Raw genomic sequence first — 141,115 nt, forward strand, 5'->3', positions numbered from 1 at the left:
TGAGTGATCTGGAAAGCTGATAGGAACAGGAGGTTTTTATTTGTATTTCCAATCTAACGATAAACAGAGATTCCAAAACTGGTTGCAAACACTACAGCAATCATGCAAATGTGGAAGCACTAGAAAAAGACTCTAGCATTTTGTCCTAGCTTAGGAAGAGGATGCAGTTTTGTGTCTCCTAACTCTCTGTTGCCTCCCTGTGATACAACAGGAGACGAATTCTCCAGCTTTGCTGTGAAGTATGTGAGTCGCATGACAACTGTTGCTTCAGTCCGCCTCACATTGCAAACACCATCTTGCCTACAAACACACAGTGCAACAAAAGCTGAGTGCAGCCATTGTTTTCCCAGCCTCAGGTTGAGTGCGTGAGCATAACCATATCTCAAGGCCCCTCCCATGCAATAAGTGACATTACACTTGTGAAGGATAAAGCACAGTCTTCCCATGTACCTCTCGCCATGAAACCTCTATGTGGCATGTGTTGTCCGACTGCTCTTTCAGGGGATAGTGCCTTTTGGCATCCATTCTTCTTCCGTTACTGACCCCTTTTCCATTGCTCGCTGGACTCTTCTGTAGTGACATATTGAGCACATCCACTGGGAATGGTTTACTCCTGGCCAGCCCTATCCATGATTTGGGAGCTAGCAGAGTGAGAGGTGAACATAGGGTACAGAAATGATTGACAACTATTCCTGAGTTGCAGAGCAAGTTCCCCACATCCCTCAGGCTCAGAACTCCTCACTTCAGTCAGTCTGGACTCACTCCACCCCACAATTCTCCACCTAACTTATTCTGAGTGGAGCAGACGGAGTATCACATCATTACATGGTAAGCCATTCAGGATTCAGACGAGGAAGAATTTCCTCACTCAGAGAGTTGTGAACCCTTTTGGAATTCTCTCCCATAGGAAGCTGTTGGGACCACTTCATTAGATAGATTCAAGAGGGAACTGGACATGGCCCTTATGGCTCAAGGAATCAAAAGGTATGGGGAGAGGGCGGGAGTGAGATAATGACATTGCGTGTTCAGCTATGATCATATTGAATGTTGTGCAGGCTCCAAAGGGCTGAATGGCCTAGTCCTGCACCTATTTTCTATGTTTTATCACACTTTTATTTAGAATAGTCCAAAACAAGAAAGATTTGCATTAAACTTGAGCCCTTCAAACTATTAGATATCTCGAATCACATTACAGCCTTTGAAGTATTTACTGCTGTGCAGCCAATGTGATAATTCAGGAAACCCCGCAGCCATTATGTACACAGCAAAACCCCATGTGAGGATCACCAGTTCAGCTGCTTTAGGAATGTTAATTCAGGAATGACCATTGTCCAGGAAACCAGGGCCAAATCTTTCAGTTCTTCTTCACTATAGGATGATGATGGGATAATGTAGGGGGACAAGCTGAGAATAGTTCACAGGTCAGCGCAACATCGAGGGCTGAAGGGCCTGTTCTGCACTGTATTGTTCTATGTTCTATAGTGCCAATGGAATCTTTCACATCCACCTGAGAGGGCAAACAGACCTTGGTTCAAATTCATCCAGTACCTCCACCTGTGCCATACCCCCACAATGCCAACCTTCATTTTTGTGCCAGGTCCTGAGGGAGAAGTTGAACCCAAGATCATCGACGGAGAGACCAAAATGCCACTTGCCGAGGCACAGTCGACCATGCCCAAGGCTTGATGGGTGAAACAACTGGAAAGAACCAAAACATTCAAAGAAGGGTGTGGGGAGAGGTTAGGGTTTGGGGGCATTACACCAATAGTGCAGCTAACTCATCACGCTTATGTAGTTCTTGTTTTGAAAATGATGTGGAAATTTTCCAGTCCAGGCTGTTCTGAACCTGCATGTGATTCTATTTACAGCATTTCACTGTACACAGTTATTTTAGTAGCACTGACCAATGGATAAGCATAATCTTGTTGATTTGCCTCAATCTTATCTGGGAGTCCTTCTGAACCCTGCTCCTAGCAGGAGCCATGCACATTGCTCTGTATGTACTGGGGAGTAACAATTAAAAATTCAGAAAGTTAACTGAGAGCAAACTGACAGGCCACACTTGACACATACACCATGGAAATGTGAACTGAAGTTAATTTCTATTCAAGCTGTCGGATACGAAAGGAAGAGTGAGAGACGAAACCAATCCATTTACGAGCATCGGAAATATTCATGTGAAAGGTAGGTCTCGGGTTCTTTGCCTTTTCTTTGCTGGCTATTCATTTTACAGCCCAAGATTATTCAAGGGTGACAGTTACCATTAACTGAAGTCAATTTATTTTGTGTATTCAAAAATGTCAAATGTATACAGGGACTTTCCAGAAGGATTGCACACTGTTCCTGTTTAGAGAGGTAAATATGCAGCTTGCACATTCATGACTAATGAATGTCAGTAAACATAACGTTTCGGTGGAAATCCGGGAAATTCAAGTGAGTATTTTGAACCTGCACATCTACTCTGCTCAGAAATTATTCCTTTCCTTGGTGTCATTTCCAAATAATTTAAGACAACGTACAGTTGGGACATCTCAATGTCTCAATGCTAAGTTGCAAAGTTATGCTTCTGAGCTGGTAGTTGAATGTATCCTTCAAAGTTGAGAATGAAGCGGAACACAAAATTTGGATAAACCATTAAGTATGGAATGTAAATATTGGAAATTGTTATTAATTGGCAGAAGCCGGGAATAAGCCAGGGAATTAACATACAATCCTGACAGTGCAGGGGCCATTTTGTCATCGAATCTGCACTGAACCTCCAAACAGCATTCCACCCAGATCCACCTTCCCACTTCAGCCCATGTTTACCAAACTATTATGTGGTCTAGCAACAATTATAAGCCATACCTTCCATTGCCTGGACACTAAACTCAGAAATTCCATTCCTAAACCTCTGTGCCTCGCTCCCCTGCTTCACAGAATCATGTTAAAACATCACACAACACCAGGTCATGATTCGGTGGTTGTGGAGTATAAGAACATAAGACACAGAATTTATCACAAAAGTATCATGCAGCAATATATTGAACTAACCTTTCATCTTTTGGAATGCAGGCTTTGGTTCATTAATATGTATATCCTGGAACTTCTTTTAAGGCACCTTCTTGAGATAACTTAAGGTTTTATAACAAAAGGTGACATCTCAGCTCAGACAATGCATTAAAGATGTGAGGTTAGAGTCTGTCTGTATCCCAATTTTGAGTCAGACTGGTTCTATTTCCAAAGTGGAATTTACAAAATATTACATGTGTTGACTGCCTGTAGATTGTCAGGCAGCATCCGAGGAGCAGGAAAATCGACGTTTCAGGCCAGAACCCTTCATCAGGATGAAGGGAAGGATGAAGGCTTGATCATTCCTGATGAAGGGCTTCAGCCCAAAACGTTGATTTTTCCGCTCCTCGGATGCTGCCTGACCTGCTGTGCTTTTCAAGCACCCGGCTATCAACTCTGATCTCCAGCATCTGCAGATCTCACTGTTTCCTGCCTGCAGATTATACATTTTTTGAGCAAAATAGAATGTATCTGCAAATATAATTCTGCAAATACAAATTCACCCATAAACTTGTATGTGTGTGTGTGTGTGTGTGAATGCGTGAGTGAGAGACAGAGAGAGCATGTGAGTGGGTGCATGTGAAAGAGTGTGTTTGCATGTGTGAAAGCTTGGTAAAGTGTGTTTGTGGCTGTGATGGGGTATAAGCCTGTGAGAGGGTGTGTGCATGGGTGAGAGTGTGGGTTGTGGGGTGTATATGAGAGAGAGAGCATGTGAATGAGAGAGGGTCTGCATGCGTGTTTGTGTATGTATCCATGTGTGTGTCCGTGAGTGAAAGAGCGCGAGAAAGAATAGTCCAGTGAGGTCACCTGTCATGTGACATGTACCCAAGGTCCAGTTGAGGTCATCCCCATGGGTACCAAACATGGCTATCAGCCTCTGCTCAGCCACTTCGCATTGTTGCCTGTCCCGAAGGCCGTCTTGGAGGACAGTCACCCAAAGATCCAAGGCCAAATGTGCCGGACCGCTGAGGTGCTGCCCGACTGGGAGGGAACAGTCCTGTCCGTTGATTGTTGTACAGTGTCCATTTATCCATTGTTGTAGTGTCTGCTTGGTCTCGCCAACGTACCATGCCTCAGGGCATCCTTGCCTGCAGCATATGAGATGGATAACACTGGCCGAATCACATGAGTACCTGCCACGTATATGATGGGTGGCGTCCCCACAGGTAATGGTGGTATCCGTATTGACATTCTGACACGTCTTGCAGTGGTTTCCATGACAGGGTTGTACGGTGTTGTGATTGATGTTGTCCTAAAGGCTGGGCAGTTTACTGCGAACAATCGTCTGTTTAAGGTTTGGCGGTTGTATAAAGGCGAGAAGTGGAGGCGTTGGGAAGGTCTGGGGGAGATGCTCATTCTCATCGATAATTTGTTTAGGCTGTGAAAAACATAGCATAGTTTTTCAGTTCCTGGGATGTACTGGACAATGAAGTGTACCCTGCCAGTTGCAACCCATGTTTTTCTCCTAAGGAGGTCAGTACAGTTTCTCACTGTGGCATGTTGGAACTGGCGATCAATGGGTTGAGCATCGTACCCTGTTCTTATGAGGGCATCCTTGAGCACCTTCAGATGTCCATCACACTCCTTCTCATCTGAACAAATCCTGTGTATGCGTACGGCTTGTCTGTAGGGATTAGCTGTTTTAAAATGTTTCGGGTGGAAGTTGGAGAAGTGCAGCATCGTGAGATTGTCCATGGGTTTGCAGTAGAGTGAGATACTAAGGTCAAGATTAGAGTGATGCTGCAAAAGCAGGAAAAAAGCAGGAAAATCGATGCTTCAGGCAGGAGCCCTTCATCAGGAATGTGATTCCTGATGAAGGGCTTTTGCCCGAAATGTTGAGTTTCCTGCTCCTTGGATGCTGCTTGACCTGCTGTGCTTTTTCAGCATCACTCTAATCTTGACTCTAATCTCTAACATCTGCATTCCTCACTTTTGAGTGAGATACTGAGGTGCCCATCCTTGACGGATTTGCATGTGTCCAAGAATGAGACAGATACTAGAGAGTAGTTCGTGGTGAGTCTGATGGTGGGAAGAAACTTGTTGATATCACTGTGTAGTTGTTTCAGTGACTGCTCACCATGGGTCCAGAGAAAGAAAATGTCATCAATGTACTTGATGTATAGTGTTGGTTGGAAGTCCTGTGCAGCAAAGAAGTCTTGTTCAAACCTGTGAATGAAAATGTTGGCACATTGGGGTGCAAGTTTAGTCCCCATGGCTGTTCCATGTATCTGGATAAAGAACTGGTTGTCAAAGGTGAAAAGGTTGTGTTCGAGGATGAAACGGATGAGTTGTAGAATGGTACTCAGAGATTGACAGTTGTTGGTATTGAGGACTGAGGTTGTTGCCTCAGTCATTGTGGGGGATGCTGGTGTAGAGTGCTGAAATGTCCATTGTGATGGGGAACATTCCCAGTTTGAGTTTCTGTAAGAAATCTATAGTGTCGTGACAGAAGCTGGGGGTCCTCTGTACAATGGGTTTCAAGATGCCCTCGACATAGTCAGAGAGGTTCTCACACAGGGTCCCATTGCCTGATATGATGGGATGTCCAGGTGTGTCCCACCTGTGAACTAAACACTTCGATCAAGACTTTTGATCCAGTCCTTCAGGGTCCCCTACGCACTCTCATCCTACGTACTTCTCAGGTAGGCGACTTCTACTGCTTTCCAAAGATACACAGAGCCAAACCATCTGGATGTCCCAGCTAACATTATCTATCTCATAGGCTGCAGGCAAGGATGCCCCGAGTCATGGTACATTGGCGAGACCAAGTAGATGCTTCGAAAACCGATGAATGGACACGCACAATTGCCACACAAAGGTGTTCCCTCCCAGTCGGTAAGTGCTTCAGTGGTCAGGGTCATTTGACCTCGGATCTTCGGGTGAACATCCTCCAAGGCGGACTTCGGGACAGGCCACAATGCAGAGTGGCCAAGCAGAAGCTGATAGCCAAGTTCAGTACCCATGGGGATGGCCTCAACCCGGATCTTGGGTTCATGTCACATTACAGGTGACCCCACTGCACTAGACACACACACACACACACTTACATACTGACGCAGAACCTCTCTCATACACATGCTCTTTCTCATCCGCACGCACATATGCACCCCCCACATTGACTCCCATGCACACACCCTCTCACAGACTTATACCCCATCACACCCACACACTTTACCAAGCTTTCACACACACAAACACTCACTCTCACTTGCACTCACACGCACACACTCACTCTCTTCTCTCTCATGTACACACACATACACAAGTCTATGCGGTGAATTTGTATTCACAGAATTATATTTGCGGACACATTCTATTTTGCTCAATAAATGCATAATCTGCAGGTAGTCAGTGCAGGCAGTCAACATGTAATAATTGCGTAAATTCCACTTTGGAAATAGAACCAGTCTGACTTAAGATTGGGATAGCAACAGACTCTGACCTCACACCTTTAATGCATTGTCTGACCTGAGATCTTACCTTTTGTTACAAACCTTAAGTTTTCTCAAGAAGGAGACTTAAAAGAAGTTCTGGGATTGACACATTAATGAACTGAAACCTGCATTCCAAAAGATGAAAGGCTTAACAATCCAGGTGTGTTCAATACATTACTATATGACACTGTAATCTTTTGCTATAAATTCTGTGTCTTATGATCTTATACTCCACAACTACCTGATGAAGGAGTGGTGTTCTGAAAGCTAGTGCTTCCAAATAAACCTGTTGGACTACAACCTGGTGTTGTGTGATTTTTAAATTTGTCCACCCCAGTCCAACACCAGCACCTCTACATCATCACAGAATCACAACATTGGCATACTGCAGAAGGAGGCTATTCGGTCCATCATGTCAACACCAGCTTTGCAAATGAGCATCATGACCTGATGCCACTCTACTGCCTTCCTTTTGTAATCCTGTACAAATGACATTCCTTTTTAAACGACTGTCAAATTCCCTCCCAAAAGCCTTGATTGACTCTGTCTCCCTCACATTCTCACACAGGCACAGTCCAGACCTGAGCCACTCACGGCTTGAAAATGAATTTCCTCATATCGTCTTTGCTCCTTTGACTAATTTCTTACTAATCATGCCCTCTCATTCTCAAACTTTTCCTAAATGACAACACTTTCCCCCAATTTACTCAGTCGAGAGGAATGATTTTGAACACTTCTCTGTATCTCCCCACAGCTTTCTCTACGACAAGGACAACATTCCCAGCTTCTCCAATCTATCTACTTCACTAAAATTGTTCATCCCCGGAACTATTGTCATAAACCTGCCGTGCATTCTCTCCAATGAATTTATATCCTTCCTATAGTGCAGTGCCCAGAATTGTACACAATACTCCAGCAGAAAGTGAACTAGTGCCTAATCTATGTTCACCTCCTTGCTCTTGTACTAGATGCACCTATTAATAATGGCTACAATACTGTATGCTTCATTAGCCATTCTCTCAACCTTTCCTGCCACATCTAATGAAATATGCACATTTATATCCAGGGCCTTCTGTTCCTGCACCCTTGGTAGGTGCCTTGTTATCTTAAACTGCCTTTCCTTGTTCCTCCTACCCGTGGGCGGCACGGTGGCACAGTGGTCAGCACTGCTGCCTCACAGCACCAGAGACCTGGGTTCAATTCCCGCCTCAGGTGACTGTGTGGAGTTTGCACGTTCTCCCCGTGTCTGCGTGGGTTTCCTCTGGGTGTTCTGGTTTCCTCCCACAGTCCAAAGATGTGCAGGTCAGGTGGATTGGCCATGCTAAATTGCCTGTAGTGTTAGGTAAGGGGTAGATGTAGGGGTATGGGTGGGTTGCGCTTCGGCGGGGCGGTGTGGACTTGTTGGGCCGAAGGGCCTGTTTCCACACTGTAAGTAATCTAATCTAAAATGTAACACCTCACACTTCTTTGCTTTGAACTTCATCTGCCACTTATCCACCCATCTATCTCATCAGCTTGTCAATGCCTTGTTGTAACTTTACATTGTGCTCTTCACAATTTACACTGCCTTAAAACTTCCTAATGCTGTCTTGGTGCAAAATTTTATGAAATGCATTAGAATGGTTCAGTATGGTTAAAGTGCAATTTAAATGGAAGTTGTACTTTGGAGAGGGTAGAAAACAAGTCACTGTGAAGGAACTGAATGATGCTTGAGCTGGCATTTGCTTCACTTTGATGAGCTAAATCATATCTCAAAGGACTAGCCTCCTGCTGCTCCTTTCTTTTCTGTTTTGTTGAGAGTGTAAAATGTTGCCTTATGATGATCAGAGGTTTCAGTCAAACAGCTGAATTAATTGCAGTGTATTTGGTTCTTGTCATTGAACCAGGTTAATCATATTCACAGCTCCTAACACAGATTTTAAGTTGTAAACACCCACGTAAATTGGTTTATGAACATCAATCAACACAATTAGACAGATGCCATTCTCCAGACAAAACTGCTCTCTCTAACATTAAGGTTTCCATTCTGCAACTGAAAGTTAGTAAGGCCACAAAATAGAGATGGAGAGGAGTCATTTAGATCATGATGCTCCTCCATCCCTGTGTCTCCGCAGGGACGTGAGATATCAAAGGTTGAAATTACACAACTCCATTTAATCATATTTTCATGAAAACTACACAACTGTGCTCCCAAACGTTCCTTTATTAAGCAAGTCAGACCGCTACTGTATAGGCTGAGTTGGTTTTGCTGACCATAGTGTTTTGCTGTAGATTTTGAGCTTTTGTTACTTGAATCTGTGCTCTGTAAACAATGTTAGTTTGATGTATTAATAGGGTTATGTGGCAGACAGTAACCTAGTGATCACAACAACTGATTTCTATTCTAAAACCTTTAACTATTAACACCATGCCAGGCTCTGCAATGTATTCCCATTCTGGCTGGTCATTGTGACAGAACTCAATTATTCTCTTCCTTGAGAATTCGTTTGGATTGGCTTTGAAAAGAGGTTTTAAAATTGTCTAGATACAACCCTTGTGACAGCAACCTCCCTGCTGCAAGTGAACAGTTCAATTTACTCTTGTAGCATGGTCTGTGAAAGGCACTGAGAGAGACTGCCCCCCATCATTACCAGTTAAAAAGCATTTTTGTTTCCTCAGCAAGTGCATTTCAGCTGGAAAAAATCTATCCATAAATGTGAGAAAGGGATGTCACAGCTTACCCCATTTGAAAAAAAGAGGAGAACTTGTCCTTAGGACATTTGCATATTAACCCTCACACTTCAATCCAAGTGCTTGTTTCCCTCCGGATTGAGGTTGGATGTTGAGGTCCTTCACTCGCTGCAAGCTGCTCAGTGAAGCTTGTCCATTGGCAGCTGTGACTCTCTTTAACTTAGTAAGAAGTGACAGGTTTCACACTACCTTGTAAAACACAGCTCCATTGTCCTGGCCTCCGAATCAAAGACTTCTGGGGGGTGGGAGCAGGTTAAAGACTTCCCCACAAGACATGAAAGCTAGCGGCTTTAAAGTGTGAGGTAACCTCTTCCAAATCACCCACAAAGGATTCACAGGGCTTATTGATTTAGGAGATATTAGACCAAGGCAATTGAGAAAAACCGTTCCGTGTCATGGTAACTTGTGCTCCACATGCCAAACTTTGTATAAAATGTTTAAATGTCACTATGGTAACCTGCAGAATTGCCATTTCTCCTCCAACTGTTGCAGGAAAATTACAGCACAACTTTGTAAATAACCCACAAAAAAAGCAATCAGTTTCTATTGCAAGTGTTGGATGTTGGTATGTGAAGTAAACTAAAGCATAATTTACAAATTCCACAAGATTATAAACTAAATTCTTCTGGTGCTATGAGTTTTGTGTCTATTAAAAAGTATAAAATTACTTACAGAAGGCTTGCATTTATATAGCGACTTTCACAACCACAGGATATCTCAAAGCACTTTAGCAAAGCCAATGAAGTACTTTCAGGTGTACTCAACTGTCGTCATGAGGAAAATGTTGCAGCCAATCTATGCACAGCAAGCTCTCACAAACAGCAATATGGTAATGACCAGTTAGTCTATTTAGGCAACTGGAGGGATAGGTAATGGCCACACCACCAGGGATAACTCCCTGAAATCTTCAAAGTAACACTGTGAAATCATTTACATCCACCCTGAGAGCCTCAGTTTTACATTTTATCTGAAAGAAAGAGCCTCGGGCAGTGCCCAGAGAGGCAGTCAGGTATATTATGCTAAGCTCGTGCTGTGGGACTTGAAGCCAGACCCTTCTGATTTGATTTTATCAACTGAGTCAAAGCTGACACTGTGTATGCTACCTGCTAAATGTTCATTCGGTTTTTGTATTTTTTTTTACATGGAGTGGGAGCTTTATTATGAAACATTCACAATTACAGACACACATTATAGGTATTTACCAATATTATTCCTTAAGTCTTCCAACTTTCCAACATCGATAGTCAGTTGGTGTATTCTGGATAAAGTAAGTTCAGTCCATTGGGTTATTGTTAAAGCAAGTGCAAAAGTAAATACAGAAACCTTCATACAGAAACAAAAACAGGAGTTGCTGGAAAAGCTCACTGGTCTGTGGATAGAGATCAGAGTTAACGTTTTGGGTCCAGTGACCCTTCCTCAGCACCTCCTCTGTGACAGTATAATTGGTGCAAACAAGGTTTCCTCACATTGTTCTCAATGCAGCAGCACCACCTTCCAGCAGGATTACAGTTTGTAAATGCAGACTAAATCCTGAGTTTGAACGAAACCTGACGTTCGAGCAACTTTCCCAGGGTCTGCTGGCTCTCCTAGTGGTAGATTTACTCAAACTGCCATTAATGCTCATAGCGTTCTCCTGGAGGTGTGTGAACCCATTGTGCCGGTCTGTTTTTGCACTGTCCCACTCTCTGTGTGCTCTGACACTGTTTGTTCGGATTATGTTAGTTAACAGAGGAAATGCTATTCACTACAAAACTGGTTCAGTTTTAATCAAAAGGTATGTCTCTGGAAAAGCATAGCAGGTCAGGCAGCATCCGAGGAGCAGAAGAGTCAGCGTTTTGAGCATTAGCCCTTCATCAGGAATGTGGAGGGGGAAGGGGACTGAGAGATAAACAGGGGGTTGGGGCTGGGGTGTGGGGGGGCAAGGTAGGTGGGATGGTGATAGGTAGATAGAGGTGGATTAATTGGGAAGGGCCAAAGATTAGGCTGAGAGAGTCATAGACTCAAAGAGTCATACAACACAGAAACAGACCCTTCGGTCCAATCAGTCCATGCTGACCATAATCCCAAATTAAACTAGTCCCACCTGCCTGCTCCTGGTCCATATCCCTCCAAATTTTTCCTATTCATGTAACTATCCAAGTGTTTTTTAAATGTTGTAATTGTGCCCACATCCACCACTTCCTCAGGAAGTTCATTCCTCACACAAACCACCTCTGCGTAAAACATTTGCCCATCATGTCTTTTATGAATCTCTCTCCTCTCTCCTTAAAATATGCCAACTAAAGACTTGCAGAGACCAAATAATGTGATCAGTCAGTTCTTATACATTTTATATAATTCTATGTCGTTGCTGACCTCATCAGTTTAACTATCTTATGAAGATTCCATATTCACTGCCAGTATTTGCCGACTGGGGTTGAGAGATGAACCTGGAACAATTTTTATTCTCTGTCTTGCATCTACCCAGAGATTAGGCCAGCATGTGGGAAACCTTTCATCTTCAAGTACCTTATTTTCAGACATGACCCTGAGTGCCCTTTGTCCCTGTGGCTGTACATTCACAAGGTTTGTGATGCAGAACCAATTTGCAATTTGGTGTAGCTGTCTGAAACCAGCTAAAAAGATATATGAATAATAATGGGGCAATGGGGGTGGGGTGTGGGTTTGTAAACCAGCCACAATGAGTTTGTAATGGAGCTAAGGAGACTTTGAAGTGCTTTGGGCTGTATTGTGATGTGACTCTTGGAGGTGACAGAATCCAAAGCTATCGGCATATTTTAAATGAAAAAAATGTACAGAAAGAAAGAAATGGTGAAGACATTGTGTGTGAGTGCTTTTAGGGAGGGGCGACCAAAGATTTTCTCAGGTAAATATTAGATTGGAAGAAATTTGAATGTATTTACTGTCTGACTTCATTACCCAATGACTCACAACTGTATCTGTGAGATGTACAGCTCAATAATCTTACATTAAAGTTCTCCTGATGCTAGAAATCTGAAATTAAAAACAGAAAGCACTGGAGAAACTCAGCAGGTCTGGCAGCATGTGTGGAGAGAAACAGAGTCAATGTTTCGAGTCCAGGGCAACTCTTCCAAAAAGAGTTCGGAATGGAGTTCTGAAGCTGAGTTATATTTGGACTCTAAAGGATCAGCCATGATTATATTTCCTATAAATAAAAGGATGTCATTCTAATAGATACTGAACATGAAGTCTAAAGTGACAGCCCATTTGGATGCAGTCAGCAATGAAACAAATGTCCAGCTCATTTGTTTTTTGATGTGTTGGTTGAGGGATAAACATTGGCCAAAACACTAGGAGAACTCCCCCTGCTGTTTTTTGAATCGTTATGTCCCATCTTTTAGATAAGGCAGGTCCTTATTATGACAATCATCTAAAGAATGGCATCTTCCGCAATGCAGCACACTCTCAAAATTGCGCCAACATTTCAGGCTGAAGTGCATGCTCAGGTGGGGCTTGAAACACAGGTCCCTTTTGTAGTTAAATGCCACTTTCAGAGATTTCAACTCCATGAATCCTCAAAGCTGCCTTACTTGAAGAAACATAACCATTTCATAATGCTCCCAATCCAGTCAGGGTACAAAACACGAATCTGGAGCCGTTTGCCCTCTCATTTCTGAATTATTTTTGTAAAAACGGATATGGACTGTAGTTCAAACAGACATAATGGTGATTAATCACACTGTCACAATTCTATGGGTACTTTCAAGGTATTCAAAGAGAACACTTGGGTGAATCTAATCTAGATCTGAAAGGGTTAAGTAGCTTCCTATTTCTTGTTATTGCAGTGTAAATGTCAAACTCTTTGGGATGGGGATAGACTGTCTTTGATTTTTTTTCAGAATGGAGATCTTCTTAGTGTAGTTGCCACCAGTGTAGTAATATCTCTGAACAGCAAACCTTTAACCTAACAAAATGTTTACATATCAGTCATATGGCAATGGAATCCATGTCTACATCAGGAGTGAATTATCCACACATTCCAAACTAAGATCATCATTTCAGATTACCTGAGATGTGTAGTCTAGTCATGCTCATTTGCATGATTAAAAGTCCTCTTTTTGTTCGACTCTAGCAGTCAAACATCTATATATCAGTCCCATAATACTTCCCAGGTTTAATGTTACTCGCCTTATTGGGTTGCACCTCTAACCAGTGCATATATAATCTTTCCATGTGCCCGTGTCTTTGTTCTTGACAGTCGGCGATACTCCACGATGAGAAGGAAAGATGGCAGGTTTACGGCTGCACTCCATTTACTCTAAAGCACCATATGGAGAAATGTGTGCCTATCATTTATCAATATTTGTTCAAAGTAAATCTTAAAATCTGGAAGACAGAAAGATTCCCCTGGTCATCCTAGCTCTAATTCTGTCCAATTAAAGAATTGGAGGAAAACTTATTTTGCAAGAAAATGGTAAAATATGATGATAGTTTGATAAAGTGGGAAAGTACAGTTTAGAGGAACTCTTCACGTGAGTGTTGGGTGCATTCATGATGCAGTTCTATTTATTCAGTTTGTTGCTGCAAGCTAGCACAGTTATGTGTAAGACCTATATAGTGAGAGAATATTGAGTACAGCCCAGTTACTTAGTGACAGAGATATATTGTGTGCACACATCTAAACAATGTCCAGACATACAGCTAAATCCGGCACAGGATAATTTTAAACCTGGGAATAAGAAATGTTCTACCAGATGGTATTTCTGACTGACTGATGGTAATACTGAGCTTCCATACTCACCACAAGATGCTGCCTGATCTGTTGAGTATTTTCAGCATTTCCTGTAGTTACTCTTGTGCTAAGCTCTTCCACATCTTTTTCAATGTTCGTGCTAATCTAATTTAAATAAGCAGGTTACAATTTGCTGTTAAATGACAAAAGAAAAATGGGCTGTCAGAGGTAGTGGTGGAAGCAAATTGAATCAAATTGAATTGAATTTATCGTCACGTGTACTGAGACACAATGAAAAGCTTCATCTTGCGAGTAGCATAGATAAGTAAGTAATAGGTAAACAGCGGCAAAAACAAAAACACAGGTACGGGCGAATGTTTAAGAGTTTGTGAGTCCATTCAGTATTCTAACAACAGTAGGGTAGAAACTGTTGCGAAACCGGCTGGTGTGTGTGTTCAGGCTTCTGTACCTTCTCTCTGATGGTAGAGGTTGTAGAAAAACATTTCCAGGGTGCTGGAAATTTAAGAATGCTGGCGGCCTTTCCTTGACAGCGGGCCTGGTCAATGGATTCTTTGGAGGTGAACGCAATTTCGTCATTTAAGAAACGTTTAGACAGGAACATGGAGGGATATTGACCAAATGTAGGCCAATGGGACTAGTTTACATTGTGAAAACTGGGCGGCATGCACACGTTGGGGCAAAGGATCTGTTTCCCTGCTATAGACTTCTGTGACTTCAGTGACTCTAAAATTTTTGATGAACATATTAAACATTCTTAGGAGTGCTCCTGATCAGGAGAAGCCACACTTTGGTGTATTTTGAGCAGCCAGGACTGATGTGGACTCTGATGTGGATGTGAAAGTTTAGTTGCATTGACTGGTAGATGTAAATGAAAAGTGGACTTTCTCATTTGGATAAACTCTAATTCCTATGTAGTCACTTGTGATCATTAATCTAACTTTGTCAAAGATTGAGTCATTTTGTCTGATGCATGGGAGAACGTAAAACCTTCCATGTATCCTCCTCCTATGCAACTTATTGGGTTGTATATCAAAAGATATTACTGCAGCATCCTGGATTATTAAAGCAAATAAACACCTGTTAGCTTCTCTATTTTCCAAGAATGTGGCTCTTTCTTTTTGGAAGTCTCCCTCTCTAAAACTGCCTCCCAATCCTGAAGTCACTCAAGAGTTCATCCATCAAAATCTCCTCAAGTATTGGCTCTATGTATAGTAGGTGCATATCATCAGGATGAAGTCTATCCTTTAGGTCTAAAACGATCTTCTACCTCCTTGGTCTCTTTCCCCTTAAGGAGCAGCCTTAGGTTTATTTACGAACGTATACAATATACAATCCTTTGATGTTCCCTATTTCAGCAAGTGTCCATGGAAGCAAATGACTAAGACCCTACTCACAAGATTGCAGATAAAGTCAATCTTATAGCCCTGAATCTGCAGGAATCTCAGCATGTATATTGACCAATGAGGGTAGATCTGCTCTAGGCAGTTGTCGTGAAGCCATGAGCAGATTTCTAAACTGGCATATCAAGGAAGGGGACGATGTTAGACAGCTCCTTTTCAAAGGTGAAGGTGAGTGCAGAATGGAGGTCATTGAGACATGTAAGCAAATTATTACATGTAACTGCAGATTCAAACATAGCAAATCTACATACCAAAAATTTGCAAGGGGTAAGAGGTTAGGAGTCAAGGAATCAATGGAAATCAATGAAAGTGGTGGGCCTTGAGGGGAACTCATGGTAATGTCATCTAGTTGAACAAACAGGGAGTCATTAAACCAGAGTAGCACTGTGCAAATTGCTATGCTCATAGTTTCAATGAGGGATGGCTACAGAAAGTGAAAGCAGGCCGAGATTGATAAGGTACAGTGAGGCAGTTCAAACATCAATGGCTTCCTTGAGTGGCTCATTAATAAATAGGCTCATGGTGTCAAATGAGCACAAATGCACAGCATTGCTATTGATATGTCTGTGGTGTATAGTCTTTGTGAAGGTGAAGCAATCCTTCATCAATGTATGTGAAAAACTCACTCAGAACTAGTTATAACAATTCACTCAACCATTTGGCCAATTCACGTTGTGCAGAACCAGTTAGAGATAAAATAGACTATAATGGGTCATCATGTTTTTTGCGTCTTAGGCAACTCATATGTATGTGGATGTACTGAACTATGAGATAAATCCTATCATGTATGCCACAAGGCATCTTATTTCCTGATGAAGGGCTTTTGCCCGAAACGTCGATTTCGAAGCTCCTTGGATGCTGCCTGAACTGCTGTGCTCGTCCAGCACCACTAATCCAGAATCTTATTACTCTTACATAAGTCTAATAAATGTTTTTGTAACTGAATTTTGAGCAAGGCTGGATGGCCATGCTTGGTGGCAGATCTAATGGTTATGAGTTTGGAACATTGCTCAAGAACAGGGAGCACTCTGACCATTAGGGCATACTTGTTTAGGATGACTATTCCAGTCCCTGTTTCAGGCTTGCAGAAATATGGAGCTGGGTCGACATTAAGACCTCACAAAGCCTGACATTCACACTGCAGATGAAAATTGGACAAGTCATTAGCTATACCACAACATGCCAAGTGTTGAATTAGTCAGGTTTGCCTCAAAGAACTCAGCATTTTCACTGCATGAGCTTCAAAAAAGAGTCATATTGGACTCACAATGTGAAAACTGTTTCTCTCTGAACAGATGTTGCCAGACCTGCTGTGTTTTTCCAGCACGTTCAGTCTCTATTTCAGATTTCCAGCATTCACTGACCTTTACTTATATTTTATTTTGAGTGCACAATGATTTGTTGTGGAGAGCTGAGAACAGAGCAGTTCAAGCTCCACAATAGTGGTGGGCGGCACGGTGGTACAGTGGTTAGCACTACTGCCTCACAGCGCCAGAGACCCGGGTTCAATTCCCGCCTCTGGCGACTCTCTGTGTGGAGTTTGCACATTCTCCCCGTGTCTGCGTGGGTTTCCTCCAGGTGCTCTAGCTTCCTCCCACACTCCAAAAATGTGCAGGTTAGATGAATTGGCCATGCTAAATTGCCCGTAGTGTTAGGTGAAGAGGTAAATGTAGAGGAATGGGTCTGGGTGGGTTGCGGGTCGGTGTGGACTTGTTGGGCCAAAGGGCCTGTTTCCACACTATAAGTAATCTAATCTAATCTAAAAAAATAGTCTCTTTCTGTTTGCTGTGGGATGCAGGGATACCATTGTTGCAGCTGTGAGTGAGGTCAGACTCCTCCCTGTAGTACAGTATCTGATCAGACAGATTCATTGCATGTTTGGTGGCATCATTAATTACATACCCCACTTTCCCCTGAATAATTTTATAAACAGACCATGCAATCATCTATCGAGGCAAGAGAGCATCACAAACAGATTTAATCAAACAAAAAACAATTTTTCACTCCTCCAACCAAGCACAGTGTAGCACCCACCAAACATAGGTTAGTAATCCAACAACCCATTTTATTGTATATGAATGCTTACTAAATATTGGGATTGTGCCTCACTTTAGCATTGTTATTACACTTGGAAACGAGCACTGACAAAATCTTGGTTCGAATATTATCTCCGAGAAATTTGATAGATAACTTGCCTGCCATTAACCTACCTGCACACTCAACAATGTTGTTAATATCCCGAACTTGGTCTTCACTGCATCTCTGTGGCAGGTGCGCAAAGATTTGCTTGATTGTACAGAACTCAGCATAAAATATTGCCCCAAAAATAGACCAACAGTTCGTCTCAATAACTCCAGGAGCTACCCACAAAAACGTTTCACATTAACAACTTCTTTGTGATCCCCTCTATCTCATGTGCCTCTCTGTGATCAATGGTATTGACCCTTTAAGAGAATATCTGAGGAAGATATTGCAATGGTCGCACTAATTTACTGGAGTAGGAATGACTCTGATTGCAGAGTCAACTAATTCAAAGTATATATATATATATGTGTGTGTGTGTGTGTGTATAATACATAAATGCTTATTTTTGCTGTAATCAGGAAAGAGAAATCATCACTGTCCTTGTAGAAGGATTGAAAACAGTACTAAGATGTTTGTACTCAGTGACTGTGCTGATGACCACCATGTTGCAAAGATAAAAAAAACGTCATTTTGTTGAAGATTTCATGTGTGCAATTGACTTTCTGAGCTGCACGGAACAGCTATTATAAACCAGTTTGAGAAGAATATGGTTACAATTTCTCTGGGGAAAGTTTTGCCCCCACATTGCTTCCATGTGGATTCATTGTAATGAATCTGACAGATAGTTTCTCTGTCCCCTGCCTCCTCTACAAAAGGGGAAACAACCTCCATTTATTTTACAGCAAATGGTATCGTAGCTGTAAGTAGCAGATGTTGTTCTTACCAATAAGAAGAGTTTGTCAGATTAGCAGAAAAATAGATTTGAAATTTATAAACAGTTATGAATGCACATTCTGTTAATGAAGATGATGAGACTGACCTGCACAATGTTAACATGTGCACTTGGGTTCATCTGAAACCCATTAATGGAGATTCAGCATGTTAATATGAGACTAGGACACATATGTTATCTGTTAATGCAGACTGCAACCTGTTAATGGAACCATTTAAACACGCACCTGTAACATGTTAATGGAAAACCTAAACACAGATAAACCTATGTAAAGGAGTAAAGGTGGTATTTATTATTCCCTGTTCGTTTTGAATTATGCCTCTCAATTTTTCTATCAACTTCAAGGGGAAGCAAATTGTTCTTGAATATTATTTGGATGCAAACAGTGTTTCAATTTTATCATTGTGGCAAAACTAAACCAGTTTTGACTTGCACCATCCCATAAATACAGCTTTCCCACTGGGAATGCCACATGAATCATATGCTGTTATTTATATTAATAATCTCAGGGTGAAATTCAACATTGAGAGAGCCTGCAAACATGCACTGTGGGACCAATCTCCCTTTATACACCTCTAACTGGAAGTTAACAGTGTGGAGATTCGAGTGAGAGTTATTTTCAGCTGCCAGTTACTACCCCACTGTTTGCCATAAAGGTGATTTTCACCCCATTGTGACCATAATGGGTGCCTTATGAGTGAAAATTGAACAATAGCTACCCTTTTCTTTTTAATCATCGAATGATGGATAAGTAAGGTTAGTTTTCTCTTGAGGTCCAGTGAAGACTGAGACCAGAATCATTAATTATAAAAGCAATGTACTTAAAACTGTTAAACATCAAAGTGGCTTAGAAATATTCCAACATATTAGAGTGGAAAGCTTCACTTCACTACGTAAAAGTTGCATTCCAGATTTTACAAAATATCTCCATAAAGATGAATTAGCCATCAATCACTGAATAAAGTGAGTGGACGAATCCAGGTGTGGAACCCATACTGTCCATGACTGGCTGGACAAGAATCAGAGTGTGACAGCAGATGAATTGTGGACATTAATAGAAAGAAACTGCACAAGATTGTTTCCAGGAATCAAGTCCAGTTCATTAACTGGTGAAGCTGGAAGATGGGATAGATGCGTTCTGGACTTTCTAGCTCTTTCTAATGCAGGTTTCTTCACACGTGTTCCCAAACATGAAGCACACCTCTGTCTGGTGTCAGAAACATGTGTTTCTGCCCGAACCCGTATAGCTGTATGGATGTGGCTATATATCGGATGAGCTTGTTCCAGGTTTCGGAGGATTGTGAATGTGATATAGTCGGGGATAAAATCACGTGTTCATCCCAATCTCAGTACATTTCTCACTTTCTGTCACACCATTCATATTTTCTGTCAGCCACTGCAGCCTTTTCAGAGGCCTCCCAGAATGAGGTTGTCATAATGTTAAATGTGGCCAGCTCTGCAGCATGGACTTCAGTCCATTTGGAAATGGTTTGAGGCTCCACAAACTCCTTTCATAGGTTATTGACTTTCAAAGGTAAAACATTTATCCCATCAGTCTGTATTGGATTCAGAATCTGACATCAAGTGAAAGGAAAGCGTGCTCACCCATTGAACTGCCAGTCTTGCTTTATCACTTCATTGAATAATGTGATGGCAACTACAAACTTAGAAGTCATAAAGTAACAACTGCTCAGAATTTAAGAAAACTGAAAACTGCTACACCTTACAATTTGAAGAGCCGTGTTTTGCAAACTCTTCTCAAAATCTATCTCTCTGAGCAATCCTTCAACCACAATCAGTAACTCTTTTCATCTATTACACACAACTGTCCATATCTCTGTAAAACACCCTGGGACGATCAATGTTACCAATATTACGTACATGCAAGCTGTAGATGGCTTTGCAAGCCACTAGAAATTGAATATATTTTGATTGAGTTGTTGACTCTTACCTCAGGTATGATTTAGTTGTTTGCAGAACATACCATAAAAGATTCCAAGTTTCTGAATTTCAGGATGAGTGATGGACCAGAATGTTAAGGCATGTTGTTCTAACTTCTCCTGATGAAAAATGGGTTTGGTTTTGAAGATTCTCAGTTATCATTTTTCCTTAGTTTTATCTTTAAGTTGAAACAATTTCGCTTCTCTCCTTATTCAAGTGCAGCAGCTATGAACCTGTGGATCTCAGGACCACGTGTTGACTATGTAGGTGTGTTTTACAGAGTGGTGTGAGAGGGTATTTTTATGGTTTCTCAGCTTGAAGATGGAGCAATAAACAAGCTGTACAACAAAGTTCCCAGCACTTAGAGTTGGGAGCTCCTTAAAAACAGCCGGCGAAGAGTTTTGCTGTCAACTCTAACTTATCATCAGTTTCCATACATTAAACTTCAATGAGATTAGCACCAAGTTATAAACTAATAGAATGATTTACACATCTCCTCACCTGCCAATTTTGTTTCAAGATGATCCTAATTCAGAATCTAATGATATATTTAAGATCCTTAGTGCAGACAGTATTTTTCTTCAATCAGAATAAATAAAAGTGAAAACATTCCACAACGTACTAACCTCCTCTCACAAATAAAACATTCCACGTGTGAAGCTTTATGCCAGAGCACATTGGTGTTTTGAAGTGATCTTTATCACTCTGTCAGAAAGCAGAGTGTAAAGGACACCAGTGTTTTTGTATACATACACAATGAATGAGCATTAGGTAGTAAATATAAACAGGACAGGTAGGCTGGAAAATGGCAGCATAACCATGGGGTTCAACCAATCTGATGACTATATTCTCACTAATGACAACATAATATATGCAGAAAAAGCAACTCAATTTCTGCTCAAAATCATTTAAACAAAGATCCAGAAATCTTTTGTAAATGGATAAGATAACTGGCTGCTTAAAGTCTGAGAATTCAAATTGGACTCTCCATAAATGCAACTCAAGGCAATGAACCAGCAGCTTAAAACACTCACACAGGCCCCACAGATTAAAAATGATTAGTTCGGTAGAGAAGTATCTATGCAATCGATAAATTGACTTTCACCAATTATCTCTGTTGGGTTTCTAACCAAGTAGATAATCACTCAGGCTGGAGAAACCCATCCTTCCAGTTATTCCTGGTTTGTTTCTTGACATTCACATCAAATCTACTCATTTTGTTCTCCATGTCATTTTTGTTCGGATGCCTTGCCTTAGAACAGATCCGGAAGACTTACCATATCCGACAGTGTAAAGGGATTTGTTCAGAAGAAATGCAGGGAACAGCATTGTGCCAAAACCAGGAAGAGGAGCATTTGAAGAGATGTGAAAATAGCAGAGAAAGGCAGAATGGAATAAAGTATGCGAAGTATAAATAAAGGAAGAAGAGGCATCATCCGAAATCTAAAGGCAAAGACATCCCTTCTTTACATATGCTCCAAATTCTAAAATGTTTCTTTTTATCAGATCTTATTCTCCATGTTTCACTTTATATTATCTTCATATTTGGCTTCTTTTCAACACTAAAGACATAAAAGAAAGACACCCAACAATTCCATAATGTCTTTCAGTTGTGTGCTCTGATTGATTATGTGGTAAATGTGGCTTTAATTGCAAATTTTTATTGCAGTCACTTGAAACAGAAATACTGAAGCAGTCGATTCAATCATCAAATAGATGGTTACACTGTTTTATGTAGAATCAGTAACAGATTAAGATACAAATCTGCAGCAAGACAGGGTTACAATTCTATAATGCACACCGATTGCCACTTTGAAACAATATGTCATTGCATTTCTTCAATCTTTTTTATATAAAGTATTTTAACCATATTTTCCAGAGCTGATGTTCCACATATCATATGAAACCACTGTATATTTTGTTTACAAAATGTTTCTGAGGCAATTACACTGGTGCAATATTGTGTCTCGTCTTGATTGTATTTACATTGAAGCAATGTGTGTTTGAAAGGTGGAAATAAATAAGCGTTTCCACATCTTTTTCCACCTACAAAGTTCTCTTTAAAAGCCATTCTCATCTCCCTCACATCTGTTTACGTCTGATTACACCTCTGTGCATCATATCTCCACTGACAGCATTAAAGTGTGCCAGTGGAAGTTAATCTCGATCATTAGGGATTCATTCGGGTCATGAGACTGACAAGGATGTATCCTGCTTGTTTGACTTGCTGTCCTTGGCTTTCTTTGGTGATTACTGATTCATTTCCTGCTGCTGGTGGGGATTTTGGGAGTGGGGGGGGGGTGAAGTAAGCAATCTTATGCTGAGTAAATCTTCACCAGTGAGCCTCAAACTGCATTGGCTTTCTGCCGCTCCATTCGGAGACCTGAGATCAGTCACTGGGTTAGAGCACTTCAATATGTTTTTGGAACTTGACTCCTTGTACCCCAGGTGGCTTATTTCAGATCCGCAGCAGATGTGAACATCAGATTGTCATTTCCCTTGGTGGTTCCATACAACCTGTTACTTTGTTTCCATAAGTCAAAAATACACTGACCATCTTCAGATATAGTCTCAGCCCCACAGTCTGTACAGTGAGAAAAGTCAATCCATCACAGCTGGGCAGTAGATAACCATGAGGTAAGTGTGGATTTTGATTTAGAATGACTAGACTGTGTTTAGTTATTTTATAAATGCAATATGATTGGAAGCTAAAGAAGCATGGGCATTGAAAGCTCTCTCTTTCCTTCCCTCAAATATAGACTCAGCCAATCACTTAGTGGCTCTTAGAGTCACAGAGATGTATAGCACGGAAACAGACCCTTCAGTCCAACTCGTCCATGCTGGCTAGATATCCCAACCCAATCTAATCCTGCCTGGCCTATATGCACCCAAACCCTTCCTATTCATATGCCCATCCAAATGCCTCTTAAATGTTGCAATTGTACCAGCCTCCACCACTTCCTCTGGCAGCTCATTCCATTCATGTACCACCTTCTGCATGAAAAAGTTGCCTCTTTTGTCTCTTATATTTTTCCCCTCTCACCCTAAACCTATACCCTCTAGTTCTGGATTCCCTCACCCCAGGGAAGAGACTTTATCCTATCCATGCCCTTGATGATTTTATAAACCTCTATAAGGTCACCCCTCAGCCTCCCGGCACTCCAGGGAAAACAGCCCCAGCTGTTCAGCCTCTCCCTATAGCTCAAATCCTCCAACCCTGGCAACATCCTTGTAAATCTTTCTGAACCCTTTCAAGTTTCACAACATCTTTCCGATAGGAAGGAGACCAGAATTGCACGCAGTATCCCAACAGTGGCCTAACCAATGTCCTGTACAGCTGCAACATGAACTCCCAACTCCTGTACTCAATACTTTGACCAATAAAGGAAAGCATACCAAACGCCGCCTTCACTATCCTATCTACCTGCGACTCCATTTTCAAGGAGCTATGAACCTGCACTCCAAGGTCTCTTTGTTCAGCAACATTCCCTAGGACCTTACCATTAAGTGTATAAGTCCTGCTAAGATTTGCTTTCCCAAAATGCAGCACCTCGCATTTATCTAAATTAAACTTCATCTGCCATTTCTCTTCACCTGTACAATTGTATCACTAAACCATATTCAAAGTTATACGTTCACTAAACAAGAACAAGAATTGATACATTTCACAAAAGAAATACAGAAAATCAAACAGTTTTTTTACACTACACAGAAGTCTGCTTTTTCTTACAAATCATTAACATTTTGTTCTTAAATAGAAGAAATATTATGATGTTTGTCAAACAAATGAAGCCATACAGTCCCAAAGTTCAAATCCTAAACATTTTTATGATGCAAGGGGCAACAAAGCAAACACAGAATACTATCCATCCCATAATCTAACATTAAGAATTAACATGAGTTAAATATGAATGAACATGCCAATTGTCACTGAATATAAACTGGAAATGGGAGATCCAACTAAGACAGATTGGGAAAATTAGATTTGCAGTCCATAAAGATTTTGGTGACCTCTAAATCCTTTAAACCCTGACTCCTTCATAAGAAATTTCAGTTCCTCTCCCTCAAGGACCTCATCTGATGCCCAGCCAACAGCACCACTTGACCACAGCACCACCGTGGGCGGCACGGTGGCACAGTGGTTAGCACGGTTGCCTCACAGCACCAGAGATCCGGGTTCAATTCCCGCCTCAGGCGACTAACTGTGTGGAGTTTGCACATTCTCCCCGTGTCTGCGTGGGTTTCCTCCCACAGTCCAAAGATGTGCACGTCAGGTAAATTGGCCATGCTAAATTGCCCGTAGTGTTAGGTTAGGGGTATGGGTGGGTTGCGCTTCGGCGGGGCGGTGTGGACTTGTTGGGCCAAAGGGCCTGTTTCCACACTGTAAGTAATCTAATCTTGACCAATCTGAGTTTTGCAGGCACAGACTTCACCACAAGCAACACAAGTCTGCAGAAACTGCACAACCCCGTTTTGGCTATAGTAAACCTACCAATGTTATAATACAGTAACAAAACAGACGTAACAACTTTTCTCAGGTTCCAATTCTGCGCGGTTTGCTCAGCTTGCCTGCATTGCAACAGCAGTCTCATCAGCTACTCAGCTTGGACTGTTCCATCCCTTTCTATTTCTTTGAAATGAATTCAGTTTGCCAGAAGTTTAGGTCTCTAAACTTCAGTTTGCTCTTATTTCCTCAGAAACTAGGGTGGTCAGTTTCCATCAAGTAAAGGCTAAAAAACAGCAGATTCTGAAAATCTGAAACAAATACAGACAATGCTGGAGAAACAGCAGGTTTGGCAGCATCTGTAAAAAGAGAAAATGAATTAATGTTTCAAATCTGATATGACTCCTCTTCAGAATTGTTTTGAACTGCCAACTGTGTCACTGAAATCATTGATTTATGTATGAAATTAAAACACAGTTGTATGTTCTAAGGAATGTGTCTTTATTTCATTGTATTTCAATTTGTGCATCATTAGAAAGTTGCCCTTTTGTCGTCTTGAACTTTTCTTGTTCACAGCAGTTGGTTTCTTGATGTATGGGTCTGTGATGTAATGGGGCAATGGGAAGTTAGAAAAACCACAAAATTTTCTGGCAGCAAATTATGGAATAACAAAACCATGTGCCATTATTAGAATTTTTCTCACAATTGAATGTCTTCATACAAAGACAAAACCTCAGGCTAAAGTTATCACTAACTGGTATGTATGAAAATGTTTCCATCTTTCAGTTTTTGATTTGTTGCTTTGTGGGTCTGACTAAGTTAAAACTGTTTAAAATATATTCAGAGCTGTGGGTTTTGTTGTATAATTTTTGGAGCATACTGTTTTCTTACCGTAAGCAGGACACCAAAATATTTGAAAAAAGAAACAGAAACTGCTGGAGAAACTCAACAGGTCTGGCAGAGTCTGTGCAGGGAAAATAGAGTTACGATTTCAAGTCTGATATGAGTCTTCTTCAGAATACTAAATTTGCCTCTTTGTCAATGTCTGGTATTGTCTACAGTACAGTGATGTGAATATTACATGTTCCTACTATTTCCATCTTTCTGTTATTATATAAATAGAGAGAAAATTATTTCCAGGTTCCATATGGCTCACCTGCCATCTTGAGACACTTTATCTTTCTTTTATAGTTTACAAATCAACCACGGACAGATTGTAAAATGGGATGTAAGTTGAGGGAAATCACAGCATTGTTACAGTGTAACAGGAAAACATTCAGCCCATCGTATCTGTACTAGCTTTCCAGTGAACATTGTGAGCCAGGAAAATTCTCCTGCCTTTCCCATGTGCCCGTGCACATTGTTGCCACTGAAATAATAATCCAATACCCTCTGGAGTGACTCAGTTGATACTGCCTCCACCATACCTTCAGGCGGTATATTCCAGACCTGAACCACTCCTTGTGTAAGAAAAGAATTTTCTCAAATCACATCAACCCTTTCTATAACCTCTTCAAAAAGCTTCTGCATGTTAGTAAAGTGCAATTTTCCCCTTTAGAAATCCATGCTGGCTCTTCCTCAACAACTCACCCTTTTCCATGTGACTGCTAAGTCAATGTTGAATATTTTTTCCTAGAAGCTTCCCCACCATAGACATTAAACTGACTGATTGAAACAGACAGAATTCTGTGATAATTTAAAAGCTTGCAGAGAAATTGTTCCTTAATTGGTCAAAATCTTGCCTTAAAATCCCAACACCCAAAAGAAGACTGGAAGTGGCGAACAGCTGGTTCCCTGAAAGTATACAAGAAATAACCATGTGGAACTGAATATTTTTGATGTAAGTAATTCTTTTGAATTTAACATTGTAGTTGGCATTGGTTCAAAGAAACCAACTTCTATTGCAAAGACTGATCAAAACATACAGTCAATATACAAGTTGATTTGACTAGATATCCCATTCTGGTTGTGTAAGTGCCATATTAAACAGTCTTGCAACACAAAGCGAGTCCATTGAGAAATGTTTAAATGCTTACAGCATTTCACAAACTAGCAATAGAACAAGACTGGCTTGGTCAATTGTTACTGGTCTATGTTCTTTCTTCCTAATTATTATTTTGACTATTAGTATTGTTAGTCATTAGCTTTGCAGTGACTAAAACCTTGTACTGTTTTCATGTTAAATCAATTTAAGTCTTTCACAGACTATGAATTAAAAACAAAATCTTCCTCAGAGTCCAATCTGTTGATGACTAGGTAATTACATTGTGATTAAAAATATTTTGATAGAGGTTTATAAAATAATGAGAGGTATAGGTAGAGTTAATGGTAGTTGTCTTTTCCTTAGGGTGGAGACTTTCAAGACTGGGGGCACATGTTTAAGGTGAGAGGAGAGAGATTTTAAAAAGATATAAAAGGCAAATGTTTTACGCAGAAAGTGGTTCGTGTGTGGAATAAAATTCCTGAGAAAATGGTGGATGCGGGCACAATTACAAAGTTTAAAAGATATTTGGGTAGATGTATGAATAGGAAATGTTTAGAGGGATATGGACCAGAATCAGGCAGGTGGGACTCGTTTGGTTTGGGGTTATGTTCGGCATGGACTGATTGGACCGAAGGGTGTGTTTCCATGCTGTGTGACTATGACCATGCTGGATGAAGTAGCTGCTTGATTGGTAACCCCATCCACAAGCGTCAACTCTCTCCACCACCAATGCTCAGTTGCAACAGTGTGTACCATCTACAAGATACACTGCAGAAATTCATCAAAGATCTTTTGAAACAACCTTCCAGACCCACAATACTTCCAGCCAGAAGGACAAGGGCAGCAGATATGGAATACTACCTACTGTAGATTCCCCTCCAAGCCATACCATCCTGACTTGGAAATATATCTCTGTTTCTTCTGTGTAACTGTGTCAAAATCCTGGAATTCCCATCCCAACGGCAATCTGGGACTATCCACAGCACATGGTCTGCAGCAGTTTAAGAAGGCAGCTCACATTGGTGAGGCCACTTTTAGAAAATTGAGTACAATCCTAGTTGCTCTTTTATAGAAAAGATGTTGTGTTAGAGTGTTGACATGGATGTTCCCTCCCAGTCAGGGAATACTTCAGTGATCAGGGACATTTGGCCTCGGATCTTCGGGTGACCATCTTCTAAGGCAGACTTTGGGATACACAACAATGCAGAGTGGCTGAGCAGAGGCTGATAGCCAAATTCAGTATCCGTGAGGATAGTCTCAACCAGGACCTTGGGTTCATGTCACACTACAGGTGACCCCACTGCATCACACACACACACACACACACACACACACACTCTTACATACTCACACACTCACGCAGACTCTCTCCCATACACTGCACTCTCTCATACATGCTTATGTACACACCCCACACTCAGATCCACGCACATACCCTCTCACAGGCTTATATTTTGTCACACTCATGTACATGCTGCCAAGCATGCACACACACAAACACACATTCTCTCACGCAAATGCACACGTACATGCACACACTCACATACACCAACTCACTGTCTTTCTCATGGGCACACCCACACACATATAGGTCTATGGGATGAATTTGCATTTACAGGAATTGAATTTGCAGATACATTCTATTTGCATAAAAAGCACACAATCTGTAGGCAGTGAATCCATGTGACATTTTATAAATTCCTACTTTGGAAATAGAACCAGTCTGACTCAATATTGGAATACAGACAGACTCTAACTTCACAACTTTAATGCATTGTCTGAGCTGAGATGTCACTTTTTCCTTATAAAACCTTAAGTTATCTTGAGAATGTGAGAAAGAAGTTCTGGGATTTACATATTAATGAAACAAAACCTTTTAGATTAGATTACTTACAGTGTGGAAACAGGCCCTTCGGCCCAACAAGTCCACACCGCCCCGCCGAAGCGCAACCCACCCATACCCCTACATTTACCCCTTACCTAACACTACGGGCAATTTAGCATGGCCAATTCACCTGACCTGCACATCTTTGGACTGTGGGAGGAAACCGGAGCACCCGGAGGAAACCCACGCAGACACGGGGAGAACGTGCAAACTCCACACGGTTAGTCACCTGAGGCGGGAATTGAACCCGGATCTCTGGCGCTGTGAGGCAGCAGTGCTAACCACTGTGCAACCGTGCCGCCCACCTGCAACCCATTCTAAAAGATGAAAAACTTAACAGCAATCTAGGTTTGTTCAATATATCATTTCATTTGCATGACACTGTAATCTTTTACTGTAAATTCTGTGTCTAATGATCCTGCTCCATAGCTACCTGATAAAGGAACAATACTCCGAAAAGTAGTACTTCCAAATAAATCTGCTGTACTATAACCTGGTGTTGTGTGATTTTTATCTTTGTCCACCCAGTCCAACACTGGCACCTCCATATCAGGATTTCTCCAGTCAAGGACAATTGTCATTTTAGCAGCTATTTTAACGTTATTGGTGCCAAACAAGCTCAAAGGCCTGAGCATTTTACATTTACAAGTGTGGGGTCTCAAAAAATTATTTTTGTTAGCCTGGAGTCTCATTCTTTTAGATTTCAGTTATTCTTTCTCTCTTTTGAATCTATCTTTCTCTCCATCTCTGTATTTTGCTTTCTGTTGACATCACTCATAAGCATTTGCTGAGTAACTTTAATGGGACAATTCAATAAATTGTTTGCCTGTCTTTAATTTGTGATATGTAACTCTCAACCCTCACCCAGATCCCAGTTCCATGAGCATTGACCAGAGGCAACATTATAGTCAGAAACCTTCCAGTGCAGATAGAGGCTGATCGGTCCATTGAGTCTGCGCCAACCCTTTGCGGAGCATCTCACCCTGACCCACTCCCCTACCCAAACCCATAACCCTCTCATTTCCCATGGTTAATCCACCTAGCCTGTTTATCTGTGAACACTAGGGGGAAATTTAGCAAGGTCAATCTACCTAACCTGCACATCTTTGGACAGTGGGAGGAAACCGGAGCACCTGGAGGAAACTCACACAGACATGGGGAGAATGTGTAAACTCCACACAGACAGTCGCCTGAGGCTGAAATTGAACCAGGATACCACCCTGGGAGTTGAAATGTAAGATTCCATAGAAAGTGTATGGCAAGTGTAATGTACAGGGAACACTGCTCATTCACCACAGACTGACAAATCTATCCAATTGGTTCTTCCACAGCAAACTCTAATCTTTTCAAGAAGAAATGCATATAATTTTTAAGGATGCTGGCCCTCATCAATTGTCAAAGTAATTTTTTAGCAACCTAATGTTTGTCCATCTTGAAAATACACCCATGTATACTGCTAGAGGGGAGATGTGAAATCACTTCCCCTGGATAATCAGGGCCAAAGCTTGTTCACTGGGCATGCTTGCATGTTGAAAGCCGTTTGATTTTCTCCAAGTGAAGTTCCAATTCTATGGTCTTCGTATTACAGTGTCTACCTGTTTCTTTCATCAGGCCAATATCCTGGTCTCAACCATCCTCTGGCAAGGACCCAACGATATGTCTCAAAACAAGCTTTTGTACTCAAATTGTTGTTCTTCAGTGGAGTTTTCATCAAAACAAAAACTGGGGGATCTTCACAATTTCAAAGCAAAGTTGAACCATTTGACCCTTCCTGCTCTGGGTTGTTCAAGTCCAATTTAGAAATATCCGGTGATAACATCCAAATTTCCAGTAACGTTGTCACAAATGATGAGATTGAAACGCATCTCCCTGAGGGTCTCCTGCAATATCTTGCCACATGAGGCTTGGAATTGTGATCATCAAAGCAGTAAACATCACGCAAAGAACAAAATTGTTGTCTTCTGATAGCCCAGATCCCATTTAACAGCTGTTTTTAAGCTTTTTCAGGATGTGCCACACTCAGACAAAACAGATATTCCAATTTAACGAAATTCACACTCCACATCTATCCTTTGCTCTAATCTGTCTTTCAGATGTGAGTAATCTATTGTGCTTTTTATGTTTTTAACTCAGCTTTAATCTGCCTCTTAAAGGCAACTTGAACAAAATAGTTAGCACGCACATCATTTGCGTTTTCACCATGTGTCCATTTTAAATAACTATCATGAAAGTCTCAGTTACAAGAGCTGTGAGTTAGTTTCTTATTTTATATGTAGCATATGATAGGATACCAATTTATCACAGTGTATATTCAATAGGTTTAGCTCTGTAACTCAATTATAAATTTGAACACCTAGAGTGCAGAATGTCTAACACATGGCCAAAGAGAGGAGGGAAATGCTTTGATGTCACCCATAAAGCAAATGACAGAGATGTCAGGTTCATTCGTTGGGTGAAATGTACCAAACAAAGCATTAAGATGTAAATGTGTTCCTTTTCCACTAAAAATATCTTTTCTCCTACTAAATGAACCACATGCAAACTATTACCAAATTTGTGCCAGCCCATCAGTAATATGAGCTCAGACAGACTTTCTGCCCCAGTCATTGAGCGTCCTAAGGCTTTAGGAAAAGTATTTAAAGATGGTTTCACTTACTTGTTCGTATTTCTTTGTTTGTTTTACCCATCACACAAAAAAAGGCAACTTTTTCAGTTCTTCTTCTAAGAGAACTTCTTTTCAGAGAGGCTGTTGAACTAACGTTCAATATTTCTCATCGGTTTGAATCATTTAGTTTCACAGCCTCTACTTTCTAATCGATGAAGGGCTCCTGCATTGCTTTACATTAATTTAATCTGTTTGGACACTTAGTCATTTCTAGCATTCATTCCAAATTGTGTGTGTGTGTGTGTAAGTAAAGAAGTATAAGACCATTAACACTATTCACCCAGTCTTCCACACTGACATGTAATCTATCCACCCCATGGATATATTCAAATTATTTGTATTTTTTTCACAGAAAATAATCAAATAAAAGAGCTCTCCAACTACAATTAAAATGGGTGGCTCATAGGGCATAGCCACTAGAGCAATGGAACATGTAGAGGCCATTCAGCCCCTCAAACCTGTTTTAACAATCACTTGGACAATAGTTCATCTATATTTTATTTCTATTTATTTACCTTTAATGCATTGCCTAACAGTAATCTATTACAATAAATAAATTATCAAGTAACCTATCAATTTAGGGGAGAGAGTTCCTGATTTTTACTATCTCTTGAGCTTTGAATCTCCTAGCTTTGTTTTATAAGATCATGTCCCCTGTTCTGCACTCTCCTACCAGAGGAAACAATTCCTACCTGTTTTCCCTGACAATACCTTTGATCAGATTTGACAGCTCAAATAGACCACCCCCTTAAATCATAGAAATTCAACAAAGTCCATCCCAACTTTAACTCTTTTAGCCCTGGGATCATTCTGGTAACAAGATGACAAAAATGTCAGAGCACCTAAAGTGGACACTAGTTGATTACTGAAGAAAAATGCGAAAGTACATGCAGGAAACAGCTCTTGCATATGTCCATAGATGCGACAATTAGGCCCCTGCCTTCAACAACAGAACAATATGTACCTTACTGTGAGTAAATACACACAGGAACACCTGATGTCTTTGTCCTGAGACAAGAACAGTAAGAAAAAAGACAGTCCTAAAGTGCCTTGAGCTGCTTATTGACAGGTCAAGGCTAGATCAGTAACTGCCTCACAGAGCGATAACTAAAAAACACAGGGATCACTCACAACTGTGGGTGGAATCTGTGAATTTACTACTTTGGTGTTGTTTTGCCAAGTCTATTGTGTCTACCTTTTCTATAAGAGTCAGCTGACACATTGAAAATCAACATCTACAAGTTGTCCCTCTGATAACCATGAAACTACCTCATCGTACGAGACTTGCAGGTCTATATGGTGGAAATATATTCAATCACTTGAATGTGGAACTATAATTACTCAGTGATATTGCCTGCATGAAATCAGAAAATATTGAACTCTCTGAAAGTGAACAGTTAATCTGACAATGGAATCATTCTATATATGTGACATGTATGAGAGTTGAGATATGTGTAATTTGTGTATCTATCTATATGTGCGTCTCTCTGTATGTAATTGCTATATGTTTATGCTCATGTGCATGTGTGTGTGGGGGGGGGGGCTGTGTGTGTGTATGTCAATGAATGTGGCTGTGTGCAATTGGTGTGTGTGTTTGTGTGTGTCTGGCACTGTGTGCATGTGGCTATGTGCGATTGGTTTGTGTATATGTTTGTGTCATTGTATCATTGTACACAGTATGTGTAGGTGTGTGTCAGGGATGTGTGTATGTATATGTGTGAGTATGTATGTGGTTTCTGTGTGTCTCTGTATGTTTGCGGTGTGTGGTATCTTGTTTATTGGTTTCTGTATCAGCCAAATAGGAGGATAATGAAGATCTGATAAACAGCCCTGTTTTAATTGTTGAGTCTGCTGTTTTCACAAACGCATTTCTTCAGAAAATCTCATACAATCTCATAATGTCACTCAAGCATTGCACTTGACTACTTGCCAACATCCTTATCAACCCTGTGGTCACAAGCAAATTCCTAACATCTCTGGATTTAAATATTCTAGATATCAAATTAATGACATAGAAATATCATATAAATGTTTTGAGGACTTTATGCACAAAAGAACGCAATATCTTTATGAAGAACCCTTCCACTGCCTCTTTGATCCTGAGGAATGGGTCTTTTATTAACATCCCCAGAATTGATAAAATCATCCATAAAAATACTATGTCTTACAGTGATGGTGTTACGGTTGACCAGATTTCGCCCGGGCCAAATCAGTTAAAACAATGTTTGCTTGCTGTGAAATTAAACGCCTTCCCACAGTCTAATGCCCTCCAACATATTGTAATCGACAAGCCAGTTTCAGGGCTGCAATCAGGGTGGCCATGTGTAGAATTGACCCCTGCTCTCTGATTACCAAAATGATTCCATATGAGAGAATGGTTCTGATTTCTTTTGTTTGATAACCTTCTTCTACAAATCCCTCCCATCCCACAAACTCCCTCCCCCACCCAAACATTATTCCACTGTTCATCTTTTGTTTCCATTTAATCTGTCATTTTCTCAAACGACTAGATTGTTAACATAGTCATCTGAAAGTAGTGCAACCTTACATCTTAATTGTCTTCTCATAAAGCACAGGCCACATTGATGTTTCATTTCATTTGATTATAAAGTTCAAATGAGGGGATCCTAGTTTTTTCAGTAACATGGCTATGATGGTAGATTTTGATGACTAGGTTTAAATGAGCATTAACACCACCTCAGACTAAATGGGCCAAATGGATCATATTTTAAATCTGATGATTTCGTAGAAACCCTACAGTGTGGAAACAGGCCTTTTGGTCCAACAAATCTACATGAAGAGTAACCCACCAAGACCTATTCCCCTATCCTACTACTCTGCATTCACCCCTGACTAATGCACCTAACCTACACATCCCTGAATACTATGGGCAATTTAGCAAGGCCAATTCACTTAACCTGCACATCTTTGGATTGTGGGAGGAAGCCAGAGGAAACCCACGCAGACACAGGTAAAACGTACACACTCCACACAGTCAGTCCCCAAGGTTGGAATCGAACCTGGGTGCCCGGAGTTGTGAGGCAGCAGTGCTAACCACAGAGCCACCATGCTACCGGAACGTATACACTTAATGGTAAGTTCCTGGAGAATGTTGCTGAACAAAAGGACCCTGAGTGCAGAGCGTTCTACCCCACCGACCAGAGCATTAAGCACAGGAATTGGGAAGCCATGCTGTGGCTGCACAGGACATGGACTGGCCACCCTGGATAACTGCGCCCAGTTCTGATCCCCTTGCCATAGGAATGATTTTGCTCAAGGCTTCAGAAAATATCTACAAGGATGCTGTCAGGACTGGATAGCTTGAGCCACAGGGAGAGGCCGAGTAGACTGGGGCTATCCCCTCCAGACAGCTGGAGGCAGAGGAGTGACCCTACAGGGGTCTACAAAATCATGAGGGGCGTGTTCAGAGTATATAGCCAAGGTATCCTCCCCAGCATAGGGGTGTCCAAAACTAGAGGCCATAGGTTCAGGGTGAGAGGGGAAAGACCCAAAAGGGATCTAAGGGGCAATCCCCCTGTGCAGAGGGTGGTGCGTGTGCTGGAGGAAGCAGTGGAGGCCGGTACAACTACAACATTCAAAAGGCATCTGGATGGGCACATAAATAGAAAGGGCCTTGAGGGACACAGGACAAATGACACCAGATCAGTCCAGGACATCTGTCCAATAAATATGTTGACAGATAATGAAAAAAGGAGGGAGAGAGAGAAATATTTATTTTGTGCTGGTTTGAAAAATGTGATTGATTTTTTTAAACTGTGCACATTTTTAAACTAAGGATTGTAGGTTTTCATATATGATGAGTAGATCTCCTGTGCTGTTGCTGGCCAATAACAAACCTCACTGCAAGCCAAACCTATTCCTCAAAGAATGCTGAAAAAAACATTTTTGTTGGAAATCGAGCACCTTCTAATCTCTCCTGCTTATACTAAAAGCAATTGCATATGGATTTGGGCTTCATGTCAGATGAGCTATTATAACAATGCAGTAGATATTAACATTAACTTTTAAAAAATACACTTTCAGACTTCCAGTGATTTTGCTTCCTGTATACCAGTGTTATGGCCTGGGTTTTGTGGTCACTGATAAAACAGTGGCACGTGCCATTGACCGAGAAAAATCTAGCCATCTTTCTGCCATGGTTTTACCCTTTGCCTGTGGGCAACTTAAATCTGACATGAGGTCAAGAGGATATCTTGGTGCACAGCAATATCAGGAAGTAACCAGCTGCTCTGAACTCTTCCCATAGAGCAGACCAATAAGTTACCATCACTTCTAATTCACATTTTCAGACTGCAGAATAAGTGATTAGAATTGGCCAAGTTAGAAGCCAAAATAAAATGAATTTTTTAGAAAATAATTAAATGTGTTTTTTTTGTTATTATAAAGAAGTTTGACTTTGCACCAATATAAAATTACTTGCTTCCTCACAGAAAACTTAAGATGTGCTGAATGAAAGTGACATGCTGTCAAAGATTTTTATCTGGCACTCATCAGGACAGATGCAAGAATGCCAAATTTCAAAGGGAGCAACAATTTATGCTGCCTTAGGAAAGGTGCTGATTGGTTGACGGGTTGTCTGATTGACAAGTCTAATTGATCGAAGTGTTACCATGGTGAATAAAGGGGAGGTAATGACCTGGTGACATTATTGCTAAATGATTCATCTAATGTTCTGGGGACCTGGGTTTGAATCCCAACATGGCAAATGGTGGAATTTGAATTCATTAAAAGTCCAAACTGCAAAGTTAATAAGATGACCATGAAGCCATTGCTGATTGTCAGAAAACAAATATCTATTTCACTAATGTCCTTTAAGGAAAGAAACTGCCATCCTTACCTGCTCCAATCTATATTGACTCCAGATGTACAGCAATATGGTTGACTTTTAACTGCCCTTTAGGTAGTTAGGAATGGGCAACAAATGGTGGCCCAGCCAACGACACCCTCATCCTGTTAATGAATAATAAAACATGTACCAGGGAGATACTGACCCTCATGTTTCTGCTTAATTCAATTAAGGCACAATTCTTGGACATTTTCCTTCTTATTCATTCGCTCATGGAATATGGGTGTCTCTGACTGAGCTAGCATTGATTGCTCATCAAAACCAAAAATCAAAGAACTGTGGATGCTGGAAATCGGAAACAAAAACAGAAATTGCTGGAAAAGCCAAGCAGGTCTGGCAGTATCTGTGGAGAGAGAGCTGAATGAACATTTTGGGTCCAGTTCTGTAGAAGGGTCACTGGACCCAAAATGTTAACTCTGTTTTCTCTCCACAGATGCTGCCAGATTTATTGCCCATCCCAAGTTGCCTTCAAGAAGTTGGCTGTGAGCTGTCATCTTGATCTGCTGCAGATTATTTCTCGTTGGTGCGTTTTCCCACATTATACTCTACTTGTTAGATCTTTATCCACTCCCTTAACCCACCTATACCCCTCTGTAGCCTCTTTATTTCCTTTTCATATCATGCATTTTGACATTCTTTGTGTTGCCAGCAAGTTTAGCAACCAAACCCTCAGTCTCTTAACCCACATCATTTATATATGTCATAAAAATGTAAGGCCCCAACCCTGATCCCTGTGGTACAAGACTCATTATATCTTTTCAACCAGAAACAACTCATTTGCACCTATTCTCTGCATCCATTTAACTATTCAACCTTCTATCCAAGGCAATATACACCATGAGATTTTATTTTCTGCAATAATCTTTAAGGTGATATCTTAGCAAATGCCTTCCAGAAATCTAAGTACACTACACCTGTTGGCTTTGCTTTATTGTTAATGTTACATTCTCAAAAAACCTTGAAAGGGTTCAGAAAAGGTTCCCAAGGATGTTGCCGGGGTTGGAGGGTTTCAGCTATTAGGGAAAGGCTGAATAGGCTGGGCGGTTTTCCCTGGAGCGTCAGGGATGCGAGGTGACCTTATAGAGATTTATAAAATGATTAGGGGCATGGACAGGGTAAATAGCCAAGGTATTTTCCTAGGGTAGGGGTGTCCAAAGCTAGGGGGCATAGGTTTAAGTTGAGAGGGGAAAGATATAAAAGAGACCTAACAGGCAACTTTTTCACACAGAGGGAGGCGTGTGTATGGAATGAGCTGCCAGAGGAAGTGGTGGAGGCTGGTACAATTACAATTCTTAATAAGCATCTGGATAAATGCATGAATAAAAAGAGTTTGGAGGGATATGGGCCAAATGCTGGCAAATGGGACTAGATTGATTTCGGATATCTGGTCAGCATGGACAAGGTGGACCAAAGGGTCTGTTTTAATGCTGTACAGCTCCATGACTCTATGATTCTATGACTACAATAAATTGATTTGGAGATGCCGGTGTTGGACTGGGGTGTACAAAGTTAAAAATCACACAACACCAGGTTATAGTCCAACAGGTTTAATAGGAAGCACTAGCTTTCGGAGTGCTGCTCCTTCATCAGGTGATTATGGAGGACAAAATTGTAAGGCACAGAATTTATAGCAAAAATTTACAGTGTGATGTAACTGAAATTATACATTGAAAAATACCTTGATTGTCTTTTATCTCTTCGAATACCATGATAGTTTCACTTCTTCCATGTATAAATCACAAAACCTTTTTTTAAAAGTTGCATTCTCAGGCTAGCTGTAACAATTGGTGATAGCTAGACAATATGTTGAAGGTGTTGGCCCCCTGTGTTCTCTGCCTATGCCATGATGTTTAGATTGATTCTAATCTAAAAAGTGAGAAAACAGAGTTTTACATGAATGCATGTAGTTTTTGAGCAAAGTACAATGTAACTCTGTAAGTACAAATTCACCCCACAAAATATATGTAAGCATGTGGGTCTTTGTGTCTGTCTGTGTGTGTGTTTGTCTGGGTTGGGGATTGTGAGTGTGAGAGAGAGTATATATGTGTGTGTAGTGAGAGTAGAGTGTCTTACGTCTGTGATGGGTTGCATGTGTGAGTGTAGGAGTGTGTGTGCGTGTCTGGTGTGGGGGGTTGTGAGTGTCTGTGAGAGAGAGTGTATATGTGTGTGCGTGAGTGTAGCGTGGTCTAAGTCTCTGAGAGGATGCCTGTGGGAGTGTGTGAGTGTCTGGGTGCGTGTCTGTGTATATGTGTGTTCGTGTGTATAGGAGTGCCTGTGTGTGTGTGTGTGTGTGTGTGTGTGTGTGTAGTGCAATGGTGGTCACCTGTAATGTGATATGTAAACAAGGTCCCGGTTGAGGCCCCCCTATATATACTGAACTTAGCTATTAGCCTCTGCTTGGCCACTTTTCACTGCTGCCTGTCCCGAAGTCCGCCTTGGAGGATGGTCACCCGAAGGTCTGAGGTCGAATGTCCTGGACCGCTGAAGCGTTCTCCAACTGGGAGGGAACACACCTGTCTGTTGATTGTTGTGCAGCCTCAGGGCATCCTTGCCTGCAATGTATAAGATAGACAACGTTGGCTGAGTCACATGAGTACCTGCCATGTGCAAGGTGGGAGGTGTCCCCATGCGTAATAGTGGTATCCATGTCCACACTCTGACACGTCTTGCAGCGCCTACCGTGGCAGGGTTGTATGGAGTTGTCCTGACAGCCGGGCAGCTTGCTACGAACAATGATCTGTTTGAGGTTTGGGGATTGTTTAAAGGCAAGCAGTGGAGGTGTGGGGAAGGTCTTGGCGAGGTGCTCATCCTCATTGATAATGTGTTGCAGGTCACGAAGAACATGGTGTAGTATTTCAGCTCCTGGGAAATACTGAACAACAAAGGGTACCCTGTTGGTTGCAGTACGTGTCTAAATTGCTTAACAATGACCTCCCTCTGACAGAACCATGTTGACTTTGCCTGATTACCTTGAACTTTTCTAAGTGTTTTGCTATAATGTCCATATAAAGAGTACCTAACTATTTCCCTACAACTGATGTTAATCTAACTGGCCTGTATTTTCCTGTTTTCTATCATTCCTTTTTGAATGACTTAATTGTGTTTAATGGAACACTACCTCAATAGCTAGGCTGAGAGTAAAATTAAGGTCTGGTAGCATTGTGTCCCTGAAAACCTACCTCATTAATATGTACCTTATAGAGGTTATTTTATTCAACTCTATCTGTGCTTGTATTTTGTGAGAAAAATTCTCATAGTCAAAAGTTTTGTAAAATCCCTATAACCATCAGCTTTATTGCTAAAACTTCCCAATCTCAGCACTGATTACTCTCGACATTCCAGTCAGTAGCTAATACACATAGTGCCATCTCGAGTAATGGGGGAAAGGATGTGTCACCACACCTTTCTTTTGAATGCATTACTATGTGCAGAGATTATTTAACACAAACCTTGTACTTTCCCACCAAATCAGAAAATAATCAGGGAGCAATATGAATAGTTTTAAAGACGAAAATCCACTGTTAAGAATATTCTTGACTGTACATCAAAACGTTGCAAGCTACAATTTCAGAAATGCCAATTTGTGCAATTCTGATTCAAATGGGAGAGTTTTTATATTTAAATGTTAAGATTCTTAAAGCCACCAAAGGAGAAGCCTTTCATATGGCCCTTTCCACCTTCTGTTTTTCAACTTCTCTGGTTCTCAGTAAAAGAAGCCAAGCTTCATGACAAGTCCTTGATCTGATAAAGATGAAGATAGATAGCCTTTTCTCCTTCCAGTCTTGGTCTCACGCAGCAATCCCAGTCACCTGTCTGCAGACAATTCTTTTCTCCTTTTATGAATAAAGTGCATTGGTGAAATCATTCTGATCGCTAGAGAGTACCAGGACCACATCAATTAAGTGGATATTAGGTTCTCATTGTTATGACTATACAGGACCAACACACTTGAAGTCACTGTTCACAGGATGAATGTGGATATATCAGACCCTCACCATGTTAATGGAATTCTTCACCTCTTAAGACTGTCATTTAACAGAGAACTAAAATTTGATGCTAACCCTTACTCCCCACACTTGCCCAAAGTTCAGCGATTGACTCCATGTTTATGAAACACTTGTATTTATCTAAACTCCCACTCCAGGCGGGAAGGTGAATTTGTGGAAGTAATGTGGGATGAGCGGAAAAGATAATGAAACACATCCTCTAGTTTACACCCGTTCTCCAACATTTGCCCCTCGTAGACAGGCTTTGAATCCACACGTAGAGTCATAGAGTCACGCAGCATAGAAACAGACCTTTTGGTTCAACCAGTCCACCTTGACTGTAATCCCAAACTAAATGAGTCCCAACTACCTGCTCCTGGCCATATCCCTCCAAACCTTTCCCATTCATGTATCTCTCCAAATGTCTTTTAAATATTGCAACATTGGGTAGAATTGTAACAAGGGCAGCACAGTGGCTCAGTGGTTAGCACTGCTGTCTCATAGCACCAGGGTCCCAGGTTCGATTCCAGCCTTGGGTGACTGTCTGTGTGGAGTTGCCCATCCTCCCTGTGTCTGCATGGGCTTCCTCTGGGTGCTCCAGTTTCCTCCCACAATCCAAAGAATGTGCAGGCCAAGTGAATTGGCCATGCTAAATTGTCCACAGTATTAGGTTAATTAGGCAGTGGGAGGTGGGTTACTCTTCAGAGGGGCGGTGTGGACTTGTTGGGCCGAAGGGCCTGTTTCCACACTATAGGGAGTCTAGTCCAACCTGCATCCACCACTTCCCCTGGAAGGTCATTCCACACATGAACCACTCTATGTGTAAAACGGTTGCCCTTCGTATCCTTTTTAAATCTTTCCCTTCTCACCTTAAAAATATGTCCCCTGGTTTTGAATTCCCCTGCCTTTTGGCTCCTTGGTTCACCAACAGAGACCTGGCAGTGCTAGTAGAGAGCGTGCTGGAGAGGACCAGCAAAGGGGGCCACTCAAGCAGCCTGCACTGGGTCAATGCAGAGTCCCAGTGAAATTCAACCCACAGCAATGCAGGAAGAAGATTAAGGATCGACTGTACTCCCCAGGGGTCAGTGCCACATTTTCTTCTCTGCTACAATTTGCCACTGCCTCTCACAAGGCTCATGGACTACAATACTCTGCGGAGTGCATGCATCATGCTCATTCAATGGCTCTCAGCATCTCCAACTGGGAAGCCACCCCACCAATTGTGTCTCCTGCTCACTCACTACATCACTTCCTGCTCCTCCTGCTACACCATTAACTGCTCCTCCATTCACTCCATTAGACTCAACTCTTCCCTTTGACTCTTTCGAGCAAAGTGTAGCTCAATCTGTGGCCTGCTGTCTCCACAGCACCCAGCCTGACATCCCAGGAATCCCAGGACTAGTTACACTTGGCCTGAAGGATTGACCATAGTTGATCCACTGGACTGGCAACAAATGGGACCCTTGACTGACTGCATTCCCCCTTAACCCCAAAGGGACTGCTGCCCTTTGATGCTCACACTTCACCATTTCATAGAATCTCTACAGTGTGGAAGCAGGCCATTGGGCCCATTGAGTTTACACTTCTTCTCCAAACATGGGTCCCTGTTTGTGCGAGGCAGCAGCACTAACCACCGAGCCACCATGCTACCCTGCTTGATGCCCGTGCAGTGTGTTTGCTCCATTAGCTGCTGGCACATGTTGCACGTCTGGCATTTGCATAGCACCTACCATACAGTAGTGTGTCCACCCCCTCAAGCAGTTCAGTACTGAAAACCAGGGCCAACGGCCTGCCTCTCTCCCTGCTCCAAGAAAGTAACACGAGACACAGAGACCGGCAGCCTCCGGGTCAGCATCAGGTGTGTCAGTACAAAGAAACAAAGCTAAGAGCCAAAAGATACTGCCTGCATCCCTGTACCCAGAACAACCTGACAGAAAGCTGCAAGTTGTGGGTGTCCCTTGAGCTCAAAAATGAAGCCCTGACAGGCTGATGAGATGTGCCAGTGAATCCAAGGGCTGGCATGATGATGTGGTGAGACTGTTACTGGCTTACACTGATGAAACAGGGAGGAGGATGGTACCCCCATAGTATACAGTGACGAAGGGTCTACAAGCTTGACCAAGCGAGTGTTAAGCTGCCCCCACCAGCTATGACAGGAATCAGTGCTGTATCGTTTCTCAGGGAAGGGAGAATTGGAAATGGCGCAGAAATAAAGCGAGTCGTACTCTCAATGAGATGCAAATGCAGGAAAGTAATTGGCTGCTGCTGATTAGCATGTTGGAAAAGGGTGGGTAAGATGAAGAGTAGGAAGATATTGCAGGCATTATTGAGATTGGTAGGACATGGCCTACATGAGACTCCAGACCTGCAGCAATGTGGTTGACTCGAAAAAGGTCAAGTAAGCCACTCACTTCAAGGACAATTAGAGAAGGACAATAAATGCTGGTCTTGGCAACAACGTCTGCATCCAGTAAAAAAGCCACAGTCTCGTTGTAATCAACGGGGTAGCACGGTGGCTCAGTGGTTAGCACTGCTCTCTCACAGCACCAGGGACCTGGGTTCAATTCTAGCCTCGAGTGATTGTCTGTGTGGATTTCCTGCAGGTGTTCTGGTTTCCTCCCACAGTCCAAAAAGTGTGCAGGTTAGTTGAACTGTCCATGCTACCTTGCCCTTAGTGTTCAGGAATGTGTAGGTGAGGTGCATTATTCAGGGGAAATGTTGAGTAATAGGAGAATGGGTCTGTGGGTGGCACGGTAGCACAGTGGTTAGCACTGCTGCCTTGCAGCGCCAGAGACCTGGGTTCAATTCCCGCCTCAGGCGACTCTCTGTGTGGAGTTTGCACATTCTCCCCGTGTCTGCGTGGGTTTCCTCCCACAATCCAAAAATGTGCAGGCCAGGTGAATTGGCCATGCTAAATTGCCCGTAGTGTTATGAGAAGGGGTAAATGTAGGAGAATGGGTCTGGGTGGGTTATGCTTCGGAGGGTCGGTGTGGACTTGTTGGGCCAAAGGGCCTGTTTCCACACTGTAGGGAATCTAATCTAATCTAAAAAAAATGAAACTTACTCTTTGGAGGTCAGTGTGGACTTGTTGGGTCAAATGGCCTGTTTCCACACTGCATAAATGATTTTATATTCCTATTTAGCAATGTGTTTGGAGCACTGATACTATTGTGAGGAGGCTCATATTTGTACAAGGGCTATCTAATATATGGAAATGCTTCACTTGCTTGTATATCAGTCTTTGGTGTTTATGTTAATTAAAGCCTGGCTTGGTGCCAATTATCTGTGTACACTGATGCTAAAAACAATGGGAAACATTGTTTAAATAAGAAGTCTTTGTTTTATTTATAAATGAACTGGATGAGGCAGAAATGTTGAAGTCCATGCCAAGTGTATATTTTGATAATTATATGTTGCATGAGAAACATTTAACTTCACATTTTCAAATTGTTGCTTACAATTTTCTTGAAGATTGGTAATTGTTGTGTTATAGGTTTTCACCCTGTGTTGCCATTCTCAGAATAAAGTAATACATGAAATTTTTTTTCTGTAGTTTTAGGTAATATGTATGATTGAAGATATAGGTGAAAGCAAGAATGGCAGAGAGAACCCAGTCTCTGCCAACAGCCCTTTCCAAATACCCGAGATGGAATCATTTGCGAGGCTGGGGACTGGAAAAGGGTATTGAAGACAGGATGGTTCCCAACCTTCCAACCAAAAAGTTAACAAACTAAAATTGTTACAGTCTTCAGTCCCATCAGGAGACATTTTGTCCCCAGACAAGGTCATCCACCGATCCTTTCCAAAAATAACCTTAGTCCTTATTTTCCAAATGATCTCGTAGGGATTCTTTCCAGCTGTTAGTGGTGATTCCGCAGTGTGAACAGTAGAATTCACTGGACAACGTGAGAACCACACCCTCCTTCCCTTCACCCACACCCCCACACCACTCACACCAGTGGCCCTCTCCCCACAACCACAAAGCCCACCACCCACCCCCATTATTCCTTCCTGACTAACAGGCAGGATATGTCTGCTGCTTTCCCCAAACTGGAATCTCAAGAGAAAGCCTACATTTGGGAAAATCCATCTGAACGCATGAGGTAGGAGCAGGAGTAGGCTACCCGGCCCTCCTAGCCTGCTTCATCAGTGCTATTCTGACTTTAACCTCAAATCTGCATTCACACTCACCTGCCAACTCCTCACTTACCAAAAATCTATCCACCTCTGCCTTAAAAATGTTCAAGGACTCTGCACCCACCACCTTTACAGAAAGGGAGTTCTAAAGATTCACAACCCTCTGAAGGAAAACATTTCTCCTCATTTTTGTCTCAAATGGATGATCCCTGATTTTTAAACAGTGGCCCCTAGTTCTAGACTCTCTGACAAGAGGAAACTTCCTGTCCACATTTAACCTGTTAGGGTCATTCAAAATTGTATCTGCGTCAAGGAATTAGCCTCTTACTGTTCTGAACACCAGCAGGTACAAGCCTTGCCTGTCCAAACTGTGCTCAGAGTTCAGCCATTACCAAACTCTGCAACAAAAGCTGGGAGCTCCACTGAGGATCTCTGACAAGCTTAGCTGCCAAGAATTTAGCAACAAATTGCTTGTCTTATAAAAGCTGCAAGAGTTGTAGCTTTGCACACAGGGAGTATAGCTATGGTCAGTAACGAAATTGTATTACTGAGGCGACATACTTTAAGAATTGATGGGAACAAAGAAAATTTTGGTCGATAAAGGGAAAAAAGTAAAACTTGGAGTAGACAGTGTTTAATCATTGAAATGATACATTTAAACTATGTTATATGATTGAGAATGTAAAAAGATGTTGATGTGAAATAAACAAAATGATTTCTAAAAGATAACATTGAATTTGTAGATAATTAAATTCCTTTACAATATTTGGTGGCTCATAAACCTTTTGCTTTAATGATCACAGATATATCACCAGGGAAGGTATCAAACTATATTTCATCACCTTACAATATCTCACAGTTGGGCTGAATTTCCTTTCTGACTGTTCAATAGTAGACTGCTACAGCTTATAAATCTCTTTGATTTAACCCCTACTTTCAAAAGTAGGGAATAATAGTGGTAGATTCAGATAGATTATTAATAATTCACTCTTACACTTTAATTCAAAGGTATCTACGGATCGAGATTGCTAAATACAAAAATCACTTCTTGTTTCTTGTAATGTGGGTCAATGGAAGCCCTCACATAAATACAAAGTCTTGTCAATCTAAGGGTTTGGATGTATGACTTGCTAGAAAAGAATTAATCACTGTTTAATCCCCAGACAAACTAATCAATTAGTTAAACAGTTGTGGTCAGTGAGCAACCAGACAAAATAAGAATCTAAAAAACAGACAGTATGTCTGACTGAGATGTGGACGTGGCCATCAGGGAAATTCTTCAGCAAGGAATTCCGTTCTCAGGATAACTCAAAGTGAATCTGTCAATGAAGAGGTTCAAGGATAGGCTGCAACCATTTTCATCAGCTCGATTCAATCGTCACATTAATTTATTTAGTGTTGAGATTTGTTTTTAGCAAGAATTGATTCCTCATTTCAATATATGTGATAGGTAGTTTACTAAGTCATGAAAGATATTATCCGCTACACTCACCAGTGTGGCAATAGGAGTAGGATCTACAAGAGTCAAGAAACAGAGAGATGAGGGAGGAGTGCTAGGCTTGGATAGGAAGGTAAAGAGGGTTGTGATCTTGAAGGGATTTGAAGACAACAATGAGAATTTTGCATCTGACTCAGTGAGGAGCCAGAAACTGATGATGTTTGGCAACAAAGAAGGTGGGAGCTGAACTTTGGAGCTGAAAAGGATACAGGAAGGGGAGCTTTGGACGAATTAAAGTTTACATAGGCAGACTATGGGAGGATAGCCAAGTCTGAGTCTGAAGGTGATAAATTCAAACAAAAGAGAAGCTTGCAGCAAAGGCTGTTGCAGAAGAGCTGGGTAATGTTAGGAGGTGTAAGGTTGTCTCTTTGTGAGAGGGTATATGTGTCAGAAGCTCAGTACAGATTGAATGACAAGTTGTAGACAATCCTTCTCAATCACTCCCTGATTATTCAAGTTTGGTAAATTTGATGTCGCATTGATTTCTATCATGAATCAATTAATTTAAACAATTACTGAGGCACATTTGTCTTTTCAATGGAAGAGACTGAAGAGTTCAAGGCTACTCCCACAGGATATAAAACTAGTGTTATTTCAATCAGCAGCAAGGAATTCCTGCACAAACCTGCACTAGAGGCACACATTACAGAATAAAATACAAGCCAAACAGAATAATCCAGGAAGGGCCACTAATTTCTGTAGCAGATACTGGCAAGAAGAACTGGCCAGACTTGTACTGAACTAAAGGCATCATGAAACACTCTGAATATTCAGGCTGTATCCAGTTTTACCCATCTTCTGCTCAGGCAGGTTGCTGTGAAATAACATGGCCACCTCTCAGTGATGGATGGTCATTTGTGGACTGTTGAAATTGTTACAGAACAACAAGCCAGTGGTGTTTTTACCAGCACAAGAACGCGAGAAGAAAATGATTGGCTGAGAGTGATGTGGATTCATTCAGAACTGCCCACAGTCGACATAACCTGGGCTCTTATTACAAATCCACATCACGCCATTTGTGTACAGACAGAGGCAGCAATCAGAAACATTTACACAAATTAAACACCAAACCTATTTCTAACATCAGGAATACTGCAGTAGTCATGCACTCACCTGTAGCTGCATTTGTCGACTATGGAGGATCAGCGCACAGTTTCTCACAAACTGAGTTTTGCATGATGCTATTTTAAGTAGTCTATCTATTATGAGTTTAAAGGGTATGGGGAGAGAGTAGAACAGGGGACTGTGTTAGATGATCAGTCACTGATTGGCACAGCAGTGTTGAAGAGCCAAATAACCTATTCCTGCTCCTATTTTCTATGTTTTTGTGATGCCCCACTGTAGCTATTACATCCTTAGTTGGATGGTGAACACAAGCCTTATAGCTCAGAGGTAGGGACACTACCACACAACCCTGCCAATTGTGTGATACTAGCTTGCTGTCAGAAAGTGTTCTGAGATTTATTTCACCAATAGTATTGCATTTTGACTTGAAGCAATTCCTTTGTTCCCTCTTAAATCCTGTGTCTCAGAAACAAATGCATTCACATGAGAACCCTTTTTATAACCCTTGCCATCCATAAATTGCAGCAACTGAGTGCTCCCTGTAAAAAGGCAGTAATATGTTTAAATATAATTCCACTGACAAATGGGGAACATTCAGTAATCCTACAGTGCCAACAGCCAGGAAGGAAGCATGGCTCAGGCCTGAGGTTTCCTCAACTCCCTTAGATACATCCATAGGCTTACATTCTGGTGCTATTCCTAGATATTACAATTCAACCTAGATAGGAGTATGGTTACATAATGCTGGAACTAGTTGGACTTGAACCCAGGACCTTCTGGATCAAAGGTGGGAACACTTCCACACTGCCACAGAGCCTTATACTTGCTTGAGCAAAGACCATGGAAATAATAGAACAATGGTAAGGGATAGGTACAGAGTGATTCTCCAGACAAGACCTGAACAGTATTCTAGCTATTGGAGCAGAAGCGGCCACAGTCAGGCTGCTGATTGCTCACTCTCTGGATGGACTCCCAGTATCTCTAATGTCTACACTGTGTTTCTGGTGCTAGCAATGTTTCCAGTGCCTACAGTGATTCTAGTGACAAGTGTTTCCAGTGCCACATTGATTCCAGTGCCTGCAGTGTTTCAGGGCCCTCTGTGATTCCAGTGCCTACTGTGATTCCAGTGTTTGCAGCACTTGCAATGTTTGCAGTGGTTCCAGTACTCATTGGCTGTGCTGCCAATATACACAGAGATTCATGAAGCTGTGTTTTCCCTGTTTTGGGTGAATGTTTCCATGGTCACTGTATTAGAGCAGGAGGCACAATGTGTCTCATCATGTCTACCACTGGGAGAGAGGAGGGAAGGGGTTTTAGCCTGGTGGGGGGGTTGGGGAGACCAGGGTGCAGAGGGGGGAAAGATTTCAAACCAGAAAAGTGAGTGCTGCTGGGAACAGGCACATGGCTAAAAGAAATGAACAACACATGCGCCAAATCATTGTATGATTTCAAGAAAGGATTGGATAAAACACTTTGGGCTAAAGGGATCAAAGGACATGAGGAAAAGCAGGAACAGAATTAGATGATCAGACATGACCATAATGAATGGTGGAGTAGGCTCAAAGGGCCAAATGACCTCTTCCTGCTTCTAATTTCCATGTTTCTATGACACTGGCATCTTCTGCCTTTAAATTCAATGTGTTGGACAGTGGGAGGGCCGAGCTGTTTATTATAATACAGAGAGTGCTAATGGGCAGCTGTCACAACATAGGGTGTGAATTCTAATGGTGCTATCCCCCAGTGCCACCTTGCCTGAGCTCCATCGAACTTGCCAGTGAGATCGAGGTGAGAGCTCAGGGATTTGTGGGACCAGAACAAACAACAGGCCAAAGGTCCTTAGACAACATGCCTGGTGTAAGTGAAAGGTTTTTAACACCAAGTTTGGAAAGAGTGCCTTTTCTGCTTCAAAAGTGATTTCCAATGTTTTACCAGATTACTTTGACTACTTTGGAATTCAGTGCATCTACTCTTCCATATGCTAAATGTCAGTGCAGCAAGAAGCTACTCATGTAGCTTCACCTTGACCCCCAGATGAAGAAGAAACATACGAGCCACCATAAAACCCTGTCCACCCCATCTCCAAGGCACAACTCAGGAGTGTGATGGAATATTCCCCACTTGCCTGGATGGTTGTAGCTCCAACGACACTCAAGATGCTCAACACCATCCAGGATAAAGCAGTACTTGATTGGCACCACATCTACAATATCCACTCCCTTCACCACTGACACTCTGTAGTAACAGTGTGTGCTATCTGCAAGATGACAGGTCCTCCCAAACCCACGACTACTCCAATCTAGAAGGACATTAGGGCAGCAGATACATAGGAACACCACCCCCCGCAAGTTCACCTACAAGTCACTCACCATCCTGGCTTGAAAATAAATCACTATTCCTTCATTTTTGCTGAGTCAAGATCCTGGAATTCCCTCCCTCAGGGCATCGTGTGTAACGGTTCCAGAAGGCAGCTCACCCCCACCTTCTCAAGAGCAGCTCGAAATGGACAATAAATGTTGGCCCAGCCAGTGATGACCATGTCTTATGACAAATAAAATATAAGCAGCAGCAGAATTACTAGTGACAGGAGGACCACTCATTTTCTCTTTCGCCTGTTACCATTCCACAGGGTCAGGGCATAAGGACAACCCTCTAGCTCTCAGGAAGTGAAACTCCAAAACAGGGTTTCCAGATGGAGGGTCACCTTCACAAACGTATCCAAACCACAGTGCCCCTGGGATAGGAAGAGGGAGTGGTCTCTGGCTAGTGAGAGAGCTGGTGGCTGACATTTCTAGCCTTTTGAAAAGAGACCCCTTTGCCAACATGATCAGCTGGATGTCTACTGCCAATGGCCAACATATTGAGCATAATTTCTTTACCTCTGCTTCTTTCCAGGAAGCAGCTGGAGAGATTTGTAGAATTGGTCAAATCTGATGCCCACAAATGTACCATACAGATGCCATGACCCATTTGGACTTGGCAACTGCAGAGTGCCAGTCAGACCGAGAAAGCCCTTGGCTTTGGGATTCCAGCGGGCTTGCTCCAAATCCAGGCAGACATTGATGGCACAACTGGGGCAATCATCAAACATCCCCCACCCCACCCATACCCTCCCGTCCCCCGACCATTTCTTCAGGGTCTTTATCGACTTCAAGGGCTTATCATTATCATGCCTACATCTGAGCCAGGGGCCTAAGTTCAAGTTTCACCTGTTCCAGTGATGTGTCATAATGTCTCTCAACAGGTTGACTGAAAATATTTATAAATTAAGTTAAGAGGAAGTATTTTCTGCTAAGAATTTGTTTGCATAAATCTGCAATGTTCATAAATCTAATCAGTGGAGTTACTCGTTCAAACAGTGAAAATTCCACACAGTCAAATATAATTATGGAAAATCCTGCTGTCATTTCAATCAACTGCCGTCCTTAGACACACCAACATGCGTGAGAAGGAGTCACACTGTAATTCAGGAGCCAATGATAAAGTTGTCTATCGTCTGCAGAGTTAGGATTTCCGTTGTTTCCTCAGATAGTGTTGCTATCAAGCTTTCGTTTACACACTTCAGTGCCAATATAGTGTGATTGTGTACAAAATCTCAGACTTGCAGAGTGTTTATCATTACCTTATGCATCGACCGAGAGAACTAACACCTTCAATGCTCCGAGATGGTGGTTGTTTGCTTGGAACCAACTTTATACCACAGTTCAACAGAAATGATCCTTTCCTCACTTCAAAATAAATAAAGAAGATTTGAAGCTTTCCCTTCTGAACATAAATATTTCAAATGTTCAATAACAACAACTTACTTCAAGATAGCACCTCTAACACGATAGTACATCCCAAGACAATTCACAGGAGCACTTGGCTTCTGCACTCGAGGGGTTGGCTGCTTGTGAGCATTGACCATTACAACCTCTTTCCTCCCTGAAAGAATGATCCAGCAAGAATTCTGCAGGCCATGGCTCTCCCTGATAGTGCCAGCGTCTCCATGGAGACAGCCAGCCACACAGATGCTGGAGTTGAGAGTGTATTGTTGGAAAAGCACGGCAGGTCAGGCAGCACCGAGGAGCAGAAAAATCAACATTTCGGGCCAGAGCCCTTCTTTAGGAATAAGAGGGCTCCGGCCTGAAACATTTATTTTCCTGCTCCTCGGATGCCAGAGACCTGAGATCTGTCTCCCTCAACCAGCTGCAGACACATGCCAGTGATGTGCCTGCCAGACCGTACATCCAAGTCTAATCTTGACTTAATTTACAGAATAGCCATTGATAATTATGGAGCTGGTAGAGGGTGGAGGTGTCATACCTGTTTGTGCAGCCTCTGTCAGCTGAATAACTTCCTCCTTAGGGCACTGAGGGTGAACAATGAGGGTCTCTTTGCTGATCTTCTTGGGATGACACTAGAACCTGAGTTAGAGAAGCGAGGAGAATTAGTTGACAAAGAATTAAAACATGTGAAGGACTAATAATGAATTAACATTGGTGGCAATAGAAGATGATGATGCTTACCCTTTCAGAGTGGAGAAGATCATTGGCCTTCCTCTTGCACCTCTCTGTACCCCACTTCACCTGGACGGAGCACTGACCCGGGCTGTCATTTGTGCCTCGGCCAACTGGGTCTAATGGCGTGGCCTCCAGGGACAGTCTCCATCACCTCCGGGTCCCTGGTTGCAAAGTGGGGAGTGAGATTACCTTCCCTCAGAGCCACGTCCTGAAGGTTAAAGTTCAAGCGGCATGGTGGGAGAGCTGGATCTCTGCAGACAGCATCTGAGGAAGTTGTACAACTTGGCTTTAAACATGGTACCAGTGGCATGGCCATTGGAAAGCACTGGGAAATACCTCAGCCTCTCTGGCTGCACAATCCTTTGAGAAAGGCTTCAGGAGCCTGGTGTATAACCAGTGAGAAGAAGATCAGATGATTACGTGAGAAAGGTCAATCTGAGCCACGGCAGATGGGTTTCATGAATCTCTCCCAACAAAACACATGAACTAAAAATGAGAAATTCTGCCCAGTGTTTTTACAAAGTCCTCCACAGCAAGGGGTCTTGTTTTTCCAACATTAACTGTCTCTTATTGGGAATCAGTATTCCGGTATGGTTAATGTGTGGAATGTCCTATGAGGACCTTATGTTCCAAAATGGAAAGAGTTTGCTTTTGAAAATATTGCTTTACACTTTTAGATGACCCAACTGTTCAAACATGTTGTAACCTCAAGATCTCAATTGTTTCATTGTCTACAGTTAACATTAGTCCATATTAATATCAAAAGTGAAATAAATGATGTCAGTCACTTTATCTAAATTCTTTGTAATTTCCTTCCATCTAAAGGTACGTCATTCTATAAACAGTCAATTTCACGTCTTCTCTTCTGAGTGAAATATGGTCAAATACTTTATCTTGCTTCATTCCTGACTGCATTATACAACTGAACTTTTCAACTCTCATGGTAGACTATCCTAGAAACCATCTACACACAATAAAATTCAGGTATTCAGGCCAAATAGACTAGACCTATATTCTCTGAAGTTTGATAGAATGAGAGTTGATCTCATTGAAACATAATGGGCCACCTCTTTTGGAAAGAATGTTTCAAACATGGGGTTGCAATCTCAGAATAAGGGACTAACCATTTAGGACTGACAGATGGACGGACTGTTCTTGGTCACTTTAACACAACATTCTGCTCACATGCCAATGTCTGTCCTCGGCATGCTGCAGTGTTCCAGTGAATCCCAGCGCAAACTGGAGGAACAACACCTCATCTTCAGACGAGACGCTTTACAGCCTCTGGACTTAATATTGAGTTCAACACCTTCAAATTGTGAACTCACTCCCATTTGTTCCCTTTCTTTTAGCTTTACTTGTTACATTCTCTGACACCGTGTCCTCTCTCCCTTCCCCTCACCCTAGTGGAACTGTCTGTTCTTTCCAGTCTGGGCAGTTAGACACATTCTGATCACTTAATCTGTACTGTCAACTATCAAGCAGTCTACACCCTACCATCCCTACAACCTCTAATTAAAGCATAAATACTGCCCCCTCCACACTTCACTTCAGCTCTGATGATGGGTCATCTCGACTCGAAGTGTTAGCTTGCTTTTTCTTCATGGATGCTGTCTGACCTGCTGTGATCTCCAGCATTTGCTGTTTTCACAAGAAATGTCTCCAAGTGGGGGTTATAAATCTTTGGAATTCTCAAAACTGGGGGAGTGCTGTTTTGAAAGTTGAACTGCAATGAGGACTTTAATTATGGTTTTTTTCTTTGGAAATGCAGGTGTTTCAGGTGTGAAGCTGGAGTTAGGGTAGAACCTCTCATGTAATGGCAGAGCAGGATTGCGTAGCCACTTTTTCCACACCTGCACCTATTTCTTACACTCTTCTGTCAATTCATGTGGCTTCACAAAGTCTGGGACTGTCAGGGGGTGTGAACAGAGCCAATGAGAAGATTAAACATGCAATGCACCAATCTCAAATTTGTCAGGGAGCCCCGAACTGAATCTTTGCACAGGGAACTGAGCACATTAAAAAAATGCTGAAGCCATTTCTCCAGATATGAGATATAAAGGGAGCCAGACAACATATCAGTAACTAAGCACCAATATGATGCATGGAACTAAAACAAAGGAAATTGAAACTTGTTTGGAATGCAGATTGAATATGTTGCAGGATATTTGCCTTTTATTTCATTTTCTTTCAAAGATAAGTCTTTCAATAGGTCACACAGACGTTAATGCCAATACATACTCTCTGTTCCTTCACTTACCAGAATGAAGGAACTCACTACTTCATCAGAGAATGTATTCTTCCACTGTCAAAACAATAATAAATCCAAATATATAATTGGCCTTATTCACCGGCCTTGCACAACAGCTACATAAATCTTCTGCTGGCTCTCGGATAAAGCCCAACCAATCACTGTAAGAACTTGGCTACATTTTAATAGTTATAAAGCAATGCCATGGGTGGACAATGTCTACTGTACAACGCTGACAAGAGTGAACACAGCACTTTTAGTGATGCTTACAACAGGGTAATGACAGTGCAGTGATATTGTCCCTACCTCTGGACTAGGTCTGGGGTCAATTCCAATGTTCCTTCCAGGCCGGTCACTGCGCTGACCACAGTGATCTGATCACCAATTGAAAGGAGTATTGTCCAAGTCCCACTGCCCCAGAGATGTGTCCTAACACACCAGAACAGGTTGATCAAAATAACTTGGGTGGCACGGTGGCTCAGTGTTTAGCACTGCTGCCTTCCAGTGCCAAGGACTTGAGCTCAATTCCAGCCTCAGGTCACTGTCTGTATGAAGTTTGCACATTCTCCCCGTGCCTGCGTGGGTTTCCTCTGGGTGCTCTGATTTCCTCCCTCAATCCAAAAAATGTGCAGGTTAGTTGGATTAAACATGGGAAGTGCAAAGTTACAGGGGTGGGGTAGGGGGATGGGTCTGGGTGGGATGCTCTTTGGAGGGTTGGTATGGACTCAATGGGCTGAATGGCCTGCTACTCTGCTGTCGGGATTGTATGAAATGAAAACTACAATCCGGGGTTTTAATAGTCAATAAGCTAGTAAGAGGGCTCCTGTGGTGCAGTTGTAGTGTCCCTACCTGTGAGGCAGGAAGCCTGAGTCCAGTTTGTATCTCTCCAGAGATGTGTTATAGAACAAATGAGCAGGTTGATTAAAAATATCTACAACAGACTAATTGCTTCAAGATGACTGGCCCCACATTTTGGGGTGAGTGGAGGGATGATAGAAAATTACGGTGTATCTCATTTCATTACAAGGCCACATGATGATTTGGTTGTCTGTCCATATTAATTATGTAAATTAGTTCAATTGAGATGATTGACATTTGACTCAGCCTCTTTCTGGAAGCTTAACACTTTGCTTAATTCACAAGGTGAGTGGATTGCAACATCTAATGAATTAAGCTATCCCATGCAACCAACACAACAGAGAGGGAATACAAAATAATTTATGACTTGATTTTTTTAATGAATTACACTTGCTTCCAATATTTTCATTGGGAATCAGGGTGTTTTATAACATGTGTAACATTATAAAAGTAGCTTTGAGCTGAAGAGAAATATATGAGTTATTTTCCTCAGGGACTTACAAGCAACTAAATCATAATTCATACCATTTCGAATAACTCTCCCTGATGAAATGTGCTGAAAAGCAAGTAAATGTGGAGAAGAAGAAATAAGATTCCTATTAAGGGTTTGTTAACAGCTGTTGATGTAAATTTGTTCTATGGTCCTCAGAAGAGGCTCATAGAATCCCTACAGTGTGGAAACAGGCCTTTTGGCCCATCAAGTCTACACCATCCCTCTGAAAAGCATTGCACCTAGACCACCCTCACATTTCACATAGCCAATCCATCTAGCCTGCACATCTTTGGACTGTGGGAGCAAATAAGGGTACCCAGAGGAATTCCCTACAGACGCAGGAAGAATGTGTAAGCTCCACACAGACAGTCACCCAAGACTAGCCTTGAACCCAAGTCTGGTGCTGTGAGATGGCAGCACTAACCACTGAGCCATCGTGCTACCACAGTTAAATGAAAAAAGATTAATATATATGCTACTTGCTAGGTCAGGCATTCATTTCCAAATAGAAGGCAAATAGTCCAGGTGTTCACACACACTGAGAGAAGATGCTGTCATTTAAAAATGCTGTGGGTACAAAATAAGACCATTCTCTGACTTGTGACAACTGTCCTGAATTTATATCAATAGATTGACATAATAAACTTTGACTTGTACTTATGTCAAAATCCTCAACTTCAGATTCATTCATCTCAGTGAGCGTTTCATTAGAAACATTCATGAACTGATCCATTCTACATTCAATTTTACTTGTCCTCAACATGACAATGACATGTATAGTACACAACTTTCTTCAATAAAATGAAGAGGACAACTCCTTCAGTGGCAATATTACATTGTCTGAAAAATTGAAACTCATGTTTGAGCTGTTTGGATGTCTTAAATCTCACGGACATGAATTTCAAGTATGTTTTGTACAGTAATACATGGGAAATAATTACTGAGGGGAAAGTAATCTTACCTAATGAAAGGGCTTCTAACTCTCTAATGTTTAATTTCTGCTTTGCCACACATTAGCCTTTCCACGCACAGAAATAGAAATAATTATTGAGCTGTTCATTACTACAGACTGACAGATATTGGTATCATTTTGCTTGTTATTATACAAGGAGCTATCCACAGAGGTTATAATTAGAGAGAAGAATCTGAGAAATTGTTTTGTGACTTTCAGTGTAATGAGTTGCTTATAAATAGCCATTGAATTTAACGTTCCTGGGTGAAGACAGTCTGGCAGGTTATCCTCAGGCCTTTTGTTAACTGCTCCAGTTTCATAGAATATGGAATGCGCAGGACTGGGGCAAAAAAAAATTGCATTCCATCCATCCCATCTTGTTATTAGGATAATATTGTATCCCATGACATCTTTCTTATCTGAGTACAAAACATTCTCCAAGTATTTATCCAACTCCCTCATGAATTTGTTAATGCAATCAGTTCCCATTGACTCACATGGTGATTCATTCTATAGATTGACCTCAGCTAAATCACGACTATCTGTTCATCCTCCCCTTGTTAAGTTTGAGTGCATGCCTTCTTGATTTGGAATCTGTGACTATTGGAGAAATGGCACTTACTTGGTCTATGGCTTTAGGATTTTGACTACAGTGTAAATAGACTGGTGACTGTTTCTTTGAACCAGCGAATGTCTGAAAATCCAACCTTACTATTGGGAATTGTTAAAATATTAACTCATTGGATATGGGCATCAATGGCTATGTGATTTATTGCCCACCACAAATTTCATGTAGGGCAGGTTAGGAGTGAACCACATTACACATGGGTCTGGAATCACACGCAAGGCAGATGAATGGCAGATTTAAAAAAGAAAGTGCAGGAGAAACTCAATGGATCTGTAGCATTTGTGGAAAGAGAAACAGAGCTAACATTGAGTCCAGTGTGACTCCTTTCAGGAGTTAAAATAAAACCAGACATCACTGAGCTTTGAATCATATGGTTCAGTAGAACTTGATTGCAGAAACATGCTCTTTCAATGATGCTGAGGACCTGTTCCCAATCTGCCATTACTCCTATCACCCAAAACAAATCAGAGCAAGTTAAAGTTCAACCGTATTAACAAACTGTATCAGATGCTTCCTGTTGCTATTATGTCCATAGAGGAGTTCAGTTACCTGGACAGCTGGTTAGTGATGCCAATATCATTGGTTCAGATCCCACATCAGCTGAGGTTACCGTGAAGGATTCTCCTTCTCAACATCCCCCCTCACCTGAGACATGGCCCTCAGGTTAAACCTCCACTAATCATTTCTCTGGATTGAGAGAGCAGCCCTATGGTTTGGTATGACTCTGCCCGCTTTATTTTTACTCTGATTGCCATGAAGATGTAACTTTATTAGAATGAAAGAACAAAAAATGTCAACTGCTGCACAGTATCAATTTCTTTCTTTTCAGCAATGGTGACAAGCACCAAAATTCAGAAACGTTGTAATGCACCAACAGGATTCAGGTCTAATTGTGGGTCTCCAAAAAGAACCAGGAAGTTGACTCTGACATGAATGTTAATTGGAAAAAGAAGCTCAAATCTGACTGATGCTGCTACATTAATAGAATATAGAGTATAGAACATTACAGCACAGTACAGGCCCTTCGGCCCTCGATGTTGTGCCGCCCTGTCATACTAATCTGAAGCCCATCCCACCTACACTATTCCATGTACGTCCATATGCCTGTCCAATGACGACTTAAATGCACTTAAACTTGGCGAATCTACTACCATTGCAGGCAAAGCATTCCATACCCTTACTAGTCTTTGAGTAAAGAAACTACGTCTGACATCTGTCTTATACCTATCTCCTCTCACTTTAAAGTTGTGTACCCTCGTGTTTGCTGTTCCCATACTTGGAAAAAGGCTCTCCCTGTCCACTCTATCTAACCCTCTGATTATCTTGTATTTCTCTATTAAGTCACCTCTCAACCTTTTTCTCTCTAACGAGAACAGCCTCAAGGCCCTCAGCCTTTCCTCATAAGACATTCCTTCCATACCAGGCAACATCCTAGTAAATCTCCTCTGCACCCTTTCCAAAGCTTCCACATCCTTCTTATAATGTGGTGACCAGAACTGTACACAATACCCCAAGTGTGGCCGCACCAGAGCTTTGTACAGTTGCAGCAAAACCTCCTGGTTCCAGAACTCAATCCCTCTATTAATAAAGGCCAAAACACTGTATGCCTTCTTAACAACCCTGTCAATCTGGACCTGGAGCCCCTGCGGTGGATGGGATCTATCCTAGGATCCTCTGAGAAGCAAGGGAAAAGATTGCCGAGCCTTTGGCATTGATCTTCAAATCATCATTGTCTACAGGAATAGTGCCTGAGGGCTGGAGGATAGCAAATGTGTTTCCCTTGTTCAAAAAAGGTAGTAGAGACAACGCTGGTAATTACAGACCAGTGAGTCTCACTTCAGTTGTTGGTAAAGTGTTGGAAAAGGTTGTAAGAGATAGCCTGAAGAAGGGCTTATGCCCCAAATGTTGATTCTCCTGCTCCTTGGATGCTGCCTGACCTGCTGCACTTTTCCAGCAACACATTTTTCAGCTGTCACTCTGGGTGGCAACTTTCAGAGATCTGTGTACATGGACACCGAGATCTCTCTGCTCATCTGCACTCCCAAGAATCTTACCATTAGCCCAGTACTTTGCATTACAATTACTCCATCCAAAGTGTATCACCTCACACTTGTCCACATTAAACTCCATTTGCCACCTCTTAGCCCAGCACTGCATCCTATCTATGTCTGTCTGCAACCTACTATACCCTTCGTCACTATCCACAACTCCAACGACCTTAGTGTTGCCCACAAATTTACTAACCCACCATTCTAAGCCGTCATCCAGGTCATTTATAAAAATGACGAACAGCAGTGAACCCAACACCGACCCTTGCAGTACGCTGTTAGTAACTGGACACCAAGATAAACATGTTCCATCAACTACAACCCTCTGTTTTCTTTCAGCAAGCCAATTACTGATCCAAACTGCTATGTCTCCCACAATTCCATTCCTCCGCATTTTGTATAATAGCTGACTGTGGGGAACCTTATTGAATGCCTTGCTGAAATCCATACACACCACATCAACTGGTTTACTCACATCTACCTGTTTGGTCACTTTGTCAAAAAACTCAATAAGGTTCGTTAGGCACGACCTACCCTTCACAAAACCGTGCTGACTGTCCCTGATCAGATCATTCTTTTCTAGATGGTTATAAATCCTGTTTCTTATAACCTTTTCCAACACTTTACCAACAACTGAAGTGTGACTCACTGGTCTGTAATTACCAGGGTTGTCTCTACTACCCTTTTTGAACAAGGGAACCACATTTGCTATCCTCCAGTCCTCAGGCACTATTCCTGTAGACAATGATGATATGAAGATCAATGCCAAAGGCTCAGCAATCTCTTAGAACATAGAACATAGAACATAGAACAATACAGCACAGAACAGGCCCTTCGGCCCACGATGTTGTGCCGAACTTCTAACCTAGATTAAGCACCCATCCATGTACCTATCCAAATACCGCTTAAAGGTCGCCAATGATTCTGACTCTACCACTCCCACGGGCAGCGCATTCCATGCCCCCACCACTCTCTGGGTAAAGAACCCACCCCTGACATCTCCCCTATACCTTCCACCCTTCACCTTAAATTTATGTCCCCTTGTAACACTCTGTTGTACCCGGGGAAAAAGTTTCTGACTGTCTACTCTATCTATTCCTCTGATCATCTTATAAACCTCTATCAAGTCACCCCTCATCCTTCGCCGTTCTAACGAGAAAAGGCCGAGAACTCTCAACCTATCCTCGTACGACCTACTCTCCATTCCAGGCAACATCCTGGTAAATCTTCTCTGCACCCTCTCCAAAGCTTCCACATCTTTCCTAAAGTGAGGCGACCAGAACTGCACACAGTACTCCAACTGTTGTCTAACTAAAGTCCTGTACAGCTGCAACATCACTTCACGACTCTTGAATTCAATCCCTCTGCTAATGAACGATAATACTCCATAGGCCTTCTTACAAACTCTATCCACCTGAGTGGCAACCTTCAAAGATCTATGTACATAGACCCCAAGATCCCTCTGTTCCTCCACCTGACTAAGAACCCTACCATTAACCCTGTATTCCGCATTCTTATTTGTTCTTCCAAAATGGACAACCTCACACTTGGCAGGGTTGAACTCCATCTGCCACTCCTCAGCCCAGCTCTGCATCATATCTAAGTCCCTCTGCAGCCGACAACAGCCCTCCTCACTGTCCACAACTCCACCTATCTTCGTATCATCTGCAAATTTACTGACCCACCCTTCGACTCCCTCATCTAAGTCATTAATAAAAATTACGAACAGCAGAGGACCCAGAACTGAACCCTGCGGAACTCCACTTGTAACTGGGCTCCAGGCTGAATATTTACCATCTACCACCACTCTCTGCCTTCGACCAGTTAGCCAGTTTTCTATCCAATTGGCCAAATTTCCCTCTATCCCATGCCTCCTGACTTTCCGCATAAGCCTACCATGGGGAACCTTATCAAATGCCTTACTAAAATCCATGTACACTACATCCACTGCTCTACCCTCATCCACATGCTTGGTCACCTCTTCCCTTGCTTCCCAGAGGATCCTAGGATAGATCCCATCCGGCCCAGGGGACTTGTCTATTTTCACACTCTGCAGTATTTCTAATACCTCTTCCTTGTGAACCTCAATCTCTGCTAGTCTAGATGCAAGTATCTCTGTATCTTCCTCGCCAACATTTTCATTTTCTATAGTGAACACTGTCAAAAATTATTTATTTAGTGTTTCCCCTATCTCCTCTGACTCCACACACAACTTCCCATCTATTGGCCCTAATTTAACTCTTGTCATTCTTTTATTCTTGACATACCTATGGAAAGCCTTAGGGTTAACCCTGATCCTATCTGCCAACAACTTCTCTTGTCCCCTCCTGGCTCTTCTGAGCTCTCTTTTTAGGTCTTTCCTGACTTCCTTGTAACCCTCAAGCGCCCTAACTGAGTTTTCACATTTTGTCCTAACATAAGCCTTCTTCTTCCTTACCAGGGATTCCACTTCCTTAGTAAACCACAGCTCACGCGTTCTATATCTTCCTCCCTGCCTGACAGGTACATACTTATCTAGGACACACAGGAGCTTTTCCTTGAATAAGCTCCACATTTTTAATGTGCTCATCCCCTGCCGTTTCCTTCCCCATTCTACGCTTCCTAAATCTTTCCTAAATGCATCATAATTTCCCTTCCCCCAGCTGTAACTCTTGCTCAGTGTATTGTTATCATTGGTATTCTTTCCCCAGCTCACATTAGGGTAAAAATGGGTAGCTCAGTGGTTAGCACTGCTACCTCACAGCACCCAGGACCTGGGTTTAATTCCACCCTTGGGCGACAGTGTGGACTTTGCATGTTGTCCCTATGTCTGTGGGGATTTCCTCCAGATGTTCTGGTTTCCTCTCACAATCCAAAACTGTGCAGGTTAAATGGATTAGCCACAGAAAATGTAGGGTTTTGGGTTTGGGTGGGATGCTATTTGGATGGTCAGTGAAGACTCAATGGATTGAATGGCCTGCTTCCACACTGTGGGGTATCTATGATAAGAATGGTTTGCTTTCTACTACAGACATTAATGGAATCTGTACCAACAAGATGAAAGATACCTCTGGAATGTCTAGGCATTATTGTAGTACAGATACTGACCTCAGATGTATATGTGCAGGAGAGCAGTGTGACCCAAGTTTTAGATCCAACTCCTACATGATGTTTTTCCCCAGAAAACCAGATCCCTCTGCACATTCTGTTCAATGTTTCAGAGTCTTCCACTCGTGGAGAAAAACACTGTCCGAGAATTAAAGAGTGACAAATATAACTTCCCTGTCCAACAAAGGGTACAGAGTAAACCACAAGGTTAGGGGTCTTTTGAATTCAGCTCTTACCAAACAGCCAGAAACCCATAACACAGGATGAAACCAGACGTAGCTAAACAGAGGTTGATCAGTGCCAGTCCAGTTGGATTTCTAACCTTCTGGAATTGTTTGAAGATCAAACAGAGAAGAAATATCAGTAAATATGAGTTATGTTGATTTTCAAGAAGCATTTCATAAGGCACTGCAGGGAAACATTGGTCAAAGGTGATGGCTTATGAAAATAAAGTAGCCTTCCACAGAGGGATGGGACTGAAAGAAAGAAAGAATAGAATGACACTACACTGAATGGATTCAAATGATACGCCGACTGGTTTATCAGAAGGCTCTGTGCTAATGTCACTTATATTTACTATTTATTTAGTGACTAGTACCACTCTGACATAAGAGAGAGATGACTGGTGGTGAGATTAACCTAAGAGTCACTATGCCTCAGGTGAGGGGGGAGGTTGAGAAGATGGGACCTTCATGGCATCACTCTGACAAGCCAACCATCTCCTGCACTCGGACTGGGGGGAGAGCGTGAATCAAATTTAGGGAGGAAGGCTGTAGGGAATTTTGATCAACATTGTGAAAACTATGGAGGATGGTGTGAAGGAAAACCGTGGGTCAGAAATGGATGGTAAATGCTCAATGTATTGTAAAATCACAAAGTAAGGATCCAAAAGAAAGTACATCTTAAATGGTAGGATTTTAAATGGAATGGGCAGAAAAGGATCCTTATTGGATATTCAGAATGAAACAGGAATGGCACAATTAGCTCAAACATAGACAGAAGCAGACCACTCACCAAGTGCAGAAAGTGAAACCCCTAATTTCTTTGGAAAACAAAGACGCTGCCTGACCTGCTGAGCTTTTCCAGCAATTTCTGTTTTTGTATCAGATGGAGTTGAGTCACTGAATGCTAGCTGCAATTTTCCAACATCTTTAAGATTCGAGTGAACTTTGGGATCTCAGTTGGTATTGGGTCAGTGAGGGAGATCCCAGTGATCTCATGATCGTTTAGTTTCATTGAAATAAAACTGAACTTGCTGGAGAAACTCAGCAGATCTGGCAACATCTGCGGAGAGAGAAACGGAGTAAACATTTCAAGTCCAGTTCTGAAGAATAGTCATTTTGGACTCGAAATGTTAACTCTGTTTATCTCTCTCTCTCTCCCTCCCTCTGTCTGCTGTCAGACCCGCTGAGTTTCTCCAGAACTTTGTGTTTTTATTCATAATTCCAGCATCAGCAGGACATGATTTCAGTTGGTCCAGTATCTGTGTCTGTGTGTCTGTGTCTGTGTTTTTTTATTCGTTTGTGGGAGTTGGGCAACGCTGGCTGGACAGCATTGATAGCCCATCCCTAGTTGCCCTTGAGGAGGTGGGGGTGAGCTGCCTTCTTGGATCGCTGCAGTCCACTTGCTATGGATTGACCCACAATGCCGGTAAAGAGGGAATTCCAGGATTTCGATCCAATGACTGTGAAGGAACAGTGGTATATTCCCAAGTCAGGATGGTGAGCGACTTGGAGAGGAACTTGTAGGGGGTGGTATTCCCAAGTACCTGTTGCCCTCGTCCTTCTAGATGGAAGTGGTCGTGGGTTTGGAAGGTGCTGTCTGAGGATCTTTGGTGAATTTCTGCATTGCATCTGTGTGTGTGTATCCCTGTTCGTGATCCTGTCCGTGTGTCTGTGTCTCTCTGGATGCGTCTGTGTCTCTGTCCGCTTGTCTGCGTCTCTCTTTGTGTGTCTGTATCTGTGTCTCTTTGTTTGTGTCTCTGTATGTGTGGCTGTGTCTTTGTGTCTGTGTCCGTGCCTCTTTGTCTGTGTCTCTCTGTGTGAGTCTGTGTCTCTCTGCACGGGACTGTGTGTCTGAGTCTGTGCTTTCTGCTCCCGGACTGAGTAATCGGAAGATGCTGCTCCGGGAGTTACGCTGCTCCAGGAGTTGCACTGCTCCGGGAGTTGCGCGGACCCTGTCCGGTTTGAAACCCCAGGGACCAGGGAGAACGGCTCTTTATAAAAAGCGATATTTGGAGGGAGTTAGTTAAAAATAATCGGACGTGTTAAAGGGAAAGGGGGAGGGCACAAACGTCACTCCTGATCAAAGTGGAGATTCCGAACTGAAACCCGCCCTGTCACGTTGTAAAATAAATAAATTATGTTAAGCAGGCGGCTGGCTAGAAATAGCATCGAGAGAGCACCAGGCAGAGGCTGGGGGGGAAACTTCCTTAGAGAAGATGGGATTGTGGCTGTAGCCTAGAGCTAACTAACTGCCTGCTTCTAGTACTGACTGGAGTCACTTTCCCAACTCCCACTGTCAGAGGGAACTGCTGCTGGACAATATCCATCACATCGGCGGCTGCAGCTCTCATTTGTTAATGTGCCGACCTTTTGGAGTATCATTTTGAAGAGATTACACGCCTGTTTCCTGTCAGAGGGATTTCTCATGAACTGGCGATAGTTGTAGCGGAGCAGGGACTCGAACAAGCGGCTCCGAGGTTCCGGATTACACGATGGAAAGCTCGCCGCCCGCTGCCCGGCGCCAGCTCCGCACAGCCCAGCGCTGCGCCGGCCTTTCGGGCCTCGCCTGCTGCCTCCTGGCCGTACTATCCCTCGGCCTGTGTGCCCTCCTGCACCAGCGGACCTCTGAGCTGCAGAGCCGGGTCTCGCATTTAGAGGCGGAGAGAGAGCAGCTCCCGGCTTGGCTGGAACCCGCTGTCTTTAACCGAGTGGAGGAACTCCTGGAGCAGGTTGGTGCAAGGGACGGAACTACAGCCATTAGCACGGAGCCACACTCACACTGTCCCACACTCACACTGTCCCACACTCACACACACACTGTCCCACACTCACACTGTCCCACACACTCACACACACTTTCCCACACTCACACTGTCCCACACACACACACACACACTGTCCCACACTCACACACACACTGTCCCACTCTCACACACTGTCCTACACTCACACACACTGACCCACACTCACACACACACTGTCCCACTCTCACACACTGTCCCACTCTCACACACTGTCCCACTCTCACACACACTGTCCCACACACACTGACCCTCACACACACTGTCCCACACTCTCGCACACTGTCCCACACTCTCGCACTCTGTCCCACACTCACACACACACTGTCCCACTCTCGCACTCTGTCCCACACTCACACACACACTGTCCCACTCTCACACACTGTCCCACACTCACACACACTGACCCACATTCTCACACACTCACACACACTGTCCCACACATACACACACTGACCCACACACACACTGTCCCACACTCACACACACTGACCCACACTCTCACACACACTGACCCACACACACACAGTGCCACACACTCACACACTGACCCACACTCTCACACACACACTGTCCCACACTCTCATACGCACTAACCCACACACTGTCCCACACACTCACACACACAGTCCCACACACACACTGTCCCACACACTCTCACACACTGACCCACACTCACGCACACTCCCAAACACTGTCGCACACTACCACACACTGACCCACACTCTCACACACTGTCCCACATTCTCTCATACACAGTCCCAAACACTGACACACACTCTCACACACTGACCCACACTCCCACACACACACTGACCCCCACCCCCACACACACTCCCACACACTGACCCCACAGACTCTCACATACACTGACACACACACTGACCACATTCCCACACACTGTCCTACATTCCACGCACTGACCCACGTTGTCCTACACTCTTTCACACACCGACTCTCTCTCTCACACAGTCATACACACAATGTTTCTCTCTCACACACACGTACAGTCACACCGTGTCAGATCGTTTCGCTACAATTACAAACTGTCCCGTTCACTGCTGTTCTTCAAAGTTGAAAATCGCACGACGCCAGGTTTGAGTCCAACAGGTTTATTTGAGATCACAAGCTTTCGGAACGCTACGAAAACCGGCCGGCTCCTTTTTCGCAAAGTTCCCAAACCGGAGTTAAACAGTTTCGCAAACACATGCCCTCGGAATGCAGCTAGAGAGTTCTCCAGACTCTCCCGGGATTGTCAGTGGCAGCCCCTTGGTACCTCCATGTTCCACTTCAATCTTCCCTCTCCCCCCCCCCCCCCCCCAACCCCTCACAAAAAGAAGACTTCCTTAAAAAATGTGTGTAATTAGTAAAGTTCCGCTGATGGCGAATCTCGAGATTAACTAGAGATGCTACTTGGGGCGGGGGCTGAGGGATTAGTTTCTGAGTTTCGTTCATTGCAGAATGTGGCCTGTGCCTGAAGTTGGTATTTGGGTCATTTCTGGGTAGGGTGAGGTGATGAGACTGGGGGGATGTTATTTACCTTAAATGTCTCTGTCTCTGTGTGTCTGTTTGTCTCTATTTGTCTGTGTGTCTGTCTGTCTGTGTCTGTCTCTGTCTGTGTGTCTGTGTCTGTCTCTGTGTGTCTGTGTGTCTGTGTCTGTCTCTGTGTGTCTGTCTCTGTGTGTCTGTTTGTCTGTGTGTCTGTCTCTGTCTGTGTGTCTGTGTCTGTCTGTCTGTGTCTGTCTCTGTTTGTCTGTGTGTCTGTGTGTCTGTCTCTGTCTGTCTGTCTGTCTGTCTGTGTCTGTCTGTGTGTCTGCGTTCTGTGTGTCTGTGTCTGTGAGCGTGGGTGCAGCCAGCAGTTCAGTGTGTGCCTCTTCATTCCGATCTCCTGTGCTTTGACCCCACAGAGACTGAAGGCACACTTACCCAAGAGCCGGGTGGCCCGAGGGGCTCCTGCAGCCTGTGTCTGCCCCCCAGGTAGGTGCTGAGCTCCAATCCACCCCCATTCCTCACCATCCACCTCAGCACAGAGTCGCAGAGATCCTCTGCAGTGGGGTGGGGGGAGGTCTGGTCTGTTGGAGTGACTTTGTGTTTGCTCAGTGAGATGTTGGTTACACTGGGATTTCGGGGACAGGGGGGAGTCACAAAGTTCCTGCTGACCGTTCTGTGCTCCCCACACCTCGGGTGGGGGTGGAGAGGGGGATCTAGTTTGGACGATCTCAGGGAAGGTTTGCTCACCTGTGTTCCAATCCCAGAGTTCAGGAAGGAGGGACACCCCGTGGAATAGGGAGAATACTTCAGACAAAACTAAGGTCGAACCCTCCTGGAGTCCGCATCCGCATAGATCACTCCAGGTGCACATATCTCTGAGAGCAGCTGTACAAATCTCTCCAGGTACAGAGGGACAGGGCTGCCCTCAGTATGGGGGGGGTGGGGAGAGGCAGGGCTGCCCCCAGTGGGGGGAGGGGGGGAGGCAGGGCTGCCCCCAGTGGGGGGAGGGGGGGAGGCAGGGCTGCCTCCAGTGTGGGGGGGGAGGGGGAGGTGAGAGAGGCAGGTCTCTCCCAGACTATCTAATGCAGAGATGCCAAACTGTCAACCAGCTGCATGTGTCTGTGCCAAAAGGGTTAATATTTGATGTGGTGTAGAGTGTCCAAAGTTGGATTTAAGATTAGAGTTGCGGAAAAGATTAAAGCTTTGCCTGTTGGCCCAGTCTGAGCTGCTATTCTGGGCATCTTGCGGCAGTACTCAGTGCATCCAGTCAATCAATCTAGCACTTCACTCCTAGCACTGAGCACAATGGCAGTGAGCAGCAGACCCCCTGCACAGCCCCACCCCCACTGAGAACCAGCAGATCCACTGATCCCCCCAACTGAGGACCAGCAGACCACTGCCCCCCCACCCCAACTGAGGACCAGCAGACCCACTGACCCTCACCATCCACTGAGGACCAGCAGACCCATTCCTCCCCCCCCCCGCCCCACGCACCCCCCACCTCCCCAGGAGAGGAAAAGGCTGGCGTGCCTGCAAACAGCAAGTAATAAACTGCAAAATGCACACTGGGAAGATTGCACTGCACTGTGTGGGGAAAAGTTTATTTGTCATTTCCCAGACAAAATACAGTTGGTATTTGTGAAGATTCGCCTTGCTGTGAAATCTCCAGTTTGGAAAGATCCACAGCTGTTCTGTGGGGTAGGGTGGGGTCTGGGCTTTGAGGGGTGGGGGGTGAGGTTGGTAGTGGGGGTGGGAGGTTATGCAGGGCAATATATCCTGGCCTTAGGGAGCAGGCCCAAGTTGCCCAGGAGCAGGGAATTACCAAACGAGGGTCCCTGCTCCCTACCTGCCCCCACATCAGATCTGAAACCGCCTCTGTCATGTTATTGTCCAGTTCCTAAAGCCAGACCCTCCCTCTAGCCTGACTGTGGGGTGGTGGGGGGAGGGACCTCAGATGGTTCTCCCCCAGAGTATGCAGGGGGCTTGGTTCATGGATCTGCAGAGTGTGGCTGCACAGTTTGGGGGGGAGAAGGGAGCTTCCCCTAGTTTCACAACTATACACATATGGAATTACTTCGAAATTCATGCATTCTGAGCAGTTGGACTTCTTAGAGATACTGGTTACAAATTAAAGATTTTCAACTGAATTATTTTGTCCTGGCCGGTGTCGAGCTTCTTGAATGTTGTTGGAGCTGCACCCATCCAGGCAATTGGAAAGTATTTCATTACACTGCTGACCTGTGCCCTTGTAGATGGTGGACAGGTTTTGGGGAGACAGGAGGTGAGTTACTTGCTGCGGGATTCTCAGCATCTGTCCCCCTCTTATAGCCATAGTTTTGATATGGTGAGTCCAGCTCAGCTTCTGGTCAATCCAGAATGATGTTGAATCCCCCTCTGGGTATTTATTTGACTTAATCACTTTGAGACAGCCTGTGGTTATAACAGGCACTACAGAAATGCAAGTCTATTCATTTGAACATTCTTTTTTAAGGTATTAAATTTAACCACCTGGTCAATGTTAAATCCAAAACAAATTTGAAGAGGAACTTTCTGTAACTGGAGAGTGATGAGAGTGGGGTGAGGTGAATGGTTTGGGTGTATTTAAGCAATGCATCCGTGTCGGAGGGAGGAGTCGAAGATTAACTGGATGGGGTTATGAGATAAAGAGGGAGGAGGATCCAGTGAATTAATGATTGCTTCTTTGCTGCATAAATCAATGTAATTGAAGAAAATGATGAGGGATCGTAGACTATTAGAAAAGGGAACATTTCCCAGGGCTGCTGAAGAATGGTTGTTTTGATAATGCATCCATACCTGGAACAGTTCCCAATGTGGTTGGGATTTGAAATATTAAGCAGAACTCACAAGTGCTCATATAAAATGACATAATTACAGGTCACATCTGTGACAGGTACTGTACAGCCTGGAAAGTAAAATCTTCATTAACAGCTCATGAGGAAATGCAGGAACCCTTCATGAAATGAACCCAAGCAAGAGGATGACAAATAAAGGGGGTGTATACAGCTGGACTGACCCTACTTCCTTTTGCCTGGACCAGCCCTTGCTCTTTCCAATGTTAGCGGGAGTTTTTGGGCCCTGTGTTTAAAAGTTCTTTTCTTCCCTTCTGATGTTACTTGACTTCCGTTATATATGTGGCTCTTCTGGGTTTGTATTTTGAATTTGCAATATTGCCATTTTTCTTTTTTATCTCCTCAGTGGTAGTTCTTTAAAAATAACTTGAGAAGCTTAGAAACAAAGTTGACTTCTTAGCCTTGAATCATTCAAGACTTGTGTTTTCCTGCGCTGAAAGATTAAATTATAAATTTACTAACATTTTGCCTGAAAAACACATGTTGACCAAGCTGATAAGGACCTCAGCAATAATTTTGTTTTGATACAGTTTATACACTTCATTAGGTACACATCTGGGTTTTATTTGAATATTTTCCACCCACATTTGGATTTTGTGGAAATAGGTACCATTGATGTCAGGAAAACAAAACTACTTTCAACCCTGACCACATGACCACAGCCATTGATTGACTGAATGAATGTGTGACCCAAATGGTGGTGGTTATGTGCACCCACAAGAACCAAACAGGGAGGTAACTATTCTGTTCCCTAAATCTACAAGGATGAGGTGGTATGGTGACTCAGTGGTTAGCACTGCTACCTTACAGCACCAGGGTCCCAGGTTCAATTCTAGCCTTGGGTGACTGTGTGGAGTTTGCACATTCTCCCTGTGTCTGTGTGCATTTCCTCTGGGTGCTCTGGTTTCCTCCCACAGTCCAAAGATGTAATGGTTAGGTGAATTGGCAATGCTAAATTGCACATTGTGTTCAGGGATGTGTGAATTAGTCAGGGTAAATGTAGAGTAATAGGATAGGGGAATGGGTCTGGGTGGGTTACTCTTCAGAGTGTCAGTGTGGACTTGTTGGGCCAAAGGGCCTGTTTCTATACTGTAGGGATACTATGATAAAGTATGTTTCTTGAGCAGGAGAAATTGTAGCAACTAATCCTTGAGTATTGTTGAAGAAAAGGCATATTTTGTTGAAACTAAAAGGAAAACATTTTTTTTCTTCTTTTTTATCCCCTACACTACCGCCTAACTGCGGTCATACTTATATTTTCCCCAGCACCCATGTTGTGTGTGTGCAGGTGTGAGACACAGTGAAAGACACAAGGTGCACGAAACTTTATTCAGTTTCCACCACCAGGAAGATAGGAAAACACCGGAGTGGCCAGTGACAAGCAGTGCCCTTCCCAGAGGGCAATTGTGCATGATCCAACAGAGAAGGGGAGGGCAGGGATTAAATCAAAATATAGTTGGAAGGGGGAATAAAGACACCACTCCCTGCGGTGCCCACCTTCCCCTGAAAAGTTCGAGGGTGTAGGTGGACACCACGTGCTCCTTCTCCAGAGACACCAGGGCTCTAACATAACCGCGGAAGAGGGGCAGGCAGTCGGCCTTAACAACGCCTTCCACGGCCCACTGCCTGGACGTGTTTATGGCCATTCTGGCCAGGCCCAGGAACAGACCCACGAGGAGGTCCTCTGACCTATCCACACCGGGTGCCCAAAGATCAGGAGCGTGGGACTGAAGTGCAACCAAAAGCAGAGGAAAAGGTTTTTTAGAAAATCAAAAAGGGAGTGCAAATGCCCACACCCAATATACACATGGTCCGCAATACCACAGAACAAGCAGTTGGGCTGGGAGTCCGTGAAACACCCACAAGGAAAACATTTCTTTTTTTTTCAAATTAATCATCTTTTATTCTAGCACCAGAAGCTGTACAAGGGTATAGTAAGATCAAACTTCAAGGAGTTGATTTATGGTCAGTATCAGAATAGTTATGTACAACCTTTCAGTGATCCAGCTCAAAGACCAAATCTCAAACCAAGTTACAAATCTGCTGAACTTGTACTCAGAAGGAAAACATTTCTATTATGAGAGAGAAGACTGCTGATTGGTAGAGGTATTGCCATGGGAAATGTACCAATCATAATACACTTGCCAACCAGTCACCACTTTCCTCCCATATGATATAAATGTTGGTTTTCTGCTAAAATTAGTATCCTCGAGAATTGTCCTGATCAATGCAAGGAAAAACTTTTTTGACAATGTGTCTTTTTCAGCAGTGTTCAAGAAATTATAGCACTGGTAAAACTGGTTTGGCCTGAGATGTAGGAGTAAATGATGGCAGATACTGGAATCTGAACTGAAAACAAAATATTCTGGAGATCACAGCGGGTCAGGCAGAGTCCATGGAGAGAAAGCAAGCTAACATTTTGAGTCAAGATTAGTCTGCATCTACATTAGCTTTCCTCCACGTGTACTGCCTGACCACTGTGATCTCCAGCATTGTTTAGTTGTCCTGAGATTTGTTGTCTGCAGGACATAAACTGGAGCCCAATATATGTCTGGATTACAACGGGGGTATATTGGCAAAGAACTAATTGGAACTTAATTCGATATTTATATCATCCTAGCAATGTGGAGAATCTTAGTAGGAAGAATTATTTTAGTATCTACTGGATCCATATGCAAATATTCAATTTTATGACCTCAATTACCAATATATTCTGTAATAATACTATTGAAGTTTATAGTTTATTTTATGTCCTGTCTCAACAGTTCATTTCTCTAAAGTTTTATCTTTTGGAAAAATCTGTCTTTCTGTAATGGATCTGGCAGAGTAATGGCTATAAATAATTTCCCTGTCAACAGGCAGCCCATTTATTTCATATGGGGGTAGTTTATTACATGAAGATGTATCAGTAGCCAAATTCTGTCACTCATTCCAAATGGGCAAATGATTTGACAGATTGCCTTATAATAGTAGTGACTTTGCCACAGGGTGATAGTCTGTATTAATCAGTAGTAACCAAGTTGACAGTCACTTGGTGGAATATAATTTGAATATTTCTTAAATGAAATGGGTGTTGCTGAAAATTTTCATCTTGGTCTCAAGAAGAAAAACACAAGATTTCCCAATTTCAGAAGGTCAGCTTTATGCTGCAGGAGAAAAGAGTGCTTATTAGTTAGGAAGTCAACTCTGATTAGCCGAGGTGTTGCTATGAAGTAAACAAAGGTATCTATGAGCTATCCAACCTCCAAATAATTTTAAAAATATACAAGGCTTGAACATATTCCTTTTGCTTGCAGAGTATGGGTTACAGCTTAAATTTATGCCACTTTTATCAAATGTAAATGAGTCACATTATAAATTGACTGATTATTTTAAATTGGATGGTGTTATACTGTTAGCACACCCAAGATTGTTCAGCAAGTTCTGTCTAAATGTAGAATCATATCCAACAGACATTTTGTTTTGAATTTTGCAAGCACAAGCTTGCGACAGTGAATTACTTAGAAGGATAGGAAGCAAAATATTTGCTTTCTCAGCGCCAGTACTTTGACCAGTTTTGTCTTTGGGCCTTAGCCCTGAGCTACTGAAATGCTTCCTCCTTGCAATTTTGGGTTGTTCTAACAGGAATGAAGGTTGTTGGTTATTCATTATCATTTTCATTGAGCCATTCCTGGATATAGCAGTTTCGTACAGCTGCTTTGTATTTGATCAGACTGTTCTGCATTGGAGCTGGATTGATTGTGAACTGCATTAAACTTTTCTATTAAGCTGCTGCATAACTGTTCTGCACTTGCACTGTATCACACTGGAAACCACAAGCCATTAGGTAAGAGGTATGATAGGTTCCAGAAAGATGAAATAACGCAGAAGTCTTCAGCAGGCCTCACATCAACTGTAAAGAAAGGAAGAGAGTTAGTGCTTCAGGTCTCTAAACCCTCTATTCAAACAAAGTGTCACTGACCTGAAGTATTAACTCTGTTTCTCTTTCCACCAGACCTGCTGAGTTTTTCCAGCAATTTGTGCTTTTAAACCAGTGGTGAGGGCATTAAAACATCTCCATTTATTGTCAAAAAGAACACATGCAACAGGATCATTTTCCAGAATAATGGCGGTAACATTCCCAGTCATATGTACTTGTAAGAATTTTCAGAGAGAAGAGCTTTGCTCACTTCCTTGACTGTTTGGAGATTATTTAGTTGTTTGTATTTCAATTTTTGTTGGCAGTGTCATCATTCTGTGATTAAGATATTACTGCAATGCAGACATGAAACCAAAGCAACATGGCTGCTCAGTGGTTAGCGATGCTGCCTCACAGTGCCAGGGACCTGGGTTTGATTCCAGCCTCCAGTGACTGTCTGTGTGGAGTTTGCACATTCTCCCAGTGTCTGCGTGCGTTTCCTCCAGATGCTCCTGTTACCTCCCACAATTCAAAGATGTACAGGTTGGGTGAATTGGCCATGCTAAGTTGCCCATAATGTTCAGGGATATGTAAGATAAGTACATTATTCAGGGGCAAATGTAGGGGAATGTGTCTGGGTAAATTACTCTCCAGAGGGTCAGTGTGGACTTGGGCTGATTGGTCTGTTTTCACACTATAGGGATTCTAGGATCATAGCCAGTCCTCAGCTCTCCATCAGATTGGACAATGATGGTACCACTGTATGAAACAACTAGCTTTATGCCTCAGTAGGAATTTCACTATACGTACTACTGTAATAAAGAATGACAGGAGGAATGTCTAATCAGCCATGATCCTATTAAATGGTGGATTAGGCTCGAGGGGCTGAATGGCCTACTCCAATTCTTATTTCTTATGGCCTAATGAGACAGTGTTGTCAGGGTAAGTGCTGCCAATGTAAATGATTTAACACCAAAGGCAACTTCTCATTTAGTTTTAAAGATAAACTGATGATCTAACGTCTGATGATGCTTGGCTATTGGATGGAGTTTACTTGCTTATCAAGAAAAGTTAACCTGCTGTAGCTCTGATAGACTCCAGAATATTTTCAGGATGACGGTTTAATCATGGAAATGTGTTAGGTGGAGTGAGTTGTATTTGGTTAAGAGCAAATAACAAACACTCATCTCCTTCATATGTTTTTCAAATGATAATCGCTAACATTATAATTCATTGGACAATATTTTTGGGGTCAAGATATTGCGACACAGGAGCATAAATATCCTCAACTTTGTAACAATCCCAGAAGTCTTTTTAAAATATCTGCTTATTTCAAAGAGTTAATGAAGGAAGTTCTGCATCAAAATATATCACTTCATGGGGGAGGTAATGGCCTAGTGATCTTATTACTAGACTGTTAATCCAGAGACTCAGGTAATGTTCCTGGGTGCCCAGGTTCAAAATCTGCCACAGATGGTGGAATTTGAATTCAATTAAAATCTGGAATTAAGAATCGAATGCTGACCATGTGTCGATTGTTGAGGAAAAACCCATTTGGTACACTAATGCCTTTTTAGGGAAGGCAACTGCCATCGTTACCTGGTCTGGTCTACATGTGACTCCAACCCACATCAATGTGGTTGACCCTCAACAGCCCCCTGGGAAATGAAGAATGGGGCAATAAATGCTGGCCTAGCCAGTGACACCCTCATCCCATGAATAATAAAGAAAAGTCATGTGTACAGATCTCAACAGTTTAGATCATTGAAAATTGTCAATCACATTCTTAAATTTGTTAATATATTTTTGAAGGTTTTAAGAAACCTTGGTGGCTATTAATTGCCTGAGCTCACGTATGTTCAGAAAGGACTGTAGTGCTAGGTGTGGGTAAGAGGGTATGTCAAAAAACTCTCTGCACAGGAGAAACATTATATATGTCTTGATATTGATCTTTCCAATTAGCTTTGGATCAGTTAGCAAGAATTTGTAGCGAGTCAAGACTTTTGTGAGGTCGTATGTTATCAGAAGCTGTTATCCAATTTTACCTGATTGTTGACATTAAGTAAATATTGATTTCAAATGCAGAGGGAGGGAATTCCACAACTGAAAATTTGGTTGGTATGAATGGATATTACCAGTAGCCATTGCAAACAAAATCCAGTGTGTTTGTTACCTCAACTGTGGTAGTTGAGAGTAATGTGTATTGGGATGTGACTATTTTCCTGATGGTTTCAGTATTTGTACAGAATGTCTATCATTATCATTGGATGGGATATATTTAAAACTATTGAGTTATTTTACATTGCTTTAATGATTGATTGAGCTAAAGAGGTTAGAGAAATGAATTACAGAAGTTGTACCATGACTCAGATATTGTGGATTAAGTCCTCCTCCTGAGTCTTAAGTGCTTAGTCTTGTTGGAAACTTCAGTGCAATAATGTGGAAATATAAACTGAGACCCTGTCTGTGTCTGCAAGTAGCTGTAAAAGATCCTGTAGCGTTGTTTGTTAAAGTGCAAGGGACGTTTTCTGTTATCTGAGCAACATTTATTGAATATCACTCAAATATATGAAATGTTTATTCAGTTCATTGCTGTTTTGGGGATTTTCCTGTATGCGTACTTCGTTATTGGCTTTGCATAACAATAGAGGCTACATGTCAGAATAATTAATTGGCTGTGAACCACTTTGAGATGTTCACAGTCAACAGTATAAATGTAAACTCTTTAATAGGAGAAGAGAAATGAATAAAACTTTTAGTAACTTGATTTTGAAGGACTGCAGTTCTTAAAGAATCTGGAACTGATTAAATTTGCCTAGAATGGACACAGTCCAATTGTGTTCTGTTATTAACATATAATAAATAATGAATTTCATTTCTGTGCTCTCTTGCCTTGAAACTGGTTTTCTCTTCAGCGTGTATTTTCCTTTTCTGAAATACTTTTATGTTTCTTTTGCTTTTATGGGTCTGCCCATATGTTTCTTGTCTTTCTTGCATCTTTCCTTCGTTGCAATGATCCTCGGAATCATTGCTTGCTGCAACTTTCAATATTAACTACAGAATTCAAATGCATTGGCTTGGCAATGAAGAGTTTTATTTGGATGCTTGCAGTTAATGAGTGGAAAGCAGTTGGATGCAAAGTGCAGGGAAGAGTGTTTGCAGCTGAATAAATGATCAGATCAAGATGGGGAGAGATTAAGTCACTGGTGTCCACACAGAAACAATTGCATTGCAAGTGTTTTGATTGTATCCTTGGACATCTGCTAATAGTATGTTTAACCCAAAACATGCTCACAGAAAATATATTGTCTTATGTGGTGTATACATCCTCCTCCCAACTTTTGTTCCTTCTTTTATTTCTCTGTTGGAGACATAAGAAGCCAGACCAAGATTTGAGATGCAAATCAATCTGATTTTCTATGCAGTGCTTACTGTGAACCTCTTCAGACACAGGAGTGGTAGGGGTTCACAAAAAGGATGAAAACAGTTGACATCTTGTTCCTTTACTTTGAAAATAACTTTTTTAAAATATTCATTCATGGGGTGTGAGTGTCATTGGCAGGGCCTGCATTTATTGCTCCTCCCTTGTCATCTTTGAGAAGGTGGTGGTGACCTGCCGCCTTGAACTGCTGCATTCCATTGACTACAGGTAGCCCTGCAGTGCGGTTGCAGAGGGAGCTCCAGGATTTTAACCCAACAAGAATGGTGATATATTCCCGAGTCAGAATGATGAGTGACTTGAAGGGTAACTTCCAGGTGGTGGTGTGCCCTGCATCATCATTTCTTGTGGAAGATTTGCATATCTTCTTTGCTTTAAAACGGTACAATATCTGTGGATTTTGTTGTGTCCATATTCTTTCTGCATTTGAATTTGATGTTGAAGATTGGATTCAGTAAGTATGATTTGATAAAATAGAAAGCTCAGGCAACTCGAGGGTTTAAACGTCTTCGTTTGAGAATGGTCAATCAGAAAATATTCTACAGTGTCACAGGTTCAGTTCCTGATGTGTCCTGAGTTACCCTGTTTGATATGACAAGAGCATGTTATCTCCATTAATCTGGAGAAAAATAAATGATAATAAAGTAGTCTATTTTTTGTCTGGTTCACATTAGCCGTATGATGACTGGTTAAGCAGTGGGGACTGTAGAATGTCCATGTGACAATGTGTGATTGGTTCTGGCTGACTTTGTGGCTGGTAAATTATCATGATTGTTTAAACCCAGCCCCACTTTCCTGACCCCCACCTATTTAACAAGTTTCTCCTCCTTTGTTCCAGTCTAAGACAAAACTGTGACCTGCAGTTATGATCCCTTGACTTATTCTAGCATGTCCACTTTAAACCACATCAGATAGTGTCAAATTCTTCAACTCAGTGCCTGTGCTTTGGTGGGTTTACTGAGTTTTAATGTTCTCAGCATCAGTCTCAGCTACAATGTAGGAGAACGGCATGCTGTTTCAGAGGTTATTAAGGAAGAACAATCAGGGAAAAATCTTATCGGTCAATGCCGTGAAAACCTTCTATAAAGTTACCTTTTAAAATGAATAAACTTCTAAAATATGCCCATTTTAACCTTGCAGTTTTTAAAAAATTAACCTGTTCAGATGTTTTATGATTCTCCTCTGAAGCAGGTGGAACGTCTGACTTCTAGCCCAAAGAGAGGGACACTATGACTATAGCACACAACCCTCCATTTAACCTTGTATTCTTACTTTGGAATCAATTTTGAAATTTGTTTCCCAATTATTTTACTAATGTTATAAACTCAAAAATCACTAGGTAAAACCACAATAAAGACTGAAGTGTGGGAATTAGTTGCCATATTAACACATGAACACATGGCTTATTAGTGTGTCTGCTATTTTTAATGGACGTGAACACCTCCTGTTAAAATAGAAAATACAAGTGTCATATGAATCTGGTAAACATTCATATCCTATTTATGGTAAATAGTAATTTCTAAGCTTTTAAAAATGTGATGTAATTAAATTTACGACGAGATTTTTAAAAATGTATTCGTTTGGAGTAACAGTATTTTTTTCAAACTGACATTTATCTCTCGACTTGGCTTAATTCTGGATACAGAACAAAACTCAAAACATATGATCTGCAGTTTGCTTTTCAAAATCCGTAGATCTAAGTTCCTCCTATCGTGATGCTGCGATAAATATATCCAAATCTAGATACAGAGAAAATACATGAACTGCCTCTAAACCTTGACTTTTTCTAAAGAATGTAATATGCTGCCTGCTGAAGAATGGTTTGGTTGCTCCATAATTAAAACAGATCGCTTACATCTCGGTGAAGATGTTAGAATATTGCATTTTGCTCTGAAACTAGTGCTTTAGGGCTCAGTTTTAGGAACTCATTGACCTCTGCTGTTCTCTTGAGTTGATTGACAGGGGATTCAGGGTAAGGAGCAGAGGTTACTGCTGTTTGTAAATAATCTCTCCACTCTCTAATATATTAGTGCTGGGAAGAATACCTTTCCTTTGAAACAGAGTCCTCCTTTGCTGCATATACTGAGAGGGGTGCTCTCTTAGAAAAGAAAAGGACAGAATTCCACAGGGATGCGCAACGAGGGAGGGCTATCCTTTCAAATGGAAAAGGTGGATATGATCCTGTGGGGTCAGTCAGACAACTGCAAGGAGAGAATAATGGAGTGGGGGGAGCAGGGAGAGTCTGACTCTGTTTGAGCAACGTGGGCCAGAGATAAGATAGTAGTGAAGATAAAGAATCGTCAAGGAACGCCCTGTTAAAATTGGAGAGATCGAAACCACACAAACTACTGGAAGACAAGAACAAGGCACCATTTTTGTTGGAAGGCAACAGGACACCTCCGATTCTGTCTGGAACATGATGGCATTCTTGTTGAGTCCAGCAAGCTCCCATTTAAAACTGTATCTACTGGTGCAGTGGAAAAGAATTCCTGCATGTGCTACTTGTTGCAAAACATATGCACTTGCCCACGAATTTGATTTATATGAATTTTTAAATCTTTCTCCAAACGTTTAGTCACTCCTATCTTACCAAATATGTGTCTCTGGCTCACCAACTGCTTTCCCCAAACTATTGCAGAGTGCCCTCAGATGGATTTCTGTGTTGAAGGTACTGTGCTGTATTTTTGAATAAAGAGGCATGCACTCTGGAAACTTGGCCACTACAAACACGAACACTGAAGGCCCAACTCGTTTGTCAAAATCCTGCTGGTCCTTACCTCATCTTTCAGGTTCTAACTGTTGTGTTGTCCTCAGAAGGTTACGGCTTAGCATTCAATAACTGTTGTTGAATGTTGGGTTTAATCTGCTGAATGGGATTCCAGTCAGAATATATTGTCCTTGGCAGCTCTAGTCATAAAAGTATCAACTTGAAACTTACGGAGGTGACATAAAAGCTGCTGCAAATACTGTTGGGCACTCAAAATAATTAATTTAATGCACAGGGGAACATAGCTTGATAATGTTGGTCCTGTTGTATATTTTGGCTCTTAATTTTAAAAAATATTTTGTGCTTTGTTATACACTCATGTCTCAGTCACCATTCTGCATCCTGCATATGTGAGTTAGGAGGTAGTAGTGACCTAATTTTGTCCCAGAGAGTCACTCTATGACTGTTTTGCTGAGTGTATTTCAGATTAGAGGCATAATAAATAACTGTATGGTCTGACCCACCTGTTTTCAGTCCTCTATCAAGTGTGCAGTAGGCTGCTCTCCTTTTAACAAGGACCTGTCAGTAACATGCCACCAATACCAACGAGTACCAGTCATATGTATTGATGGTGATTGAATGATGATACTATCAATATTCAGGACACCTGTTAGTCATCACTCACCTAGCAAATGCCATTAGCATTGTTGCCATTCTTGTTAGTATTTTCAGTGTTTTATGGTAAGCAATACTTCAACAGTAAATATAATGGTGTGTTAGTCTTCACAGCATGGGGTAGCTATGTTCACCATTCAGTCCATAAATAGATCTCTAACACAAGGTAGACCAAGGGTAATAATGAACATTGAAGAGTGTTGTTTTGTTACAATTTTCTTTTCTTGAACTAGTCTTTCCGGTTGCCTCAGCCCATCAGGTTCACCATCAAACATACTGAGTCACAATAGGTTCAGTACATTGGATCCTGTGTATGTTGACTGTAGCAAGGAAGATGGTGCAGCTAAATGGTTCAGTTTTGACCTAAACTTACAAAGCAAGGGATTGAAACCATGCACTGCAGATTCCATGGTCACACCAACCCCCGACCTTCTCCAGCATGTCCTGCCTCCTCTGCCAAAGATCTGCAGGTTGAGGATTGACTGCTTGGTGACTACATGACCCATGGTAGAAAATTTAGACTCTTCATAGAAGTCATTGTCAAATCGAGAGATACTAGAGGATGACCGTTCCAGGTGTAAAACCTCTTGATACTACGTTGATTAAAATTCCTAGTGCAGTGATGAATCTCAGTATTCAATACACTGAAGGGTACCTTACCAAACTGTTCTCTGAAAGAAATATTCAAAGACACATGCAGTAAGGTTCACTCCCTGAGACTGATGCATTGTTTACATTGATAGCACACAGCCAGAGAGTTCCACTTTGGCTGCCAGGGTTTTCAATCAGACGGTATAAATAAGATTGAGGGTTAATATGCTAGTCACCAGCCTAAGATTAATGTCCCTCAACAATCAGTAGGTGCTGATTTCATGAGGCATCGCAAAACATTTATAGTGGAAAAATATTGCCTCCTGTGTCATGATCTCAAAATAAAAGCACCTGGATTCTGGGCACATTTCAGAAAAATTTTTAAAATAGATTCTTATCACTTGGAGAGATAAAGCTAATCTTTCCATTGGCTGCCTCCTCTTCTTTTTTTCTTCCCCTTGCCCAACTTTTAACTTTGACCAAGAGAGGTTTTAAAATAAGTTTACATGCTTTTTATTGTTAGCTTTATGCGTTTAATATTTTAATGGCTTACAGGCTGATTATATAAAGTACCAGGAACATTTCTGTTTGTCAGGAGCTTGACATCAGAAGTTGACAATTCCATCCTTACAAGACGATTCAGGATGTCTAGTGGGGTTGGCTAAAATTCTTGGGCCTTTCATTGTTGTCTGCTGCCCTTGATTCAAAGATGGCCCTTACTGAGGGCTGTGGTTTTCTGCTGTGGGCTGTCCGTGTGAGTGAACATGTTGCTTCCTAACCTGATGATGTTTGAACACCTGGGGAAATACATTCCCGTGAGATATTAGATCTGGAGGAGCTGAATTTCCTTCCTTTCCTGCCACCTCTTTGCCTCAACATTTAGACATTTGGACTCAAAGTATGATGCAGCAAGCGGTTGACATTTTGAATGATTCACAAAAAGCTCCTCTGCCGTCATTAATGCTTCACCCACATTCAGATGAAATGATTGCAAAATGAACTTTGATAAATAGGTCTCTGTGTCCAGGTGACTGAACTAGCAGCTCCTGCCTGCCAAGTCCTGTTCTCTCAACTCCCAATGGCCAGCGTTCTTGTGCAGGACTGAGAAAATGCTGCAGCAATGCCCTGAGGCTGTCCTTGTGGTGTGATGGGCTGGGGGTTGGTTAGCAATGCAGAGTGATACCAGTTCCTGCAATCACTGAGGTTATCATGAAGGGCCCCTCCTTGTCCCCTTCCCTGAGCCATGGTGACCCTCAGCTTAAATATCACCAGTCATTTCTCTCTCATTAGAGAGTGAGACTGTGGTGACTTTACCTCTTGTGTAGCAGCATTGATAATAACAAGAGGGGACCAACTTGATTCTGCAAATCTCTTGTGGTCTTACTGGCCTTTCACATTTCTTGTTTTATGCCCTTTAGCTGAATGGTTTGACACTGGCACATATTAGGAGACCCAGAAAGTCATCAGATCTCTGACTGTCCGAGTTCAGTATTCCCTGAAAGACCAGATCCAAAACATTCTGTTTTGTTGTTTTACAAACAATTTTGTCTCTGTTGCTGGATATTCAAAAACTTTCTAATGAGCAGTAGTGCCATCATCCTTTGGGTATCCCTCCTTTGGAAGCTCGGCCTGGATTATTCCAGAGGTGTGGGTGTGTTACTTGTGAGCGTATCCCTGTTTCCAGTAGATCCTGGGATTTTTGCCGGTGTTCCCACAGAGAAGAATTAAAAACCATTGCCTTAAGCCAAGCTGTCAAACACCTGTTGAGATGATGTGCCTTTTTCTAAAAAACGATTTATTGCTACTTGATTTTTATACTATTTATCTGCAGGAGGTTGGAAAGAAACCGAATATAAACATCTTTTGTAGTTTGATATAAGTTGTACATTTTCTTGAGAAAGAGCATGATGGGGCATCTTTGAACTTTCTGGGAATTATTATTTTACACTTGAGCTAATAAAGACTGGGTGCGGTGCAATGACTGCTCTATTGCTGTAAGGCACAAATTATAAATGGGCACCCATTCAACCCTTTTACTGAGACAATCTACAATTACCTGCATCCAGATTTAATGCTTGACAATATTACAGATAGCCATGCTTAGGTCTTTCAGCATGGTGAATTTTCTTCAAAAACAATTCGTATTTTGCAAAGTAAATACTGCTCTTTTTGGTCCCACTTCAGTATGTACCTGTCTCTCTAAAATTATACCTACAAATACTGTGTTATATAGTTTCGCAAGTTCTGCTTTTATCAGTTTGCTTGCATTTTTGATTTTATTGCAATTCATTTGAAATTGCATTTAAGCATCCGGGGAGCTAAATTGCCATTAAGTTGTCTCATTGTATTTATCCTAGCAATAGCATTGTCAAGGTCAACTGGAATATGCCTGGTTGAGAGTGTGGCACTGGAAAAGCACAGCAGGTCAGGCAGCATCCGAGCAGCAGGAGAACCGACATTATGGGTATAAGTCCTTCATCAGAAATGACTCTCTCCTGTTCCTCAGATGCTGCCTGACCGGCTGAGCTTTTTAGCACCACAGTCTTGACTCTGATCTCCAGCATCTGCAGTCCTCACTTTCTCCTGGAATATGCATGGTGCCATTCAATTGTCAAAAGGAATTTCTCTTTAATGAGAGTGCACTTATATTAGTGAAAACAGTAATATTTCCATATCATAACTGGCAAAACATGAAATTCACTTTTTCTGTTTTCAGGGACTGATAACATTTGTCGCTTGTTCATATTACAACATTTTGGTGGGAATCTGGAAAATATTATTATTAATTTCACTCTGTCTGATGTCTATTTTGCCACAGCCTATGTTTTAATATCTAAATGTCCAAGGATATTATGAAAATTTCTAAAGTACATAGTTTTTTTGTTTGTAAAATTCATTTCCAGTCAGTTTACATTCATGTTGAAATGAACAATAGAAGCTTTAGGAAAAGAATTCTGGAGATGATTCTTAGCAATTTCTTTATAACTCAGAGGAGCAAACAGCACACGCTGCTTACATTCAAGTTGTTCAGGGTGGTCTTGTATTAATACTGGAAGTCCAAACGTTTCAGTGAAAGTTGGTGCCTTCCAATTTTTTACAGTGTTTTATTTCATGCAGTGCTGTCCATTGTATATTTTATCTTTGTGTTTTCGGTTTGCCAGTGTTGGCTGAAATCTGCAACTGCACGTGTGAGCTAACCCAGACATACACTTGATGACAGGTGTCCATAGGAATTATAATAGACCATTCCATCCCTTTAGTCTATCCTTTCCTTCAAGAGAATCCAGCAATGTCAGGGAGCACATGCTCGAGGCCCAGACCCTGACCCAGGCCCTGCCACCTACTAGAGCCCGATTCCACCTATTGTTCCCTGATGTACTCCTCTGTCCTAGGCCCTGGCTAGTGTGTCCCAGCTCCATCTCCCTGACAGAATTCCAGATCGTTTAAGGCTTGTCCCGAACCAAAATGTGTCAATCTTAGTTTTGAAGTCTGACCCTCAGCCTTGATAGCATTTTGAGGATGGAATTCCAGATTACCTCTACACTTTATGTGGACAGGTACTTCTTGGGATTAGCACTGAATGTCCCGGTTCTTGTGTTAAAGTTCTTACTTTGCATTCACCAATCAGAGGAAAGTATTCCTCTGTATCTACTCTCTCATGTGAAATACATTGATAAGATCACCCATCAAACATTTATAATCCAGAGCCAACTGTATGTAACCAGTCCCTGGAATCTTTCTGATCCCATTTTAATGCAAGAATGGAGTTGACAGAGTGGTTCTGACACTAGTTATCCTGCTGGATTTGAATCCCAGTGTGACAGGTGAGGAAATATGAATTTAACAAAAAAGAAGTCTGGAATTAAAACCTCCAACTTAATGACAACCATGTTGTAAAAACCAATCTGGTTCAATAATGTCATTTGGAGAAGGAGATCAGCCATGCTTCCCTGGTCTGGTCTAAATGTGACTCCAGACCTAGGACTGAGGTCGACTGCCATCCACCCTCTGAAGTGGTCTCACAAGCTGCTCAGGTCCTGGATAAGTAGTGCTGGCCGTGGCAAATATTTAAAAGATGCTTCCACAGTTTCAGAGCTGAACTCTGAAAGAAATGCTCCAAAAGGGGGACTGACATAAATCTTGATAAACTTGCCACTTCTGAATTGCAGTCCTATGAACATATAAATTAGGCCATTCAGCCCCTCGAGCTTGGTCTGCCACTTAATAAGGTCATGGCTTATATGGTTGAGAGTGCAGCCATCATTCTGTCAGCCCTTTTAATTACTTCCTGAACTTCTTCACTGGTTATTAATAATTGATTGAGTTCCTGCTGTCTTGCCATTAGGGAGATATTCTGATGGATCTTTCTCAGATCAGTCACCTCACACTAGCCATCACTGAATTTGATTTGCCATTGTTTTACCCACTCACTCACTTAATCTAAGTCCCTTTGACTCTTCATGCTCCCACCAACAGCAGCATCCTAAATAAATAAAAATATTGTTGTGGTGAAAAGTAATATCCTCAAAGCATTCTGCCATCAAAAAATACACCGTTGGTCTTCAAAAACATTTGATAATTTGGGTCTTTTTAAAAACATTCCATGAGGGATATCACTCTATTGAAACATGTGCACATCATTACTGTGACAGACAATGCATTACTTTTTTTTTAACAGCACAAAGAAAGTGCCTTTTTAAATTAGATACTGGCTTTAAAATCAAAGGGGAGCCACATTTCTACTCTGAGGTCTAATGCAAACACTGCCTGGTCCAACAATACCACACTATCTTACAGTGATCCTATAACAATTGAAATGTAAAAGATCAGGAAAGGTTCAGAACAGAAACAGCAGCTTATCTTACACAGATGTGCATACAAAATACCGCAAGCTAACGTTAATTGGAGCTTCAGTTGTCAGTTTCAGTGCTGAATAACTGGGGCTTATTCCGTGGCCAATGTAAATTACACCATGACAGCCAGAAGTGGATTTCCAAATTTGGTAACATACAGGAGAGGGGTAGGAATTTGGCATCTCCCATCCCCCACGTTACATTTATGATTTTCACAAAATCAGCAATTGATAAAAACTAAACAGACAGTTTTTGTAATTCTTTTCTATTTACCTTTTCCCACCCACGAGTTGGCATTTCTTATATCTTGATAAAGATGTAATGGATTTGGCAGGCAAACCAGTCTTCATTTCCAGAAACTAAAGTTTCAATCAGTGTGGAAAATCTTTTGTACCCAATAATCTTTTCCTCATTTTCTTTTGTAAAACCAAGACAGCTAAAACATATCCATGAAAATCAGGTTTCAATATTACTTCACCGCCTAAAATACTGCAAAGCTCTTTCTCATTAATTACATACACTTGCAGCACCTCACTTTATATATAAGGTGGTACTTTTAACAGGAAAGCATTGCCTCTATCCTGCACTGCCTCATCCATGTGATTCAGCATATAGATATGAACCTACTGATCCAAGACTGGTATAATCATTTAAACCTCTCTCTCCCTCCCACCCGAATCTCTAAAACTGCAGTGATCTCAGATGTGACCGATTCACGTGCCATTTGTGGGCTGTTGTTGTTCTTCACAGCTTTTTTTCTCTGTCCCAGTGATTCCTATTTTTCCTGGTGTTTGGTGCTTCCTCCTCTGATCCATTTGATTCCATTGGAGACACATTGTATTACAGTGGCATGTCACACAGTTTCATGTACTATTGTGTGCTCCTCGTCCTTTGTTTTTGTACTTGGTACAGTAATAGCCCCTTTAAACGAACAACTGTGAATCACAGTCAAGCCTCTTGACACAGTAATCAATGGTGTCCAAGGAGAGGAAATGCAACTTGTCAGTTTACCTGGAGTTGGGCCGATGGGAACTGGCCCACATTTTTTTGTAATAGGAGCCTGCCAGGCTTTCTGCATTGCATAGCTATCATAGTGATTGCCTGGCTGGTTTATGACATATGCATGTGGGAGACTGGATGGAAGGGAGGAGAAGAGAGTGTGGAATGCCTTTTAGGCAACCACTGTTAACCTTGACATCTCTGATGACAGGAAAAGAGTTGGCTTCTGTCTTTCCTTCGCGATTAGTTTTCGTGGCAGGTGCCAGACGATTGCTTTACTGAGGATGTGCTGTGCATGTTGGGGAAGGAGCCTGCAATGAAGCAGGGGATTTGCAGACCACAGCATATGCTAAAGGCATCACAGTTTCATAACTAAAGGCCTGGCTCATTCCACTTGATAAGGATCGCTTTTTCTGATGTATATCCAAAACTCTGTTAGCAGGCCAGACTCGTTAATATTTAGTTTACAGCCTGTTAGTAGCCAAGTTTATTCAATGCCATTGATGTTCAAATGTTTTCAACATCGTTGCTTGTTCATAAGTACATAACTAGGTATTTAAATGATGAGACTTTACACCATTTCCACTTCATTTCTAACATTTTGGGCACAATGGCAAGCACCTCATTTGGAAGTTTCTCTTTGTTGAGATGATAAAGCACTGGGATCAATGTGCTGGGGGTGGGGAAGTGGGGAGCTTTGGCACAGCATCAGATGGTGTTTGTAAAACAAACAGCTATCATGAAAGCAGCTGAGGTACAGGGCCTTCTTACTGCAAAGCTTTTTCTGTGTGAAACTCTGCAGCCTCTTTCTTTATAGTGGGGACCAATGGAGAAATATCTACTGTTAAACACAGCAAGCCAAACATATTGTACACTGATGGGAATTGGATAATCTCTAAAAAGAACTGACTTCAGACTTAATCACACTATTTACAGTCTTAAGTAAATGACATTTAATGTAATGTTTTATTTCCAAATTTGCGATGATCATAAACAGGAGTAAATATTAATTTTATTGTTCGGGAAGCTGCTCCCCCACCCCGATCTCCAAGGGAACCTTAAAGATTGTCTCTCTACAGTAAGGGCTGAGGTATTCCAGTAGAAATTGTGATAGTATTGTGTCACATGGTCTAGTGAATACAAAATTCTACTCTGGAGTAAGAATGCACCAACTTCAGTTTCGAGTTAGTATTTCTGAAATAGGGTAATGAAGCAGGAGTTCAGTCACCCTATGAGCAAAGCCATGGCATTATTCTATATTTGATCAGAATTGGTCCAATAGTGAGAAATGTTGATTATCAGTATTCCAAAAGCTCTCAGAGTTGTAAATTAGGCATCTTTTTATTCAGGTCATGTTCACTGAAACATAATTATAAGTAATTATGAGTAAGTAATTATAATTAAAATTCTCAAACACTGATCCACAAATCATAGAACTAGAAATAACTTACATTTACTCTGCATTTTAGACACTCTCATTAAAGTTACAACTAGTGTAATCTCAAGAATTAGTGAAATAATCTGCAATGATTTCTAATCTGTGTGGAGTTATGAAAGCCACGGTTAAACACCAGTGCTAATTAATCCCATTCTATCTGTAAGACGTTTAAAAAAAATCACTACAGCAGTTTGTAACATGCGTCCAACCTTTTGGCATGAGCCAAGCACCATCAAAATGGGACAGACTGTCTCACTGCGTTTACACTGATGAGTGAGTTTGTGTGAATGTAATGCAGTCCCCACTTTGATTAAATTCCCTACATTGTGGAAACAGGCCCTTTGGCCCAACAAGTCCACACTGACCCTCCAAAGAGCAACCCACCCAGACCTATTCCCCTACACCTAACACTATGGACAGTTTAGCATGGCCAATTCACCTAATCTGAACATCTTTGGATTGTGGGAGAAAACCGGAGAACCCAGACAGAAACTCAGGCAGACACGGGGAGAATGTGCAAACTCCACACAGACAGTTGCCCGAGGCGGGAATTGAACCCGGATGCCTGGAACTGTAATGCAGGAGTGCTAACCACTGAGCCACTGTGCTGCCCACTTTGGAGTTGAGTTCAGTAACTTATATTCTCAAACCTTTCCTCACTGTCCTGATCCGACAATATAAGGAGCATTTGATCTGTAAGCAAGCTTTGAAGCATCAAGGGACAGAGTTTTAGTTTGTTCCTCTTCCAGTGTGCAGACAAGAGAGAGACTAAGATTAGGGGTAAATACAACTGGCAGTGTGTCGGCATGTGCAGTGTCTGTAACTGACACTGATCCACATGAAGGCAGCAATCCCAAGCTCGTGGTCAGCCGTCACTGAGACAAAAGAAGTGTAAAATTGGACAGCCTTGTAACTCATCGATGTTTTGTCAGTTGCTCTTCCATTAAAGGACTTGTCATAAAGTTGTCACACATAATCTGGAATATCTTGACAACAAATGTGGAAGCAGAGCAATAAAATATTATATTCTGGTTAGTTGTGAAATTCACTGGATTTATCTGGCCCCTTTCAACACAAGCAAATATTTTCGTCCAATTTTAATGATGAGACTTTGTTTACAGACTTGAACTAATGCAATGCCCCTATATTTCAGTCACCTCTTTCCCCCCCCAATCGAGTTTTCTTGTGACATTGTTCCTCCTCACCCCCTGTTAACAATGAATGTCAATTAAACTCAAAAACAGTGAGAATTCACTGCATGTGGTAGGGGAAGATTTCCTCTGTTCACTATTTATAGGAAAATGTCAACTGTGAAAACAATGTGTTTATGATTTTGCTACAAATATCTGTGAGGGAGCCTTTCCCACTCTGTACTTTTGTGTGCAGATTTAATGTCTGATGATATTTTAAAAATGGAAAGAGTCTCTTTGTCGTGATGGTTGCAAGGGTAAATTCGCCAGACAATCAACTGAATGTTTTTATCTTTGTAACCCCCTTCAGTTGTACCGTTCCAGGCTTACACTCCCCAGTCCTTCGATTATACACTTGCCTCCATTCCTCGGTCAGTTCCCCCCCTTTGCTGGTGACTTCACTACTTATCTTCTGATGTACAAAGTTAAAAATCACACAATACCAGGTTATAGTCCAACAGGCTTAATTGGAAGCACTAGCTTTTGGAGGCACTGCTCTTTCATCTGGTCCACAACCACCTGATGAAGGAGCAGCACTTCCAATTAAACCTGTTGGACGATAACCTGGTGTCATAATTTTTAATTTTGTACACCCCAGTCCAACACCGGCATCTCCAAATCATTCTTCTGATATTGTCGTTTTTACTTCTTTCCTTTTCCCATTCTTCAATTTTAGCAAATGCTCTCACTTTTCTCCTCCTCTCCTTTCCTTTAAGGCGAAATAATGAGACACAGAGAGGTTATAGTATCTGGGATCTTCCTGCTTTAAGCAGCTGAGTCACTACTTTAAAAAAATGGTGATTCATGCAGCACCTTCCGTGACCTCAGGACATTCCGAAACACTTTGTGAAATGTTGTCATATAGGCAATACAGCAGCTGTTTATGCACAGCACACTTCCACAAACAGCAGGGGAATTATGGCCAGATAATTTGTCTCAGTATTGCTAGTTGGAATACGTGTCACCTGAGCCAACTGGGGAGAATTCCCCAGGAGCAATGCCCCCCCCCCCCAATCCCACCTCCATATGGAGATGAGAAGGGCAAATAACTGGACAATTGACCCTACAGAGAGGTACTGGGTCCCTGCTCACAACCTCCAGCCATTCATTGAGAAGCCCTGCTGGTGGACTATCTTCACTTGCCACAATTTAAGGTCCTTAGAGGGTCAGGTAAAGGCCACCGACGACCCACCAGCTCCCCCACTCCCCACACCCCCAACTCCCCCCCCAACCAGCCTCATTAACTGCCCCTTCAACTGGCAAGTAGATTGGGAAACTTGGGTGACCAACTTGCTGGGCTGGGGGTGGGGGGGTGGGGGGGCAGGGCTTCTATTTGCCCCAGTCTGCTGTCAGCTGGGGAAAAGGATAAGGAGCTAAGGGAGTGGTTGCTGAAGGCTTTGTCTCTGATCTCCCCCCGCGGCAGCTAACCTTCTCACCATTGAAGCCTCTATGTCCAGGCTCTCCACTGGTGATCCCAAGGAGCCCAAGCTCCTGGGGTGGGACTGGGATTCTGTATCACACTCGTGTTTAACCAGGACACTCACCTGCCAGCTCCCAGTTGGAGGTTGAGCTGGTGAGTTCTCCCATTGGTGGGAAGACACCCATCACATGAAGATCTTGGCACCATCTCTTGCTGCACTAGTGTCACAGGAACCTTTGTATCCCTGTCAGAGGGTAGATAACATTCCATGCAATAGACAGTACCTTTGACAATGCAGCACTCCCTCAGTACTGCAGTGCCAGCCTCAATTCTGTGGAAGTAGTGGGTTTACTGCAGGAACTTCGATCAATTCATCTTTTCTGTGAGGGTTTGAGCAATACATGAGCTATGTTGGTATTAAACATTGATAAGGTAAAAACAATGACTGCAGATGCTGAAAACCAAATACTGGATTAGTGGTGCTGGAAGAGCACAGCAGTTCAGGCAGCATCCAACGAGCACCGAAATCGACGTTTCGGGCAAAAGCCCTTCATCAGGAATAAAGGCAGTGAGCCTGAAGCGTGAAGAGATAAGCTAGAGGAGGGTGGGGGTGGGGAGAGAGTAGCATAGAGTACAATGGGTGAGTGGGGGAGGGGATGAAGGTGATAGGTCAAGGAGGAGAGGGTGGAGTGGATAGGTGGAAAAGAAGATAGGCAGGTCGGGCAAGTCCGGACAAGTCAAGGAGACAGTTACTGAGCTGGAAGTTTGAAACTTGGATGAGGTGGGGGAAGGAGAAATGAGGAAGCTGTTGAAGTCCACATTGATGCCCTGGGGTTGAAGTGTTCCGAGGCGGAAGATGAGGCGTTCTTCCTCCAGGTGTCTGGTGGTGAGGGAGCGGCGGTGAAGGAGGCCCAGGACCTCCATGTCCTCGGCAGAGTGGGAGGGGGAGTTGAAATGTTGGGCCACGGGGCGGTTTGGTTGATTGGTGCGGGTGTCTCGGAGATGTTCCCTAAAGCGCTCTGCTAGGAGGCGCCCAGTCTCCCCAATGTAGAGGAGACCACATCGGGAGCAACGGATACAATAAATGATATTAGTGGATGTGCAGGTGAAACTTTGATGGATGTGGAAGGCTCCTTTAGGGCCTTGGATAGAGGTGAGGGAGGAGGTGTGGGCACAGGTTTTACAGTTCCTGCGGTGGCGGGGGAAAGTGCCAGAATGGGAGGGTGGGTCGTAGGGGGGTGTGGACCTGACCAGGTAGTCACGGAGGGAACAGTCTTTGCGGAAGGCGGAAAGGGGTGGGGAGGGAAATATATCCCTGGTGGTGGGGTCTTTTTGGAGGTGGCGGAAATGTCGGCGGATGATTTGGTTGATGCGAAGGTTTGTAGGGTGGAAGGTGAGCACCAGGGGCGTTCTGTCCTTGTTACACCTTGTTTACACCTCTTCCCACCCTATCTCTTGCATTACACCGCTTCCCACCCTATCTCTTGCAAAAATGCCATCCCGTATTCCCAATTTCTCTGCTTCCGCCGTATCTGCTCCCAGAAGGACCAGTTCCACCATAGAACACACCAGATGGCCTCCTTCTTTAGAGACCGCAATTTCCCTTCCCACATGGTTAAAGATGCCCTCCAACGCATCTCGTCCACATCCCGCACCTCCGCCCACAGACCCCACCCCTCCAACCGTAACAAGGACAGAACGCCCCTGGTGCTCACCTTCCACCCTACAAACCTTCGCATCAACCAAATCATCCGCCGACATTTCCGCCACCTCCAAAAAGACCCCACCACCAGGGATATATTTCCCTCCCCACCCCTTTCCACCTTCTGCAAAGACCGTCCCCTCCGTGACTACCTGGTCAGGTCCACACCCCCCTATGACCCACCCTCCCATTCTGGCACTTTCCCCCGCCACCGCAGGAACTGTAAAACCTGTGCCCACACCTCCTCCCTCACCTCTATCCAAGGCCCTAAAGGAGCCTTCCACATCCATCAAAGTTTCACCTGCACATCCACTAATATCATTTATTGTATCCGTTGCTCCCGATGTGGTCTCCTCTACATTGGGGAGACTGGGCGCCTCCTAGCAGAGCGCTTTAGGGAACATCTCCGAGACACCCGCACCAATCAACCAAACCGCCCCGTGGCCCAACATTTCAACTCCCCCTCCCACTCTGCCGAGGACATGGAGGTCCTGGGCCTCCTTCACCGCCGCTCCCTCACCACCAGACGCCTGGAGGAAGAATGCCTCATCTTCCGCCTCGGAACACTTCAACCCCAGGGCATCAATGTGGACTTCAACAGCTTCCTCATTTCTCCTTCCCCCACCTCATCCTAGTTTCAAACTTCCAGTTCAGTTACTGTCTCCTTGACTTGCCCGACCTGCCTATCTTCTTTTCCACCTATCCACTCCACCCTCTCCTCCTTGAACTATCACCTTCATCCCCTCCCCCACTCACCCATTGTACTCTATGCTACTCTCTCCCCACCCCCACCCTCCTCTAGCTTATCTCTCCACGCTTCAGGCTCACTGCCTTTATTCCTGATGAAGGACTTTTGCCCGAAACGTCGATTTCGCTGCTCGTTGGATGCTGCCTGAACTGCTGTGCTCTTCCAGCACCACTAATCCAGTATTAAACATTGATAGACTATTAACCCAGAAACTCAGCTAATATTCTGGGGACCTAGGTTCGAATCTCACCACTGCAGATGCTGAAATTTGAATTCAATAAAGAATCTGGAATTAAGAGTCTAATGATGACCATGAAATCATTGTCGGTTGTCAGAAATATCCATCAGGTTCTCTAATGTCCTTCAGGGAAGGAAAGTGCTATCCTTACCTGGTGTGGTCACAAGCAACTCCAGACCCAAGGCAAGGCAGTTGATTCTTAATTGCTCTCTGGGCAATTAGGGATGGATAATACATGCTGACCTATCCAGAGACACCCTCATCTCGACAGTGAATTTTTAAAAATGACTGCAATTACTGAGAGAAATGTTAAGAAATGGAATATCTGAAAAATCTTGCAAGGACTTTGGTGTATCAGTTTAGAGGTTGAGTAAAAGAGAACACCAGGAAAGGTCGTGTAATTTTAAGGATCGAGGTGTTTCCATTTGGTTAAAGTGTCCTGTGTAAGTTGCTCATTAGTCAACCACCTAATGGCCAGGGGAATTTTCAATTTACAGATGTTTCTCATTACTGTTTATTTGGCAGTGTTTGTACTCCTGTGTCAGCCCTGTAATTTTATACAGCTTATTGCCTTTGAGGTAGGTAAAGCGGAGTCTTGTCTACATTTTTATTCTTGCTTTTTAAACAAAGGATTGTTCAGCAGGTTTCACCTTTGTAGCAAATTGTCAAAGTTTGCTTTGTTGCTTTAAAATAAAAACAGATTTTTCTTTAGGTAGTGATTTCATATTTCAGTTCCACACTTGTTCATTGATCACTAACGTCTGCAAGCCAGAGTTCATCCACAGACTCGTACAGTGACAATATTATACCCCTCTAAAAGCTGTACCTGCTCTGTTCAGGGTTGAAACAGTGAAGACCCCAATTACAGCTTCTCATGCTTTGTGCTGCTGGCTTCCCACATTCACACAGCCAAGGTCAGCTCCTGACCAGCTTTTGACAAGTCTAAATTGTTGAAAGAACTTACGTTTAGTAACTGTAATGGATGGTGTCACACACAAGTAAAAGGGAAACTGGATGATACAATATGGGCCCTGTGGGTGCTTCATTAGTACCACCTATCTTATTTGAAGTCACTATTTGATTTTTTGGGGGATGTTGTTGACTGCTCTAGTGATTAGGATTTTATTCCATTGCAATGCAAAGTAATACCAATAGTATGGGTCCAATTCCTGTCATTGGCTGAGGTTACCATCAGGGTACTGCCTTCTCAAACTTGCCCGTTGTCTGAGGTGGGGTGTCCTTCAGGTTAAATCCCCCTCCAGTCATCTCTGTCCAACCAGCAGAAGTACTATTAACTTCCTCTAGCCATAACAATATCTCCAATTAGCACGAACAATCTTTTCTCACTATCGTCCTGGACTGACTGAGACCAGGAAGGGCTCTTTGGAAAGTTGGTGCCTTTAATGTGCCTGGTGTCAAAGTCTGTTTGTGATCATTGATTATTATCTGTTCCTGGACAAATGATTCTTCCTCCCTCCAGAAATACTAAATGATGGGAGAAGATTGGCTGATGGCTGTCCCATCAGCAGGCCGTTATACACTGCCTAACATCACTGTGGCATTTAGATAAATTGCCAAAGGATAATTGTGTGGAACTGTACCTCAGCCGAGGGCAGGACCTGGGAAAGAAGATTTTGTTTCCAGTCTATAAAAGGGTAGAGGTTGGAAGTGAAAGAAAGTGAGTCAACAGGGTGCAGTTATTCAGCTGTCACTAATAAGATAATGCTTTTGATTTTAAATTAATTAAGCTTGTTTTCTCTAATGAGCAACCATTTTACACTCATTCTTCCCACACTAAGATCTCAATCTCGGCCCTAACAATGATCAAATAAACTGTGAAGTCATTCCAGTCTCTGTCCACACATCGCCTTGGGAAATATCCCTCTTTGTGATTTAGGATTTTAATTACAAAATAATAAATTGCTTACAGTTTATCGATCTCTGCATGGAAGTGTTTCTGTGTATATTTTTGCATTTATTCAAGAAAATCTCTCATTATTTTGCATGGAGTTACGTCTTTGATCACTTACCTTTCATATGCTACTTTAAGAATAATTAATTAAAACCATTTAAGGTTGAAGGTCTGCATTTTTTTCACTGTTTACATTCGCTGCATGCAATTGCCACTTTATATGCTTGATTGTGTTAACTTATTCATGAGTTTCCCTGACGTGTTCCTTTTATAACCATTTCATTCAGTTTGTCTAATCACTGGCCCCTTGCTGGATATTGTTTGGGCTGATAGGCGGGATTAAGTTAAGTACACAAGGATTCAACTGTCTACAGGAGTAAAGCTAGATCCCAGAGATTCCTTCAGTGAAAGGTGATCCTATCTCCATCTAGCCATGCAGCATGAGTAAGAATTTCAGTTGAGAATTTATCTGGTCATCTGCAACCCAACTTTGCTGGTGCTGATTATTCTGATCCAGGGCAAGAAGCTGATAAAGACATGTGTTCCCTGATTCATGGGGCAGAGGTAACAATATTTCCTGTAGGGTCGAGTTTATCAAGCAACCATGTGTGAATTGGTTGTATACTGTAACTGTGTGATTGGAACCATATCAGAGTTGGAGACTGCTATATTTATGTGGAATTGCTGTTGGCATATTCAAATCTAGTGGCTCAGGCCAATATTTATAAGCCCCACGTGCTTCTTCGCATTTTTAAATATCTATCAGCTTATCCTTCTATTCCTTTTTCCCTTTTGTTTAATCTGATCTCCCTTTCAGTATGTCAATGCTTTCCCTTATTGGTCAAAGTATTGAATACAGGAGTTGGGAGGTCATGTTGCGCTGTACAGGACATTGGTTAGGCCACATTCGGAATATTGCATGCAATTCTGGTCTCCTTCCTATTGGAAGGATGTTGTGAAATGTGAAAAGGTTCAGAAAAGGTTTCCCTGGAGCATCAGAGGCTGAGGGGTGACCGTATAGAGGTTTATAAAATCATTATGGGGATGGACAGGATAAATAGACAAGGTCTTTTCTCTGGAGTGGGGGAGTCCAGAACTAGAAGGCTTAGGTTTAGAGTGAGAGGAGGAAGATATGAAAAAGAACTAAGGGGAAACTTTGCCACACAGAGGGTTGTACTTGTGTGGAATGGGCTGCCAGAGGATGTGGTGGAGGCTGGTACAATTGCAACATTTAAAATGCATCTGGATCGGTAAATGAATAGGAAGGGTTTGGGGCAATATGGGACGGGTGCTGGTAGGTGGGACTCAATTGGGTTGAAATATCTGGTCGGCATGGACGGGTTGGACCAAAGGGTCTATGACTCTAAAATTGACTTGAGCTATTCCTTGTAGCACTGAACTCAACTTTCTAACCGTTGAGTCCGATTTATACATGAGTGGGTGTCCCTTGTAGCAGGTTAAAGTTACGTAGGTGATGGATAAAAAGCACATTTCAGTTACACAGAATTAACAACAGTAACCTTGCAGAAGGAGGCATGTTAGTAAGTTTGCAGATGACACCAAAATTGGAGATGTAGTGGACAGCGAAGAAGGTTACCTCAAATTACAACAGGATCTGGACCAGATGGGCCAATGGGCTGAGAAGTGGCAGATGGAGTTTAATTCAGATAAATGCGAGGTGCTGCATTTTGGGAAAGCAAATCTTAGCAGGACTTATACACTTAATGGTAAGGTCCTAGGGAATGTTGCTGAACAAAGAGACCTTGGAGTGCAGGTTCATAGCTCCCTGAAAGTGGAGTCGCAGGTAGATAGGATAGTGAAGAAGGCATTTGGTATGCTTTCCTTTATTGGTCAGAGTATTGAGTACAGGAGTTGGGTGGTCATGTTGTGGCTGTACAGGGCATTGGTTAGACCACTGTTGGAATATTGCGTGCAGTTCTGGTCTCCTTCCTATCGGAAGGATGTTGTGAAACTTGAAAGGGTTCAGAAAAGATTTACAAGGATGTTGCCAGGTTTGGAGGATTTGAGCTACAGGGAGAGGCTGAACAGGCTAGGGCTGTTTTGCCTGGAGTGTCGGAGGCTGAGGGGTGACTTTATAGAGGTTTACAAAATTATGAGGGGCATGGATAGGATAAATAGACAAAGTCTTTTCCCTGGGGTCAGGGAGTCCAGAACTAGACAGCATAGGTTTAGGGGAGAGGGGAAAGTTATAAAAGAGACCTAAGGGACAACTTTTTTATGCAGAGTGTGGTACGTGTATGGAATGAGCTGCTAGAGAATGTGGTGGAAGCTGGTACAATTGCAACATTTAAGAGGCATTTGGATGGGTATATGAATAGGAAGGGTTTGGAGGGATATGGACCGGGTGCTGGTAGGTGGGACTAGATTGGGTTGGGATATCTGGTCGGCGTGGACAGGTTGGACTGAAGGGTCTGTTTCCATGCTGTACATCTCTATGACTCTATGTAGACTAAAGGGTCAAGAGGAGATTAGCTATTGAGAGTGTGCAAGAGGAGCTAGGTCATTGTTTCAGAGTGATGACAGAGTGAGGAGAGTCCTGGAGTGTGAATTTTCAAAGCCCAAACTTCTGGGCCACGTTGTCTAGGCAATTCTCAGGAATATTACAGAATATCAATGCTTTGAGAGTGGTGAACCAGGTCGGAACATTCTGCCCCCAAGTTAATGAGGCACTCTGTCAGCATTTGACACAAGTTTGGGGGCGATGTGTTGGACTGACCATCCATGGCAGTCGTTTAACTGAATCATGGACACACTTGTTTGGACTGATAGCTTTGCGTTCTGTGATCCTGACCTTCCAGCAGCAGATATATCATCCACAAGCCTGACAGCAACTTTATTTCAGATTCAACACGATGTGACCAGATGCTCAATCTCCTGAGCTAATACTGACGATGGAGCAAGTTCTAGGTGCTACACCGCAGAATGGATGTGACTACATTGGAGAGATAGCAGAAGAAGTTTTGACCCTCATTTCATATCTCACAAGATGCTTCTGCATTTTAAATCTGTACCACAATGCATTGGTAATTAGCTTTGTTCTCCCACAGCAAGGGCACTGTGTGCTCAGGGACAACTCCCAGCTTATGGACTGCACCAGGATGTATCTCTGGCCTGTTCTCTCATTCTCTTACCACTCACTCCCTTTGAAACTACCTGATTGCCCACAGCATCCCTGCCTTGCCTTTGCCTCCTCACAGCACTCTTTCTAACTCAGACCCAGAGCCAGGAATCTGTTCCTGGTTGTCAATAATCTTGAGTCAGGTAATCTTCAGTCAGTAGGGTGCTGGCACTGCAAGCCAAGGGCAGCCCTGATACCGTTGGCACGGTCATTTGGGGTCAGTCAGCGTCAGGGTGCTGACCTTGTGAGGGGTGAGAGGCTGAATGTCGGGCAGCCCGCGCACCCATCCGATCTCATTCTACCCTATCGTGGGCATTCCTGGGAATGGGAGAGAGGGAGCGAGATGACAGCGAGTGGCCCAGCAGCGATGGTTGCTGCAGATCGGGGAAAGGTGGTGCACTCCCTGAAACAAGTAAGTAGGCAGAACAGAGACAATAGATAATAGGTGCAGGAGTAGGCCATTCAGCCCTTCGAGCCTGCACCACCATTCAATATGATCATGGCTGATCATCCTTAATCAGTATCCTGTTCCTGCCATATCTCCATAACTCTTTATTCCACTATCCAACTCTTTCTTAAATGAATCCAGAGACTGGGCCTCCACTGCCCTCTGGGGCAGAGCATTCCACACAGCCACCACTCTCTGGGTGAAGACGTTTCTCCTCATCTCTGTCCTAAATGGTCTACCCTGTATTTTTAAGCTGTGTCCACGCAGGGCTAGGAGGGTGAGGGGATGGGGGTGGGTGACAGCGAGTGAGGCAATAGTGAGATTGGCAGAGCATGAGCCTTGGCGGGTGGTGGGTGCAGGAGCAGAGATAGATGTGGCCCCCTCTGCCTGGGCTGGGGGAAGGGGGTAGTAAAAGAGGACATCCCTTCTGTGATTCCGCCTCCATCCCCATCCTGCAGGTTCCTATCTGCAAAATGAGATGCCAATTTCTCCCATGTCCTGGGTAAATGCCAATAAATGGACAAGGCAGCTCTGACTGACTGTGCTCATCCAGGTGTACAACAGCTTTTCCAAGATGGCACATGTGTCAGGGATGCCCGTCAATTCCAGAAATCCCAGCAGGGGCAAGCATTTCCAGGTACAGTGAGCAGTGGAATTGTGCTGGCATTGGACACGAGGGCCGCGATCGGGGACAGGTTTGTCGATAATGGGAGTAGTCTGGGACAATAGCATGAGAAAACCCCAAAGGCTATACACAGAGAAACCCCTCACAGAACCGACACTTCACCAAAAAAAATGTAAGATTCATCCCAGAAGCTTGGGGTGAGGAGTGGGTGTGGAGATTTGGAAAATAATAAGGATTAGACATGGTCAATGGGGATAAAACCTGGTGGGGGTTGGGGGGGGGGGGCAGATGTGGTGGAGAGGGCTGAATATATTAGTTTAGGAGAAGTTGGAAAAGGAGCTGTGTCACAGTGCGATTAGATCACATGGAACTGGAGGCTGAGTTTTCACTTCATAAACGTGTCCTCTTTTATAATTCCTTGTGCCTAGTTATGTTTAACAATAGTTAATGTATTTTCAGCTGAATATAATCCTGATCTCACTACAAGCTGGACCTAGATATGTTCTCTTAAACCATAAATAAAATAAAATCTGAGCAAGTTAGATTTCTAGTGTTCTTGATAGTATGCTCAGAGTTTGTTTTATTTTACAGTTTACTCACTTGAAGTCAGCTTTATTTGTTTATGTAAGATTTGCTTAAGGAATGCAGAGAAAGATGTTTCTTTACTCTGCATAATAAAAAGGAAGTTCTGTTTTCCTGATTGGAACAAGCTGCCTAATTTTATGCTGAGCGTGTTATTTCATTTTGCAACACATTTCGAAAATCATTAATGTAGTATTTTGTCAACATGATTTAAATTTTGGCCTGGATTCAATTTAATTTAACTTTCTCAGACCTTATTAGGTATCAGGATTTTCCCCATTTTCCTTTTAGGAGTTTGATCATTTCTACTAAATAAAAGCAAAACGCTGCAAATGCTGGAGATCCGAAATAAGAACAAAGTACTGGAGAAACTCAATACATCTGGTAGCATCTGTGGAGAGAAGGCAGAGTTAACATTTTGAGTAGAATATGTTTACTGTTTGGAATTGAAAAGGGATCTTAAAAGTCAGATTTTGTTCTTTGAGTCGAGAAATGTAAACTGCAAAGTTTTGCTTCATATGTGATAGAATTCATTTATTTTTTGAAGAAGGTTGAGTGTTCTGCCTGGTAACAGGAGAATATTTAGAAGGTACCTTTTTAGGTAGGAATGAGATCACTTGCAGAGCCATTCAAAGCATCAATAAAATTTATCGCTGACAATGTATATGGACCATGACAAGCTGCTTTATATTGTCCAGAACAGTAGAACCATTAAAAGTTGTCTTTCCTATTTACTCAAAAGACAGGATTTATGTGGTATTTTGTTTATTTTAAAATCCTTCACGATCTCTTTTTGGAATTAAGTGTCAGTAACAACTATACGTCATTTCTTTCCAAAGGGAATCCCTCGATCTGGTATGTTTGGAGGATAAAGAGAACCAATAAGGCATATCAGGCTCTTGCCTATCGTCTGCATCAGAGGCAAAGGTGACCATATCTCACTTTGGGAGATGTGTACTGCAGACAGGAGCGCCTATTCACAAAGCAGGCCACTAGGAAATGGGAACATCTCATGGACCCCAATGTCCACCAGTTCCTCAGCCCAACCATAGAGTATCGAACTTCAGTGTTGCCCAAGACAGTGAGGTTGCTGAAGTGAAGAGTAGATGATAAATAAGTTTGAGAATGACATGAGAATTGGCTGGGTGGTTACTAGTGAGGTAGGAGGTTTCAGGTTACAGAAGGATATAAACAGGTTGGTCAGTGGCAATGGGATTTAACCCTGAAACCTGTGAGCTGATGCACTTTGGAAGAAGTAACTAATCAAGGGAATGCTCAATGAGGGGCAATACACTGGAAAGCTCAAAGGAACAGAGGATCTTGGAGACCTTAGACGCAGATCCCTGAAAGGACAGCACAGGTTAATAGGATAGTGAAGACATAAGGGACTATTGCCTATATCAGTCATGGCATAGATTATAAGAGCAGGGAGGTTGAGTTGAAGCTGAACAGGACTTTGGTGAGGCCACAGCTGGAATACTGCGTGCAATTCTGATCCCCAGACGTCAGAAAGGATGTGATTGCCCTGGACAGGGTGCAGAGGAGATTCACTGGATGTTGCCCTGGGATGGAGCATTTCAAGGATGAAGAGAGGCTGGATAAGCTCAGGTTGTTTTCTTTGGAGCAAAGAAGCTGAGAGGGAAATTAATTGAAGTGTATAAGATTATGAGGGTCATGGGCAGGGTGAATAGGATGCAGCTGTTCCTCTCAGTTAAAGGGCCAATTATAAGGGGGCATAATTTTAAAGTAAAAAGACAGGAGGTTTAGAGGGGCTGTGAGGAAAATGTTTCTCTCCCAGAGGGCAGTGGGGTTCTGGAATGCATTGCCTAGGAGAGTGATTGAGGTGGGAAACCTCCCAACCTTTAAAAAGTACTTGGACTCGGACAAGCAACTTGAAATGTCATTCATTCAAGGCTGTGGGCCTTATGCTGAAATTTGGGATTAGTGTGGATAGGTCAGGGCAGAATTGATGGGCTGAAGGGCCACTACTTTGTTGTATGACTCTAGAACTCTATAATGACTGATATCGTAGTGAAGTGATGTGACAAACTACCTTCACAGAAAGGCCGCGTCAAGAGCATTATCATTTGCAGTACAGTGTCTTGTACTTACCAGGCTTACACAGACTATACGTGTACTGTCCCAGGTTGTGACATTCCAGCTCATTGAGGTCACTGCAGTGTCAGTCATAGGGAGTAAAGGCAGACTCCCATCACCATGACCATCCCAGCATCACCTTCATACTTACACAGTCTTCCGTTCAGTTGCCATGTGTGAGGCTGTGCTGTCACCTCCTTTTGTCATGTTTCTTCTTTGAGCTTCCAGTCTGGGTCGAATATTTCTAACTTTTTGTCACCTATTTTTCTGCTCCTTTTTAATTGATCCCATCCCTTTTCAATCTCACATGATTTTCCACTTGGACCATCAATTCACGACCTACATCAGTCTGTGTGTGTATCTAATGAATTGATGGTGAAAACATGGGGCACTGACAGCACTTTTGAGTCTGTCTGGAGCACACTGTCACTGTTTTGATCTGCACTGCACTCCTACCAGAACCTCTTGACAACTGTGTTGAGATGCAGCCATTTGACCACCTGAGAGACTAGCAACTTAGGGTAACATTAGAGGTCTTGGCATCAATATCTGCAGAAACCAACTGTGACCTTTGTGCGGTTAAAAAGTTATGTTTGGTACTTCAATGCTGCTGTACCAATTTATATTCAACCCTTTGGCTTTATTTGTATGCCAATTTTCTTTCAGATTTAATGTCCCTCAGAGGCTTTTTCCAATTAAAATTAAATCTGTTTCAAATACTACTCATAAATTTAGGAGTATTTCACATCTGATGTCCAGATTTTTTTGTGGGAATAAAAATGCAGAGTTGCCTTTTTTCTAATGCCAAATGTCTCCGTATTGAAAGCCAGTCGACGTTTGTCTGTGAGCTTGGGTTTGGGGAAGTGCTGGTGTCTTTAATGCCCTGTTACACCTAGTGAACAAAGCACCAGGTCTCTGAGGAGAGCGCGCTAAAATTCTCAACTCTGTTGGATGTATTACTGACTTCCTGCCCCTAAGCACTGTGCCTGGTCAAAAGAACCCCCCTCTCCATCCAGGTTTTCTAATATTTTTGAAACAAATGAACAGAAGTACTTAAAGAAAACAAGGGAAAAACACCCAAGTTTTTATTAATTCCCAATTTTCTTCCGCAACACTGGCCATGGGATTAATCTTTAATTTCTAGAAATGTCAGGAAATTCCTCAAGCATTGGCAACTCAATGTATTGGAGTCGCTCCAGGTTTTCTGCTTTCATATGTAACCTAATGTTGCTTGAAGATGCTGGCTTTTGGAAGGGCAATGAAATGTCTTTGCAAATAGTTCCATTGGATACTACAACTGGCTTTTCTTTTTAATAATACAACTGCTCTTACAATGTTGCAAATAACAAATCAGAAAGCTGCAGGATAGACATGGGTACCTGAATCTCACAAAATTATGCACCATGTCTCAGTTATTCACTCATCATCCTACTTTCCATTAACCTGCATTTCCACCCCCACTCCCCCACTCTGTTAATGTTTAAAATTTGCCTGTTTTCCAATCCTTTCATGATTGCCCCGGCTCAACTGATTGAATCTTGAGATTCATGGACAAGAAAGCAATCTGTGAATGGAGCTCAAAGATCAAAGTTGAAAGTCTCGTGCAGCGCTGAGGGAGTGCCGCACTGTCGGAAGGTCAGTGCTGAGGGAGCGCCGCACTGTCGGAGGTTCAGTGCTGAGGGAGCGCCGCACTGTCGGAGGGTCAGTGCTGAGGGAGCGCCGCACTGTCGGAGGGTCAGTGCTGAGGGAGCGCCGCACTGTCGGAGGGTCAGTGCTGAGGGAGCGCCGCACTGTCGGAGGGTCAGTGCTGAGGGAGCGCCGCACTGTCGGAGGATCAGTGCTGAGGGAGCGCCTCACTGTCGGAGGGTCAGTGCTGAGGGAGCACCGCACTGTCGGTGGGTCAGTGCTGAGGGAGCGCCGCACTGTCGGAGGGTCAGTGGTGAGGGACCGCCGCACTGTCGGAAGGTCAGTGCTGAGGGAGCGCCCCACTGTTGGAGGGTCAGTGCTGAGGGAGCACTGCACTGTCAGAGCATAGTGCTAGGGAGCGCCGCACTGTCGGACGATAAGTGCTGAGGGAACACCGCACTGTCAGACGGTAAGTGCTGAGGGAGTGCCACACCATCAGAAAGTTAATGCAGGGGGAACGCTGCATTGTCAATGGTTCTGCTTTTAGGTGCGATGTTAAGTGAGGGACCTGTCAATGTGCTTGGGTGGATGTAAAAGTTCCTGTGAGATAAGCTTAAAAGAAAGTAAGTGAAAATCCTGGTCCAAACATTTCCCTCTATCTATCTGAAAATAAAAATGATCAAATCGCAGCTTATGCTTGCTGAATGTAGGTGGCTTCCCGGTTTCCTGTATTACAACAGTATTTCTTTGACTGTGAAGCACTTTGAAACTTCAAATGATTTTGAAAAGTACTATTTAAATACAAATGAGATATTGTTTTTACTTTTCCCAACTCCAGAACCCTCTTTGGATTCTTCAAACTCTGGCCTCTTACTTATTTCAAATTTTAATCCCTTCCCCATTGGTGGTCCCTTTTGACTGCACCAAACACCCATCCCCTCCATCAATAGCATAAATCTTTTTATATTATCCCATACTGTGCTTACCAGAGAGAATTTTGCCAAATATTTCCCATGTGAACCTGCTAGAAGGTAAGACGAAAATTTATATGACAACCACACAATGTCTCAAAGCACCTTACAGTCACTGAAATCTCTTTGACGTTTAGTATGTAGTTAGATGAGTCCTCATGATGGAGATATAATTGAGTGAAAATGAGTCGTTCTGCTGGACTTGTACTTGACGTAAGGCTTAAGGTGAATTCTATTCTTGTTTTTTTTAACAAACAAATCTTTCACTAACAACCTGGCTTACTGAAGCTTCCTTTCCATGGACGTGTGAATTACAGAGTGAACTTTAAATTGCTGTAACCTGCTAACTTGAGGCATCCTGTGATTTGCAACTGGGTAAATGGTATGTCAGCTGTGTCTGCACCCCTAGCCATGAGTCACAAGTTGTTTATTCATGTATTTACATAAACATTTATTGAGGTTTTTTCTAAATAATTAGATCAAAGATGCTGATGACTATGAATCAGTGAACGTATTTGTGTGAAAGAAGTTTTAGAGAAACATGGGATAAATTCACAATCCGTGAAATTACTGAAGAGGGATGTCAGGAGAAACTCCTTTACAAAGAGACTATGATGTGGAGATGTGTTGGACTGGGGGGCACAAGGTCAGAAGTCACACGACATCGAGTTATAATCCAGCAGGTTTATTTAAAATCACAAGCTTTCAGAGCAAATAAACCTGTTGGACTATAACCTGATGCCGTGTGACTTCTGTCTATGAAGAGAGTAGTGAGAGTGAGGAATTCACTGCCATACAGAATGGTTAAGGTGAAAACTGTAGATGCTTGTGAAGAAGGAAAGGAGTAAAAGGATATTAACTGGGGGGGATAGAACAAGTGTTCCTTCACTATATCCATGAACACTCTTTATTGTTGCATCATGAAATATACAGTATTATGTTTAATCTCCTCCAGCTGTAACCTCTTATAAATATTTTCATTTGTACTTTATGCTTCCTCCCCCTGCCACTTGCTAAAAAACAATTTTTCTGTCTTTCCTGTGTTCTGATGAATGGCCATTGACCTGAAATATTAACCATTTATTTCTTCAAAGATACTACCTGATCCTGTTGAGTATTTCCAGCAGGGTTTGCTTTTTCATTAGAAGTAGGCACGTCCTTGACATCAAGGCTGCATTTTACTGAGTGTGGCATTAAAGACCCCTGATAAAACTGGAGGCAAAGGGTGTCATCGCGAAAGCTCTCTGGTTGGAGTCATACCTGGCACATCAGAAGATGGTTGAGGCTGTTCGATATCAACAATCATCTCAGCTCCAGAACATTTCCACAGGAGTTCCCCAGGCTAGTGCCCTGGGCCAGCTGCTTCATCAATGACCCTCCCTTCATCATAAGGTCAGAATTGGGAATATTTCCTGATAGATTGGACAATGATCAGCACCATTCACAATTTTGAGCTGATTAATGGTAATAACATTCATTGCACACAAAAGCCAGGCAATGACCATTGCCAAAAATAGAATCTAAGCATTGCCCATTGATATTCAGTTGATTACTATCACTGATTTCTCCTCACAATCAACATCATGGGGTGTCCATTGACCAGAAGTTGAGCTGGACTAGCCCCATAAGCACGGTGACTACAAGAGCAGGCTATACAGAAAGACTTCAGCAGTGAGTAACTCCCCAAAGCTTGTCCAGCATCTTCAAGGCAAATGTCAGGAGTGTGATGGAACACTTCCCTCCTTTCCTAGATGGGTGCAGCTCCAACAACACTCAAGATGCTTGACATCACCCAAGACAAAGAAATCTGTTTTATTGGTAGCACGTCCATAACCTACAACCTTTGTTCACCACCAATGTACAGAAATAGCAATGTGTACCATCTACAAGGTGCACAGCAGTGCTCACCAAGACCCCTTAGGCAGCACCTTCTAAACCCATGACCATCACCGTTTTGAAGGACAAGGGCAGCAGATACATGGGAACACAACCACCTGCAAGTTCCCCTCTGAGCCACTCACTATCCTGACTTGGAAATATTTCACCGTCCCATCAAGTGTCACTGGGTCAAAATCCTAGAATTCCCTTCCTAATAGCATTGTGGGTCTACCTGCACACCAAGATTGCAGTGAGCCATAAAGGCAACTCACTGTCATTTTCTGAAGAGCAATTAGGGATGGACAGTGATTGCTGGACCACGCAGTATCACCCCAATCCCATGACTGATTTTAAAAAAGGCTAGCTATGTTGATGGGGTTAAGTGAAGGGGCACAGAGGAAGCTTGAGTGTTGACCAGCTGGTCAGGATGACTTGTTTTTCTACTGAAGATACAAAGTAACTTTTAAGGTGTATCACCAGTTGGAAATTCTGTGGGATTAACTGGATTAGTTTTGTTCCTCCTCACAACCTCCCCCTCTCCCCCACCACTGCCAATCTCACTCCCCTTCCCACAATAGCATTTCATGATGACTGACTTCAATAGGTCTTAACACCAGGCAGGGTATAAAGTAAGACTTGTCCCGATTCCGTTAACCTCACAACAGATATTTAAATTGCCCTGTGTCTGGAACTGTAGCTAGCAGAAATATTGCTTGGATTACAAACGATCAACAATCTCTTCTGAGGGAAATTTGGCTTCGTAAAGCAGAATGTTTTGTTGCCAATAAAAGCTTAAAGGAGGGAGAAGGATAATCTGGAGAGGTCAGAAAGGTTCCTAGTTTAAACATAAGATTCTGTGGAGCTTAACAATATGAGTAAATGTGTTTAAGAGGAAGGTCTTTTCAAAATGACAAGTATTCGTCCCAATGGAACAGGGTCACGTTAACTCTCTGTTTCTTTGTCTAATAAAGGCATTGTCTTAAATGGATATCCAGGAGTAACTACAAGCCAATGCATGTGAATTAGGAATGGGATTGAATTAAAATAAGGTCTAGGAAGTGAGCAAATTGCTATGTAATGTAGCCCTCTACATGGACTGGGGGGGAGAGCAGTTCCCAATCATCTCCAAGACTGAGCATTGATCACAAAGTGATGAAGTAACATGACCAGGTCGGTATTCCATATTGCTTAAATATTTGGCCACTTTTTAAACAAGATTTTGGAAAGATTCCAAGGCCTCCTTCTAGAGACAACCAAGTTTGACAGTCTCTCCATTTTTTTTAATTGAGAAAGTGAGTCACCCATAAATCTCAAATCAAATCTGGGCCAGAATTGTCAACACTAAAGCCTGTACTTCTGTGGATGATTTTTGCTCAGCTCCCAGTAATAAGTCAGCAGGAAGTCGGGGGGTTTGTATTCCATATTCTATTAATCTCTTAAATAACATTGAATGTTGGAAAGCTAGAAACCCTCTCGATAAAACTTTACTGTTTTCAACATAAGGGTTCTATATAATGTTGAATGTGGATCAAAACTGGTTGAATGGCTAATAATCAGTTTTTGTTGTTCTAACCATGCAGTTGTGCTGCACACTTGTCTCTTCAAAAAGTAACTTTGAATGTTGCTGTAATGTAAAATCTGAAGGATGATTAGAGCCAAACATTTGTCACATTTGATGTTAGACCACTTTGTGAAAGTGTTTTTTCACTACTTTGCTTCCACGCCAGCTTGCAACTTGATGAAGTCTAGTCTTTAACTCCAATCTCGGTGCCAGGTGGTCCCTAGAATGGAAGATAGGAAGCCGTATCTGATTAATGTCATTGTTTGCAAAAAGAAGTCTTGGGAATAGTGTTGCACTGGTGCTGAAATACACTGTATGACAAAAATCTTTTTCAAACGTTGGGAATGAAATCATGAGTCCAATATCAGAATGCCTTTTTGTTTTCATTGTCATGTATTTCACACGGGGTGATAGGGAAGGGAAACTCCTAAAGAGGACTTTCCCAAATTTCTAGGTCTATCTCTATGCACTCTGAAACATGTTATATCTAGATTTCTAATTAGTGAATGTAGAAACAGGAGACCTTCACAATGTATGGAGCCATCAGATCACTTGTACACATTGTATTAAATAATACATTCTGTGGGGGTTGATGATTATATACAAACTCCAACAGTTTTTGACATGGTCTGACCAAATTTATTTGTAATCTGCATCTTAGCTGTAGTTATTCTTTATGTCTGAAGTTATAGTGGATTTCAGTATAATAGGCCACAGTGACTTAGATAACATAATTGTAGCTTATGAGATGGAAAATCTGCAGTTGGATATAATGTGCAACACTGATCCCATTCCAGGTGAAACTGAAACCTCCTGGTCCATAAAGATGAGATCTTTTACATTCAGAAAGAAATGAGTGTGTTGAATATTTTTTGTCCCAAACATCTACCACAAGCACTGCACACCAGCAGTACTCTGATTGTCCCATGTTCCTGGGCAGAATGTGTTTGGAAAACATTACACATTTCCAATGTTACTGCACGTCCTTTTACTGGTTAGGGGGTGGAGGTACAATTGAAATATAAGGGGAGTGCCATTTCACTCCATTGAGCCGCCTTATTTCTTCATTCTTCTATTTTTATACAAAGAAGAATAGTTGTTTTGAACGTCTTAATGTATTTCTTTGTTTTTCTGTCTTTATACCTAAGATTTTATGCCCAAGTACCTTTACACTTAAGATGGCACTGGAAATGGTGACATTGTACACTTTTCACTGCGCTCCCATATCCCTGTACTTGAGTACACATGGCAACAGTAAAATCTAAATCTAAATCTCTGGAGAAGAAAATTTTTTTTTTACTGAGAGGGCTGTGAATGTTCAGAATTCCCTATCACAGAGGGTTGTGGAAGCTCAGTTTTTGAGTCTGTTTAAAGATTGATAGATTTCTGATTGCCACTCGTATCCAGGTTTATGCGCATAAGGTGAGTAAAAGGCTTTGATTGTGCATGATTCTAGTGAATGGCAGGGCAGACTCAACGGGCTGAATAGCCTATTTTCTAATGTTCCTTCTCACCAATGAGGGACTAATTTATCCACTGAACCAGAAACCGTCTGTCTTCCCACCCTGAATATGAATCCCAATTATATCTCAAAATAGGGACAAGGCACTGGCATGGATAGAGGATTGGCTGACTGGCAGAAGGCAGAGAGTGGATAAAGGGGTCTTTTTCAGAATGGCAGCCAGTGATGAATGGAATTCCATAGGGGTCTGTGCTTAGACTACAACCATACATGTTATATATTAACAATCTGAATGAAGGGACTGAAGGTATTGTTGCTAAGTTTGCAGATGACACAAAGATAGGTGGAGGTGCAGGTAGTTTAGAGGAGGTGGGGAGGCTGCAGAAGGATTTGGACAAGCAAGGAAAGTGGGCAAAGAAGTGGCAGATGACTAAAATGTGGCAAAGTGTGGGGTTGTGAACTTTAGTAGGAAGCATAGAGGCATAAACTATTTTCTAAATAGGGAAAGACTTCAGAGGTCTGAAGCACAAAAGGACTTGGGAGTCACAGTTCTGGATTCTTTTAAGGTTAACATATGGATTCAGTTGGCAGTTCAGCAGGCAAATACAATACTAGCATTCATTTTGAAAGCTGAAAATGTGTTGCTGGAAAAGCACAGCAGGTCAGGCAGCATCCAAGGAGCAGGAGAATTGACGTTTCCGGCATGAGCCCTTCTTCAGGAAGGCTTCTTCGGGCTCATGACCGAAACGTTGATTCTCCTGTTCCTTGGATGCTGCCTGACCTGCTGCGCTTTTCCAGCAACACATTTTCAGCTCTGATCTCCAGCATCTGCAGTCCTCACTTTCTCCTAGAAGATTCATTTTGATAGGGCATACATCATTTTGAGAAGAGTAGGAATGTACTGCTGAGGTTATGTAAGGCTCTGGTCTGACCACGTTTGGAACATTGTGAGCAGTTTTGGGCCCGTATCTAAGGAAGGGTGTGCTGGCCTTGGAGGGATCCACAAGAAGTTTACAAAAATTATCCCAGGGATGAAGGGTGTGTCATATGAGGAGCAGTTGAGGAGTCTGGGTCTATACTCAGTGGAATTTAGAAGGATGAGGGGAGATCTGATTGAAACTTACAGAATACTGAGAGGCCTGGATAGAGTGAACATAAAAAGTTGCTTCTCCTAGTAGGAGAGAGCAGGACCAGAGGGCACAGCCTCAGAGTGAAGGGATCTTTAGATCTGAGTTGTGGAGCAATTTCATCAGCCAGGGGATGGTGAAGCTGTTGAACTCATTGCTGCAGAAGGCTGTGGAGGCCAAGTCATTGAATATATTTAAGACAGAGATAGATAGGATATCGATCAGCAAGGGATCAAAGATTACAGGAGAGGGAAAGAGAAGGCAGGAGAATGGGGTTGAGAAACTGTCAACCATGATTGGATGGCGGAGCAGACTTGATGGGCCAAATGGCCTAATTCTATTCCTCCATGTTCGGTCTAAGACAATGCTGTATGTAATCTCAGTGTGTGTGAAAGTATCATAGAGAATTGGAAGTGGGGACATTTTACAGAGTTGGGGAGACAGATATGACCATTATTGATTATTTCCTTTTGCATTATAAATTAATGCTGTTTGGACCTATTTCTTTTCTATTAACACCCTCTTGTTGGTCTGTCAGAATTTCATAAGGACTAAAAGGGAAAGTCTAAATAAAAACTTATTTTTTTGGCAGAAAGAAGCATTAGGAATATAGAAGGAAGACACACCTTTTAGTTTTATGTTTCTGTTCTGTGCAACGCAGTAAGAACTGAGTTTTGTACACACAGTTCCAGATTTCTGCTTATGTTTATTTTTATAATGTTATTTCAAAGAATGACAAGAGAAGAAAGTGGTGCCAAACACAAAAGGGAGATAGCAATGTTAACTTTTTCCCTTTCCGCAATGAATGGGCTTTTTATTTTGTTGTATACACATCAAAATACTATAATTTTTCTTTTGTATACCTGTCACCTTCAGTGGAAGTATATGGTTGTATATGGGCCTGCAGAATGACAGCTGAACAATGGGGAAGGTCAGTTCACTGAAAGAAGAGATCATTGAGGCACGAGCTAATTTTGCACTCGCTACAGGAAACACATCCTCCAACCACTCACTTTTCTTCTTGTTATCCAATGTTTATGCTGTGCTGGTAAACATTTGTGCAGAGGATTGAGTCAGCTGCATATTTCAGGAATGGAACAAAATTAATTAGGCAAGTTTTAAACATTATAACAATTAGCTTGTGGTGAATACATGGGAGATTGCAGAATTGAACAGAATAACCCAATTAGAACATTTTATGCAAGGTGGTGATGTGACTAATTGTGTAATGGCAAATTTATTTTTTAACCTTTGATTTTACAATTGCATGATGCATTGGCAGCAGGCAGCTTATACAATTTATTGTTCTTTCAGATTACAATGTTTGTTGGGAAGTCACTTGTTTTGTTCAATAAACTAATCATTGAAGTCTGCCAGAACTGAAAGTACTTGCAACTATGCCAATAATTGAAAAGATGTAAAAATCTTTACCTTCCCTCCCCCAACCTTCCTAAGAATATTGTCACCAAAGACATTTTTAGTGCAGGTATACCACTTCACTTTTGAACAATGTGACCTTGGCAATGATAGGCAATGCAGTTGCATACTCCTCTACGAAACAGAGAGGATGGTTATGACTGTATAATACACAATGTGTAACAAAACTGTTTTGCAACAGATTACAACACCTACATTTATACAGCACCTTTAACATAGTACAAAACTGAGCCAAGGCTGAGCCAAAGAAGTTGCATTTTTATACAGCCTTTCATGATCTCCTGGACTTCTCAGAGAAATTGACATCCAATGAAGTTCATTTTAACATAATTGCTACTGTAATGTAGGAAAGAATGAAACTTCAGTGGAAAAAAATAACTGATTTTAGTGATAGGTTTGATGTGAAATTGTGACGGAGGAAAGAGAGACTGGTCAAGTTAAAGAGCAAATTATAGACCTTACCATCTAGGTTCCCTAATAATACACTATCTGTGCTGCAGTATGTGCATTAAACTACAGACCCCATGCTGATTGTTACACAATCGAATATTACTGTATAATACAGAGCAAAAGGGCTAGATTTTACCCGGCTATATGACTTTTGCAATTCAGTTGCTACTTTTAATCAGTGTCCTAGAAACAGCAAACTTTGTAAGCATCTGGTTCCCATTTGGGTTCTCCTAGACCTTTGATGAACCTGAGTCTGTGAGCACTGCAGTGGATGATGGTGTAAAGGTCAGAGAGGGAGGTCCAACCTATAGCTTCAGGGTCACTGTGACCCCTGAACCCAAGTAACCTGTGCCATCCAGCATCTGTGCAGCCCAGTCCTAATAGCCTACATTTTTCCTGATTGAATTGTTTTGGCTGAGAGGTTTGGAAAAGGAGTGATTCTTATATTTATGTTGGCTGTCAGTACACGAGCTCCAAATAACATGTAATCCAAAGATCTGTTTGATCCACAGCTTTAGATATCTGTAATGTGAAATCCAGATATGCACCCGATGAAGACAACTAGGTATCCTTTGCTGTATCTCAGTAGTTTGATGTTAAACTAGAATTCCCTCCTTGAAGGGCATTGTGGGTTTATCTACAGCACATGGATTGCAGTGGTTCAAGAAGGCAGCTCATGCCCACCTTCTCACGGGCAGCAAACGCTGGTCAATCAGCCCTTTCCACATTCCACAAATGAATAAAAAAATGATATTAGTAATTAGGGCATGCAGCTGAACTGGGAGGCAACTGAGCAACATTAAGGAATTCCCCTACATGGTAAAATGTTACCGATTTAGGATGTGCAGAATTAACCTAAAAGCTAACTGCAGACAAGTATTCTAGGAATGTGGTTTCCAGTAAAAATTTGGAATTAAAAGCTGGCCTGATGGTGACCATGTAACTATTCTTAATTCTTATTAAAAACCCATCTGGTTCACTAATGTCCTTGAGGGAAGGAAATTGCCATCTTTACTTGGTCCAGCGTACGTGTAACTCCAGACCCACAGCAATGTCCTCTGGGCAGTTAGGGATGGGCAATAAATGCTGGCCTGGCCAGAGATGCCCTCATCCCATGAATGAATTTGAAAAAGCAACTAGAGGTACTTGTTTGATTCTGCAAAGAGGGAAGAGGAGGGATAGGTGTCCATGTGAAGTCTATTTGGAATAAGGTTAGAGTATCACTTAAGTTTCAGACCTCCATCTCATTGACTATCAGGAGTGGGGAAACAGAAGCTTCTAGAATTCCACTGTTTTTAAAAATGGAATGTGCTGTTAGTATGGTGGAAGCAGGTTCAATAGAGGTAGCTAAGAGGGCGTTGGATGATTATTTGTAAACGATAATGTGCAAGGGTATAGGGGAAAGAAAAGCTCGGTGTTTGGTAATGATTCTAATTTGAAGATCTAACGATGGGCTGAATGGTCTCCTTCTGTACCAGAACATTTCTGTCATTCTGTCAAAGTGAAGCCAATAAACAAATATCGACATGGAAACCAAAGTTTTCTCCTTCAGGACTGAGGAAGCTTGCTCTTGAAGTTGTGTGAGATTGCAACAAAAGGTGCTGAGGGAGTGAGAATTAATTCATAGCAAAAGCTGCAAATGTGGAAAATCCCTTCAATGAGGTTTTGAGCAGAGCACTAGTATTGGTTTTCCTGGATGTAACTGCTTAAACAAAGAGGGTGGGAGTGCTCTGGGGAAAAGAAAGCGGGGAAATTTGTGGCCTTCCCCCATGCATTTCTGTTCCCAATAGCAAGCTGTTCCTCGTTTCCAAAGGGCTCCTTCAGTGTGGGAGGATTGAAGAGAACTGCAGCTGTGTCCTCACCCACTTACAGCCTGACATTGTTAACAGGGGCTTCGCTTTGTCTCACAGCCAGTGGGCAAGCAGCCAGTGATTGCTGAGTGCTGACTCCACTGTCTTCATTCTTTTAACGGGAACTCTTATGCTTCTTAAGGTTGTTTTTTTATATATTCATTTTGTGGGATGTGGGTGTCGCTGGCTGGGCTAGCATATATTGCCCGTCCCTAGTTGCCCTTGAGAAAGTGGAGGTGAGCTGCCTTCTTGAACCCATGCTGTAGGTTGACCCACAATGCCCTCGGAGGGAATTTCAGTGAAGGAACAGCGATATATTTCCAAGTCAGGATATTGAAGGGCTTGGAGGGGGTGGTGTTCCAATGTATCTGTTGCCCTTGTTTTTCTAATTGGAAGTGGTTTGGAAGGTGCTGTCTGAGGATCTTTGGTGAGTTTCTACAGTGCATCTTGTAGATGGTACACACTGCTGCTACTGAGATATAATACAGAGGTACTGCGTTGAAGAGCATTTGGAATTGTTCAATTCAGGCTGGATTTGGTTGAAACCCGAGAAAATATCATAAGAGGATTGGAGTTTTCTGTTATACTATGAATGGGAAATCCAAATTGCTCTCAAAGCTGTGGCTAACTTGGCAGTAGAGACTGGCACCAGGAGCTAATCTGCTCCAAACTGAGTCCCAATTCAGCTCCATTAAAATGGCATGGTTGGGTTTGAGGGAAATGGGCAGATGGGATAGTCTTTATAACATGCAAGTAGGGCTGGTGTATGTGGAATTCAGGTAATACTGTTTCAGTCAGCAGATCCACCCCGGGACTCAGAGGTGGGTGGGATGCGATCACAGTTGGGGCAAGGAGGACCAACAGAGTCCCACAGAATGTCTCTGGCTGCTGGAAGCCAGCCACCCACACAAACCAGGAACACCCTCCTAGAGGTTCCTAAACTGGGCAGTATAGATAAAGTGAATGGCAGGTGTCTTTTCCTAGGGTGGAGATTTCAAAACAAGGGGAGCATATTTTAAGGTGAGAGGCGAAAGATTTAAAAAGAACACAAAGGGCAACTTTTCTTTAATACAGAAATTGGTTTCTGTGTGGAATGAAATTCCAGAGGGAGTGGTAGATGTGGGTACAGTTACATGGTTTAAAAGACATTTGGATAAGTTCATGAAGAGGAAAGGTTTGGAGGGATATGGGCCAAGCGCATGGAGGTGGAGCTAGTTTAATTTGAGATTATGATCGGCATGGACTGGTTGGACCGAAGGGTCTGTTTCCGTGCTGTATGACTCTATGACTCTAAAACAAAGTCACTCAGTCCTTTTAAGCCATCTCTGCTGTTCAATAAGATCATGGCTGATCTGATTTTAACCTCAGTTCACAGCATTCCTGGAAATTCTTAATAATCTTTATATGACAAGGGAGGTGACAGAAATAAACCCTGAAAGATTCCTGGCCAGGTTTTGACCCATTAGCTTAGATTGTTCAACACACTCATCGATTGGTGCAACCAATCGATGTGTGTTGTATAAGCACTGCCCCCTACAGCTGCATTTATTTAGCGTCCTATACTGTGCCCAATTTGAAGAAGTTGATTCAGGGCCCCTGAGAGGACCAAACCCTCCAGACTGCATAGGCATGCAGATTGCAATGTGAAGTTCAGAGACTTGTCATATGTTTTGCCCTGAACTATTGATGATTGTCAATTAAATTTCACCTTCAGTGATTCATATAGAATTTCCAAATCTTTGTTTTGGGGCTGTCTCTAATTTAAAAGACGTGTTGAATAGTTGCAACATGAGCTGGATTGTAAGGCCCCTCCCCCCCCACGGGCATGTTGGAATCTGAATGGGGTGGCAGTGGGGAGCTTGTGAATGGCAGTGTATGACCTGCCTTGACCTAGCTCCTGTTTTTCAGAGGCAGGAGAGGGTGGGGAGTGCCCTATCCCCATTTCTCCTGCTGGTTGACCCAAAGGCAGCGGATGCCCATTCTGAGCTCAGATTACTTTTAATCAGGGAACTGGTCAACCAAGAGTTGAAGGCATTCCACATGGCAGTGCCCTGTCATCATTGAAGGCATTGCCACCACCTCCTTCTCTCCAAATGTCATATCCCACCTTTACTCCTCCAATCCACTGACCTACACCCCTGGCCCCTCACCCCCCCACCCCCCACCTCATTGAGGTCCACCAGCCCTGTCCTTCCATTGGCCTTTGCCTTCTCTGGTATCTAATCTTTGCATTCTCCAGCTGCAGTCCTAGCAGTGGCCACTGCTTCAGAATGGTACTGCTGAGAGTGCAGATTAGCCAGCCAATCAGAGTATGTCTTGCTCCCCAGACTGGGAGGGGAATCTCACCCTGAGTTGGTTAAAGCCCCACCATGTGTTAAAAGGAAATTTATGGTGGGTAGGCTGCATATTGCAGATATCGGAAGATGCTGGCATTGCAGTTATGCTGTTGGTAATCTCGAGCACCCTGCATAAAGGTCTGGCAGCTGGATTCAAACCCCACCAAGGCAGATGGTAAGATTTTAACTGAATAAAATGTAGAAATAAGAATGCTAGTCTAAGGGTAATTGTTGTTGATTACAAAAAATGTCTGCTTCACTAATGCCCTTCAAGGAAGAAAATCCACCATCCATACCGTTTGTGATCTACATGTGACCCCCAGACCCATCGCAATGTGGTTGACCCTTAACTGCCATCTGGGCAATTAGGGATGGGCAATAAACGCTGGCCTAACCAGCAACATCCACATCTTGTGAACGAATATTCTAAAGGTCAGGAGAGGATGGAAAATGATGTCCTATAAAGTCCAGCTGATGGATAACATCCAGTTGCCCTTTCATGATCAACACTAATTTCGCATCCAAGTTTTCAGACATCAGTGAAGTTTCCATTTAGTTGTCCCACTCCCTGTCACTCACAGTTTCTGGACTTTGTCAGTATCTAGCATGCACAGTGACTGATTGAAAGCCAGACAATTTAAATCTGAAAAACAAATACGTTGCTAAAACATTTCAAGGCACAAGGGAGCTTCAATTGACTGTAAATTGAATGTTCCAGTGAAATTGCTTGGATAGCCACCAAGAGTTAAATTATTTAAGAGCTTACCCCAGTTCCAGATTACGTGCAGGTTACTGGCTAGTGTATAATGGTGATGTAAATCTCTCTCTCTGGAATCTCAGTGAACTGAGGTCTGAGTCAGAATGAAAGGTAAATAGTCGGGTGTGACACAGCATGTGGCTTTGTCTTGAGTCACATGCTGCAGGCTGACAGAATGGAGTCTGTTCTTCAGTGAATGTTGGATTGCATGGAAATGCAGTGAAACACACGGCTGAGATAAAACTGCTCTTTATCTTCTCTTGATCGGACTAAATATGCACAACATCCCTTTGGACACAATCTAGTGAAAAGTAATTGTGAAAGACTCTTTTATAAATCTTTATCCCTCTCCTTGCAGCACAGGAAACTTGCTATAAACAGCAGATGGTTCCAAATCCTATGTAATAGACTAAAATTGACCATTTTCAGTGATGCAGCTTAACTCTGATGACTCAGTCCATGGGGAAACACATTCAGTGTTTCATACAGAGACCCATCATTGTGGGTTGAACAACAGCTGGTTAAAAAGGCCTGTTAGCTCTTGGCAGAGATTATTTGACTTAGTGAAGGTTGTCTATCCCTTCTCCACCACACCCAACATCCCGTCCCATCCCCCGAGAGGTGACCAAATTGTTTGCAGCAAGTGATTCTACAGGAGACGTCGATGACCTTCACTATAGACTGTCCCGTCAAACCTTTTATTTGTCACTGCCAATCCTCTTTCCATCCTCACTGTTATGTTTCGATTTGCTAACACTTCTCCAAGGAGCTGTTTGCTCCGCCAATAGTGAGTTATGAACAAATGAGAGCTCACACTGCTATGACCGAGCTAACGGACTCTCGGCTGACTCTGTCTGTGCACATAGCTAAGTCATGTCCCAGCCACCAGTCAGAAGTTTTATTTTTCATGAACGAGCAGAGACATACATAAGGATGAATAAAGTGATAGTTCCTCACTCTTTCTGATGTCTAGCTCCATGACTGTGGGCTGGATGTTGCTCCTGGTTGTTTTGATACACTGGCTTGTTGCTGGGTTTTGCTGGCCTTAAAATTAGATTAGATTCTCTACAGTGTGGAAACAGGCCCTTCGGCCCAACAAGTCCACACTGCCCCAAACCCATTCCCCAACTCTATATTTACCCCTGACTAACACTGGGCAATTTAGCATGGCCAATTCACCTGACCTGCACATCTTTGGATTGTGGGAGGAAACCAAAATCCCTGGAGGAAACCCAAGCAGACACAGGGAGAACGTACAGACTCTACACAGACAGGCAGGAATCGAACCCAGAACCCTGGTGCTGTGAGGCAGCAGTGCTAACCACTGTGCCATCGTGGACATACTTCCTGCTGCTTAACTAGTGCAAGAGAATATTACATTGGCTGTTTACTGGGGCTCTTTGCTCAGCTTTTCTTCCCCAAGTTCCATTAGTATTTCAGCAGTCTGTGGAGAAAGCTGGGGATCTGGGAGAGATTCCATTCCTGTCCAATTAGATCTTTTCACTGACACCTCCCTTAGGAAACTCAAACTGCTTAACACCTCAGCTTCCCATTCACCCATCAGCAGTTTCCTCACTGCCGTACACTAGCTCCTGTTCCAGCAAGAAGTTTGACTACAAAATTCACATCCTCTTCCTTTAAAATCTTCCATGACCTTAAATCTAACCTCCTTCAGCCCTACAATGCTCTGAGATACCTCCGCACCTCTAATTCTGGCCCTTGTACATCCCCAGTGCTAATTATTCTCTACCTAAACCTCTCCAATTCTCTCTTCTACTTGAGTACAGTCTTTAAAACCAACTTTCTTGGCCAAGCTTTCTACCATCCGCCATATTAACTCCTTATGTAGCTCAGGGTATTTGCTCCTTTGAAACACCCTGGGTGTATTACATTGATTCCTGAAGAAGGGCTCATGCCCGAAACGTCGATTCTCCTGCTCCTTGGATGCTGCCTGACCTGCTGCGCTTTTTCCAGCAACACATTTTCAGCTCTGTATTACATTGAGGGTTTATATATAAATTGTGGTTGAATCCAATTTACTTAGGTTTAGCTAATCTGAGTTTTTTTGCTATTCTTACAACTTATTGGGTGCCCAGCAAACAAACCCTCCAGAGCCATTTGCCATAACAGTGTCTGCTACATGAAAGAATCGTATGAAATATAATTATGTGTGCTAACCACAAGGTGCACAGCAGAAATCCACCAAGACAGAACCTTCCAAACCCACGACAAGGAATAACAAAGGAAGCAGATACAATCCCACCATATGCAAGTTCCCCTCCAAGCCACTCACCATCCTGACTTGGAAAAATATCGCAGTTTCTTCAGTGTCACTGGGACAAAGTCCTGGAGTTCCCTCCCTAAGGGCATTGTGGGTCTATCTACAACATGTCTTCTGCAGTAATTCAAGAAGGCAGCTCACCCCCACCTCCTCAAAGCTTAAAATCCATTCCAGATTGTAACAACCTGCCTCGTGAGCAACCTTCCCTCATCTCCAGCTTGTTGAATGTTTTGCTGGTTCAATAATGATATTTAATATTAAATAAAAACCATCTTGAGGAAACTTCAATCCCAGACGCCTGCCATCTGGACGTGTGAGCAGTCCAATGTTCAGCTAAAGCTGGTATTCACTTGGTGTCAGGATTGGGTGACAAGGGCCTGAGGCTGTGAGCTTTTACTGAGCCATCTGGGTGGGACTGGTAGTGAGCTGACTGTGAAGCTCACCCAGCAGAGAAGAAAGCAAATGAGGCTGTGGGCCTGTTTCTGGTCAATGGGATTAGAATAATTAGCTGCTTATTATTGTCTTTGACTGGGACAGACTCAATGGGTTGGAGATAGTGAGAACTGCAGATGCTAGAAAGTCAGAGTTGATAAAATGTGGAGCTGGAAAAAGCACAGCAGGTCAGGCAGCATCAGAGGAGCAGGAAAATAGGTGACAGGTTTAGATTGAGGGTCTGGATCGGTGCAGGCTTGGACGGCCAAAGGGCTTGTTCCTGTGCTGTAATTTTCTTTGCTTTTTTGTTCTCTGTTCAGGAGAGTCAACCCTGAAGGTTCCTGCCTGATGTGTCGACTTCCCTGCTCCTCTGAGGCTGCTTGACCCACTGTGCTTTTTCCAGCTCCACACTTTATCGAGACAGACTCGATGGGCTGAAAGGTCTCTCTGCTGTAGCCTATATCAGAGGAACCAGGACACTCTCGAACACGATGGAGCTTTGAGTCGAGGGATGGCAGGCCTTTCTCCCTGCTCCATGAGGAGAGCTCAAACATTCCCGTGCTCCAAAAACAACACCCCAACATTCAGCTGTTTCCAATCACCAGAGCCCGTGGCACTGCCAGTTGTGCCACCTGCCTGGATGACATGGTTATTCCATCTGGACTGGGTGGGAGCCTGCACTTGGAACCAGGCCAGGGCTCATGGTATCGTGGGTAACAGGGAACTGACTCCCCAGAAAGGATTCCCAAAGTCAAAGTCCAGGCCACAGTTTCAGGTAGAACTTTTCACGAAGAAAAAGGAAAAAGGAGCTTCTTAGATAAGTTTTTTTTTAAAAAAAGGAATATCCTTTTCCTCTTATCTCATACTTCTACTCAAATCCTGCATGAGAATTCCTCTGCCCGCAAAGTAAGTTGGTTGTTCATTCCCGCTGCAGTCCTTGGGAATTTCCCCTGTGTCCTGATTATTTCATCCACTTTTGACCTGCTGAAATGTGTTAACCATCAAAATGGACAAAAGAGGGTCTGTACGCTTGCAAATGTCACTAGACGGATAACTGCAACATGTCTTTTAGCATTAGCACTTACACAGGGGTTAGGTTACCAGTGCTGAGGAGTCCGATGGATCTTTATAAAAGAGACTCTTGGTGAGGCCAATCGCAATGTCCAGTAATCAAGCTGCAATGGACATAATTGTGCAGAAAACTGTTATGAATAATGATTGCTATAAAGATGTAATTTTTGGTGTGGTTTACCAGTTTGTTTATTAGTGTTAACTACTTAGACTATCTGAAAACAGACTGCTGCTGAAATGTTCAATGTAATGTGCGTGCTTTTTAAAACGAAAAGTGAAAATTCCAATATTTTCTGTTAAATAAGGTAACTGACTCTGCAAAGTAAAAATGTAGCTCAAGGAAAGTTAGATTGCTTGCTCAAATTTAATTGTTCTAATTGCAGAAGATTGGATTGTCTGGTGAGGAGGGGCTTTTATGGTCGATAACCTCATGAACGCTGTTACACATTTTAAGCAAATGATTACTGAAAAGTAACTTTAAGACCACAAAACATTGCATCAAAAATAGGCCGTTCAGCCCATGGAGTCGTCTTTGCCATTCAATGAGATCATGGCTGCTCTGATAAACCCCTTACTGATTAAAACTCTCCCTATCTCAGCCTCCAACATTAGAATTTTTACAGCCCAAAATGAGACTTTTCAGCCCATCATATCCATACCCCAAATCCTGAAGAAGGGTTCCACCTGAAACGTTGACTTTGCCACCTCCTGATGCTAGGTAAAAACAATAACTCCAGATGCTGGAAACCAAATACTGGATTAGTGGTGCTGGAAGAGCATAGCAGTTCAGGCAGCATCCAACGAGCAGTGAAATCGACGTTTCGGGCAAGAGCCCTTCATCAGGAATAAAGGCAGTGAGCCTGAAGCGTGGAGAGATAAGCTAGAGGAGGGTGGGGGTGGGGAGAGAGTAGCGTAGAATACAATGGGTGAGTGAGGGAGGGGAGGGTGGAGTGGATAGGTGGAAAAGGAGATAGGCAGGTAGGACAAGTCCGGACAAGTCAAGGGGACAGGGCTGAACTGGAAGTTTGAAAGTAGGATGAGGTGGGGGAAGGGAAAATGAGGAAGCTGTTGAAGTCCATATTGATGCCCTGGGGTTGAAGTGTTCCGAGGCAGAAGATGAGGCGTTCTTCCTCCAGGCGTCTGATGGTGAGGGAGCGGTGGTGAAGGAGGCCCAGGACCTCCATGTCCTCGGCAGAGTGGGAGGGGGAGTTGAAATGTTGGGCCACGGGGCGGTATGGTTGATTGGTGCAGGTGTCTCAGAGATGTTCCCTAAAGCGCTTTGCTAGGAGGCGCCCAGTCTCCCCAATGTAGAGGAGACCACATCGGGAGCAACGGATACAATAAATGATATTAGTGGATGTGCAGGTAAAACTTTGATGGATGTGGAAGGCTCCTTTAGGGCTTTGGATAGAAGTGAGAGAGGAGGTGTGGGCACAGTTTTACAGTTCCTGCGGTGGCAGGGGAAAGTGCCAGAATGGGAGGGTGGGTCGTAGGGGAGTGTGGACCTGACAAGGTAGTCACGGAGGGAACAGTCTTTGCAGAAGGCTGAAAGGGATGGGGAGGGAAATATATCCCTGGTGGGGGGGTCTTTTGGAGGTGGCAGAAATGTTGGCGGATGATTTGGTTTATGCGAAGATTTGTAGGGTGGAAGGTGAGCACCAGGGGCGTTCTGTCCTTGTTATGGTTGGAGGGGTGGGGTGTGGACAAGATGCGTTGGAGGGCATCTTTAACCATGTGGGAAGGGAAATTGCGGTCTCTAAAGAAGGAGGCCTTCTGGTGTGTTCTATGGTGGAATTGGTCCTTCTGGGAGCAGATACGACGGAGGCGGAGAAATTGGGAATACGGGATGGCATTTTTGCAAGAGATAGGGTGGGAAGAGGTGTAATCCAGGTGGCTGTTGGAGTCGGTGGGTTTGCAAAAAATGTCAGTGTCAAGTCGGTCATCACTAATGGAGATGGAGAGGTCCAGGAAGGGGAGGGAGGTGTCAGAGATGGTCCAGGTAAATTTAAGGTCAGGGTGGAATGTGTTGGTGAAGTTGATGAATTGCTCAACCTCCTCGCGGGAGCACGACGTGCAGTCATCAATGTAGCGGAGGAAGAGGTGGGGAGTGGTGCCGGTGTAATTACAGAAGATCAACTGTTCTACATAGCCAACAAAGAGACAGGCATAGCTGGGGCCCATACGTGTGCCCATGGCTACCCCTTTGGTCTGGAGGAAGTGGGAGGATTCAAAGGAGAAATTGTTAAGGGTGAGGACCAGTTCGGCCAAACGAATGAGAGTGTCAGTGGAAGGGTACTGTTGGGAACGTCTGGAGAGGAAAAAACGGAGGGCTTGGAGGCCCTGGTCATGGCGAATGGAGGTGTAGAGGGATTGGATATCCATGGTGAAGATGAGGCGTTGGGGGCCGGGGAAACAGAAGTCTTGGAGGAGGTGGAGGGCGTGGGTGGTGTCTCGAATGTATGTGGGGAGTTTCTGGACTAGGGGGGATAGGACAGTGTCGAGGTAGGTAGAGATGAGTTCAGTGGGGCAGGAGCATGCTGAGACAATGGGTCGGCCAGGGTGGTCAGGCTTGTGGATCTTGGGAAGGAGGTAGAACCGGGCAGTGCGGGGTTCCCGGACTATGAGGTTGGAAGCTATGGGTGGGAGATCTCCTGAGGTGATGAGGTTCTGTATGGTCTGGGAGATGATGGTTTGGTGATGGGGGGTGGGGTCATGGTCGAGGGAGCAGTAGGAAGAGGTGTCCTTGAGTTGATGTTTGGCTTCAGCGGTGTAGATGTCAGTGCACCAGACTACCACTGCGCCCCCTTTATCCGCTGGCTTAATGGTGAGGTTGGGATTGGAGCAGAGGGATTGGAGGGCTGCGCGTTGTGAGGGTGAGAAGTTGGAGTGGGGGAGGGGGGTTGACAGGTTGAGGCGGTTAATGTCCCGGCAGCAGTTGGAAATGAAGAGGTCGAGGGCAGGTAATAGGCCAGCGCGGGGTGTCCGGTGGATGCAGTGTGTTGGAGGTGGGCGAAGGGGTCCTCGGAAGGTGGGCGGGAGTCCTGATTGTGAAAGTAAGCTCGGAGGCGGAGGCGACGGAAGAAGTGTTCGATGTCACGGCGTGTATTAAATTCATTGATGCGTGGACGGAGGGGGATGAAGGTGAGTCCTTTGCTGAGGACTGATCGTTCGTCCTCAGTGAGTGGGAGGTCTGGAGGGATGGTGAAAACTCGGCAGGGCAGGGAGCTGGGATCTGGTGTGGGTGTGGAGCTGGGAGTGAGGTCGGAGCCAGTACCTGGAGTGGGTGTGATGGTGGGGGGAATGGGGGTGGAGGCATGAGCAGGGGTAATGTTCCCCTCGGGATCTGGAGGGTGGGGATAGTGACAATGGGGTCTGTGGGGGGCTGATGCTGCCTGGCCTGCTGTGTTCTCCCAGCCTCCTGCCAGTCCATACCGGTCATCAGGCATCTAAGTATTCCAATCCCATTTCCCAGGACATGGCCCAAAGTCTTCTATGTTATGGCATTTCAAGTGCTCATCTAAATGCCTGTTAATTATCTTGAGGGTTCCTGCCTCTACCATTTTTGGCGTAGACTTCCAGGTACAACCACCCTCTGGATGAAAAAAATCTTTCCTCACATTCCCTTTAATCTTCCTGCTTCGAACCTTAAAACTGTGCCCCTAATTTCTCCCTATATTCTCTATCAAAACCTATACTCTTAATGTCCCAGCTTCCACAGCCCTCTGCAGCACAGAGTTCCACAGATTCACTCACCCTCTCAGAGAAGAAATTCCTCTCCTTCTTTCTCCCAAATGGGAAAATCTGAGGCTTCCTGCCCTGAACTCTGCCAGAAGAGGAAAAGAAAGCCTCTCCATACCTACGCTGTCAACACCTCACACCCCCTCAAGAATCTTGTATGATTCAATAAGGTTTCCACTCATTCTTCTAAAGTCCAATGTGTAACAACCTAACCAACTCAACCTCTCCTCTTTTTAGACAATCCCTCCATATTCAAGATCAACTAAGTGAACATTTTTCAGACTGCCTCCAATGCCAGTCTATCTTCCCTTTAGATAAGGGGCCCATAACTGTTCACAGTGTTCCTGGTGTGTACTGCTCACAAACCAGAATCACACTTGGGGAATCCTCAGTGCATTGTAAACAGGACTGCAGGTATACTGCAGCGTTTGCGTTGTTATGAATTGGGTTCCACCTTGCGCATTGGTTAAAAATGTCAGCATCACTCAAAGCCTACAACTTATTGAAGTTGAAATGAGTCATTTTGTATTACAAGCTACAGTTCTCTAAGGACTTGCATATGGATAATGTCACAGTGGCAAGTTTGTGCCTTGTCAAGAGAAAACCATAAGTCAGCACCCCTGAAAACACCGTGCAGCAAGGTAGTGCTGGATACTTCCCTCACACCCTGGCAGCGTGTCTACGAACTCCAGAATCTCGAAGTTGAATCAAGTCTGTTACAGAATTGACAGCTGGTAGAACTCCGTCTCTACAGCCAGAGAGAACTGGAGATGATCCACTCTGTCAATTCGATACAGCCACACCCTCACTTTAAGAAAATTACAGAGTTGGTCAATATTATAAGTTCAAAAAACAGGGTTTCATTCAAAGTGCTACTGAAAAACACTTTTATTTCAAACATCAAAGATAAAATATTTGGCTGTTCAAAACTTGGTGTCTAATTAAATATCGCACTCTGTGTCTAATATGTACTTTGCTAATTTGGAACAGTTAGGTGGAGTTACTGCAGAAAGACGACCCATCGACTTGGGTTCAAAACCCAACCCAATCCAATGTGACCTTAGGAGAGGGTGCAGTGCCACTTTTAGAAATTTGGAGATGTGCAGGAATTGGTCATGGGCAGCCGCAGAAAGTGAGTGATCATGAGCTGATGATCCCTTAACAAAGTGATCTCACGTGGAACTAGACGGCATGTCTGTTAATTCTCAGTGTAAGACTAATCGACAGCATTGTCAGCACTAGTGGTTATGAAGAGCGTGAAGCAGAAATTTCCAAGGAGTATGACTGCTCCGTGGAGGCAGTGGAGCTGTGTGAAATAATTTCATCTTCTGGCAGTTTCCTTTCATTTCTTCATTGTTGACAATTCTTAAAGAATGGTTAATTTATTCCACATTATTGTTATTTTCAAATCAAACATTCTGTTCTTAATATAAGTGCATCCATTTCTGTTCTATGGGAACAGAGTCACATCCGTGATAAATTGAAGAAAATAAATTTTGAATGTGGACATTTTCTAAGAGGTTTATGACTGAAATATAGTCTCAGATAAATATTTGTGGTCTCCATGTTTGTGCAGCTTGTCAAGCTGTAGGAAGGTTTTATACTAAAATGCTTATTGGAATGATATTCATAGATTAAATAGATGGGTTGCTAACAGTGCTACTGTTTGTGTTTTGAAAATTTGCCGAGTATTGTAACTGCAATTTAGGACATTGATATATAATTTACTTACCTCCTTTTCAGACAGTGTATGCTTTTTACTACCCCGCCAACCCCCCTCAACACCACGCTCCCATATTATTTATTGGGAAATAGGCTGAAGGTTCTGAGCAATGAGGCCATGTGTCACCTGGAGCTAAATTGACAGCAGGTTATGAGTTGCTGCTGAAGATGGAGGTCTGAAGACACAGAGGTCAGGACTGAAATTCCTGTCAACAAGGAATGAGAGCAGGTTTAAGCTACATTGGCCCTCGAGCCTGTTGTCGTCTTCAGAAAGATTGTTGTTAATTTTCAGCACCAACTCCAGTCTCCCTTTCCTTACACACTGATTCCCTTTGAGTTCAGCAATCTATCTATCTCAGTCTTCGATACACTCTGAACGTTCACAGCTCTTTGAGTTTTATAACCCTCTGGGTGAAGATTTTCTCCACATTTCTGACCCAGCTGACTGTTCCCTCCACCTGGAAATCAACACTCTCTGGCCAGTGGAGACAGATGTTTCCCAAATGGTTAGACCAATCAGAGCTGACTGCTAAAGTGGGTGAGCTGTGGCCTATGTGTTCATCACTACTCATGCTCCCAAACTCAGCATCAGGTAACCAGGTTCCAGAGAACCAGCTACAAACAATCCTCTCCCCATCCAATGGGTCCTCAAACTGTCAATACAGTGGGAATTGAAAAGATTGGATCAATTTCTAATGCTGCCAAACATGATAGGATTTTGGCAACATGTGGATTGTGGATATTTTTAACTTAACTGTGAGCTTTTTGCACAGATATTGCTGTTATAACTGAAGATGGACAATAGCTTTCCTCTTGGTCAAGCATCTCCCACCTACCCTGACTATACCAGCCACCATTCCCCCATCATTCAACTGCCTGTTAATGATCTGCACCAAGTTACACCTTTAATCTCTCCCCCACTTCTCCCCTGGCTTCTTCCTCTCCCTTGAGTATCACATTTTGTTTCCCCTGTCTGATCTACCTTTTTAAGACCCTCATTGTCTACCTGCCTCCAAACTCTCTCTTCATTGAGAGATCCTCAGTCCTCCTTCAATCCCATGACCACGGTATTGGAGTGACCTACACACCTAGTGATTTCATTTTTCATTTCAGCTCCTCTCCTTCATTCTCCTCTGAACACATTGTCTTCCTATTCAGCATTGTTAAGCTGTAGGGCTTTCAGAGGGATATGAAGGTTCCATATGTAAGAGGTTGTGAATTGTCATTGTGACTCCTGCATCGCTTGGTGGCTTTGAGCACTCGGATCATGAATTGCATGGTGGGGCTTTTTGTGAATTCATGTGATGATGGAGCTGACATAGCACATGCTGCCACCTTAGAGTTTTAAATTCAAAGCATCACCATTTGGAATCTTTCATTGTGTCTATAACTCGGTCAGCATGAACACCGTGTGGAAAACTTGTAGCAGATGCAGAGACAGCACTCCAATCCCAGCTAAGGAACAAATGCATTGTCATGCCCCAGTACATTCTGAACTTCAAATTAACTTTTTAATTTTAAAACTGCACAAAAAGACTGAGAAAAGCATGGCTTCCCAAGGCCACCTGACTTCTTTTGTGGAATTAAACCTCTCCTTCTTCTGAAGAGGGAACAAAAGGAAAATTCAGACTGATCTGAATCAGAGTCGAGAGAGTGGTGCTGGAAAGGTACAGCAGGTCAGGCAACATCCAAGGAGCAGGAGAATCAATGTTTCAGGCAAAAGCCCTTCATCAGGAAACTGCTCCTGCTCCTTGGATGCTGCCTGACCTGCTGTGACTTGCCAGCACCACACTCTTGAGTCTAATCTCCAGCATCTGCAGTCCTCACTTTTGCCTGATCTGAATCTGGGCTATTCCCTGTTCAAATGTCATAGGCAGGAAAGGGCATGCACAAAGTCTGTCTGGATCAGGAGGGTATCATCCAGCCCCACCACCTGTTTAGTGAAATTTAGTGAAATTTTATTTTATTATTCATTCATAGGATGAGGGCGTTGCTGGCTCGCCAGCATTTACTGCCCATCCCTAATTGCCCAGAGGGCAGTTAATAGTCAACCATGTTGCTGTGAGTCTGGAGTCACATGTAAGCCAGACCAGGTTGGCAGTTTCCTTCCCTGACGAAGATGGGGTTTTCCGATAATAGACAATGGATTCATGGTCCTCATTAGATGATTCATTCTAGATATTTATTGAATTCAAATTCCACCATCAGCCATGGCAGGCTTTGAACTCTTGTCCCCAGAACGTTATCTAGGTCTCTGGATTAACAGACCAGCAACAATACCACTAGGCCATCTGCAAGCTATCAAATCTCTGATTGTTGGCCACTCTGTCTGGGCTGGAGTGACCATATTATATGCAGCTTTGGAAGTATGTAGCTTATCCGACATGTACTGCCTCCATTAATGAATAATCCAATTAGCCCCACTGTTCAGCTCCACTCCACAGCCATGTGTTTTTTTATCCTTTTTAAAGATTTACATATGGGGAGGCAGTGCCTTATGGTAATGTCAAGAAATCAAGAGGCTCAAATTAATACTCAATAGTCAAGAGGAAGAAGGAAGCTTACTTAAATTTAAGGAGGCAAGGATCAGACAGGGCTTTAGAGGGTTACAAGGTAGCCAGGAAGGAACTGAAGAATGGACTTAGGAGAGCTAGAAGGGGGCATGGAAAAGCTTTAGTATGATTAAGGAAAACCCTAAGGTGTTCTACACTTATGTGAGGAATAAAAGGATGGACAGAGTGAGGGTAGGGCCAATCAGGGATAGTGGAGGGAACTTACATTGGAGTCAGGAGGTAAGGAGGTCTTTAATGAATACGTTGCTTTAGTATCCACTACTGAGAGGGACCTTGACGTTTCTGAGGACTGCATGAAACAGACTGATATGCTCAAACAGGTTGACGTTAAGAAGGAAGATGTGCTGAAAATTTTGAAAAATATAAGGAAAGACTCATCCCCTGGGCCAGAGGGGATATACCCTAAGATACTACAGGAAGCGAGGGAAGAGATTGTTGCACCTTTGACAATGATCTTTGCATCCTCACTGTTCGCTGGTGTAGTGCCAGATGATTGGAGGGTGGCAAATGTTATTCCTTTGGTCAAGAAAGGGAATGGGGATAATCCTGGGAATTACAAACCAGTCAGTCTTACGTCTGTGGTGGGCAAAGTATTGGAGAGGATTCTGAGACAGAATTTGTGATTATTTGGAAAATCATAGTTCAATTAGAGATAAGATTTGTGAGGGGCAGGTCATGCCTTACAAATCTTATTGAATTCTTTGAGGATGTGACAAAACGCATTGATGAAGGCAGAGCAGTGGATGTGGTGTACATGTATTTTAGCAAGGCATTTGATAAGGTTCCCCATGGTAGGCTCATTCAGAAAGTAAGGAGGCATGGGATACAGGGAAATCTGTCTGACTGAATAGAGAATTAGCTGGCCCATAGAAGGTGGTAGTAGATGGAAAGTATTCAGCCTTGGTGACCACTGGTGTTCTACAGGGATCTGTTCTGGGACCTCTGCTCTTTGTGATTTTTATAAATGGCTTGGATAAGGAAGTGGAAGTGTGGGTCAGTAAGTTTGCTGATGACCCGAAGGTTGGTGGAGTTGTGGATAGTGTGGAAGGTTGTTGTAGGTTGCAACGGAGCATTCACAAGATGTAGAACTGGGCTGATAAGTGGCAGATGGAGTTCAACCTGAAAAAGTGTGAAGTCATTCACTTTGGAAGGTCGAATTTGAATGTAGAATACAGGGTTAAAGGCAGGATTCTTGGCAGTGTGAAGGAACAGAGAGATCTTGGGATCCATGTCCATAGATCCCTCAAAGTTGCCACCCAAGTTGATAGGGTTATTAAGAAGGCATGTGGTGTGTTGGCTTTTATTAACAGGGGGATTATGTCTAAGAGCTGCGAGATCATGATGCATCTCTATAAAGACTTGGTTAGACGACAGTTGGAATACTGTGTTCAGTTCTGATCGCCTCATTATAGGAAAGATGTGGAAGCTTTGGAGAGGGTGCAGAGGAGATTTCCCAGAATGCTGCATGGACTGGAAGACATGTCTTATGAAGAAAAGTTGAGGGAGTTAGGGCTTTTCTCATTGGAGCGAAGAAGGATGAGAGGTGACTTGATAGAGGTGTACAAGATAATGAGAGGCATAGATAGTCAGAGACTCTTTTCCAGCGTGGAAATGGCTGTCATGAGGAGGTATAAGTTTAAGGTGATTGGAGGAAGGATTGGGGTGGTGTCAAAGATAGGTTCTTTACGCAGAGAGTAGTGGGTGTGTGGAATGCACTGCCAGCGGTGGTGGTAGAGTCAGATACATTAGGGACATTTAAGCGACTCTTGGATAGGCCCAAGGAAGATAGTACAATGAAGGATATGTAGGTTAGTCTGACCTTAGAGTAGGATAAAAGGCCAGCACAACATTGAGGGTTGAAGGGTCTATATTGTGCTCTACTATTCTATGTTCTATGTTCTAATATTCTTGAGACATGGATTTGAACAGCGAATTTTAAATCTACTAAAACTCCATATGGTTCACTAATATCCTTTTGGGAAGGAAACTGCCATCCTTACCTGGTCTGAGAGAAAAATGCTGCAGATGCTGGATTCCAAAGTAGACAGGCAGGAGGCTGGAAGAACACAGCAAGCCAGGCAGCACCAGGAGATGGATAAGTCCTGAAGAAGGGTTACACATGAAACGTCGACTTCACCTCCTGATGCTGCCTGGCTTCCATGTTCTTCCCACTTCCTGAACTTGCTTACCTGATCTGGCCTACATCTGACTGCGGACCCACAGCAATGTGGTTGACTCTTAACTATCCTCTGAAATTATGTAGCCATTCACTCCAATTAAGGGCAATTAGGGATGAACAACAATGATGGCCACATTCCATGCATGAGTGAAAAGAATCCCTTTTTCAAATTTCTAAAGTGGCAAAGTAAGTCAGATCTAGACGTGTTTTAACTGCAACACAGAGCTGGTAGACGGTAAACAATTTCAACAGTTGATTCACTTCTGAGAAAAAACATTTTCTCTTCTGTCTCACTCTCTGTGACACACACACACACACACACACACACACCCTCCTTTAGTTTGTGCTTCCTGGTGTATGAGTGACTGGATGGTCAGTGATTTACAAGAAGGACCATGAGTAGTTTGCAGAGGTTTTCCTTCCCTGGGTGGTGTCTGTGGTTGTCACGTTATTTACTGCCATCAGAATGAAGCTGAAACCGAGAGCTGGCCTTCAGTGAATTGCGAAGAGAAATTGCATCCAAAAATGTAATCAACTTTTTGTTTTCTTAAGCAAGCTTTCCAGGTCTAAGTCTGTCGTCTTATGTGGTGTAAGATCCAATGTGCAAACTTTAGGGGCTCTTGAATTATTATCTCACAAAGGTAAAATATGGACCGAAAATAAACAGAACAGCAAGGATCATACAAGCGCTGGGTACATGGCATGTGTCTTATAGTGTAAGCTTAGCTGAATGAAAATCAGACAAGTAAACTATTACTTACAACATTTTCATTTCTGATTATTATTATCTCAACTGAGGATTGCTAGCCAAATCTTCTGAAGAAGTGAAGAACATGTTATTGATTTGGGAGTTAAAACTAAATGAAACTAACCATTTTAACTTGGAGTTGACCGTTTTACTTGTTGATTTCTTTGGCATTTGGAAATACTGCACAGATGCTTGTCTGGGTCAGAATCCAAGAATTGTAACAGTGGAGAAGGAGGCCACTCAGCCCATTGTTTCAGTTCCTTTTTGAGTACTTCCCATTGAAGCAGTGAATGTTGATATTATTCCAGCCAACCCGTTGAAGAAACCTTGGAGAGTGTGGCAATTGGTTGCAGAATTATTTCTCACTGGCCCACCAACTCAATATATTTACCAGTAGCACCATTGCCCAAGAAAAGCTAAAAGCATTCATAAAGTCATACAGCACAGAAACAGAACCTTCGATCCAATGAGTCCAGTCGACCATAATCCCAAACTAAACTAGTCCCGCCTGCCTGCTTTTGGCCCATATATCTCCAAATGTTTCCCAGTCATGAACGTATCTAAATATCTTTTAAATGTTGTTAAAGTACCCGCACCCACCACTTATTCTGGAAGATTAAGGCATTTCACATGGGGAGATGTAGTGAGCCATGGACTTAAACTGCAGATTTACTGATGAGTAATGCATAGTGGAAAATTGTATTGAAAACCAGAGAATTTACAAAATATTACGTGTTGACTGCCTGTATTGACTGCCTGCAGATTGTGTATTTTTTGAGCAAAACAGAATGTATCTGTAAATATAATTCTGCAAATTTGCGGATACATTGTGCATTTTTGAGTAAAATACAATCTGTAGGCAGTCAACATATGTAATATTTTGTAAATTCCACTTTGGAAATAGAACCAGTCTGACTCAAGATTTGGATACAGGCAGACTCTAACCTCCCACCTTTAATGCATTGTCTGAGCTGTGATGTCACCTTTTGTTACAAAGCCTTAAGTTATCGCGAGAAGGTGACTTAAAAGAAGTTCTGGGATTTACATAATAATGAACCGAAAGATGAAAGACTTAACTACAATCCAGGATTGGTCAACATATCATTTCAGTTGCATGACACTGTAATCTTTTGCTATAAGTTCTATGGCTTATGGTCTTATTATCCATAACCACCTTATGAAGGAGCAGTGCTCAGAAAGCTAATGCTTCCAAATAAACATATTGGACTATAACCTGGTGTTGTGTAATTTTTAATTTTGAAGAGCGCTATGTCAAGATGAGGAGACAATTGGGAGATTTCTGTTTCTTATCAATAAACAGATGGGAGATGGGCATGTATGGATCTGCAGAGTAGTCTTTGTTCTCAAAGCTCAAACATGTTATGATACATTTCATGACACCAGTAAGATTTATTGAAATGCTGTTGACTTGTCGGAATTAATTATAGTAACATTTTATCAATGCACATGAAACCTACATGAGTACATTATTCTGAAAATACTTCTCTCTCTATCTTCTTGTTATATACGGGTGTGCTGTCTAATGATCATGCAAAGGCTCGTGTCTGTCTTTCAATAAATTTAAAGAGACAAAAAACGTGATTGTTTCTTTTTGGGTTGGAAAAGTCTTTAAGATCTGACTTTTCAAGCAGTTAAGTGTTTCGTGTCAGAAGTTTGAGTGGCAGAATGACAGACTAAGCTTCCAATTTACTTTTTATTTGTAATTCTGGGCTGAGCAAACCACAAGACATTTTGGAGGGAGGAAGACCTATTGATGTAAGTTATTTTAGTAATGTTCAGGGGAGGGTGCATTGAAAAGGATTAACATCGAGAGACAGAGTCATAATCCTGGGTCTGAGTCAGCAGATGTTCCTTTACATTATCAGCCACAGTAACATTTGCTATCAGCACTTGCTGATAAAGGCTTTTTTTTGTGTGTGTGGGGGGGGGTGTGATGGAAGAGACAGATCAGAAGGAGATTGATATTGACATAAATAAGTATAACTTCTTACCGTGGCTCTCAATTTCTCCAAAAATCTCTTTGAACTAGTTATGGTAAGGTACCTAATTCTAGCTAGCAGTTTCCTCAGTCTCTAGTGTACAGTCTAAGCTGTCCATTGAGCAGTTCGTTATCAGTTACTTAAGCATAGCAGCTTGTTTAAATTGAGTTAGTGCCTCTGCTCAAACAGTACATTGAGTAGTGTCCACCTAGCCCTGTCCTCCTCACAATGCCAAGGGTTATAATCCTTCTTGCTTTGTGAGGGAAGACTGAGAACAGTGGTCTTCAATGGTGATATAGCAAGTAGCCCCCAAGACGACATTTTAATTTGAACATTTGACTTTTATGCTGTACCCCTTTTAATTTGCTTTTCTTTAAAGTTGCTTTAAATGAAAACAGTTCATACCAGCCATGGGACTGGACTATTATCAGCCCTGAAGGCCACATTATAGTTTCATAATTTTAATGATAATTTTTAATTTTTTTGATGCAGCATCCCTTTAGGAGTTTGGTACCCATTAATTAGTTTAATGTTTTCAAGTTAGCAAGTGGATCTTGATTTCAATCTCAATGACTGGCTCAGATCCGAACTGATACTCAAGCAAAATATCCTCAGTTTAAATGACAGCAGTTCCCTCTCACTGCTGAAAAGATAGTGGGTGAGATTTTGGCTGTGATTCTAAAATGTGTCCTATTTATTATTTTACATGTAAACACAGGACTTCTTTGAAAGGTTAACTGCTTTGAAATATATGCAGATGTAAATACCACTTGGCTTTTGTAAGCTTTCAAAGGTGTCTTTGTGAAATTTTAAAAAGAGATTGGGTTTTTTTTTGCCCAAGGTCCCATATGATGGGAAAACCAAAAGGACTAAGGATGCTGTAAATCAGAAATGAAAGCTGAGATTGCTGGTAAAGCTCAGCTCTGGACCTGAAATGTTAATTCTGATTTCTCTCCATAGGTGCTGCCAGACCCACTGAGCTTTACCAGCAATTTCTGGTTTTGTTTCCCATATAAAGGAGCTGTTTAAATTGTTCCTGTGTGTCCATAGCCCATCTGATAAGGCTATGATTGACAAGTTAGTGAACTTGATTGCAAAATCATTGCCATCAACCTGGTTGATATTTCAGTGATGCACTGAAGAAACTGTTGTCAGAGGTGCTGTCTTTTGGAAGAATATTCGAACTACTCAAATATCCAGTTGAGGAAGGGTCACTGGACCCAAAACATTAACTCTTTCTCTTCACAGATGCTGCCAGACCTGCTGAGTTTTTCCAGCAATTTCAGTTTTTGGTTCAAACTGTGGCCCTAACTATCTATTTCAAGGGCTGTAAAATATCCTGCAAACATCTGAAGAACAAGTAGTGACCAGGCCAAAATTCTTTCCTCTATCTATATCACCAGAAGCATTCTGCGATTGTTTATTCTCCTTGTCTGTTAGTCCCATGAGGCTACCCTGTGAGGCTGTGAGTGCTTTTCACCCTTTGGAAGTGATTGGAGGGTCATTGGTATTTGTGCTATTTTGCTTAAGGAGAGTACATACCTCTAATTAGCCTGAGCAGCAAACTGAGATCTTTGTAACTGTTTTGGTTGAGTGTTTTCAATCTTTGCCTGCAGACTGCGTTCCCTCTCATTTCTCCTCCCACAGCAGGAACCTCTGAGGTCTGTGTGTAGCAGTTACTTCGGAAGGTGAAGGTGAGCAGCAAACTGAGATCTTTGTAACTGTTTTGGTTGAGTGTTTTCAATCTTTGCCTGCAGACTGCGTTCCCTCTCATTTCTCCTCCCACAGCAGGAACCTCTGAGGTCTGTGTGTAGCAGTTACTTCGGGAGGTGAAGGTCAATGTGTCAGCAGTCCAGTTGGGGTATGCAGAAACTCTGAGCAGCTTCGAGCAAACATTACCGACATGTCCGATTTCTACTCTTAGGCTTTTATTTGTTCATGTGATGTGGTTGCCACAGGCGAGGCCAGCATTTATTGTCCAAAGGGTAGTTAAGAGTCACCTGCATTCTTGTGAGTTTGGAGTCATGTGTAGATCAGATCAGATAAGGATAGTACATTTCCTTCCTTTAAAGGGAATGGTGAACCAGATGAGTTTTTGCAATAGTGGTCTCATTCCAGATATTTATTGGTTCTAAACTTCACCGTCTGCCCTGGTGCAATTTGAATCCCCACCCCAGAGGTTCCAGATTACTAGTCCAACAGCAATACCAATATACCGCACTTGGTGAGAGATTGTTGTGTTCAGGCATCTGAAGGAACAGTAACTCCTTTTCCGTGTGAAGGTGCACTTTTTGGTCAGGGTGAAGGGGAACAGGCAAAAGCAAAATTCATTTTGGATTTCTGGGAGCTGTTCTTAGTTATACTTACCCAATTGTAGACAAGCAAACATAGTGAGGGGAAAGTAAAATCGATACTCCACCACAAGACCCTAGTGGCTTTTAGTGCATCTTGATTTGGAAATTTTAACTGGGCACTTTGTGCATAATTTTGCATTAATTTTGGTGTGGGACTTTAGAATCTTTTCAGCATTCATTGGTCCATGGTGTGGATATTTTGATGCCTGTCTCCCATTTCCTTTTACTGTGATGTGAGAACACTTCAGGGACATGGAGCCTCTTGTGTTGCAACAAAGCTACAGAGCGAGGGTCAGAGGAATGTTTCAAAGTTATTTTGGTTAGCCTGGTCATGCCAAATACATTCTTCACTGGAGGCAGTGTGCAGTTGAACCACACTGAACGACAAACTGAAATATCTCGAGGCCAGGAAGTATTTTGGATAAAGTTGTGAACCTCTACATCCACAGTCTCAGTTTGAGAGGAAAGTGAGATTTTTGCAGCCAGGTCACAAGCAAGTGCTCACCATCCCGAGTTTCAGAAAACACTGACAATGTTTGATGAGGGCGGTGGGCCTTGAGCTAAAGTAGGTGAAAGTTCACAAAGTGAAGAAGATTCAAAGCAAAAAGCAGCAAGTGGTAGGGAGCTACTATCAGAGCTGACTTGTTGCCAAAGATTGCTTTACAGAATAAGGCCTATAAGACGTAGGAACAGAGGTAAACCATTCAGCCCATCGAGTCTACTCTGCCATTCAATGAGATCGTAGCTGATCTGATCATACTCCACTCCACCTTCCTGTCTTTTCACATGATTCTTGATTCATATCTATCTTGGCCTTGAATTTATTTAATGACTCCACCTCCACGGCCCTCTCTAGTAAAGAATTCCACAGAATGACTACCCTTTGAGAGAAGAAATTCATCTTCATTTCTGTTTTAAGTGGGTCACCTCCCTTGTTCTGAGATTACGTCCTCTGATCCTAGACTCTTCCACAAGGGGAAACAACTTCCCTGCATCGAACCTGCCAAGCTCCCAAAGAATCTTGCATGTTTCAATATGGGCACTTCTCATTTTTCGAAATTCCAACAAGTACAGGCCCAATCTGCTCAATCTGTCCATAAAATCCCTCCGTAGCCTGGCGCCAGCTGAGTGAACCTTCTCTGTCTCTAATGCCAATATATCTTCCATTAGATAAAGGATGCAAACTGTTCACATTATTCCAGCTGTGGTTGTCTGGTATATCTTTAGTGAAATCAGTCTACTTTTATATTCTAATCCCTTTGAAATAAAGACCAACATTCCACTTTCCTGCCCTAGTACCTGCTGAACTTGAACACTAGCTTTTTGTGATTCATGCTATTATGGGCCAGGCCAGACCCTGTCAAGGTATGTTAAGAGGGTAGCGTAGACCCTAACTTTTTCTTATTTTAAAGGCAGATGTGAAGTGGATATTCCAGGTGTGATGCAGCTGGTCAAACCACTCAGCTTTAAACAAACCAGAATGTTTTGAACACCACCGTTGAAACACGAACAAAAGAAAACAATTTAAAATAACTTAACTACTGGAAAACTTAACCGACCCGATACATTAATATTACTAATTAACTGTTCCAAGACAGTAACATTCCTTAAACACACCCCTTGGTAAAAAGGTAAATTCAAACTCAGATTCTTAAAGGCAGAAGGGAGCAGCATCACAAGAGGGATCTCAGAAGGAAGTCAGAAGAATTCTTTACTGAAGCTTGCAACTCCCCTAGACTGTCACATCTTGTGACTGTTACAGCTAAAACAAGCTAGAAAAAATCCTGAACTGGGAGAACCGGCCACTCCCCTTCCATTGTTGAACTAAATGCTTTGGCACCTCTGCCTTTAAGACTTTTCTTCAAAAAAAACCATGAGCGTAATAAACTTCTTAAAGTGAGAGCATCGTTGTAATGATAGACTCCCAAATCTTTCTGTTCTGTAGCTTTCTGTTCTCTTTCCCCATGTAAATAATATTCAGTTTCTCTTCCAGCAAAAGCGTAGAATCTCATATTTTGCCAAGTTCCATCTGTCAAGCTTTTATCCCTCAACTAACATTGAGATTATTTTGGTGATATGTTGCTGTTTTGGACCCTCGCTGAGCAGAGATTAGTAGTCTTTGTCGTATATTATAGCTGTGATGAAACCTCAAAAATACATAATTGGCATAATAAAGTAATTTGTGCCCCCTTTATTTCTGTTTACTCCACTCTATCATGTTTTATATACAACCTTCATAGGTTTTAAGTGGACTGAATATCTCTTTAGAGAATAGAGACCTCCCAGAAACAGCATCAATTGTCCTGGCGATGTCGGTTCTGTGATTTAACAAGTATCAGCTAACTCCTCAACTGAATGAAATTAGCAGGTGAAGAGAAGATAAAAATATATCAGGATTTGCAATGTTATGTTTCAAATTGGAGATTTAAGTGAGCAAATGATTAATTTTATCCTGAGACTTGAGGTTTCTTGATATTGTTTCACTCCTTTCCTGCTACTTCAGTGTAGATGAGCATTTGGTGGTCACTGTGTGTGTTAAGGATGTGACAAATTGGTGTAATGGGATCAGGCATCTTGGTGAAGGAGGAGATCTGTAACTCTGGAGCCCCATTTCACCCTGAACTGAGGTTATAAGAAACAATTTCACAGCAATCACATTGCGGTATGTGTAATGAAGCAGGAAGAGTAAATGACGTGAAGATGGAATAAGTGGGAATAGTGGCTATAATCTAATTAGGTTCACATTGGAAGCAGATAAAGGAGAAAGAGGAGTTCCAGATAAAGGGTTGGAAATGAGCCAGTCAGGCAGATGAAAGGGAAACTTGCATAATTAATTGGCAGGGAGAAGCTGCAGGCACATATTTAAACACACCATGAGTAAGTTAAAGCTTCAATCCATTCCTTCTCAATAAATTAGGTTTGACAAATGGAGAGGCTCCATAAATCAAAAAAGTCACGTAAAAAGTATCTTGAAAACTAGGCAACACCTCTGCTGCTGGTTGCATCGTACTGAAAAGGCACAGACTGCAGATAACTGCCAGAGAGAAATTTGGTGAGTTTGTGTCATACAATATTATTTAAACATGGACTAGCTAATGCCACCAACAGCAGCTTGGGCAGATTGCTACTCACTACAAGGATATGATTTGGAGATGCCGGTGTTGAACTGGGGTGTGCAAAGTTAAAAATCACACAACACCAGATTATAGTCACTACAAGGATAAGTATTCCTGATGAAGGGCTTTTGCCCAGAACGTCGACTCCCCTGCTCCTCGGATGCTGCCTGACCTGCTGTGATTTTCCAGCACCACACTCTCGACTCTGATCTCCAACATATACAGGCCTCACTTCCTCCTGTTACCATCTGCAGTCCTCACTTTCACTTAGTATTTTATATGCAAAGAATAAAACAATAGCAGAGCTAAATGGATTTGAATGCTCAGTACTTCAGGCCAAATGGCCTCTTAATGCTCTGTACATTCCTGATATTTCCTGAGATTTCTGTAATAATGCAGCTTGAGATGTACCTAGAGGACAGACCATGTGTCACATTGGGGCCATCCTCTGGGGCAGCTGTCTTTGTTTTGAGTGGGGATTAGCAACTAAGAATAAGAAAGATGCCATTGCTTTCCCAAACCAAGCAACTGTCCACAAGTGTTCAACCACATGTGTTAGCAGAGATGTGTGAACAGCCAGTAAGTTACTGCTTTGAAAGAACATGACAACAGTCACATGATGGGCTGCTGCTGCTGATTCTTAATTCATTATGGGATGTGGGTGTCACCTGCTGTTGCCCATCCATAGTTGCCCTGGAGAAGGTGGTAAAAACAATGACTGCAGATGCTGGAAACCAGATTCTGGATTAGTGGTGCTGGAAGAGCACAGCAGTTCAGGCAGCATCCAAGTAGCTTCGAAATCGACGTTTCGGGCAAAAGCCCTTCATTTACACAGTGAGGGGTATCTGTGTTAGCACGGGGCTTTACACAGTGAGGGATATCTGTGTTAGCATGGGGTGTTACACAGTGAGGGGCATCTGTGTTAGCACGGGGTTTTACACAATGAGGGGTATAGGGAATCACACATTAAATGAGTAGTTCCAGGATTTTAACCCAATGACATTGAAATAATGACAATATAGTTCCAAGTCAGGATGGTGTGTGCTTTGGAGGGAACTTGTAGAGGGTGGTGTTCGCAGATGTCTGTTGTCCTTGTCCTTCAAGATGGTGGTGGTCATGGGTTTGGAGCCTTGGTGAATTTCTGCAGGGCACCCTGTAGATAGTACACTGCTGCTACTGAGCGTCAGTATTGGAGGTAGTGGATACTAATGGCCGTGGTGCCAGTTAAATGGGCTGCTTTGTCCTGGATGGTGTTAAGCTCCTTGAGTTTTGTTGGAGCTGCACCCATCTGGGCAAATGAGGAGTATTCCATCTCACTCCTCACCGGTGCGTGGTGGACAGGTTTTGGGGAGTCAGGAGGAGAGTTACCTTCCACAGGATTCTTACCCTTTCACCTCCTCTTATATTTAAATGATTGGTCCAGTTCAGTTTTTGGTCAATGGTAACAGCCAGGATGTTGATAGTGGGGGATTCAGTGATGGCGACTCCTTGAAATCTTGAGGAACGATGGGTAGACACACTTCTTGGAGATGGATATTTTCTGGCATTTATATGGCACAAATGTTACAGGAATAAATATGGTTAAATTCCAAATCAAAGATCTTTCAATACTAATGTTCTAGAATTCATATATCTTTACACCAAACACCTGAAGCAAAGATCTACTATTGAACATTTCCAGCTGCCTACATGAATGGGCTATGCTACTCCAGCCAGCCTGGTTTATTTTCATTCATTTAGGACATGGAGGTGCCGCTGGCTAGGC

The 141,115-nt window shown here is 42.7% G+C and overlaps 1 protein-coding gene across 1 annotated transcript; it reads left to right on the forward strand.

Annotated features, from left to right (window-relative positions):
* The first annotated feature begins 63,877 nt into the window (after positions 1–63,877).
* Positions 63,878–120,661, forward strand: LOC140484524 (collagen alpha-1(XIII) chain-like). The gene is made up of 3 exons (XM_072582902.1): positions 63,878–64,547; positions 66,527–66,596; positions 120,170–120,661. Exons 1-3 carry the CDS (start codon positions 64,311–64,313, stop codon positions 120,196–120,198), a joined length of 336 nt encoding a protein of 111 aa, XP_072439003.1. The 5' UTR covers positions 63,878–64,310; the 3' UTR covers positions 120,199–120,661.
* Positions 120,662–141,115: the final 20,454 nt, after the last annotated feature.

Source organism: Chiloscyllium punctatum, chromosome 13, assembly GCF_047496795.1.
Source record: "Chiloscyllium punctatum isolate Juve2018m chromosome 13, sChiPun1.3, whole genome shotgun sequence".
NCBI classification, from domain to species: Eukaryota; Metazoa; Chordata; class Chondrichthyes; order Orectolobiformes; family Hemiscylliidae; genus Chiloscyllium; species Chiloscyllium punctatum.

Coding starts and splice junctions, on each gene's coding strand:
- LOC140484524 (XM_072582902.1), top strand. CDS start 64,311: ATGGAAAGCTCGCCGCCCGCTGCCCGGCGCCAGCTCCGCACAGCCCAG. Junction 64,548..66,526: donor TGGAGGAACTCCTGGAGCAG/GTTGGTGCAAGG, acceptor TTGACCCCACAG/AGACTGAAGGCACACTTACC. Junction 66,597..120,169: donor AGCCTGTGTCTGCCCCCCAG/GTAGGTGCTGAG, acceptor TTCTCTGTTCAG/GAGAGTCAACCCTGAAGGTT.